Below are 102,622 nucleotides of genomic sequence, written 5' to 3' on the forward strand. Positions count from 1 at the left end.
CATTTCCCTAATGATCTTTTTCATTCCTCCATGTGCAACACTGATCTCATTTCCAGCTCTTTTCCAGCTCATTTCCCTACATTGTCCGTTACCTGCTGCCCAACATTTCTCGATAAAGTTCCTGACCTGCAGGAAACGCAGCCTGATCCGTGCTGTGCCATTCTATGTTTGACATGAACTACAGTGTCACTGACGCAGTGGAGGCAGGGGACTTCAAACTGAGGTCTCAGATGCTGAAATCCTCCAAACATGGACCACACGCAGCAGGCTGCCTTAACTTTGTCTGTAACGTATCTCTCCTTATTCTGCGATCTGATCTCTGAGGTGCTTCTGGTTGTTTGTTTGTTTATTAGGTGAATTGAAGAGATTCATTTTGAAGTAAGTTACCATGAAACTGAGGGAATGAACCTTCTCTTATCTGTAGTGCAGAGACTGAATGAATGTGCTCTTATGTATTTTATGTTCCAATTCATAACTGAACTACTACTGAACTATCAGGGAGCTAAACTACTAAGTAAAGTATTTTACATTTTTCTCCTTACCTTTAGTTTCTGTAGAGTTTCTATCTTTGTCTATAGTTTGTGTCAGTGTTGGTTAGCCAAGTTAAACTCGTAGTTCTATTTCCAAAAGCACTTTGACAATACAACAAAACTGAAGAGAAGTGTTTGTTTTGTCACAGGCAAGTCAACAAACAAAAAAAAGGAATGTGAAGCTGGTGATGGACGACGGCGGTGACCTCTGTCACTCGAGGCCAACGACCGAACAAATTGAGATTCCTTTGTTTTCTCTGTGTTTTTCGATGTTAAAGCCCAAATCTTGAGATTCTCCTGCTGGCCAGACAACACTTGAGCTGGTGTAGCGTGGCTGAGATGAGGACAGTGCTGCTGCTGACACCTCAGATGATCTTTCTCATGTCTGAGGTGCTGACAACTGGAGTCCAGGGCCATTCTTCAACATTATCTTAAACATTATCTCCATGAATTGGAATTTACATTATACTGATTTTCCTAATCTGAATCAAAGGTCTGAGAATAGTGATACAGACTGTCAACACATGAAACTGACTGTAAATCAATGATGCACACATTTTGTGAGATACAGTTACAATGCATGTAGGAGAGAACATTACTCTGATTTACATTATTACTGTCCAGTGCTGCCTGAGGCCTGCAGAGGCTTCAACACAGGATGCAGATGGTGTTCTTTTTGGCTCCTCTGATCACCAATACAACATCATCATCTATTTATAGGTCAGATGGCTTTTTTGGCACCTATAATTTATACCTCATGCAGAATTCATGTGGCTCGGGAAGTAGAGCGGCTCGTCCACTAACCAAAAGTTCAATGTTTCAATCTCAGCCATTCCACGTGGTCGAAGTTTCCCTGGGCAAGACACTGAACCCCACACTGCCCCTGTAGGAGTCATGTATGATAGAGAAAGTGTGTGAATGGATAAATGGCAAAACTGTACCATTAAGCCCTTTGAGTGGTCATCAAAACCATTATATATATATATTACAACCATTTAATATAGTTTGACATTGTGAGTGAATTAAATTGATAAATTAAAGTCTTATCATCTTAAATTTATCGTATTGTTTTCATGGGACCAGTGCATATCTTTGCATCTGCTGCAGCTACATTTGTAAACAGCAGGTTTATAATTAGACCTTTAACTTGTCCAGAAAACACAAATGCATGTTAATGTTAATTAATGTCGCATTAATTATGACCATATCATAAGAGGGCGTACATGCCTGCAGAACTGCATTGACAAACCATGCCACTCCCTGTTCAGTCAAATTCACCATCCTGTATGACACTACAGCTCTTGTTCCATTTTTGCCGTCAATGACGTTTTCTTCCTTTGGAAGAATGACTCATGCTCCCTGAGAGACACTTGGAGGCTGATAGATAGTGACCAAAATATGTTATTTATTTCTGCGTAAAACATCTGGCTGAGTCACAGGATGAAACGTCACAGGGCAGCAGGGGAATAATGGAGTAAATTGAAGATCATTTGAATGACACAGAGATTTCATAATACCATGTTTCAGTATAAAGTCACATCAAGTCAACGCAATACATTCAGGCAGCTATGCTTTTGTTGCAGATGCTTAAAGCAACCAAGAGACAAATAACATTAACATTAACATTAACATGTAATTTAATGGTGATACTGCACCATTTGCTAGTCTTTACCAAAGTAGAAATATTGCAGTTATTAAATGCATAACCTTAAATGACTATAATATTGACCAATCGTTTATGAAAAGTATTTTATAAAGAATTTCAGCCACGCATAGAGCTGATTTTATTCATGAATACTTTATCTTTATTAAGTTAATTATAGAAAAATATTTGAACATGATACACATAATAGAAATTAGTTTTTTGATATACAACCTTAATATATGTGAAAACATTGCATCAACATCTTATGCGCTTGTTTTATACAATCTGTTTTGGATATGTGGCCTTGAGAGGGTATGGATGCGTAATTTGTCGAGCAGATAGTGTTGTTTTGGCCCAGTCTGCACATCGAATTTGAACTGAAGAGCAACATAGGGAACACAAACAATGTCAATGGAAACAAACAAGACTGGAAGAACAGAAAGACATCTGCAGGTCAGGTTAGAGGGACATAAAGTATGCAACGTGCAGGGGGAACGTAAACTCAACTTACGCTGAACACCAGCTGCAATTCTACAACAAACACTTCCTCATCACAAACCTTTGGCATTGTCTACATTATATTCAATACAAAAAAGGTGACGGAGACAGGAACAGTAAAAAGATAGATTATTTTAAAATGCATTTTTGCAAACATCTGTCTTCTGCTGTTTGTTTCCTTTGCTTGCATTCACCATGTTGCTCTTCAGTTCAGCTTTGAGGTACATTGGGGCTAAAATCACGCCATCTGCTGGAGCTTTTCTGTGTCTGCACCCACTCCAGGCTGAAGTTTCCTATTTGTTTAAAACCATTATAAAAAGCCCTTTTCTTCCATTACATGTGTTTGACAAACACTTGATGAGCAAACATGTTTTTAAATGTTCAATATGAACAAACCATGATTAAAAAATGTGTTTGCTGAGAGCATCATGGAAGTTTCTTGGATTTTGATGTCTGCATGTATCCCATCCTCTAGATAAAACATTTGGTCTTGAAAAAAAAAAATATTAGGGTCTTTTATTGTGCATGGTAAAAAAAAAAGAGTCTTTATTTCACTTCTTGTATCCACCACACTCAGAGTAAAACTGTCCTGCTGTGTCTGGTATCAGTCACACTGATTGTGTGGCACCAGCAGTCCATTTACTCTGATGAAACCATTATTGGAGTGGGTGGAAATTAAGCAGTTTGAGCTCAAAAGGAATTAACAACTCCCTCGTATGCAAAAGAGGCTGATTGGAAATAAGTACATGAACACATCACCAAGTCCTTTATACCCACCTGTCCAAAGAAAATGTATATTTTGTTTGTGAAAGTATAAAGCGTGAGTTTGTGTTTAAGTTACAGGACACCCACGCTGCTGCTTTAACTTTATTTACTCGTTTAGATCTTCCTCCAGATTGTGTGGGCGAGTAAAGACTTTCGTTCTTTCTCACTTCACAGCATTTCAAGTTTAAAACTGCTCCAGACGTCTCGAAAGAGGAAGATTTGCAACTGAGACGACGGTGTTCTTTGCGAACATCACAAGCTTGTCAGTGTACTTTGTTTAAAAATCTGTTCATGGAGAGACATAAACTTTATCTGTATTTATGGTTCTTGTGAAATTCATGCTGGGATGCATGCCCAGTCAACTACCAAAGCATCCAGGATAAAAACATGAAGACCAAGAGCACTAGCTTTGTGCTCGGCCTGAACTCGGTTGAAGACTGTTGAGGTTTAACACAAACATGAACAGACACAGACACACAGATTAGAATTGTTATAGATGAAGACCTCACTCACTGCCCAAAGATTCCAGAGTCCTGATCTGATTCCCAGAAAACGCAAAATGAAACAGAATGAGTTCTTACAGCTGTTTAAAGTTTACAGCTTCCTGTTGTGGATGATCCAACTGGGAAAATAAATAACAGTTTTTATATTTGATGAGTTTTTGTTTTGCTGTTTGTCACATCTACTTGAGTTCCCTCTCTGCCTCCTCTGAGAGCTGTAATCCATGGCATCAGTTTAACCTAAACCAGGCGTATTTCAGTCTCAAGTAAATTAATATATTGTTAAATCCACCAATTTTTAATGATTTCTCATTTCTTGGTTTTGTTCCTATTGTTGTCGCATTTGTTTTATATATATATATACTATGTTTGACGGTGCACATTAATATTCTCTTTTTAGTGACATTTCCAATATCTTCCCAAACGATATAAAATGTAAACCCACAGTTTAACAGTTTTTAGTTCTCTTTGCACAAATGCACTCAGTGTATTTCACCAGTTATGATGTGTCAAAATGTCTGCTGTGGAAAAAGTCCAATGAAAATAAGTGTTTGGAACTGGTCTCGTCTTGAGCCTCTTACACAACAACGTTTACCAAATGCCAGATAAATAATGGCCTTCGATATTAAAGCTGATAAATTACATTGGTACTTCTTTGTAAAGAGCCAGTTTCCTGTAAAACAATCACCTCTTTGCTAGGGAATTACAAAGGGAGGATAAGGGCCATAAAAGAGAACAGGAAACCAAACATGGGAGTTACACGCACATAGGAAACTTTAAGTTGTGAGGTCAAATGCACGACTGCTATCAAAACCCTTGTTTATACAGCATTTATAAAACTGCCGTCTTCAGGACTTAACAAAGTCATTTGGACTTAATCAGAAATATCTTCATCATACCCAGAGAATACGTGGTATTCCATTACTATAGATGTATTGTGGTTCATTAATGATCATATCAAACTACTGTCTTTCATGTGAACTTGAAACTATAAGTTTTGCCAAAGTATCATCGTCTCGGATCCATTCAGTCCAGATGGTATTTTTCCAGTATTGATATAACATCCTGCAGTCGAGGCTCATTAGTTGAGTGGTTAAAATGTTTTGCTGATTCAGATGAGGGAGCTCTTTCTTCACCTCGTATCCCCCAGCTGCTTGGTTGTTAATTATTCAACCTGCTGATGAATCTTTCAGACGTACCAAACGATGCGGAGGAACAAGGTCAACAGGTAAACAAGATGAGATCAGGGATAAGAGTCAGGGATAGTTTAACATGTCACTGAGAGAAGCTCAGTACAAGTGTCAGCTTTTAACAACACATGATGTCTCATTCGTTGCCTCGACTAAGGAGCTGATGTTTTCATCTGTGTTTGTTTGTTTGCTGGATTACACAAAAATCAGGATCAGGGGGCGGATCCAGGTTTTAAATTGTATTTTTTTACTTTATTTAACATAGTTAATTTATTTCATCATTTTCATTGATTCTTCAGAGAAGTGATGGATTTTGATGAAAAAATGAGGCATGTTTAGAGGACCGATATTTAATTTGGTGACTTTAAATGTGGTTTCAGAAGGAGACTGTTGACACTCTACTGAGTACCATAGTTTTCAATATACTGTATACATCACAGAACATGTGAAGATCTTTGAATTGTTTTCAATGCTCCTTGTAATTACGTGACAATCTTTGAGCCCAGAAGAGGCCTCAGTCAGTCATTCCCAAAATTCATCTTCCTCTTCTGTCTTCATATTCAGTGTCAGGGGTTCCTCCCTCAGCTAATTTAAAAGACAACTAGATGTTCAATGACCTTAAGAATTAATTCTTAACCTGAATCGATCAAAGATCAAGCGCCACATGTGATACAGTGGAGAGCTGCAGAATAAATGCAATAATAGAAGTGATGTGGCCCCAAAAGGAGTAAACAACATGTATTTTTCAACATCATTCCTATAGTTTTTCCCCCTGATGTTATTCTGTTTGGATTTTTTTATGCATGAGTTTTTTTATTGCTGTACACCACATTCTACTGTTGTTTTTTCAACTCTTGTTATGTCTCTGTGGACATTAAATGGGCCATATTGCACCCTGAGGCTTGTGTATCCCCTGCTGCAGCCCAAATGTCTACAGAAGGGGAGAGCGAGAAACAGAGGGATGGGTAAATGAACAGAAACATAGGAAGAGAGTGACGTATGCATTTGTTTGGAATAAACAGGACTCACACCTCTTCCAAAAAGGTTCTGTGAAACCCATCAGAGTTCCTGCAGAGGTTGTTGTGATGCATGATGGAGCTGGTTGCGTAACTGCGGCTCAGCACATGCAGGTGACACTTGCTGTGGCACACAGAGGACACAAAAGTAGCAGAGGAGTTAAAGCAGGCTGATGTTGCAGAGAGGGGGGAGGGGAGCGATGGAGTGAAGATACTTTTCCTCTCTTTCCCTGGAGCAGAGGAGAAAGAGACCCAGATGTCAGAGAACAAAAAATCCCCGGAGAAACCAGAGCAAAAAATAAATAAATCTGCTAATTTCTCAGCTTTGTGCAACACAGTTCGTGAGAGTGTCTAATTGGCTTTTGTACATTAACATCACTGCATACTCTTGCCCTGCGTCCCTGGACATCTGCTGTGAGAGTCACGACTCTGGGTGTGCAGATGGGATGAGACTGAGGGGTTGACACGCTTCTATTTCCAGCGTTGTTCCTTTTGAACTTTGCTATTATTACTTTGACTACAGTCAAATACTCCATCATGCTCATGCTTCAGTCGTAGCTACACCCAAATGATGCAGCCATGTTGTTCAAACGACAAAAGTGGGAGAGCTTTAATCAAGTGTGCATTTTGTTTATATGCACAAGTTAAAATTAAATTAATGGTATGAAAATAATTTGAGAGGGAAATATTCATTATGTCTTAAAACTTCCATAAGTAGGGCGGTGTTTGGGAACATGAATATTAGATGAGTCTAATAATAATACATCTTATTTCAAGATGCCTCTCTAGACACCCGGGGACACAATGTTTCAGAAACACATGAATTATAAAGGATAATTGATATTTGGTGCAGTGAAGTGTCCACATCTTTCAAAATGTAATAGTTTCTTTAACATCATTTTCCATTCTCACATTCTTCTGTTTCCTGTGTCTCTTTCACTTGGTTGTTTGAGGAGACATGGAGCTGCATGTCCCTGAGAGAGACCACTGTCCACTGGTATTAAAATCACAGCAGCCACTTGTTGAGTTTTGAGTGAACATGCGAGAACACAGACACTCGAGCAACTGTTCATTCACATACAAATTGAATGATGCACCTCCAGCGGCTCACAATGCCAGAAATGATCTGTAGTGACGTGCGTCTTAATGAACTTGCTGCGCAATAACGCAGCGCTGTCATCCAAAGTTAGAGACGCGTGCGAGGCGTCGCACTGACCAGGATCACCAGGCTCCAGTCACGGCTCCTGCAGACGCACGATCAGGCTCCTGCAGCTGGACCGTGCAGCGGTGATGGAGTGTGTGGAGTAGAGAGGGAGGAACAGAGAGAGAGGGGTGGGTGGGGGGGATCCTCCACTGGCTGATGCTGATGCACCTGCCTTCTTCTCCTTTTACGCGACCCCCAGCCTCCAGCACACTCACTTCGCCTCTCGAGCGCGTAAAGTCGAACGATGAGCTCCTCTCTTCCAAAAAGCGAGTCCGCTACTTCTCTGCTCAGGTCGTCGGGGCTCAACCGCAGGTCCGCGCACTCGGATCACGGACCACACGGTCACCGGAGTCACCGCTCAAACCATCACCATCCCACCGGAGCTGGAGACGGACATGACGCAGGCTGGACGGAAGACTGCGAGCCGAGTGCGCGCAGACCCCTCTGCCGGCCAAGACACGCCGACTCCCGAGGAGGGGATCACCACCGGGCGCAGAAGAGCCACTCTCACAGACAAGCCAGCCTCCTGGAGGATGGTCACCCTCCAGAGGATGCGAGGCTCCGAACGAGCCGACATCAGAAGGAGCGCAGCAACTCCACCAGGTCCAAACACCCTCATCCTCAGCACGACTCCCCGAGAGGTGATCACCAGGGCAGGAGGACCTCTCCAACTCGGTCTTACCCAAAGCACACGGACGATGCAGATTTCTTTTTCGAGCCCAGGGAGAGAGTGATCACCGGCTCATCCTCCAGCCTCAACTCGGAAACACCTGCCTCCGGTGCACCTGTCCGGCCCGCGGCGCGCAGGACATCCAAGAGACTGAGCGGGACCCCGTCTGAATACGACTCCAGGCTCCATCCCATAGTGAAGTCAGTGTTTGGCCAGGTAAGGAAGGAAATGACACCCTGTGAAAAGGTGAAAGTAGAAGCACAACTCAAAACTGCAGAAATTTAAACAAGTATCAATTAAAACATTTGATAATTTGTAGAAATGCAAAATAAAATTCTTTCCAGTCGTCAAATCACTAAGAACTCACTGCAATGAGTGTGTGGGTGTATTATCTGTATCTTCAATCACGTTTCACACTCAGAGATTTTGCCTTCATAGGCTACAACTTCAGTCATCAATGTCTTTCACTCAGGTCAAATTGATCTAAATTACATAATCTCAATGGGCTTCACAGCCTCATCAACGGTAAGATACAGCTCCAATGGATGTGGTGCTCAAATAGAGGAGCCATCCTCATTTGCAGAAAGTGGAGCCATCGATGGGGAAATTGCAGCCAACAAAAGAGCTAATTTATAAAGTCCATGAAAGTATTTATTCAATATTAAAGTTAATATGATCGTCACTAATTCCAGTATTAGAGGGGCCAGGGTTACTCTCAGTCAACATTATCCACATATTATATTTGAAGGTAAAATGTTTTATATGGTCGATTATTAAAAGTGCATCACAAGTGCAGAAGCAGCTTCACAGGCGAGATGACACATTGTGACTGAACCTGCAGTCGCCTCAGTGCAGCTGATTAAAAATAGATGCATGCTTTCAATCCAAATCTGGATGGCGGGGTCGGATGGGGGTGGTTGGTTCGAAGGGTGGGTGCTCATGTATCCCAATGTGATCTTTCATTGTGTCTCTGGATCAACTTTCTTTGGAAAACTCTTTCAGTGATGAGACCTTGTCAACACACACACAGACACACACACACACACACACACACACACACACACACACACACACACACACACACACAGGTAAGTTAATCCTCACCCTGACACCACATTCAGTTCTGATAAAATAGAATTAGATGTAAAGGTTGTATCTCTTCTTCCCTGCATCACCTGTTCACCACTAACACATCACTTTTCCAAGAGGCGCCATACTTCCCCCTGTCCACACAGATCTCCCACAGCTGCAGAATATCCCATCTCTCATTTTCTCTTTCTTGTGTTGTTGAAATCCTTCTTTCTGCGTTGATGATAAAAAGCTCAAGAGGAGACAATTACCTCCCTGTGCGCTAATGTGTTCCAGAAATAACTCCTCTCAATCCAGGCCAGAGCTTCAATCAGTTTTAGGGGTTCCGGTGAGGGCAAAAATCTGTGCGCTGCTTGTGTCGTTGTGCATTTGAAGGGTTGGGATGGCTGCTGCAGTTCTGGATGAGTGTTGAATAAGATGAAACAGGAATAAAAAAACAATTATTCATGTCAGAAGTTTATAAGCAAAGTGACTGTGACTATATTCTGTAACTGGATCATCAAGTTATTGAAGCACAGGCTCGTTTGTGTGTTTTCTGTGATGTCGTCACTGTGAAGCTCAGTCATGTCTGACACAGCGGCCAGTGACTCTGTGAGTGGACAAAAGTTAGTTGTGCGCATCAGTGTTTGTGTGACAGGAAGACAGAGAGAGGGAGAGAGAGGAAGAGAGAGTGAGTGGGTGAATGTTTACTCAAGCCGTTTCATTGTAGTGACCACACACACACACACACACACACACACACACACACACGCCCTTAATGCTCTTTGAATACATGTGACAGTGCGCAGCAGAACGCAGGGTGAGATATGGCACACTCCTGGTAACTCTTTCCTATTTTTCTTATGTAACATCAAGATCTGCATAATATTCCAACTGAACTCCTTCAGTGCACCAAGCTAAAAATAGCACATCAGGACCTGATTATGAAAAACTGGAGGAGGGCTGGAATTATTTCTTCCTTTTTCTGCATTTGCCTCGGTGAAAACATTCACATCTTTTGGCAAATGTGTAACCTGACAGAGCCAATCTGAGAAATAAAGAGCAAGTCTGCAGCAGGAGGAGATGTGTCTCCGAGCTACCAGTTTATAATCCCAGTATTCATTAGATGAATCACGATTACCAAAAGGCTGGTGTGGGGGGTTAGGAATATGATCTGCAGCTCGGGGGTTATAGATAGGTTTTGCGATTCATTAAATTTGACTAAACTCGTTTGAGTCTTAAAGGTCACACCAGAAACCTTGATGAAGGACAGAACGCGAGCTGTTTTTTTTTTGTCCCTGCAGAAATGTAGTTTCTATTTTTAGAGATTCTCCATTCTCAGATTTGGCGACCTTCTCTGACCTTGTTGTACAAATCCTCGCAGGAAAGCTGTAGCATGCAGCAGAGACGGTTTTTAGAAGACGTCTGTTATCCACTGTTGAGAAATTACTATTTAAAGACTTGTTTTTTTTTTCAAATTAAATATAGATGAAAGGATATGTGTGTTAACCAGCAGAGGGAGCAAGTACTGTTTTGTACTAATAGGTTTGAACTCAGTGTGTGTTTGTGTGTGTGTGTGTGAAAGAGAGAGAGTCAGGGGGGATTAACAGCCCGCTGTGTGTCACATCAGGGAAAAGTGACAGAGCAGGAGAAGAAAGTGAAGAAGGCAAGGATGAAGGACAGAGCAGGAAAGAGAGGAGAGTTTCTTTGCTGGAAGACTTGATGGTCATTATATAATTCACTTATCAGCTCTCACTTGCCTGCTCCCACCTGACAGGTCCGAGGACAATGTGAGGAAAGGTCCTCACACACAGATTAGCTCCTCACTTCCTCCTGCAACTCATCCTTACTCTCGCAACTGCTGACGTTTCCTGTCTCTCTGTCCCTTTCCCCGTGTTTTACAACACCTCACTTCCTCTCATCCCTCGTTCTCCTGCCGGGGTCACGCTGACCTTGATGACATCTGAGAGGAAATAACAAGACAGAAGAGGTGTGAGGAAAAAAAAAGAGATTCTGAAAAGAAGCAGATATGAACGAGAGGAAAAGAGAGCGTAGCATCTTCGTATTCACCACAGGCATATGCTTCCAGTATGTGGAGGGAGGCTATTTTTAGACACACATGGGTATTTTTATATCTCTGCCGGCAAAGGAGGAGGTAGAAAAATCATTCTTTGGTTAAATCCCTTTTTTGAGATGAGGATTAGGCGGTGAGATGTAAGAGCAACGTTGAGTGTATATGCGTCTACTTGATAATGCTGAATATTTATGGCGGCTGGGAAGGAAAATCAGTGAGAGACACAGCGAGACAGAGGATAAGGGATAAATGAGTCAGAAGAGAAAAAAACAATAGAGGTTTAATTGACTGGAATGAGACTTTTCTCTATTTTTTTTTACCCCACTTCTGACGCACTAGACCTTTAATTAGACTAACAGCTGGAATAATGCTGCCACGCCAGAATAATCAGCATGAAAGTTACAGATTTGAGCTCCTCTGATTTGAATGAATTAATCGAACGAAGGATTAAACTGTGACGTCTCAGCTCGAGCACAAGATGGCACAGGATGACGCAAGTGTGCATTTTTGTGTTTTTTTTTTATGTCCTCCAATGACGACAAAAACATACGCACAAAAACTCTCATGGTCACTTTTTATCACAAATCTCTCTGTTGTCTCGTCATTCAGACACTCAGTGGCTTGAATTACTATTTTGACCACAAATGATTATATTTCTTCCCATTTTGCAAAAGAAAGGACTTGCAATGATTATTTTCTTATCTTAAAAAAGAACAGGAAGAAAAAGGTTGATGATAATGAACCCCTGAGAGAGTCCCCTTCATCTACATCTCGATGGCAGTAGATTAAACAATGATTTGAAAGCAAAAGGAATTATTGATATTCTCTCTTGGAATGAGCCTCTTGTCTAGTGCATGCATTTTGCTTCATTTGCATTGTTTGCACAGATAATATGTTGCAAGAATGTTAGAAATCATGAAAATGATTTAGTTTAATGGCTCTGTATTACATTGATAACCAGATAATGTTTTTCTCCTGAGATTTCAGCATGAAAGCAGTTATGTAAATGTTTTAAGTCTTTAAGTGGGAGAGATGGTGAGGAAGAAAGAGAAAAATATAGCCAGAGAAAGAGAGAGAGAGAGACAGAGAGGAGAGATGGATCTCATGCCCGTGCACTGTGGGCTGACATTATGTGAACTGACGGCTCCTGTGTCTGTCGTCTGATGTGTTCTGAAGTTCACAATGAGCCTCCGGTGAGAGGATGGATGAATCATCTGCAGAGGAGCACAGAGGAGCCGCGGAGATGCTGAATGGGAGCGAGATCTGAAACGGCTCCGGCGTTAATGTGTTCATTAAAAATAGCAGAGAATAGACAAGGTCGAACGTGGAGAGGGAAACACGGAAGTACACTTGTGCCACAGTCACCTCTGGAGTGAAGGCTTCCAGTTTTAAACCCCCCCAAAGCATGGGTAAAAGCTGGATGTTGTGCTTTGTCATTTTGGAAGCAGTGGTGGAAGAAGTGATTGAACCCATTAAAAGTTTGGTTATGCTCATTGTTATGACGTTTGAGCTTCACTGTGCACAATGATGCCCGTGCTTGAACCTTGTTTTCACAATGCAAAGATCTATGTAGATCTATGAGCAGTAGTTTTAACAGATTACATTTTTACATTTTTGTGTAAAAACCACATCAGACACAAATTATTATTCAAAGCAAAGAATCTTTATACGTCTTCAACTGGTGGCAGGACACTATAAAAATAATCCACTGTAAATTCTTTAAAGCTTTTTCTGGAGAATGGTTTATATTCTTTAATACGAGTGTATCTCACATCTCACATTTTATGTATAATACTTAAACATTTTCACTGTTTGCCACTGGTTTTTAGAGATCCTGACTTTTGACGGTTAAGTTGTGTGTGTGTGTGTGTGTGTGTGTGTGTGTGTGTGTGTGTGTGTGTGTGTGTGTGTGTGTGTGAAAGGCTGAAAGAGAGCATTTACTTGCCTCACTCTCTGTGTGTGTTTGCATTTGCACATCCTTGGTGGTTCAGCATCCTTTGTCATTTCTTGCACATTTTGGCTTTCATACGAATTCAAGCCCTTCAAGCTTAACATGACTTTGTGATGCTTTTACATCATTGTGTGCGTGTGTCTGTGTGTTTGTGTGGGAGAGAGAGAGATAGAGAAAGAGAGAGTGGGGATAGATGTTGAGGGTAGAGTGGGGAGAGAGGGGGGAAGAGAAAGCGTGTTATATTTTTAGCTTCACAGCCCCTCATCCATGTGTGTTTAATCGAGTGTGTGTGTGTATGTGTGTGTATGTGTGTGTGTGTGTTTGGATTAGTGTCTCCAGCATCTTGCTCAGGGGAAGGTAATGTTGTCCGAACGAGCCTCTTCTGTCACATTCGCATAGATGGTTTTAAAGCGTTGGGGAGAGGGTGAGGGAAAAAGAGCAAGGGACAGACGGACGGACAGAACGAGAGAGAGGAAGAGAGAGGGAGAGAGAGAGAGAGAGAGGGAGGGAGAGAGTAAGATAGGGTCGAGGGGAGGGAGGGAGGGAGGAAATACACTGTAGGAGAGAGGATGGAATGAATAAGCAATCTTGCTTTTTCTACTCCTGGCGCTTGCATCTCGCTCTGTCCACATGCATGCTCCCTCTCCCTCGCTTATCTTTTTGTTTTTCTGATCCGTCTTTGTTCTTGTTTACACGTTTCCTCCTTTGTCTCAGTGTCCCTCCCCTCATACCTCCCAGTGTCCTTGCCTGTGGGTCTTCCCTGCACACATCTCCGTCCTCTCCCTCCTTACCTCTCTCCACCTCTTATGATACCCCCGCTCCGCTCCCTGCATTTTCCCAAACGTCCTCTTGTATTAGTCAATGACCCACTGAACCCTCTCTCCCTCTCTAGTCACTCCTATTCCCATGCATGCCCGGACACATATGCAAACACACATGCATACACGTGCACTCGCATACAGGCACACCAACACAGACACAGTTAGAGAGAAAACATAGAACGAGAAGGATTTTTCTTTTTTTGCAATGGGCAACTCTGTAAAGTCGCTCAAAATTTTCACCAAGAAGGTAAGGTCGGCTCTGAGGTTTTTCATTTGGCTGTGGTCTCCTTGAATCCCCTGCATGTTGTCTCATGGTGTGGCCCCCAACCTGACTGAAGGCTTTTTGACCGGACTTGTACTGAGTGACTGCTTGTGTCTGACTGGACCGTTGCCCTGTGTCTTGTGTCGCTGGAGACCAAACACAAAGGAGGACAGATGAAGGATATTTTAGACAAATATTACGTCTCATGCTTTATTTTAGTCATTATTTGCAGTAGAGCATCTTAGTCTTGATTGTTGATGCAGGACCTTGTTGACTGCCTTTAAAACTCATTCCGCGTGGATCACACTGCTGTGTTAATCTGACATTTGCATCCTATTATGAGTCTTTTTGGATAAACGTCATCTCGGTACTAATCGCTGTGTCGTTTCGCTCCCTGGAAAACAAATCTCGGATAGATCAGAGAAGCTGCTGCTTGATCTTGACCTGTTGGCCGAGTTGAAAATATGTGAATTTAGATCCTGTTGATAAACTTTAGAGTTGTCCAGATCGAGTCAGTGATTCAGAATTAATTACTCAATGCCCGCTTCGCTTGTACAATACATGTCTTGCATTCACTGTCCTCATTGTATTCCTGCAAAGACACTCAGACAATCCCACAAATAAACTTTCTCTCTTCATATCAGCAGCTGCACATCCTTGAGGAAGCACAGCATGACGAGCAACTGTTGACGCCATCTGTGCATAATGGGATGGTTTGCTGGAGAAGTTCTTGCTTGACTACAGCCCTTTTTGGGGGGTGGGGGTGGGTTGTTATATAACTGCAAGCGCGTGGCTTCGTAGTACTTTTTCTGGCACGATATACCCGAAGACAGCCCTGCTCCATGCCTCACTTGGTCAGATTACCCGGTGGGCATCCGTTCCTGTGGTGGGGACTTGGAATGCATGAACTGGCATTAGAGGTTAGATGGCAACAGATGGAGAGTGAAGGTCATTTGCAGAGCATAATAATACCACGTGTGACTGCACGTATTACACAAATGCATATTCATTTTCTTTTATTCTGTATGCATGCAAATGTGTCATTCGCTTTGCTGCGCCATCCATCTGAAGATGGGCACTAGCTCACGTCTGAGAGATTTGAAGCAGCAGCAAAAATGGCCTCTGGGTAATTCGCTGTGACACGAGTAGACTTCTCGTGCTTGTCGCTGGATTTTTAGCCACTGAGTTAGATGTTGGTAATTGACGCCCTGACGAGCATTTTAGTGTTTCATTAGCGTGAAGAGATGCTAGTGTTTAAATGCCGTTTATATCTGCTTGGAAAAAATGGGTGGAATGGGCTTCTCTAATTCAGATATCAGTCAGGTTGGATATTCGGACTTTATTCTGCAGTGGGTTGATTTCTGTGAGAACAACCTTTGTCCTGTAGTTGACGGGCTAATTGGTGATTATAATCAAACAGCTGACTAAACCTCAACATAATCTTCTAGACAACATGATGATTTTGTGCATAAAGTCTCCTCCAAATGAACCTGTCTGACCACAGGGTTTCTGACAGTTTGTCACTGCAGTTACTGTGGTGAATGAATATTATTTTAGGAGTTAGAGCAGCAGATGGAAAAATACAAGAATTAGACCTTTGAATCCTTTACTAAAAAGTGTGCAGGCGACGATTGGAACAAACTGATTCAAGAGCAGTTGCATGAGGCCGAGAGACGTGTTTGGTGAAATGAAAACAGGCAGTGGACTGTTGCTATGGAGGCTTGGTGCTGTTCTGTTCTCAGAGTCCTGAGGTGCTTTCCTCCATCATGACAGACCTGACTACACCTCTGCATGACTGACAGACCTCCGATCCTGCTTTAGAACCCCCTCCATCCCACCTCCATGTTCGCTCCATGCTACCACAATCTGAGTCACGGTCTCTACCCCTGTCTTTGCCCCTGCTCCCATGTCTGGCCCCCCTTCCCCCGGATGCTGCTCCAGGACCAGAAGAAGAACTACAAAGCAGTGCAGTCCTGTGAGGAGGGGGGCTCTGGGGGGGCCTATCTTGAGCCGCTAGTGGCCCTGGCCCAGAACGGAGCCAACATGCACAACGTGCTGGGGCCCGCGTGCATCTTTCTACGCAAGGGCTTCGCTGAGAGCCGGCAGGCTGTACGTAAGTCCAGAAAATATCATGTGCATGCATGCCAGGAGAGATTAGCACACAATGCAGCACACACACAGTAACTGGAAGTCACCATGAATGTGTGTGGTAATCACCTCTCACTGTAATGTCAGCACTAAGAGCATGTAAGTCAGCGTGGTGCAACTGAGAAGATGGTATTGTGACAATGTGTCACTTAAAGTGTTTGTGTATGTGTGTGTACTTGCCTGAGGCTGCATTCCCCATAAACACTTGGACATTTGTCAGAGGATTATTAAATCATGATAACAGCGGTGGCACAGATGATTTTTACCTGGCGATTTTTTCTATGAGCCTGTTTCCAGCTGTGATGACACATGTCAAGGTCTTGCCATTATAGAAAACAGGGATGTTGAACTCTTCAGTGTAGACGACTGCGGGTTTTCTTCCAAAGACCAGTTCTCAGATGGTTGTTGGTGTTGAGATTGAGTCATTTTAGTTGAATGGAGCTGCAAATAAAAGAAGAAATAAAAGAACTACTGAATATGTTGGATTTTTCTGTCGTCCCTGGATATCCACGCAAGCAGCATTCATGAAAAAACCCATAGCTACACCACAGATACAGCAAACATGTCAGATTCCTGTATATTCTTAGACATCCTATATTATTAAATATCTAATCTTCTTTCAGCTACTTTACTTTTATCTCAAAACCTAACTATGTGTTATTATTTACCCAAGTATCTCAGAGTGCCAAGTCTCTACACGTTTTATTGCGTCCAAACACTTCAGCAGGAGGTCTCAAAGCTCTTCCTCTCTGGCTGGAGGGAAACCTGCAGACTCTTGGCACTGTGGCACATATTGTAGTTGCCTATGTATTTCATTTTCAGTGTTGTGTGAGGAATGATGCACATTGGCATGATTTTTTAAATTATCAGCAGATTTTGATTCCTGACTCTGCACTGTGTTCCTTCACAGGACCGAGAGTTGAGGCCAGAAGAAATGGATGGTACGTTACAATTCAGGACTGTTAAGAATGCAAAGTAAAAATCGTGAGATCATTTTAAGTTTGATCAAACATTCATGCCTGATTTCTCCACCTCTTAGAGTTGCGTGAGGCTTTCAAGGAGTTCGACAAAGACAAAGATGGCTTCATCGGCTGTAAAGACCTGGGGAACTGCATGAGGACTATGGGCTACATGCCAACAGAGATGGAGCTGATAGAGCTGAGTCAGCAGATCAACATGAACTGTGAGTGAAACTGTGGATTATTTCCACTTTTACAGCCGATTTAAACACAAGGTTTCAGCCGGAGCATGATTAAAAAAGGTGTTGTCGTTTTGTCTCTACTTCCTCCTCTCCCTCTTGTCTCACAGTGGGAGGACATGTCGACTTTGAGGACTTCGTTGAACTCATGGGGCCCAAACTTCTGGCTGAAACTGCAGATATGATTGGGGTGAAAGAGCTGAGAGATGCATTTAAGGAGGTGAGGAATGTGAAAAGGTCAAAAAATCTATATAATGGCTATAGAATAAAAAAAAAATTCAATGTCAGATTGCCATGACACTTATCTTGAGGATGTTCCCTCATATTTAAGAGTTATTGCAACTGCATGTCTTGATTCCATTTTGATGATTGCTTCTATTATTTGTCTTTTTTCTCTTCATTTCAGTTTGACACAAATGGCGATGGCCAGATCAGCACAGCAGAACTTAGAGAGGCAATGAAGAAACTTCTTGGACAACAGGTACAGAACTCCTGGGAGGATCACTGCGTCTGTCTCAGTCTTATTTTTCCACTCAATATTTGAATATGAGTTTACACCGTATAAACATCCTTAAACACGATCTGTGCTCTCCAGGTTGGACACAGAGATCTGGAGGACATCCTACGAGACATAGATCTCAACGGAGATGGACACGTAGACTTTGAAGGTGAAGAATAACATCCACCATCGTTTGCAGATTACACATATTTATCTTCCTTCCTGGTTGATCTAAACATGCATAAACGTTTCAAATCCCAGCATGTGTCGAGCTGGAATCCCAACACCACGCTGATGGTGAGGTGTGGGGATGAAGGCAGTAGGTCTGTCTGTCAGATTATCTCCATACCAAGGGATTATGCCACCTCATAGATTACACACAGAGAAACAAATGCATGCAGGCTGCCAGGGATAAAAATATCAGAAAATGCAAACTTAGAGGGTTAGATTTCAGAGGGGAGAAAAACATTAAACACTGTGACTTTTAGTTCCAAGTGCTGAATAATATTTTTAAGTAGTTAAAACTCACAGAGAGCTGAATTGTAACCAGTTGATGTACAAGTTCATTTTTGTTTAGATTGTGTGATTTTTTGTGATTGGATGTGCGAAACAAAAAAACAAAAGAAACCAAACAAACCTACAACCACTGAGGTTATATGGTTACTTTGCTTTCCCACATGCAGTTCATGTCTATTCTGCAACCTGTGTCACTGCATTATCCCTGTCAAACAAACTAATAAATAAATAAAAACATACACCAGTGCAGCTTCATATATTTTACTTTAGATTTCATTAACATAGGTGAATTTCTTTCTTCTTTTTCATTTACAGAGTTTGTGCGGATGATGTCTCGGTGAGTTTGCAGCCGAGGAGGAGCCGAGACGTTAAAAAACCAAACGTGGAGGAACAGGAGCGAGATCGGCACAGAGCACTGATGGAGCTTGAACTTCTGAAACTGTCGATGAACACAAAATCAAATACATATCAACCCCTGGCCTGAAACTGCCACGCTGAAGCACAGAGGCTGACCACTGTTGCCAGGAGCCACACTGCTGATGACGATATGCTGCTGCTGTTTCTTATTGAGCATTAAAACGATCAACAGCTGCATTTCTAACTTTTACAAAGTATATTTGAGAAAAAAAAAGAAGCCTATTTTCCTTTAGTGACGACATTTTTAATGACGATGTGGTTTCTGACCCAAGGGGCAACGTGATGTTTGTGTCATTTTGCTCAGACACTATTTATAACAGTAGCATTTAAGAGGAACGCATTTGCACCAACAGTATGCCAGCAAACACCACACACACAAATACAACACATTCCTTTATAATGCCGAGAAGCACAAATACAATTATAGCAATATGGAGAATATTTCATGTCATCCTGTCGAAACTGTGCGTTTGTGTTTTGTGCATAATGTATTTTTCTCTCTTCACTCTAAACTGTAGAATTATTATCTCCCGAATTAAATCTTAAAATCAATCAATAAATAATATATAATTTAATATATATAATATATAAGCTTATTTTCCTTTAGTAATGACATTTCTATAATGCCAATGTGGGTAATGTGATGTTTGAGACAGTTGTTGAACCCTGATTAAGGCGAGCCAATGTTTTGTAGTTATATGTAATGTAGCACTGGCGCAGTTTATTCTGCCTCTCTTACTGTGATATGTATCTGTAACTTTCAGTGTGCATAATGTGAACAGATTCTTTTCGACTGCAACGTTTCCTGACTACTGTGATGGGCCTTTTTAAATTCCAGTATATTTTACTGATTCTGAATATTACTTTGCATGAATACTAAATACTAAAAAACCCATCTCTACCTAACTCACAGTGGTAGATCATCAACAGAGACTATACAGCGGAAAGATGGACATTATTATGGACGTTATTATTATTATCAGAGAGCCCTGATACATGTGCTTGTTTTGAGGATATTATGAATCTACAGGTTCTGAAGTGATTTTCACTTTGGTGGATTTTCACTTTTAACTTTGGTACCTCAAAATCAATTGAAGGATCAACCTCAGCCATCAGCTGCCCCTATAGCACAATCTCTACTTCCAAGTTCTCTACGTTCATTATCAATATTCATATTCTAAAAAAGCCAAAGAAAGTTTCTAAAAATGTCATTTGAGTCTTATGCAGTGAATTAAGATTATGCAGTATGTTCTAGAAATATGATTCACTGGATCTTATTTTCAAAATTGCTGTTGAAATGCCCTTTGGTTGCTGGGGCAGTGAAATTATTACTGACTGTTCCTGACTGGGCATGGGTACATATGCATGCTCTAAAGCTAAGGTATTCTTCTAAAGGGAAATCTTACTTTGTGATTTTACTTGTCTTAACTGTCTGAAACTATGCATGCTAGAGAACAACGGCAATTTGTAGCATAAATAAATAGAATATAAATAAAGGTTTTTATTGGACAGACTAATGTGTTTCTTCTCTTGACTATTTTGCCCAATATTCATTTTAACATTCTTTCTAGAGCTACACAATGCTTTGCATATACATGGGAATAAAACAACACAGAACAACACTAAAATGTGAAATATAACATAAAGGAAAATCCAAAAACAAACAACATCCGTTAAATCTGTATCTGTTAACATAAACAGCTGGTGTCTTTAAAATATTGAGCACTTTTTGCATTTCAACAAACTGGTGAGGTCATGGTTATTTCCCAGTCTTTGGTTATCGGGGGTTGAGAGTGTGTTGGGTATGTGTCTGTTGTCAACATCTTGATCGTCCCCTGGTGGCCGACACACTCCGTCACACAAATCTCCATGGATGCTTGAAGGTTTGCTTCTCCTTCTGTTCCCTCTGTTCCTGATCCTGCAGCACCATCATTACAAGCTCATTGATCTTAATATGTCATATATATTCTATAGGGTATTGGCTAATGCATGGGTATTGGATAGTTTTTACTCATTAATATTAGTGTTTGAATGGGCCCCCCCCCAAAAAAAAATCCACGTTGGTCAGGTTGTAAGTAATAGCCTGCTGTTGGTTAGATCACAACACTTTTCATTATTTTAGTTTATTATTGTCTATTTTATTTTTTATACTCATATTATTGTTTCCAAGAACAATGTGCAATACCCTCACTGTTTTAAAGTGTAATGTCAGTATCGGCCCACAAATACCCACATCGGTCAGGCTCCAATTAATAGTCTGCAACAACATTTACTTAGAATATGTTTTGCTTTTTCATTATTATTATTATGATTTGAATAATCAAACCAATATCCTCATGTTATGAGGTGTAGTGTTTATATTTGTTGAAAAAATCCATATCATTCCAATAAATAGTCTGCTGCTGATTGGGTTATTATTATTTAATTATATTTATTATTTTAAAAAATATTATTATGATAATATAATCCATTATTATTATTATTATTTAACAAATATTCAAAACCCTCACTGTCATTTAGTGTAGTGTCACCAAAACATGTCGACTCATGATTGGTCTGCTGTTGTATGACTTGACTTGAGTCTGGTCCTGGTTGATCCTCGGTCTGTCTGGAGCTGCTGTGTCTGCAGCACCAACATGCGGTGTCTCCATGACTCTGACCCGGGGGGGAGTGATGGGATCGTGGGGCTCACTGCTGCAGACACTCGGGCTGTGGAGGAGTTGTGTTTGCTGTGGTTTCCTGCTGTTTAAAGCTGATAACAACCAAACAGAGCCTGAGAGGTTCCTGAGCTTCAGTCATGACAGAGACCAGATGGAGAAACGTCTGTGACCGTCTGTCGCTTCAATCCTCCTCCGATCAGCTCTGACGCTTAGTGCGTTAAATCCGGAGCACGGTCAGAGCTGCCTCATTTGGTGAAGTTGTGCTAATGTATAGCTAAAGTGCTGCGTCTAGATATCAGTGAACCTACATCCTGAACTCTTGCCATCACTCTGGAGTCTTTTCAGTGTTTGCCATCTTTATCGTTTTGTTTTATCCTTTGTTTAACCAGGAAGACAAGATTTCTCTTCTGTCAGGGAGAGCTGGCTCAAGGTGAGCAGCAATGAGGTAAGACATTTTCAAATATACATAAAACAGGGTTGAATAAGATAAAAGAAGATAATCCTTTATCAGTCTCACATTGGGGACATTTGCAATATTAAAGCAGCAAGAGATAAACACTGACTGATAATCCAGTGTTAGTTTACCTGCACAGCTCACAGTTGAACTCTAGCTGTGAGTCAGTAACTCACAATGGACTCCCTCATTATAATTGACTCTCTGCACTCAGCCACTTTGTGTCTGACAGTTTACATAAACCTCGCTCCACATCAGAAACACTGACACAATTGCTGTCGCTTTACAATTGTGATCAACAGTCATTGCCTCATTGTTGAAAAGCAAAAATAACTCTTACTCACGCTGTCAGGAGAAAAAAAAGCCAATGGATGCAAGGAGAAAGTCATTTCAGACAAGAAATAAAATGGGGAAGAGTTCCAGCATAACAGCCCCTCACTTTACTCAGTAGTACTAATCAGGGCAGAGACGCCCACAACGTACCAATATGTCAGTTATAAACCGTCGACCAAGATCATAAAATATATCAAAAATATATAACATAAAGTGTATATTGTTTAAAAACAGCTGTAGAACATTTGGGATTATTAAGATTTCACTTTTCTCTGACTTATGATAATATTTTGTTTCTTTGTCTCACACAGACGCTGATCTTCTCCTGATGTCACCGTCTGCTTCAGACACAGAGGCTTCCAGCAGACCAGACGACTCGACCTAGAGCCGATGCCTCCAGGGTTGTGCTGTGTGGTGTCGTTGTGTCGCCTCTTGTTGTTAGCATGACTCTGTTTCCTGCTGACAACCTGCTGTGTCTCGGTATCTACATTACTGTGTGGTTCAGTGTCCTCTTCGTCCTCATGATCGCACCAACTGTACTCGGAGTCTCCTTTGGTATGCGCAGACTCTACATAAGGACACTTCTCAAGATCTTTGAGGTGAGCCTGGTGACCTTTGACCTTTGCATTCATGTGTTATTAATCCAGGGTCTTTGGTGAAATGAAGAAGTTATTTATTGTGCAAAATTTCAGGACAAATACAGTATGTTACACTATCTCTAAACCACTATAACAATTATGGACCGTAGAGTTATTAGTACAGTTGACACACTAAAACAGTGATAATCCTATTTGATAAACAAAAGCATTCCTTGTTGGATGGGACCCCAGGGTCCCAGCTCAGACAGATTGTTAGACACATGGGGTATGTTGGTGCATCTTCTCCCTGAAGGGATGTAGGCTTGGGAACAGGCCTCTGGGACAAACAAGTGTTTAGCACTGGGACAACCAATTGAGGTGGTGTGAGTACAACAGGGAGCTTGGGCTCCTGCGACGAAGTTAGATTTGCTTTGGGGCATTTTGCAAAATGTTTTCCTTCTTCCCTGGAGGTTGCAGGACAGTTGAAGGCAGCTGTTGTAATCCAGTGGTCTCCACTTTAGAATTGGGCTCAGCATGAGTCGCTTTTTGATTCCCTGTAGCAGCTCAGTCTAAAGTGGCCATCAGTGGTGTCATTTTGTTGTTTTATTTAGCGTACCATCAAGCGATGGTTCTTTTCTCCAGGTCTAGGGGGCAAAGCAGTCTGATGCATCCACACTGTGACCTACTTACGCTTGAGTAAGTCATTCAAAGGGTAGAGGACTGAATTTGTTGAGTGTTGCTGTAATTTCTCAGCTGCTGCAAGCTTCTCAGAGCTGTAAACACCACCTTGATCTCATCGTAGATAATGTTAAACAATTGTGTGTCGGCTTTAGAGTGATCAATTGGCAGAAATCTAATAAACTATTCAGAAATATGTTTTATTGATTGTATTTAATCACCTGGAACAAAGAATCGTTGTGTTTTCTTGTTTATTACTTCTAATGCAACTATTAGTAGTATGTCTGTATGTAAGTCAGCCTCAGTCTTTACTTTTACATTGCTGGACATCAAACATCAGTGCAAACATAGAAAATACAACACTGAATTGATCTAATTTGCTAAGCTAGTTATCTTAATGTGTTTTCTCTTGGATTAGTGGGCAACGCTACGAATGGAGATTGAAGCGAAGAAAAAGAATCAGGAACTCTATAAACCGTATAGCAATGGTAAAGAAATGATATTTGAATATTTCTCAGTCAAGAATGCCTATTGTATGTGTATATTTTTTTAACCATTAACTCAAATATGTGTTTTTTTCTTCCCATTCTCATTGAAGATATCATAGCCAAAGAACCACTATCCTCTTTACAGCAGGAGATCCAGGAGCTTCGTGGTTGTCTGCGCTCAGAGGCGGAGTTTGAAATGGCGGACATCTTCTACTTCTGCCGGAGAGGTGTGGAGAGCATCGTGGACGATGAGGTGACCAAGCGCTTTTCAGCCCAGGAACTGGAAAGCTGGAACTTACTGACCCGAAGCAGCTACAACTTCCGTCACATAAGTATGAGACTCACAGTCCTGTGGGGCTTGGGGGTCCTCGTCCGCTATGGTCTCCTGCTGCCTCTCAGGTCAGAGCAACACACGGGCAGATTTGTCTCATGGTAAAATGACTAAACAACAACTGCTTCATAATTCTCTTTCCTGCAGGGTTACTCTGGCAGTCACTGGCATTAGTTTGCTCCTAGTCCTGACAACCTTGGTGGCCATTTTACCAAATACAGAGTAAGTTTTGTTCGGTTCCTAATTGTTCAAAATATAAGTGAGATGTCATGTTATCACAAAAGCTCAGGTTTAAAACATAGACTGTATGTTAAGATGGCTGACACAGCCACTAACATTAAGAAGGGGGTTAGTTATACTCCAACCAGCCACCAGGGGGCAATAAAGATAATTTGGTTTCACCTGCCATGTTGTCCAACTGTACAGTCGATGGTTTAAAATGACAACATTTTAAAGTTTGCATCAGTTCTACAGGAGCTGCAGTGATTGTTGCTGCAATGAGCTCTGTGTCTTCAGTTTAAGGTTTTACCTGAGTGAGAAGATTCATATGATGTGTTACCGCATCTGTGTCAGATCTCTCACAGCGATCATCACCTATCACCACAGGTACACACAGCCTTTAAAATGTCATCCATCATTTATATACATACTGTGATCTTTTGAATATCTGTGGTTTTGATCTGGGGTGTAAGTTGAATGTCTGTGTATTAAATAAACTTGTTTCATTGCAGCGAGAACAAACCTCAGAATGGTGGCATCTGTGTGGCTAATCATACAACCCCCATTGATGTCATCATCTTGGCCAATGATGGCTGCTACTCTCTGGTAGAAACGTTTGTGTATCCTGTGATTCTGTGATTGTACATGTTGACTGGATGATTAGGAAATGTTGCTGTTATGCTGTTCGAGATGAGCAGACATGTTGTTTTCGTGCTGACTTTAACTTGTCTCTCAGATTGGTCAGGCTCACAGAGGGTTGATGGGAATGATACAAAGAGCCATGGGCAGATCCTCCCATCACATCTGGTTTGACAGATCAGAAGTCAAAGACAGACACCTAGTGGCCAAAAGGTAACACTGCATCATCACTGCTCTTGGCCAATACAATATGAAGTCCCTCACTGTCTCTATGACTGCTGTGTTATTAATAAGGAGGGCTTTATCACCATGGAAACAAATTAAGATTTTAGGTTTTACACATTATAGCTGCCATCAGCAGTCATTATTTTACAGATTTGACTCTTGTAACATCTCCATTCATGGTAATGATTTGGTCTTGATCATTCTTATGACACCTAATCCATCAATCTTAATTTACAGTGTAGAAATGATTCAAATTGACAGATTTTTATTGAATATTTTGATGAAAATATCTTTTTTCATTTCAGGCTTGGGGATCACGTTGCTGATAAAACCAAACAGCCCATCCTCATGTTCCCTGAGGGTGTGTATCATAATGTTGTAGAGTTTCCAAGAACTGATGATGATACTTTTGAAGTTTGTTGTTTAGTGTACAAGCTCATGATGTCATCAGCAGGTACTTGCATCAATAACACATCAGTGATGATGTTCAAAAAGGGAAGCTTTGAAATTGACTGCACTGTTTATCCGGTTGCCATCAAGGTGGGAACTTTTGTCATTTTCCTATTTCTGCTTAAGTTGCTGGTACAACCGCTTGATCTGCCTGTATTTCTTTGTCCAAGTATGACCCTCGGTTTGGTGATGCTTTCTGGAACAGCAGTAAGTTTGGCCTGGTGACTTATCTGCTGAGGATGATGAGCAGCTGGGCCATCGTCTGCAGTGTTTGGTATCTACCTCCTATGAACAGAGAGGTGAAACTACGTCACAACAAAACAACTCATACAACTTTAGACAACCTTTTATTTCCTCTATCTACGGAACAACTTATTTTATTATTGTCCCTGTGTAGGAGGGAGAGGATGCAGTGCAGTTTGCAAACAGAGTTAAAGCCGCTATAGCTGCACAAGGAGGCTTAGTGGATCTAATTTGGTGAGTCATTGTAACACTAGATGTGTTAATGGTTGTATACAGACGGGGGGAGACAGTGGTATCATGCTCCTGAAGCTGAATTACAGTCTTGGTCAGACACTGTGTCTGAGTCTGTGTGTGTCTCCCTCTTCCTCTCTCTCTTCTCTGCTCTAAGGGACGGAGGCCTGAAACGAGCGAGAGTGAAAGACGCCTATAAAGAAGAGCAACAGAAGCTCTACAGTAAAGTTCTGGTTGGTGAGCAGGACCAGAAGGACCAGAGCGGTGACACACATTTAGAGGATGAAAAACCTGAAGAGGAAAGAAATGACCAAGATTTAAGAAAAGGACAATGAAGCCAAAGTAATTTTCTTGTACAAGACTTTTACTTTCAAATGGTACATTTGATTTACCAAAATAAAAATGTATTTTCTGTAATTTTTACCAGGCCAAAGAAAACCCTTTAATTGTATGTTTTGTGTTGACATTTATCTTCTTAACATGAAGGGGGCAGGGTTTAAGACCAGCACTGTGGCCAACCAGCAGGGGGCAATCAAGATGCTTTGGCTTCACCATTGGGGAGCTGTCCTTTCATCCATATTTGTTTACAGTCTGTGGTTGTGACATCAGGGGAATCATCACAGCCCTAATGTTTTGCCAAGTGAGCTTTTTGTAAATGATGAAAACCTAAATTATTGCAGATCACAGTCCAAGCAGGTGCACACACACACACACACACACACACACACACACACACACACACACACAGACTAAAGTACTACAGTCGTTACATCACAGTCAGACAGACACTTGCAGTGCCAAACGTGCGTCACATTTCTTATTGGCTCAAGGCTCTAAATGTGTCTGCAGCTCTAATCTTTGCTGGGCATTGTGAGAGAGATCACATACTTTCAGACCTTGTGCTTAATGTCAGACATGATCTCAGTTTGTTAGATTTGTCTTTGTTGAGACGATTTTGTGATTGATAGAAACCAACCCATCAGACTTTGTGTTACCTCTGTTCCCTTTTTAAACAGCAGGAGTCAGTGTTCAGACATGATCCGTCCTGATGAGAACATTTCTTCCAGATGGATGTACAAACTGATTCAGACAACCGAATAACTGTCTGAAATCCTCCAAACCCATTCTGACATGCTCAGGCTCGTGGAGATCATTTACTGTATGTGCATTGAGTAGGAAGGAAATCAACTATAGAGAGGTTGTCAGCCCATTAATGGACTGAAACAGACAAAATAAAGAAACATACTCAGAGTATTTAAGAGCTTTCAATCCATCTGATCTGCAGATGGAGGAGAATCTGTGCAGACACCGCAGCCGTATGAACCCTATCAGCTGTCACAGGCTTGTCAGGTATCCTGTCCTTTCTCAGGCTGGGAATTATTAGAGCGGAGAGTTCTGGTGGTTTTGGACAACATAAATGTTGAGGCAGGAGTAGATGTGACTACTGATTATTACAGAACAAGACAAGGAGTCTTGTCTAGAAATACAGTTCCTAACTAAATTCCTCACACAGCTCTCAAAATCGGAACCTGAGGACGCACCAAATCACAGAGGAAGCTATTATTTTCTTTATTAATTAATCTGCCAAATTTCTAATCTATAGATTGATCATTTTGCAGTTATCACTTGACTCAATATATGTATCTGCCCACTTCACTTTTTATATCACTCCTCTGCCACAATACACAGTCAGCCTGAATCTGTTCTCAGTGGATCAGTGCATATCTGCAAGCTCGGCACGTCATTGTGGAGCAAACATATCAACAGCTGCAGATGCTGCAACAACAGACAGACACTTATCCTCGAACACAGTCAGTCACAGGTCATTCGTGAACGGGTCGGGATTAGATTTGGAGATAATTGTTTAATTATCTCAGCCAGTAACAACACTCACTTGCAACAGCCAGGTTTTAAACAGTAGAGGGCAGTCACTAAGCAGACTTCCATATAAAGTGTAAAATTCAAACTCTTTGCACTATAAATGTCAAGATTTGGGCCTGACAACACTACTCGATACCCATGGAAAAAAAAAATGTGTGTAGGGATATGGTCTGATGCTGGTGCAGAGTGAAGGGTGCACAGGTGTGAACAGGCATCAGCTGTGTCCTGTTGGCTGCAGTGTGTGTTGTGATGTGAACGATCCACACACTCTCAGCATGAGGTCAACCTGTTAATCTGTGGGCGTGTCTTGTCTTATCCAAGGCGTCCTCTCTGTGTGACCACGCCCAATCAGCTGTTTCCTCAACTTCAGTCAAGTCAAAGGGGAACACTCTCCCTCTGCTCAGACCACTGTGTGTGTGCGTGTGTGTGTGTGTGACTCGGTGCCTGACACCGCTGCGATCTATCCTCGGAGTTCGATTCCTATTTGAAATCCAGCAACACGTGGCGTCATCATGTCCCTGGCGGATCTGCAGTGGTGTCCCACAAGCGTCCAGGTAACGGTGCTCCAAGCCCGAGGCCTCAGGGTGAAGGGGAAAGGCGGCACCAACGATGCGTACGCGGTCATGCAAGTGGGCAAGGAGAAGTACCAGACCTCGGTGGTGGAGAAGAGTGTAGCTCCGGTGTGGAGGGAGGAGGCCGCGTTCGACCTGCCGCCGCTGCTGCTGCTTCACCAGGGCGCAGGAGGAGCAGGTGGAGGAGGAGGAGAGCGCGGCACGTTGCGCGTCCACGTCCTGCACCGGGCCCTGGTGGGTCCAGACAAACTGCTGGGACAGGCTGTCATCAACCTGCTGCAGCTCAGTGAGGACAAAAGCCGCAGCAAGACCGAGTAAGTGCACACAGCAGGAAGTCAAGTGTGCAAGCAGCAATGTCTCACTGCTGATAAACTACATGCACAAGCACACGTTCAGAGTTTTATCAGGGCAAACGTTTTAGTGTCAAAAAAGTCTACAAAGTCTGCAAACCACTAAATTCAAAAAGATCAATTTCAGGATGATGCACATAAAGGAAGCTACTGGATTGTTATTGTTGGTGCATGTGTTGCAGCTCCTAAATGTGAGGCTAATTTTAAGTAGTCCACCTTACTGGTGAATTATAAAGCATAATAGTTAAAGGTTCAGTGTGTAGAATTTAGTGACATCTAGTGGTGAAGTTGGATGTTGCAGCTGAAAACCCCTCACGTCAACCTCCCCTTCCAAACATGATAGAGAACCTGTGGCTGTCTTCAGTTGCCGTAAAAACTCAAAAGGTGTTTAGTTTGTCCAGTTTGAGCTACTGTAAAAAACATGGTGGCCTCCGTAGAGAGGACCCGCTTGCAGTGTAAAAGTGCATCATCATAGAGGACTTTAGAAAACCAAATAAAATTCATATTTTTGAAGATGCTAACAGATTTAACAAATTGATTGTTTGTAGATAATGTTTTACCAAACAAGTAATATTACCAAGTGCAGATGTGTATTTTTGTATTTTGACGGAATCACAGCTTCTCCACATCATATGTTTTGACTGAATGTGTTTTAAAGCACAAGCAACAAGCAACACCAGTATCAGGCACATGTTTGCTTTTAGCACAGAGTAACTGATTTTCATGCACTGCAGGGGAACGACTCCTGTCAGTCATACTCGACTTTGGGACACTGCAGAACAAAACTATAATCCCTATTAAACCCTGAAAAAATATAATGCCAAGTTTTTTTCATTTTAATATGACTTATGCAGCACCTGATAACTGTGGATTTGGGTTTACATATGAAATGATTTTGCTTAATTCATGCTTTTGTAAAGACTCTGTATAGTTCCTCTCTGTGATTGCACTTTTGTTTTAACTGACGTGAGGTATTCACACGCACACGCACACACACAGAGCCATGCATCACTGTACAGAGCCGCCCCGGTGGGTTTGACTTATGAATGTTGCCCACTCGCTCCACTGCAGCTTAAGGGATTTGTTTCCTCGGCTGCAGCCTTGGAGGATGCCAATCAGCATTGCTTACTGAGGCGAGGGAAGTGAACCACAAGATTCACTCTTTCATTGACTAAACTTGACGACAACAACAGAGAGATTTCCTCAAAGAAGCCTTGAACGTCACCTCTCTCTGCCCAGTGGAGAACATTAAAGATTACACTACATCAAAGATTCAGATTACACCACATACACAAATGAGCAAAGGAGTTGAAGTAATTACATAAAGTGTTGAGTATATTCTGCAAAAACATTCACACCTATTTAATCCTGCACATATTTGAGTTAATAACAGCAGTGAACACGTTCCACAGGCCCTCCCTGGTGCTACTGGTCTCTTTGTAATGGTGATTATTTTTGTCTGTTCATGTTCAAAGAAAAAGTTTCTCATTCATCCTTTTTATTAAAGTTAAACATCCATCATTATGTCGCAGCGAGATACTTCAGTAAGAATGGGAAACTTTTGTTGCACTAATAAGCTGTTTCTGGGTATTTCAGTCCCCTGCCATGTGATTGGTATTATACAAAAGCAGAGTCAGAGTGCATACCAGCCTGTTTGTCCATTCACACACACACACACACACACATGCTTCCTTCTCCCACTCATTTACAGCTGTTTGTTGTGTTGCTGTGTCGGCTCTGTTTGAATTTTTATATCGTGGTTCATTTCTGCTCATGTTTTGTTCATCATTTTGTTCAGGTTATGTATTCACCCCTTTCCATCAGTTTGTTTGTGAGGCAAGATAAATTCAATTCAATTTTGATGCGAATCCAGGAAGATTAAATTACTTTCTTTTACATTGAGAGATGGCATTTTATGGCATTTTCAGTGATTCAGTGAAAAGTCAGGCATGTTTAGAGATATCTATCTATGAGTGTGTGAAATGTGATGCATCTTGATTGAATTTAAGGACTGTTTGTCCTTGGCAGAGGTATGTGCTTTACTGAATCTCACACTGTTGCTTTGACTACTGTCACATCTTCCTCTGATCTGAAACATGTTGGGCTGAACTTCACCTGGCTGTGTGCTGCATTATTAATCATGAATGGTTTTGGGTTTCGTGACATTTGCGTCTCTGATCACATTTGCCCTTTTTTGGTTGCTGTCTTTAAAAAAAAAAATCAGATACAGTTTCCCTTCATAACAGCTATTTGTTGATTCAGTACGTGTGTATGTTTTCTGTCCATGTTTTCCGACACTGAAAACCTATATTTTTCGGCAGCAAACATGCTGTAGCTGGTGTAGAGTAAATGCTCTGTTGATCTTTCTGTGAGCTTGGTGAAAGCACCTCCTGAGGGTCAAATCCAGCTTTAGCCTCAACATTCCAGACAGTTTTATCTACAAAAAACAAACAGTGCAGTGGCATCAGGGACAGTCCAGCAAGGTCATTTCTACTGGAGAAAAACCATTGTGCTTATACTGACTCCTGACACAAAAACAGGTCTTGACATGTTGGTGGCAGAATACAATTCACATTGTTTATAAATCCTGCAAAAGAGACTTATTCAAGCTATTTTATCCAAACTCATTGTGAACAAACACTGCAGGAAAAAGGAGGAGACACTAATATTATTATTACCTTCACCATGGAGGATATGTGTTGTGTTGTTGGTTGGTGTTTGGTAGCTTTGGTCAATAGATATATTTGAATGTCTAGTAGCTGCAGGGCATTGAAATTCAGGATCCAAAACCTTTGCACATTCTATATCCCCATTTCTCACTTGCACTTTTCAATCAATACAACGATGGTGAAATAGTGAACCAAAATTCCGGAACCCTGTAGTAAAGAGGGACTAAATTCCAGCTTCCATCCACTATAGTGTGTGCTCCAGCATGTGTTGTTATCTATTTTTGTTTAAACTGTAGCTGTGGTTTGCGACACCCTTGTCAAAAGAGAATATTTCTCCAGTTTCACTCTGGTTCCTTTGTACAGGCGTTTGTTTTGGCTTCTATGTCTCGTGGATGTGGACCGATACGATAAGCTTTGGACATTTTTAGGTTCTTGGACGTTATCACTGTTGAGTTGCTTTTACTCACTCAGCCCTTCTCCCACTCGTGCAGCTGTGTGTTGTGATAAGGACTCGGGAAACTGGGGGCATTGTCTTATCAGCAGTTCAGGCTCCACACGGAAGGATGCGTTTTGTGCAGAAGGTAGAATAAATGTATAAAATGTTGAGTCATGCATTATCTTCCTTTTGGTTTTATCTGTGCTGTAGAGCAACACCCTTCATTCTCTTCATGTGGGTGTGAGGTTAATGAGTTTCATCATCATCCAGGCATTGATGAGAAAAGGCCTCTTTTAATTCCTCCTCCTACACACAGCTCACTCACCCAACCAGCTAACGCCTCAACACTTTTGCAACTTCCCTCCTTATTTAACTGATGCATGCTTTAGGGAAGTACAAAGGTTAAAGGTTTACAATATACTTCTGTGTCTTACCATTATGCCATTTCTACACAACACAATATATACTAAAACTAGGCTGCATCATTATCCAAATATATATTAATGCTATTACCATATATAGTAACACTATGCTGCTGTTTATAAAATACTATACCATTGGTTCTTTTCTGATATTTTCTGTCATCGATATGTATTTCACACGTTTACAAAAATCACAGAAAAACTGATGATACCAGGGATCGAATGAGCATAAGTCTAAACCTGTGATTCCAAACAATGCACTTTACAATAAGATTTCCTTTACTGGAATACAGGATGTAGGATTATGGGAAATTTTAATTCATAAAATGTTCCCCTTTGATAGGGAAACCATTTAAATTGATATAAGTTATAATATCACAGAAAGATTGAATCGAATATTGTTTTTCAAAGCTTTTTGCTGCACATAACTAAAATGTATGTGGATTGGAATATGAATATGCTGAACTGCTGCAGAATACAAATATCATGAATTTAACAGTGTTCTGCTAATGGACGATCATCAGACAAATAATGTAGACGCCTCCCAGTGAAATATTTAAGGCCTGAAATGTGCAAATTACATCCCATTGCTCGTCAGCAATAGAGCAGAGGAGCTGTGACAGCAGTCTCACCCGTTTCACAAATTCCAGCTTGCTTTGTGGCACACATCTGAAGCATTCCTGAGAGACGAGGAGGAGGAAAGAGACACTCAACTTATCTGATTCAGGGGCACTGAGAGGACATTGCGTATTCCGCTGGGTGAGGTGTTAACTACAGGGAATGAAGTTACACACGTAACTTATATTTAACAATGTTCATACGTGCACGTTTCTGTAAAACCACGTGTGAGCTGACTTTTTTTTTCTAATGTGTTTCGCTGTTTAAGAAAGATGAGCCAAAGCCACGAGACGGAAATATGTTCTCCCAAACACACACACACACACACACACACACACACAAAACCCCTTCCTCATTTCCTCAGGAATTCAGATTTCAGTTGGAGTTGTTTGTTCAGTGGCGAGCTGACCTCAGATTTCTGCCTGATAGGCAATTTTTATGCTGACTCTTCCTTTTCGTTGTTCTGTTAAAATGTTCTGCTCGTTCTGAGACTCATCTCTCAGGACCAGACCACGACACCGGTGCAGCGGCACAAAGTCAACACGGTCTCGTCTCAGTGGACTTCTCAGTCTCTTTTTTGCATTTTGTCACAACAAATTCAAAGTTGGAGACACGAGGGGGAAATGTTGTTAAAGGCTAATGATGTAGAAATGATGTTTCACACAGAGTAAGCATTCATAAATTCTCCACGTTGGACGCCGCTACAGACAGGATTTTTATTTAAAGGAAAACTTTCCCCCTGTGGTCACTTTGCTGGTTTTGCTTAGATCATCACAGACTTTCCAAAAATATTCAAGCTGCTGCTGAGTCACTTTCCATTCTCCTCAGGATTGATCATAGTTTCCACAAGAAAATTATGAAAACTAAACATTAACTTTAGTTTGAGTTTTGATGATTGCTTTCACCAGTAGGTTACAAATATAGTGAGTAATATACACTATATAATGTATAGTTATGGTTATATCTCTTGTTATTGCAGTTTGTGTATGATCTTTAAAGTACTGGAGGAGTGTGAGCACTCAGCAGACAGTGTTTTAATGTCCATGCATTCACACTAAAGCCTGTAGGGACAGATGATTATTCATTTGATAATCTTGTTTCTTGGCTTTGAATTGAATCATATAGTTGTGATATAATAATGCTGTTTTCCACACAAAGAATAACTTAAAAACTAAAACAAATTTGATGCTGAAAGTTTTAAATACGTTTCATGTGAAATAATGCATGTGTAAGTGAGCCGCAGTTCATATCACTGAACATTTCAAATGTTCTCATTTTCATATACATGTGCCTTACACTGTGATCTATATTGTATATGAATAAAGATGAAATATTCTTTTTGAAACTGTGCAGATGATAAGTTATACTGTATTCTGTTCTATACGGTGCACTTGTGGTGCAGTGGAGCTACAATTAAAAAGCCTCAGGAGGCGTTTAGAATCTTACTTCCAAGATGGGCCAGTGCAAGTCACATGTTTGTGGCCTGTAATGTTCCTACTTTCCATGAGGTCTTGAGGAATTTTATGTGCAAATGTATGTGTCAATTAACTAATTCAACAAATGTTGTCATGATGTCCTAAACTGAGCCTCGACAGAGTGACAAGTTATTTCTCTTGTTTCTGGAAACACTGGAACAAATGTATGTGTTTTAATAATAATCTGATAATCTTGGACTTTTGAGGATATATATTTATATTTTATAATTAAATGGATATGCACCTTTTGTTTTTTGCAATAAAATTGAATTGATATTTTAACCATGTAGCTCACCCCCATGATGAAGATAATGAGTAAATCTGCAGATTCTGGCTCCAGCTGTTTTCAGTAAAACCCCCCGGTGGTGAGAAAAATGAATGATAATGCTGCTTCATAATGTCTGAGCATGTAAATAATATGTCAACTTAAAGGGGGTGATATCAATGTTGTTTTCACATCTGGTTGCCTCTGCCCCCAAGTGGTCAAAATATCAGTTCTTTGTCTAAGAATAGACAAGATATTTTCCAAACATCTGAAGTCATGAATCAGACTGGGATTACATGATGTTTAACGTGTGTTAGAATCAAATCTAATAACATTTCTTTCTTGAACAGATGGTTTAAGTTGCTGGACAAGACAGGCAAGGCAGACAAAGACAGAGGAGAGGTTTTTCTGGACATCCAGTTCATGAGGAACAACATGACCGCCAGCATGTTCGACCTCTCTGCTGCAGGAAAATCCCGCTCCCGCCTGGGCAAGTTCAAGGACAAGGTTCGCGGCAAGAAGAAGGAATCCGATGCTGCGTCTGGCGTGCTGCGATCCTTCAGCCCGGTTCTGACGGACAGTGAGGGGGAGGCAAACGGAGATGAGGAGGTGGCTGCGGGGAAGGATGACAAAAAGAAGAAACATAAAATGAAATCTTTGTTTTCTTCCAAGTCCAACCTGCAGAGGAACATGTCTCAGTCCATGTCTATTCTACCCGCGAAGAACTCATCGCTTAGTGGCAGCCAATCGTCTGGTCTGAATATGGATTCCTCTGAAGGTCAGGAGAAACAACTTTTATTTGACCAAAATATTGTTACTCTTTTATTGTGGTATTTTTAATCAAATGCATGTGAATATTTTTTCTCATGTCTTTCCAGGTAAAAAGAAGTTCAAGTTCAAGATTCACAAACGCTCGGGTAGCTCAGACGGCAAAGATTCCTCCTCTAGTCACCAGAAAAATGCTACTACAGAGCAGAGCAACTTGTGCATCAATGGCAGCCATGTTTACTGTGAAGAGCCACAGAACCGCATTTCTCGCATCGGGTCAAACTTCAGTCTGGCCAGTTCAGGCCATGGATCCATGGAAGACGTCCCTGAAAGCTCTCCTCCGTCAGTGGAGTCACTTCAGGCAGTGAGGCAATATTCTGCCTGGAGAGAAGAGGAGGAAGAGGAGGAAGAGGAGACGGCTGAAGTAGAAAATTTAACAGAGGAACATAGAAAGGATGAAGAGGAAATGACAAGGATGGAGGAGGAGAGGAGGAGAAAAGAAGATGTAGATGAGAGGTTGAGGAAACAAGAAGAAGCTCTTAAGAGGTTGGCTGAGCAGAAGAGGAGACAGGAGGAGGAAGAAAGAAAAAGGATTGCAGAAGAGAAGGTTAGACGAGAGGAAAATGAGAGTTTGAGGAGGCAAGAAGAAGCTCTTGAGAGGTTGGCTGAGCAGAAGAGGAGACAAGAGGAGGAAGAAAGAAAAAAGATTGAAGAAGAGAGGGTTAGAAAAGAGGAAGAGGAGAGGTTGAGGAGGCAAGAAGAAGCTCTTGAGAGGTTGGCTGAGCAGAAGAGGAGACAAGAGGAGGAAGAAAGAAAAAGGATTGAAGAAGAGAGGGTTAGAAGAGAGGAAGAGGAGAGGTTGAGGAGGCAAGAAGAGGAGGAACAGGTTAGGAGAGAAGAAGAACAAAAGCGTGAGAGACTAGCAGAGGAAAAGAGGAGACAAGAGGAAGAAGAAAGAAAGAGAGTTGAGGAGGAAGAAAAATGGCAAAGAGAGGAAGAGGAAAGGATTAGGATGGAGAAAGAGAGGGTCCAGGAAAAGAGGATGAGACAAGAGGAAGAAGAGAGGATCAGGAGACAAGAGGAAGAGCATAGGTTAGCTGAGGAACAGAGGAGAATGGAAGAAGAAAGAATGATTGAGGAAGAGAGGAGAAAAGAGGAAGAACAAATGAGAAGACGGGAGGAAGAAGAGTGTGAGGCAAAGAGGAGACTAGAGGAAAAAGAACAGAAGCAAAGGGAGGAAGAGGAAAGGATTAGGAAAGAGGAGGAGAGGAGACAGGAGGAAGAGGAAAGGATTAGGAAAGAGGAGGAGAGGAGACAGGAGGAAGAGGATAGGGCCATAAAAGAAAAGGAAGAATATGAGAGATTGGCAGAGGAAAGAGGGAAACTAGAGCAGAAAGAAAGGGAAAGGGTGGAGGCTGAAGAGAGAATTATAAGGGAGCAAGAAGAAAGTATGAGGATGGAGGAAGAGAGGAAGAGGGAAGAAGAGGAAGCAGAGAGGGTTAGGAGAGAAGACGAGAAGAGGAGACTGGAAGAACAGGAAAAGACGATAATTGAGGAAGAAGAAAAAAGGCAAAGGGAGGAAGAAGAGAGAATTAGGAAAGAGGAAGCGCATAGGGCTAGGAAGGAAAAGGAAAAATATGAGAAAATGGTAGAAGAGAAGAGGAAACTGGAGGAACAAGAGAGAAGACAAAAAGAGGAAGAGGAGAGAATTAAACACGAAGATGAAGAAAAAATTAGGATTGAGGAGGAGAGGAGGAGAAGAGAAGAGGATGAAGAGCGGGCAAAAAAGGAAGAAATGGAAAGATTGGAAGAGGAAAAGAGGAGACTAGAGGAACAAGAGAAGAGGAGGATTGAAGAAGAAGGAAAAAGACGAAGGGAGGAAGAGGAGAGGAAGAGGAGGGTGGAGGAAGCTGGGAGGGAGAAAAGAGAGGAAGAGGCCAGAAAGCTTGAGATGGAAAAGTTAACAGACGCAGAAGAACAGAAGAAAAAAGACAATAAAACAAAGGATGGACACAAAGCTCCTGGCAAGAAATCCAAAGTGGCTGAGGAGAGTCCTGCAGGAGACACGTCCACTAACCCGTTTGATGAGACCTGCTCAAATAACGAGGACGTCCCAGACTCACCTGCTGCACCCGACAGCAGCCCCTCCAAAGTGTCAAAGGTCAAACAAGGGTTAGTACAAGTTGTCTTACACTACATGGATCCAAACTATTATATAAGTATTATAATCACAAGACAGTTTTAGTTCATGAGGTTTCACCTCTGTTTTAGAGCAATAAATAAATAATTAAAATCAAATTTACCAAAACAAGCTGCCTAAAATTACAGTAGCCATCTTTAAGAAGAATGTATTTGACGCCTCCTTCGACTTTAATTCGGTCCGCGTCCCCTCTGCTAACATGGAGGTGAAATTCACAACCACTGCCACCAGGGGGCGATCAATATGATTTAGCTTCACTTTCAGGAAGCTGTCATGTCGTCCATCTTTGTGTACGGTCTATGTGCTGAAGAGCAGCAGGTAAAATGTTGACCGTCGCAAATCAAATTAGCATGTTAAAGTTTACACTCTTGAGACAAAGCAATAGAGGGCCATTGATTTAAGTCTTTGAAATTTTGACCTGATGATGGCGCTAGAGGAAAAGTAAAGGATCGGGAAAGTTACGACGTCGTCCAGCAGAATTAAACTCAATGTTATCAGCATCGTTATTGTCACTAACACAACAGCACAAGGCAGTGTACCGTCTAACTTATTATATTAAGTACAACAGGTACTTTACAGAACCTGTGATCGAATGTTCAGTTGTTACTCTCTCGCCTGTTTTACAGACACTGAAGTTCTCATTTCATTTAAAACTGACACCATCATGAAACTTGCATCAGTCCGTGCTTGTTCACTTGTGTTAGAGTTGTTGTGAGCGTGCAGACACACAAACATTCCACAGTGTGTGATGGTGAGGATACATTTCATTTGTTAACTGAGACTCCGCAGCTCAGTCTTACCTCATTATATTGAGTGTCGATTGAAGAGGGAGAGAAAATGACTCAAGGCTTGGAGTAATTTATTCTGAGTTTGACAGTGTTGGAGGTTGTTTCACAGAAATGTCTGGATGAGTTTCGCTCGGCATATTAATCTTTTTTCCTCCATTAACGAGGTAATGTTTTCACTCCCTGTCAAAAACAATAGAATACATGTTTTTCTTCACTCTATTGAACAATGTGAGGGCGTTTTTCAACATTTTCGTTGATTTCTCAGAGAATAATTTATGAATCTTGATGAAAAACCTTCATCTGGATCGAGTTTAAATGAGGGAACTTGAACAACTTTCTAGTTACGTCAGTATATTTTGTCATATTACACTGCTTCTATGCTGCTTTTAAAATGAGGACACTCTTGCTTGGTTATTAATTATTATCCAAGGACAGTAAATTATCTTATACTGTATCAGGTTTCCCTGTGAGATATTAGGTAACAGTAAGTCAGCTGTATCATTGTGTAGTATGTGTCTTTTTTCCAGATATACAGCTGCTGTGTCATCAGTGGGAAGCGAGACTCGTTCCGCTGATCAAAAGGACCTGATTGGTGCTCAGCGGGACAAGCGACTGGCTCCTCAGCCTCCAAGGGGGAATGTATCTGAGAGTCAGAGGGAGCAAGATGTTTCTAAACCACATCAGACACAAATTAACAAGCAGAGTAATGACAAAGACGTCAAAACCGCAAGTGTTCTCCCTCAGCGTTCGGTGCAAGTAATCACTCCCCTGAGTCAATCCCACAAAGATACGAAGAACTTCCAGAGCTCGATGCAAACTAGTACCGCCAAAGGAACAGGAGGTGTGGCCAAACACAGTAAACGCCCTGCACCATCTAGACCTTCAGTGAAAGAGGAGCTGTCGTCTAAACCGAAAAGCCTTTCCTCTTCCCTGGGAGGTGGCTCAGAGACAAAACAAGCCTCTGTCATTTATGGCTCAAATCCATTTGAAGACGACGAAGATGAGCCCACAGCACAAGATGATACACAACCACCCCCCGATTCAGTACACTGGCCTCCATCTGTGTCCCAGGATGCCGCCTCTCAAGCTAAATTCAAATCCTCCAAAATGGCCCGTGCTCCTCCACCTCCTGCACAGACGGTTCCAACATCAAGCACTTTAGCGCAAGAAAACACAGACAGAGGTCACGCTACACACCCTGCAGGTGTCGCTGCACCGGATAAAGGTGCAAAGCAAACGCGTGCCCCGCAGCCAGAGGTCATGACCCCTGCTTCTATCAAGGACACTTCACTAAAAGAGCCGCAGCCTGCGAGAGCTCAAAACACTGCAGAGGTGACGGGTGTGAAAAAGGAAGGGCCTCCTATGACGTCACGTAGGTGAGGCAGATCAGTTCCTCCACAGAGTGTTATGCAACTCATGCCTCTCCATTTTAAATTATACATCACACGCGGATAGCTGCAGATCTCATACACTGCCTTATAAAAGAAAACCATCACGCTTTGTATTCCTGTTAGTCGTCTATGATTCATCCTTATCTTTCATCCTTTTCATCCATCATTCATTTTTTGCTTGAAATATTAACTGACTCGTATCCGATGAGGTTGGTGTTTATGAATCAGCTCGCAGCATTAACTCTGATCATATTCTGTTTGACAATTTGATCACTAAATACTGATGTTGATGATATGGAAGGTGGTACGTGTCATGAAATTCTTAACTTGCTCATCAATGCTCCATTTTTTTCCCTGTCTTCCAGCCAGTGTTTTCATCTTCCTCTGCTCTTCATTGTCTCTGCAGGCTTCAGCCGGTAAAACCTCTTAATCCTCCGGAACAGGAATCTGCCCCCGTTGTTCATTTGGAGAAAAATAACTCCACAGAAATTCTGAGTGAAGTTCAGGATAAAACAAAGGTAGTTGGTTTTAAACATTCATCACACTTACCTAAAGGAAATGGGGAATATTTGATACACTCAATGAAAGATTCCAATGTTAAAAACAAACACAAATGTAACACAGAACTTGCACTTTCTCAGATTCTCTCGCAGGTAAATGACAGTGGGACCAAAGGTCCGTACTCCCAGCTCACTCAGGAGGAACTCATCTCTCTGGTGCTGAAACAGGAGAAGCAGCTTTCTGAAAGAGACAAAACGATATCAGAGCTGGAGCTGTACATCGACAACTTACTCGTGCGCGTCATAGAAGAGAACCCCAGCATCCTGATGTCCTTGAGCTCTTTGAAGAGAACAGTGTAGGCGGATTCAGACGTGACGCTTTCTTTTCCATCTGTATAGTTAATGTAGACCTGATCGACAACGGCTCCACAACAGTAAACTTCACCTAGAAATAGTTGTGGATTCTTTTCTGAAAGGTAGCAGGAGTAGAAGTTGAGGTTCAAGCCTTTTGTCATAGTTCCATAGAAGTAATAAGTCCTTTTTCTAAATATGTCTTAAAATTTGTTGACCCTTTTCTACATTATGTACATGTCCAACTTTGTAACTTGTGTATTTGTAATAATTATTTTCATGTTGAGCACAAATTCTGACTGGTAATAAAACTTGATAGAAGTCTATTGTTGATTACGAGACTTGAACAAATTGCATTCTGTCTGTTTTCTCTCGTCTGTTAGCTTGACGTTCGCTGGTGATATATGTCCAGTGCACACAAGCCTTATTTTGCTGTTAATATGAGCTTTTTATGTAGATAAAGTTTCTTGCTCTTGTACTGAATGTCAAACGTGTATGTGATTCTGGTAACCTTAAAAGCACTTTAATGAAGCTTATATTCTGTGATGCTCTACTGTACTGAGGCTTCATGCTATTAAAATATGCAAAATCAATAAACCCATGATTAAACAACCGTTTTGATTTTCTGAGACAATACTGATTCTGATGTCTGAGTCAATTTTTAAATTTTAACATTGTCCTCAACAAAACCCACAATTTGTATTGTTTCAAATGTTAACAGTTCCTAACATCTTGTATCTTCTATCTAAATTCATTATGTAAGGAGATTATAATGATCTATATAATGATATAATGGTTAAATGATCTTACTATGTTTGAATTATTATATGACTATTAGTAGTAGTATTAGTATAATTACTATCATTGTTAGTAGTAGTAGTAGTGCTAGTATCATTTAATATTGTTATTAGTAGTAGTAGAACTTGTAGCATTATTATTATTATTACTGATAGTAGTATCATTACTATTATTATTATATTAATAGTAGTAGCAGCATTGTTATTATTAAAAGTACTAGTAGTATTATTAGTACTAGTAGTAGTATTAGTATCATTTGATATTATTATTTGTAGTAGTATTAGTATCATCATCATTATTATTAGTTGTAGAAGTAGAAGTAACATTATTATTATTAGTAGTAGTAGTAGTAGTAGTCGTAGTAGTATTTTTCTCCTACGTCACGTCAAAGAGCAGGCGGAACGTATGAGTCACGGAACGTTGTATCTCGTCGGACACATTTGGCTCTCCCCCTCCAGACCTGCAGCAGAGTTGACTTGTTGTTCAGTGAGTTCAGACTCTGCGTGTTTCTCTGGAGACTCCTGAGACTCAGTGAACACCAGTCACGTGTCGTCATGTCTTCTTTAAACTGAGAGTTCTTTATAAAGCGTTGATTGATCCTGACGATGCCTCCGCCGGGTCTGCGCTGCCCGGGCTGCGGCTCCTCCAGCATCATCGACGATGACCTGCACTGTCAGGCCCAGCTGGTGTGTGTGGACTGCGGGGCTGTGGTGGCCGAGGGGGCGCTGGTCAATGATGCGGTCGGAGGTGCAGGTACGAACACTGATCACACAGACCTTTTCTGTTGAATCTGCCACCTCTGTTATAACTATCCAACTATGTTCATAACTATAAACAAGATTCACAAGACAAACACGTGTTCATCATCCTGCAGCTTCTCTTCTTACTCTGGTGTTAAAACACATGTCCCTTCCTGGTGCTTCACCTGACATCACCTGCTACCTTCATTCTGAATCCTACCTGGTCTGTTATTTGGATTGTGGTGCTCGCAATACGGAAAAGCAAATGTATTTTTACATGTAATTCAAGAACACACAGTATGTTAAACATGAGTGAAATACAATCTGAAGACAGTTAAAGTAGATCTAATCAGATTGCAGTTTAATAGGAACAGCTAGGTAAAATGAAGACAGTCTGCTATAGCAAGAATATAATTATTGTCCTTTGAGAAGGTTATAATTAGAGCTGGGTGATGTGGTCAGAAATGATATCAAAATACATTTTATGTTAGAACACTTTTGTTCCCTGAGTGAAGCTTTTGGTTTGAAACTCTTCTTTATAGACAAAGAAACTCTTGATAAACAGCAAAACATTTGACAAATCTGAGGTAGATCATTTGTATTATACTTCCTCACTTCCTCATTGTTTTTGTCTGGCACCCATTTTAAATGGGTTTCGCTGTGATTTAAAAACCCATGTAAACAAGCTAATTTTGGTATAAAGCGTATATTTGATTACATTGCCTTTGACTCTTTGTTCTTTTCACAGATGTCAACTACAGCCAAACCACAGCTGTGGCCAGAAAACCATGTCCAAACCTTGTATACGGTGAGACCTTCTCCCTGAGAGGACTTTGTTTATTATGACCCAGCAACTTCCTCTGTATAGCTGAGCTCTCACGTGCTCATTCTCATACATCTTTACAGGTTTACAGCGTGTGAGAGCCATATGCCGGACTCTCAGGGTCAACCATGAAATCGAGAATCTCTCACAGACAAACTACACGCAGGCTTATCAGCATGAACACTTCATTCATGTGAGCCTCCAGAAGAAGGAAGTTCTCGCTGGGTGCTGTGTGCTTGTAAGCTGCAGACTGCTTAACTGGCCCATCGCCATGGGAACCATCAGCTGCCTGCTGGATGCCGACCCAATGGTAGTGGGAGCAATTTATAAAGAAATGGTCCAGGCTCTCAACATTACGGCTCCGATAATTAACATCACGGATGTAATGGAAGCCCACAGTCAGGAGTAAGTGACTGTTTTCTGTTTTCTTACTTTGAAGCTACAGATAAATATCCATTAATTCCAAGCACAGACTGTATTTAAAGATGGACGACATGACAGCCCCTTTAAAAGTGAAGCCAAATCATCTTGATCACCCCCTGGTGGCTTGCTACAGTATAGCTCATGTTCTCTGTTACACAGATGAATGGCAGTTTAAATAGAAAACAAACTGGTAGTTGAACTAACAATGTGAATGTTGTACATTTTTTATGAGTCAGACCTAAGTGGTCTTAGGGAGTAGGCAGAATGAACAAGCATCTGTGCTCTGAATAATACTACACAAGTGCTTTAATCTTACATGTACATCTAACACGCACTGGGAATGTTTTTCTTTCTCTAAGGTATAAAATTAGTTCTCTTCACGCTCCTGAAGAATTGGCCGCAGACCCTAAGCAGTTGAACAAGCGAGCAGTGGCTCTGGTGGAGCTGGCAGCCGATACCTGGATTGTCACTGGCCGTCAGCCCATCCCCATCATGATGTCGGCAATCTATTTGTCTTGGCAGTCACTGAAACCCACCAAACTGCGGCTGAAACTCCCTCTGGAAAAATTCTGTAAGATTGCAAAAGTCAATAAGCACAAAGTTGCTTTGAAGAGAGTTGATGAGATGAAGGAGGTGCTGTGTAAGCTGGGCAAGGAACTCCCCTGGATCAAGGAAGACGTGACTCCAGAGAATGTGGTCAAACACGTGGAGGATATTCTGCAGTACAGGTACGCCCTGCTAAGGAGGGCTCTGAGAACCCATGAGGAGTGTCAGACCAGCTGTGAGGACTCTCTAAATGAGAAGAGCGCTCCATCCAAAATCCCAGAAATTAAAAATTCATCCTCTGTGGAACGATGCGAAGTAAAGACTGATAGGTCCGAGCAACCAGGATATGGAGATGATGATCCATGCTCGGTGCCTGAGCCGCACAGCAGTGCTCAGGGGAACCAAGAACCAAACTGGGGGAAGAGAATGCTGTTTGCTCCCCCATGTGTTGTTCACCCCAAGAAGAGGAGAGTGGAGCAGCCACAGCCCACAGATGTAACTGGTGATGAAGAAATCTCAGACAGTGAAATTAACTCATACATTCGCACGCCTCAAGAAGTGAGAGACTTCGCTCGAATGCAGATGTTGTCTGAAAAGAAGTAATCGACCGTGTATGGAGAGCAACGTTTTACTCAATGGTTATTTGTTATACAAGTTATGATGCAGATTTTAATTCAGAAAATGGAAGCAAATGTTTCTCATTTGGATTTTGACAATAAAATGCTGCCGCAATGTTTTTTTATGTAGTTTTATTCATTATTACCTCTGCCAAAGAGGTTATGTTTCCCTTAGTGTTTCGTTTGTTGTTAGTCTGTTTGTATGATGTACACATGTAGACATAATGTATATGACTTTATTCAGGTTAAGGAAATCAGAAAATTCAGAATTTGTGTTAATAAGTTTGATATCAGAATATTGGTGTGAATGTAAATATTTCTACTGATGCAGGATAGTGTCCATGAATACATCAAATACGCTGAATGTCTGAATCAGGCCTGTAGTCGATATGTAGAAACCACCTCTGTTCTCCCTGTTATTTAATAAGTAAATATAATCTATGAACATGTTGGTCATAATTCCCTTCTGTCTTCTGTCATCATGCAGTTCCATTGATCTCAAACACAGAGGTCGTCTGGTTTTGTCTTTTTATTCACAGTGTGTGTTGGCACAGACCACTTCAAATAACTTTGTAGCATGTAACATCACAAATAATATATACTAATATTGAAAGCACTGTATACTGTATGTATCCAAAGCCATTTTGTTGGAGAGTCGATGATGATGGGAAAGAGCAACTATAACAGCAGTGGTTAATCACTTCAGTGACACTTTAGTCCACCTCCACTCCTACCTTGAGTCAGAGGACATGTATGCATGTACAGAATACAGACCAGCACAGAGAACACATAACCAACCACCACACTTCAATACATCCAATTTTACAACCATTGTTTAAAGCCAATTTACAAGGCTATTAGAAATTGTTTAATAAATTATACAGCAAGGTGCATATTCAACCTTGGGCTATAAGAAAATTAAAGCCCAGGGGCACAAGTTCATGATAATAATTTATTCCATCAGGCTCTAGAGGAGGAGCACTAGATTATTAGATCTGACACCAATGCCCCAGTGTAAAACAAACTCATCTGTGGTGACCACTCCAAACGCGACCTGAACGGAGGGTCTCATTTGCTTTTCATATATTCAGCTTCACTTTGTTCATCAACCTTTATCTGGCCTTTCTAGTTCATTATAGTTTTTTATCCTCATTCGTTTGTTAACAGACATTTATGACACCCATAAGATTTCATCTCTTCCATCACAGGGACAGTATCTCATTCTTACAGATATACATCTTTCCATATACAGTAGGTTAGAACAGTAGCCTACATATACATTGCAGTGTGTTACATCAAATATTGAAAAGCATTCTTAGATATTTTAAGCCTTTACCTCACAAAGATAAAATCTGTTATGAACAAGTCCATGAATGGATGGATGAATCAAAGGGTCAGCCCACGTTTGGCCCAGTGTCGGTCGGTCTGTTCATGTATTACTCCAGAGAAAGAGATCTGGACAGCCGCTGGCCTGGGTGCCTTGAAGTTTGGTGTGGAGAGTCCTGGTTTCAAGAGGGGGATCCCAAACCCATAATGTACCTTTGTAGAGCTTTTCCATGATATCAGTGACCTCTGGCCTTTTATTCAACACCCCCATCATAACCCAACACCATAGTCCAGGACAAGGTATCTTCATAATGAATGATCTGATTTCTATTGAATCTGCTGCTGTGATTCATGCCTCCCAGAGAATAGGTTTTAATGGTACTAGCCACCCATTTAAATTTAATATACAGTAGTGACCCTTTGTCTATTCATTTTTGTAGAAGAAATCTCAAAGTCCAAGTGGCAGATTGTCATGAAATCTACTGGGCACACTCGTGATTCCCAGAGGATGAACCCTCAGCAGGTTGTACTCTGTGGGATTTCTCCTGTAGCAGCAACCTTGTGGCAAATAATCAACTTTTTGTGGTGTTTAATTTGGAGATATGCGTGACCCATAGAGAATAAAGAATCTTTTGTTTGCTCCTGTTGGTGGGGGGAAATTTCTTCTTCCCTTTAACGAAATTGACTTTTACAAACCCCAGAAAAATGGCCTCTGTTCAAGAGCTACCTCGGGCTAATATTTTGCCTTTGTACACAACATAATAGTCAATGCACTGCCAGGAAAACATGTCTTGTGGATATTATCAGTGGCCACAGGATGAACTCCATTCATTCTGCACCACGCTGAAGATTTTCAGCAATCGATTACAAGACCACACTGGCGGCACAGTGATTGGCAGGCACTCCAATTCGATGGCGGCACTTGAACATCTTGCGCAGCTCAGTGCGGAAGCGGTCGTGTAGCCATGCGTAGAGGAAAGGGTTGCAGCAAGAGGAGCTCATGGCGCACAGGTGGCACAGCAGTTGTATAAGCAAGAAGTAGCGCTTGTTAATAAGGTGGATGTCAACGTCTCGCAGCACGTTGAACACATGAATCGGGAGCCAGCACACCGCAAAGGCAGACACCAGGAGTGCGACCAAGCGAAAGATCTTCCTCTTACGAGCCTGCTGAGCACCGGTCTGGTCTTGTGTCCTGTGGCCTGGTGCAACACAGTTCCTCAGTTTGACAGTGATGCACAGATAAGAGATGAAGACGGCTGACAGTGGCAGGACATATGTGACCAGCAGGGTGCTGTATGCATAAGCACGTCTTTCTTTCTCTTGTCCCAACCAGAACTCCTCACAAATGGTGAAGCCCTCCTCTTTGAATTCGACGTGGTAGGTGTGGGTCACTGCCGGAGCCACCAGCCCGCAGGACAGCAGCCAGATGCCTGTGAGGACAGAGGCACAGGTGGCCACTGAGGTGCGCTTCTTTAGGGGATGAACAGTTGCGTAATATCTGCAATAGAAATGAACAAGAAACAGCAGTAGATGATAATAATTTCACAAACGAATGCATAGTTAACACTTGAATGTGAATGAGTTGAGTGCAAACCTCAAGGCCCTCAAATAAAACCACATTTTAATTCACTAGATCTGGATTTGGTTTTGGGTTAGCCTCAAACTGCACACACTTATAATATTCGTCCCATAAACATATGATTTCTTTTTCAAGATCCATGAATTATTCTCATGTTCTGTGCTTTAAATAACAGACAGAGCAGACCAAGAAGAAACAGAGGAAAATAACTTGTGATAAAATGATAGTAATAACACGCAGATTCTCTTTGAAAGCAAAACCAAGGTCAGATAACTCTCACATCCGAAGCTCCAGAGGGACAGAAACCAACAGGAAGCTTTATGCTGCAGGATCTTTAATTTCTATTTCTCTTTCTTTTGCACAGTGAGCAGCAGATCTATGGGGGTCTGTGAGAGGGACGTGTCAGTTGAGCCCACACCTGATTCTTCCTTTATGTGCACAAAGCACAAAGCAAGATAATCTGATTTGTGATTTTGTTCCCATCTGCCGCAGCTGTTTTACATTTCGTCTTAGTTTAGATTTAGAAGCTAGAAGCCAAACCATGAAACTCACTTGAAAGTTTCAGTCGTGCAGCAACGTAGGGTTAAATTCAATTAAGACTCAATAATTAAACATGAGCGATGAATCTGTACTGTGAAAAATAAGTACATTATAATCAGCCTCCCTAATTTCTAGATATAAATGATGACTGACTATGATCATGTTTAATTTCTGCCTTGGCACTCCACTCATACTTAGAATGGTGTGTAAATTGATTATATATAGAAGAAAGTAATCTTATCTAATTAGGCCTATTCAATCAGGATGGTCTCTTGAGATATAAATAGTTTCATCAATAATTTCTTGGACTGACACAAACCAGCACAAGCTGTGAAGAGAGCTTAAAGGTTCAGTGGGTAGAATTTATCGATGACGTAGCACGTTGCAGCTGAATACCCCCCACCTCACCCTCCTCTTCCAAACCTGAAAGAGAACCTGTGGCAGCCTTCAGTTGTCATAAAAACTCAAAAGGTTTAGTTTGTACAGTTTGTGCTACTGTGAAAAACATGGCAGCCTCAATAGAGAGGAGATGTAAATATAAAGTATTTAACTATAAAGAGCTCATTCACGGGTAAAGAAAACAACAATCCGTTCAATTTAGATGAAACACACTTGTAAACACATCACTGGGATTATTATTATTATATAATAATATTATTATACCAATTCTTGCACATTGAACCTTTAGGGAAAATAAAAAGAAAGACTTCAAAATCTGACTGAAGTTTTGAGTGGCATTCCAAATCCTCATCCACCCACCTGTCCACCGCAATAGCTGTGAGTGTGAAGACTGAAACGTAGACTGTGACCGGTTGGACGAGGAACACCACATAACACATTGAGCGGCCAAATACCCAACCGTGTGGATTGAAGGCGTAGGCGAGAGTGAAAGGGACACAAGTCACACACATGAGCATGTCGGAGAAGGCCAGGTTGCCGATGAAGAAATTGGTGACACTGTGCATCTTTCGGGTTCGGCAGATGACGTAGAGGAGCAGGTAGTTCCCGAAGACGCCCACCACCACCACCAGCACATAGCAGGGGATAATGAGGGACTTGAACTTCTGCAGCAGAGCCACGTCTGCAAACTGGGAGGTGTGATTAGTGGAGTTGCTCTGCACCGCGACCTCGTAAATGCGCCCGTCCATCTGCTCTCCTGACACAGATGGTTGTGTGACTCCGACCGAGCCACTGTGGTGCTCCCCCATGGTCTGTCTGTTCCCACACTGTTCAAAACAAAAGCTGTTATGGCAGAACATTAATAACATCTGTAATGAGGACAGGTCACAACATAGATATAAGTGGAAGGCCATTACTCAGTGTGCATGCTTTTACCAACTCAGTGAGAGGCAAAGAGCATATTATTAAAATGTTTATGATTATGAGGGTTTTTGATGTTGAGAACATCGATGACCCTGAGGTCTCTGTGTAAATCTTGGATTTTCTCTCAGACGCATCTAAATGGACCAAGGGATGTCATCAACACAACATTTTTTTGAGCCACATTTGATCCTATATAGCACTCACTTTACACACTCCAGCTGCCACACTTTGTCTGATTGAACAGATTCAGTAGCTAATGCTCACTTCAAGGTGAAGCTTTAGTGATGTGCCTCGGCTGCGAGGTTTCTTTGGATAAAAGTGTCTGCCACATGTATAAATGGGATGGAATGAAATGAATGTGAAGAGCCAAGATGAGCCAGCTGGTGTCACGCCTCCTCTGCTGAAATGTGCATCTGGGAAATGTCAAATCACAAGGTTGTACTGTTGTGTTTCAGTGTGATTAACTGAGGTGCCGACTGTATTCAGCATAGTTCAGCAAGTGTGATGCTTTATTTTAACGCACCTTATTAAACAGTGGAAATATTTGTTACTTGAGGGTCATCGTCACTTGGATGAGAATGATTAACAGGCAAAATTAAAGGAAGGATAATTGCAACATAATATTCCCTTTGGAGTGAGATTTCCAAATATCTCCTCTCTCCTCTGAGCATTAAACTGGTTTTCAGTCTTCATGTTAATAATTGTCTAATTAAGAGTCACTCAGTGATCGTCTACATATGATCACTGTTGCTCTGCGCTTATTTACAATGTTTTGTGCATAATTTCCGACTGTGGAACTTTGTGAGCTTCTCACTGTGATATACGCAGCAGATGAAAAGACTGATCATGGACAGATTATCAGAATATTCATGGACAGTGTGGAAGAGAGATTTTAGGTAGTCACAGGTTTTTTTTTCCTCCCACTGTAACTGAAAAATTTAATGATCACAGTTGAGTGAGAGTCTAAGTGCTTTGGGCTAATTGCCGAATTAACATGTACAGTGCATTAAGCACCGGTCCTGTCAGTAAACTTGGATGATTTCCTTGAATATGACTATAAACAGAAAAGGAAATGGATTATGAAGGACCTGCCTTGTGTGAAAGGGCTTTCACTTACATGTAGAGAATATGATCTGTGTCTAAACGTTCACATTTTCTTTCTCATGAGCAACATATCTGCTTTCATTTTAAAGTACATTTCAATGTATTTGTTGTTTCTTCCCTGTGTTATTCCTGTGGGGATTTGTTCCTGCACCATACTCAATCATTTGTGGACCAGATTTCAATTTTTTTCCCAAATTTATCTCCCACATTATTATCTGCATAGTCTGAATTTATTATAGGAAGCGAGATAATATCTTCTAGATTGGATTAATGTCAATAAGACAAGGCACATACCATATCCTCCATCAGACCATACCTCATAACACATTTACATAAATATGCATATCCTGGGTGTGAGCTAAAGACCTCACCTAATGAGCCCCAACAATGTTGCCTGCATCACATGCATTTGGGAATTCATAAATATTCTGACCTTTATGACAAGTGAATATTTTGCTCATTAGCACCGAATGATGTAAATGTGTAAAACTTGTGTTTCATTTTATTTCCACTACTTTTAATAGAAGAGTTGCAGTCAAATAATCATATCTGAGAAAATATGCTCCCTCGCCCTGTGATAACATGCAAACAATACATTAATAAACAGATAAGCAGACAAAAGTCACTTACCTTTGCTTGTGTTTGTGTGTAAAGATGAGAGTATGAGGAGCCGACCGTCCTTCAGCACCTCTCCTCGGTGAATGAGCTGGAGCTGCTGCTGAGTTAGAACGAGAGACAAACAGAGCGAGGGAGGGAGAAATGACTGTAAGCCAATAACACGGCAGAGACCCAAAAAAGATCGATGCACAGGTCTGACTTGTCAGTTCACAGATTGATCCTGGGGTGAAGACGATAAAGGAGATTATTGATTACTTGTTTGCTGTTGTATTCCCAGGTAGGCTCCCCAGATGACTGGTGAATTAAAACCACATTGAAGTGTTTTCAGATAGTGTGCAGTGTGCATTGATCATTGATCATTGTAATTCAGATCAGTAGACAAATGGTAAGTTTTAGTGGAACTAAAAATTCTTACCCCTTATGATAACTTATGTTAGGGCTTCTGTTTAAAAACCTTGTTCTCAATAAAATATTTTTAGACTGCATGTGATGGGGACAGCATGTAAAGCTTCTTGCTTAAGAAAAGCTTTTTAAAAATGTCTCATTTTTTACAGCATAATGCTCCAAACTCCCACATTGACAAATGAGTGCTCGCATTAATTCCACGGTCCACAAGCCCTCTCTGCGTAAAAGGTTTTAAAGTCTACAGTAATTCACAATATGTTCCTCAGAGTACAGGATACAAGTAATAACATAATTACCTTTTCATTGTAGATGCAGGATGAGTGATGGAAGTCAGGCCTGTTAAGTGGCATGAGCTATAAATAAACTTCACACACACTCAAGTCATCTGAGTTTTGCACAATGTGAACAAAATAGCCGGGTTTATTGTAGGCATACTTTTTCCATTTGGCCAATTTATGTGACACAAACAAAGCTTTCTTGAAGCAGCAAACTGCTTCAACTGCAAATGGTGAATGGACTGCTCTTACATGGTACCTTTTATAAAATCCTCCTTCACCCATTCACACACTCACACACCAGCAGCGGCTGAGCTGTCAAGGTGCTGGCCTCTCCATCGGAAGCAACGGAGGGATTCTTGCTGCAAAGCGTCGTGGAGTGATCAGGGGAGATGGCTGTGGGGCCAATTCATTTTCCAAGTTGACTTTTAAAAAACTGCACACAAATTTCATAGACTTCATTGTTTGCGCGTGATAATTTTCAATTTGACTTGAATCAAGAATAATGCGGGCATTCATTAAAATGACAAGAGGCGAGTTATTACATGTCTTTGGAGTAAAAATGCTAAAACCTGTTATTGTAGTTTAACTGGAAGAAACTGTGTGGGTGGTGGAGATGTGGCAGATTTAGATAAATAGGTTGATCAATTCTATCCAGGGGTTTTATTGTTAGGTTAACTCCCTCTATTGATTCATTATAGATGAATAATAAGTCATTTAAAGACATTTATTGTTGTTGAATATGGGTGGATAGGACATACAGCTGTTTCACACAGTCAAAATTTCAGAGGAAAAGTACGAGAGAGCTCAACACCCCCTCATAGAGATGGTGTGAGGTGACTCCCTTATGAGTCATGCGGTTATTTCAGAGAAAAGGTGATATGCATTCAACATGTTTTGTTGACTGACTCACGTCCTGATCTTTCTCATGCATTTAGAATGAAGGTCAAGGAATGTACAGAATTCAAGTCAGTACGTTATTGTGTGTGTGTGTGTGTGTGTGTGTGTGTGTGTGTGTGTGTGTGTGTGTGTGTGTGTGTGTGTGATTTTGACACAAATCTTTCTCTCTGCATTCTATGTGTATTTCCCAAAACCACATCCTTATGTTCAAGTAGTTACAGCTGAACTTTGGATTTCATTATGTCATAACAACAATGACTCTTTTTCCCAGAGCCTGCTCCATTATAATGTGAGTGTTATCAGCACTTAGCATTCTGTTAGTGAAGGACTGAATGTCTCCCTGTAGCTTGTCCTTCACTCTAATCTTTGAATACCTCACACACACTCTCTTTCTTTCTCCCCTCCTCTTTAATCCCCTGTGAAAAAACTATTTTCTTTCTATCTATTATGATTATTATCCATCTCACTCTGAGGATCAGACATTTTTAGCAGAACAAAATGCTGCTTTGTCTCTCTGCTGAACACTCTCAGAGAAACACACTGCAGATGTTTCTAGTGTAATTAAAAATAACCCTGAATAGGACAAAGAAATTCTGAGTGAGTTTAGCTGCGCTAATGAAGCTACATTTATCAAACAGATCACCCACCTGTTACCAAAAAAATAGATTTTTAAATTTTAATTTTTATTAGCACTTTCATTGAAGTGAAGCTGAAACTAGGTTGAAATATTCCTCTGAAGAACTTGCACCAATTGTAAGATTTCGTTTAAATGACAAGTCAGAGTCGCGATATCATTTGCACATTTCCTTCAGCTTCACCTGCAGTCTGACATGTACCCTGAACACAACACGACAGGAACACTGAGGCTGACGATTGACTGAGGAAACAGAAAACTTGTCTTGTTCGATGTTGCTTATGATCCCCTGTACCTTTTTCATAATCACTCTCTGTGATTTATTTCCCTCTGACTCTCACCACCTTCCCTTACTCTCTGCTGTCCGCTGTGATCAGAACAAAGGGCCGGTCCTCTGTCTGACACAATTGTTTGTTTGCCCTCCCCCGTGCACAAGGCCTATTTTACTACCTGAGTTTTCTCTTTGTGATCATGTTTCTGGCAGAGTCACTAGACTGTCCTCAGATGTCAGCAGTTAAATGAGAAGTAAAAAACAGTGAGTAATTAGAATGAGACAATCTAATCCTATTTTACTTGATGAAAATGTTTTATTTTTTCAGCAGGAAAGACAATCTTTTTCTTTTTTCTTAAATAAAAATGGCTGCAAAGTAGAGCTCATTCCTCCGCCAAGGCCCAACAGTCCCCTTGATTTCAATCTAGCTGCATCAGATTTCACACATTCAGAGATAACAGTTCTCTAAATGTGTTTCTTGATAAATTGTTACCTGGGAAAACAGTGCACATGTTGGAAAGAGCACTTGATGAAAATATAACCTATTTGGCGAAATCAGGCAAAATGAAATAAGTCGCACTGACAACAAAACTCCAGGAAGTCGGTACTCCTAAAAAACAGTCCCAGTAAACATTGTAAAGAAGAGAACGTTAGAACAACTCTTAAATCAAAGGAAACATATTTTACCATATTTTCATGATGATAAAACTTAAAATTGAGTTAGACTCAGAATGAAAAGCTATACTAACTTGGATTAGATTGTACACAATTCACATTCACCTATCCACAACAGTGCATGCAGACTGGAGGAGCCAGGAATCAAATCACTGACCTTCTGTTTAATGGACGACCCGCTCTACCTCCCGAGCCACAGTCTCCCACAATACATTTATAACGGAAATAATTGATTATATACAAATGTTCAGATAAGGTCAATATACCAAAACACTCAATCCTCACATGAGGAAAACAGGAAAGAGAACAGGCATAATATCAATAATATAGATGTCGATGCTTCTATCCTACAGGGAGCAACCATTTTAGACAGCTTCTTTGTTAATGCTGCATCATTATAACTTCACCGGGTTTGAGCTGAAGGTTTCATTTCCCTTGACTTGATGTTTTGATGTTTTAATGATGTTCTGTTCTCAGCTTGTGTCAAAAAACGTCACATATGTCATTCTGTTGAGTGTAAAGACTGGATCAGGACATGTGTGCCACTTCTGTTGCCATGGTAATATTGAAAGCGTTATTATGTTTATTCATGCATTTGGGGTTATTTATAAAACCGTGAAAAATGTATGTGAACAAACTGTCCCCCAGTTTTGTTCAGTATGCTCCTTGAGTTATAAACTGTGGCTGTCTTTATCTTTCACTGCCTTGTTTGTTATCTCCGCTCAGGCTTTTTTTTTTTTTTTTATGTCTACCAGTTATTTCATGCATGTCTTAAACCTCCGAACAATATAATATTTCCATTAAACATTGTATGAAACACTGAACAACTAAAGTATCATTATCACCTTATTTGGTCAACTGTGTGTGCACCTACAGGGAATTTTGGTCCTCAAGCTTGAATAGAAAAAGCAAAAAAAAAAAAAACTCAAACTAAAATTATAATTCAAATCATTCTAATGCAGGAAAGAAAAAATAATGGCGTCCTCTGTCTCTCTTGCCCATATATATAAAATCAACTGCTCATATATGTAAAATCAGCTGGTGCCCAGTACCTTCAAAACAAAAGCATACAAACTAACTCAAAATAACTAAAATAATAATTCCAAAGGTATAATTTTCAAACAAAACGGAAAGCTAAATTCAGAGACGTTTAATTATTTTAACAAAGTGCTCCAACAACCCATGTCAGAAAATGTGTACACTTGTAACTACATCTGTGCAATTAAGAAAAAAGATAAAACCCTCACACAAAACAAAAGATTGGGACAATGTCTCACCCTTTTCTGGTGTTTTTAGCAACTTCCCAAATAAATGAGACTCTCATTTATTCTCCCCAGAGGACGTAAACGGCTGCAGTGGTCTGATTCTCTAATATGTTGAACCATCAGTTTCATGAGGGAGCAGTGATGCTGTGTGAAGAGCCTGCGGGGCGTGCACTGCTGCAAAGCCTGAATCGGTTTTATATTAAAGTCAGTGTCGAACACAGGCACCGTTGATTAAAGGAGTCAGACTCACGGTGTCCAAGGACGGAAGATGAACTTGCTTAATGAAGTGAAACAAAATTACAGATGAGTCATGTTTTGGAGATGAATGAAAAACATGACATTGAGCTCTGAGCCATTCATCGACTCATCTGTCTCCTGCAGTGCTGAGCTCGCTGCTGCTGCAAACAAAACTTTCTGAGGAGCTATTTGGGTTCCACCAAGTGGTCACCTTGAGTAGCAGCTGCTGCACGTTATTTCCTGCTCTTTGATGGAGCTACGAGTTTGCATGAGCTATGGGACATCCTCCTTAACTTGATTACGTCCCACTTTACTGCCTCCCCCAAAATAATGCTCGCGTCCCGTTAATGTAATTGAGTCAAATGATGCAGGCCTGACTCAACAAATGAGGAATTGCAACCAATTAAGCAAATGGACTCGACAGAGCGGACACTGATTAAAATGTTGTTGTGTAACAAGAGAGGGAGCCAATAACATTCATCTTTTATGTTTTTAAAGATGTCAAACGTGTTTCTCTCTCTCTCTCACTCTAACTCAAACCATAAATTAACACACGATCAATTAGAAAAACACAGACGAGTGTAAAAGGTTACAAAACTTTGGTTTAATTGGTATTGCAATCAGCAAAGCAAGGCATTGTGGTCTATAGGTGAAATGTGAAGGCAGCTCAAGAAGAAAATATAGAGAAGTCATCAAGCAAAAAAAACTCATGAAGTCATCTGCAGAGTGAAGACGGAGCTTGATGATGCTGTGATGTTTCTGCTACTCGCCTCCGCACAGCTCCAGCAGGATTTTGCGGTAGTCGCCAGATGTGTCTCCCTGTACACGGTGAGAAAAGAGCTGTGAGACTTCAGAGGACTGGTGGTGGGAATAACAGCAACCATAGCCTGAAGCCAAAATTATGATGATCTCTGGGAGTCCGAACAATCTGGTCTTGACAGTATCCGGATCTTGTCTTTCTCGTATGAAGAGCGCAGCAGTGAGCGGTGGCAGCTGGCTAGAGCCTTCCAGAGCCAGGACATACATCACGTGCTTTTGTTTACAGCACAGCGACACCAGCCTCCATCTTCGTTGGAGCCTGCCATGTGTAAAGCATCCTGAGATATTTGTAATTCTATTTTGTGTCTGTCATGTGTTATAAATGTCAACGTGCCCCCTCGCTTGCTGTGATTTCTCTGCACAGTATCCCTCTGTGTTCTCACATGGGCCCACTCAGAGATTCTCCTGAGTTTTAGCCGGGAAACTCCGGAGAATATCTGCAGCAACTGACTCGGACATGTGCGTTTCACATACAGCCCCTCTCAGCTTTAGTCTCATCACGATAAAGCATCAAATAAACTTTGAGAGAATTGTATGTATCATTAAAACACAGCTGATGTATTGCAAACCCGTTTGCTGACTACCATACTTCCCCGCCCCTCGTATCCGGCGCTCACCTTGATGAAGGAGTGCAGAGTCTTGCCGTACATCTTCAGGAACTGAGCCTTAATGTCCAACATGTCAATCTCAGCCCTGGCGACCATAATTCTGATGAGGACACTGTCTGTGGTGCCCAGCCCCTGACAAGACAGAGAAACTATCTTTATACTGTGATAACATCAGTCTTTTATTATCTGCAGTGCACAGTAATTCTGTTTATTCATAACTCTGATTCCCTGTATATTCAATGATGCTGATAGAAGGAAGAATCACATTAATTAAATCATGTTGCATAATCTCAGGAAAAAAAGGATATACTATAATTTATCCTGATAGGTCTATTGTATTTTCTTATACATACATTAATTTATTGTATATTAATGGCTTCTAATTGCAGTATAGTCGCTTTATTACAAGCATGAAATATTTACCTTCATTGATTTGTATAATCGCTCTGCAAAGAACGCTGGTTTGTTCCTCATGCATTTCACTGCAAGGAAATAACAAACAAATCCCAGAACATTAGATGTAATAACTTCTAACAACAGTAACTTCAGGTGTGCTGTGTGAACTGAAATGTCTGTATCTTTAATTAATATGAAGGTTTATCAATTCCTTTTAGTTCCTCTTTCTCATCAAGAAATTACACTTCCTCTGTTGTGACATATTAGTTCTGGAATGTTCTCTCATTCCACATTAAGTCGCACTGCATTTTTTTAGTTAAGCTTTTAATTCAGCCTCACATTTCTCACATTTCTGTTCATTTGTTTTTATCTTGTGAATCTTTTGCTGCAGCATTTTTTCTCCATACTTTTGTCATTTCTCCTTGACCTGCACTTTGGCTCAACTTCTGTTGTTTTCATTGTGCTATTTAAATTAACCTGACTTGATTCTTTGTAGGGGGAAGGAGAAGCAGACCTATGGCCAGGAAGACGTCCTCCAGACAGCCAGACATCTCCCTCTTGATGCTGTCCTCAATGTCTCTTCCAGAAATCTTCTGATACTCCTCGAACACTGAGGGAGGAAGAACAGAGTTGAATTATTTAATGTCACTAAATTAAAGATTTAATCCATACGAGTCTCACTCTGATGGTTTTATTTTTTAACATAAAGGTTGTTTTGATAAAAAGTGTGTTCGCTCCAAAAACTCCCACAAGGGGTCAGTAAAATCCCCATGCTGTCCTGCATGATTTCAGTTGCCTCTTGAAGATAAGGAAGTATAATCACATGCATGCATTTGTCAATATGCAGTAAGAATACCTCGCATCAGATGGTTTCGGTTCCTCACACAAAGCACTGTGAGAAATTTCACCTCGTCTGTGCCCCATCGAGCCTCACCGGCCTCATAGATTTCCTGCAATCACAATCATTTAAAAATGAAAATCATACAGGATCATAAATTAAAGACACACTCTCATCTACAGCACTGATGCTTTACCTTGGCGTCTAGAACAGCCTGGGCCTCGTCCACTTTATCACCCTCATCCCGTCCTGCCTGCAACATAGAAAACACTGCAGCAATAAATAAGCAATAAAGTTTAATGATGCAGAACAGGCTGTTCTTCCCTCTTCCTTAAACAAACAGAGATTGAGACACGTTATCACCCCAAAAGTTCCTGTTGACACTTCACAATTCATCTTATGTGTTCAAATGAATTTTTAGAATCTTTTGAAAAGGTAATTTATATAATGTTGCTTGAGAAGAGGGAAAAATCTCTGTGTTCAATTCAAAATCAAATCAAATTTAATAAAATTTAAAATGTTCTGTGATGACGTGGCATTAAAACATCGGCCCAAACTGAGAGGGGTTGTATCCTGATGTTTGCTTACTGTGAGTAAAGAGACCAAGACTCTCTGGAACATTCCAGATGTGTCTCCACACACAACATCTTCCAGGTCTTTCCCATGTTCTGTCACAAACACACAGCACAATTAGAATCAAAAGCATGTAAAGCAATACCTGTTGAGTTTTGAGCAATGTGAGGCACCTGAACAGTTCTCTTAAACTTTGGCTCCATTAAAATGAATTAAAGGAGACATATTATGCACAAATTCAGGTTCACAGTTTTAGTGTTGGGTTATTACGTGGAAATGTTTTGCAAATCTGACGCATTGTGACGTCACGTATCAGAGGGGCGACTGACAGAGCGTTTCAGGAGTTTCAGAGTTTCTGTAGTGGAGAGGAGCTCCCTTTACTGCAGACTTTTTAAATCTGCATAACTTTACCATACATTAAAAAACTATAGCACACTAGAGGCAAAAAAGCCTCATATGTCTCCTTTAAAATCAAAACAATGAGCTGAAGGGAGATTAAAAAAAAACTTGATGCATATTAAAATAAAAATTATTACAGTTTGACTTTCTATATGATTAGTTAAAAGGATGAGGTTCCAATAATATTCATATATTGCCCGCTAACATTGTTATTATCAGTGAAAACATGTGCATGCAAAAACACTTTGAACATAATATGCCAACCATTGTCAGTGGAACAACACAAGAACAAATGAGAAAACAATAACCTGGAGCGTAGAGCACAGCAGTGGCACTAATGAATAATTTATCCCATCAACTGTTTTCTAATAATGCTTCATCACTGGTTCACAATATCAGATGTCATACTCAGCCTATAGGCTTCAGCCGACTCTGAGCTATATATATATAACGTGATCTGATGTCAGAGTTTCTATTTGCAGACATGACACTGTTACCTTTCTTGAAGAAGGCATTGATGGTTTTTATTTCAGAATTTGTCCTTGAAGCGAGAATATCGATGAGACAGGCCTCCTCTGTCCCAGCCCCCTGTGATGAAGTAATATGAACTCTGGTTAAAACACGATACAGTGGCGTGTTGCTTTTCACTGAATATACACAGCAGGTAATCTGTGTAATCAATAAACAGAGATATTTGCTGGGAGGATAAGGCTGGGAATATTCTATATTCGATATTATCCCCTCAGATGTGTTTTAGTAGACAATGGAGCGGCACAAAATAAAAAGAAGCTTAAGCTAGACAGACAATTCTTGATCATGGCCTTGAGAAAAATATTACCAGACTTCTCTTAAAGCAAGTACAAGTGGACAAGAAACCCTGACCTTCATCGCAGTTCTCAGCTCGTAGGCGTCGTACACAGGGCCCAGCATTAGCAGACCTAGGACCACAGTCCGGAAGTTCCCACTGAGCTCGGAGGACAGTTCCTCAGCCAGGTCCTGCAGGGTGGAGCAGGAACACATGGGTTAACACTCATTCTGAGGGCCTCAATGAAATCATCCAGAATGAAATGTGATTATCTTTGACAGTAAGAATCTTCATGAGCAGAATTTGTGGACATATCATATAGAATAGAGAGCTACGTCTTGTATGGGTTTAGTTGGGTTTAGTTTCAGTCTTTTTGAATAGAGAAGCTGTTCCACAAGAGCGGCCTATGTGACCACATGTGGGCGTCAGCTCGTGCAACATGACTCACTCTTTCTGACTGCGAGGTATTCCACTCGCTGTCCGTGCCTTTTCTCTGCTGTTCCCTGTGTGGAACTTTCAGATAACTTTAACAATCACTTAGCGGACACTGCCTCTCGAGCTGGTCATTAACTCTGTATTACATCAATACAATAAACATGCCATCCATCCTCCTCAGTTAACGTATTGATCCATAAAATAACGAAACAAAGAAACAGTAAATGGATGCATTGCCTCTGTGGGTTCCAGGTCCAGTTAGCCATTATTTCCCCTTCCCACAGATTACAAGGCTATCTCTGTCCTGCTCTTTTAGAACAGGTGATACTCATTTCTGCTTTAGGGTTAATGTTTACCTAACACATTATCAGTGCCGTGTTAGCGCAGTACAGCCCCACCTAAAGTGATGAGAGAGTGCATAATGGAATAAGAAGCTATGGGATAATAAATGCACTGCTGCTGCCAGGAGTCTGCTTCTCAGATTCTTCTTGTGTTCGGTCATTTCTTTTTCTTTCTCTGCTTCATGTACAGTAATTTATGACTTTTAAGAACTGTTTCATTCACAATTAGAAATAAGTCAGTCCCTCTGAGTACAACATTCAAAACTCTCACCTTCCCGACTGCTTGTTTGAAGGCCTCTTTGATGCGCTGCCGCTGGGCAATAGTACGGTGTGAGAGGACGTCGATGACTGCCATCTCATCAGTGCCTGCGAGAAATATCACAAAAGTCAAAACTTTGTTTGCTATCTATCTTTCTATTTAACATTTCTTAAAATTGTAAGCTTCACATATCCATTTATTTGCAGCATTGCAACCCCGGGGATGATCCTGACACACTGTTTGTTGGCATCGATGTAGAAACCATCTGTTTGCAATAGAGCTCAAACTAGAGTCAGGGGGAGAATATTATGCTTGTAAACCTAAACAGGATTAGAGTCCACACCACATAATGTGCTGCTAGAGAGAAAATGTGACTGAGACACGGAATGTTTGCTAGGATGTACCCAGAGTTGGGACTGATGTGATCCAATATCGTTATTGGGTGCTGATTCTGAGGTGATTCACTTGTCAGATCTTGATTCCATAGTCTGACATTTTTATGAATGTTAAATATATAATAATGCTTTTTTTTCCCATTGGAAAATGCTTCAGCAAAATGATTTCATTAGCAATTAGACAATTCTATAACGATTTCATTTAATTTCATTATATTTAATTTTTTCTGTATAGTTCAACAGTCGGAGGTAGGAAGGAGCTGAGGAGTCAGGAGCAAGATTCAATGTGTTGACATTGCACTGAACAGTATTTCTATATATGTGAACACATTAGTTTAAAAGCATGAAACATACAGTTTGTTTTATAGTTACACATAATATAGAATTTTATTTTCATGCCGAAATAATAATAAAAAAAACACATTAAAAAATCCTGCCTGAGTTGTCATGATTCATGAGTGAAAGGGTGAAAGCAGTTGCTACAGCATGTAACCTGCTTAAACTAGAGCTCAAATAAAATGCTTGAGAATACATTTAAATCAAATATGGTGTGGTTTACTGCAGCCTCACAAAAGAACAATGTGAATAATGATGGAGAAGTGCATATTCTGGTTTCCATATCAGATACAGGGGATGTCCAAGTTCAGGCATCTTAAGCGGATCAGAACTTAAAGTCTCACGATCTCATGTCTGGATTAATGTAACCTCCATTTAAGAGGTTAAAAGGAATCCTTACAGCACGATGTAGTGAGGAAAAAGTGAGAGGACACACTCGCTCACACAAAAATATGAACTCCAGAACAATTAAAGTTGCCATGACAACACTGAGCAACTCTGCATTTAGTCTCAACTTTCCTGGAAAGGAGAAGAGAAACTGAAAAAATCAGAGAATGATTATATTTTCCTCCTCTGGGGCTGAGGGCAGAGTAAGACATGTGTTTATGCATGATGGTTTCTTTCTGTGTGACGGGCCGGGTCACTCACCAGCTCCCTTCATGGCTCCTCTGAGCCTCTGGGCATCTGCTTCTGGGTCGAAACCAGATGCCTCAGTCACTGTTCCTCGGTTTCCAATCTGGTTGTAAATCATTTAAAATAGCATTGTTACAACCACGACAAATATAAACACACAAAGTCGCACTGAGAACTTCACACAGCGTCACTGTGGTGAATGAATGAAGCACAGTATGAGCAGAGTTTGACACTCAAAGGCTATTTTCACAACCATCTGTTAATGTTAGACACTTGCTTATATATGAGGCTTCCTGTTCTGAAAATTGTCTGATATGTAATTTTGAACTTTTCATTGAAGGAGAAAAATTGAATACAGATATATTTTTTGATGGCAAATAGATTTTTCTTTCTTCAGTTAGACAGAAGTGTTTTTAAGAATTTTAAATTGTTTATTTAATCAAAACAACTATTTTAGAAAAAATATGACTGAATGATTTCACCATTTTAAGAAGCATGTTTTGGTTTCATTCATACACATATTAGGAAAACAATCTCCACAACTACAGTTTGGTCATTTTAGTTAAAGTTTTAATGATCAAAAAGATCTCTAGCTTTAAGACCTTTGCATCAATAAATAGGTCAAACCCATTCATACCATGAGTAACATTTAGATGAAATGCAAACTTAAACATAACATTGATTTGAATTTTAGAGCATAATTTGAGTCTGTTTAAAGTCAAATAAACTAATATTTACAAGATATTATAATACTCAATAGCAAAGCAAGGCAACATAAAAGAGTCCATTGTCCAGTGCTGGATCTTTACTTATGCAACTAGTAAATGCAAATGCAGTTGGATACTGCGGAGCAGGTGGGAAAACAGTCCTGGGAACAGACTTACCGCAGCCATCGTAGAAAAAGGAGAGTGGGTTTCCAAAGTGGATGTGCAGAAAGCTAAAAACAAAACAAATAAAGAATGTCAGAGTATGTCCGCTGCTCAAGAGCATGTTAGAATAACACAGAGGGAACTGCCACATCGGGTTTAAGGGTAGTAAAGAGTCTCTGTTGTGAGATCGACCCTCATTAACCCCTGATCAATATTGCATGCACACATCTCAGTAGAGGGGGTTCCGTCGCACGTCTTCGGTCACAGGCTCCTTTGTGTTGAACCACGTCAGGAACTAATCTCATTAAGCTTGTGTTTGTGTGGACACACCTGTGATTACTCGGCAGGAGAGACAGTGGGTTTCCCTGCTGCTCACAGGGATCATATGTCGAAAGCCATTTAGTTAAAAACATATTGAGAAGACCTGGTTAGTTTAGTGGGTTAAAGGAAACGACTTCCTTTATTTTACACTTAAGATCAACTGAAAAATGATTTTTAATTAGACGAAAATAAGACTCCAATTCAGGAATTTGACAGTAGAGAGAAATATTTAAAAACAGCCACACGGCTGAGCAGTAACATATTGTCAATAATTATTGCAACACAATTTTCATCAATAACAAAATAATGACCAATATAATACTTGTGCTGAGTGCAGACTTATACATATACACATACACTTATAAAGTATACACTTGTCACTATGTATATAGAATTGTATTTGATTTTCTGATTCTTTTTAAAACTATTTTCATTTGAATTTTTTTTTATTTAAACGTTTTACTTTCTCCTTTTATTATTTGATATTTATTTTATTTTATTTTTTATAACAACTGAATCTATAAACCTGAAACGTTGCTCTTATTCCTCGGCTGACCTGTCCTCTTGTCCAGCACTGTTCATTGCACCTTTGACCTTGTGTTGACTTGCACATGACAAATAAAACTTGAACGAGCACAGTGAGGAGGTGCAACACATAATGGATCAACCTAAGATTTAGATATCTTTGTTATTGTCTTTTCACAAGTTTACAACCACAAACGTCAGTCTTTAAACTTATAAAACAAATAAAGATGTGACATTTATCTTGGTAATCATAAGTTGAACTGTTTCTTTGGGTCCACAGCTACACCTAGATGATCTATTGTGTAAATAGAGGGTGGATGATTTCACACACACACACAAACAGGCTGAATGGAGTGTGAAAACAAAGTGGATCCTGTAACTGAATCTTTTCAAATAAAGTGACAGCCTGTTGTAACTGAATGTGTACATTTCATATCCATTGCTCAGAGCTGTAAACTAGTTACACTCCACTCTACAGGTTTAATTCTCCGACTCCAAATGCTGCGATCATTCACCACATCCTACAATTTCGCAACAGTAGAGAAGTATGACTCTATATGTTACTAATGTGTCTGAAACAACTCGTATTGATCCAGAGATCATTTGAGATTATATAAAACACAAAGAAAACCGTGAATCAGGAAGCAGACAGCGTCTCCAGAGGGGTTAAACGAACTTGGCATAAAGTTAGAGGTGGGGGGGGGGCACACCCTATCGACACAGAGCAGCCGCCTCGCCCTCACCTCTGCTCCGCTGACGACGAACACGAACATGGAAACAACACGAGTGACCGAGGAGTGAGCAGGAGATCTTACCTGCCCTGAGGAGAGAGTGGTCAGGAGACGAGGAGGGAGACAGGGGCGCAGTTTATGAACAGGCGAGGCATGCAACCGGGGGGGGGGGGGGGGGCAGACCATGAAGGGGGCCCCCGAGGGCTGACAAACTTTATATTCCACAGCAGTGTCTCATGATGCGTTCAATGACTCCACCCCCCCTCTTCTCTTCGCAGTGACATGTCAGTAGGAAGCCTCCTTGTAGGGGCCCCATGTCATTCCTGCAGGAGCCACAGTTGTGTATGATCGCTGTTTGTGATGTCAACACTGATCAACACCTGATGGTCGATGCTTTAATTAAATATTTATTCACAGCAGCACGAGAATCACACACACATACACACACACACACACACACGCACACACTCATTTTTAAAAAACAGTTTAACTGAATGCTGTCATTAGCATTAACTAGTGGGAAGGACACTTGAATTTGAGTTATTAAGTTATTTATAATGTTTTATATATTTATATTATGCAAACTTAGGTCTGCAAATGTGAACACTGGCTCTTTTTCGGGTTTTATTGTGCTTTATATTTCTATTTTGTGAAGGTTTTAATGTTTAATTTGACCTTAATTTTATTTTGTCAATTAATTAATTAATTAATATGAATTAACTTTCCGTGTGCAGAAAGGTATAAAATAAGACTGGAAGCAAAGACACACACACAGTAATGAACAAATTTAATTCCACAATGGTGAAGATAACAGTATGATATCATAGAATAAAACATTTAAATAAGGTACCAACTAAGAAAACTTGACAACAAGGGATTTAAACAAAAAAGGGGTGTTAGGAAATTATAATAATATTTGTTATAGCTATTTATTATGTCAATGTTAACATATTTATTTATGTATTTGTATACAAACACTTTCTTATAAAAAAAATACAAAACAAGACCAATAGCAAATAAAAGGTAATCAAAATAAACTAATAAACTAAATCTAATCTAATGGTGGAGATAATATTATGATATATCATAGACTATACTAATGAGGTACCATTGAAGAAAACTGGTCAGAAAGGGAGCTAAACAAAAAGAAATGGGAGAGGGCCATGGGAAGTTATAATTATATTTGATCATATGAATGATTTCATATTTATTTTGGTATTTTCTTATTAGTTTAAAGGTCCAGTGTGTAGGATTTAGTGAAGAGAAGTTGCATTTCCATTCTGAGCTACTGTAAAAAACATGGCGGCCTCCGTAGAGAGGACCTGCTCCTGATGTAAATAAAAGTAGTTTAAATATAAAGGCCCCATTCTCCGGTGAAGAAAAACAACAATTCCTACAATGTAGATGAAACACATCAGTGAAAACATCACTAGGATTATTTTATATAATGAATTACTGCCAATGGATCCCCTTTCACCTAAATCTTACACACTGGACCTTTAACACATCATTAATCCAACCTCAGATTTGAGGCTGCAGTTGCGCTGTGGAACTACATTACCCACACTCCCGTGCGCGCGTCAACAGCAACAGCTAGGATGCTGCGATCTCTCCGGCAGCCAAAGGAGGCTGCAGAGATTCTGCTGCTGGGCTGAAAACCTCGCTCTCGTGTTTTGGTACATGTCAAATCCGTCGCACGGACACACGGAGGCTTCGGGTTCCTGTCGAAACTGCGGCCCCGGGTTCGAGGAGAGACGCTGCACCGCGCTAATGCGTTAGCTAGCTGGGGAAAGGGGGGGGGATGAATAAAAAAATCAGAGTTTAATCGCTAATGGAGGGAATTAAATAGCCACACGGGCAGATGTGTGGCAACTAGCGGCGGCTCCAGTTGAATGAGGATGGAAAGATTTTTTCCGGGCGACGCTATCGTTGAAGTTACACGTCGGACACATCGCACCCGGAGCCGCTATCTTCAGAGGGTAACCTGGATAACCTTACACGCGAAATGTCATAGCGCGTAAGTAGCTAGCACGTAGCTAGCTCGGTTTGGACGGGGATGGAGACGGACCCAATGTTCCCATCGGTATCCTCCGACCACGGGCGGCTGCTGCTGCATGGATAGCTAAGGAACAGGACTTTTCTCCCGGAGATGCTTTAGCCTCCCCCGGGTGGTGTAATTCACTCCTTACATAACGGCTCCAGCCGCTCCAGCTACATCACCGACTGGCTCGTGTTGGCGAGCGAATGGGAAATTCGCCACCAAAAAACCTCCACATCAGCATAAGAGGAGAAAGAAAAGAGGGGGTGGGGGGGCAGTGCGTGTTTTCAGGCTGCAAATAGACTCGTTATAGGTTCACAGTGTGCGTGAGTGCAATCATTCTGTGCACGGAGAAACTAGCAGCTCGCCATCTGCTGTGTGTGTGTGTGTGTGAGTGAGTGTGTGTGTCGTTTTGGACACCATGAGGAAGTTCTTCGATTCCCGTCGGGAGTTGGTCAGCTCCGGGCCTGGTTCCGGTGGAGGAGGCGGCGGCGGCTCCGGGTCCAGTCACGCAGGCGGAAATTTCATTGGACGAGCCTTCACTGTGGGAAGACACCAAGTCACTGTTGAGGAGATTGTTGCTGAAGGTGAGAGAGAGGTTTGCACAGAGCAGATGATGCCCGTTGTTTTCATGCATGTTGCAGGAGGAGGGTGATGATGATGATGATGATGATGTGTGCTTCATGCTCGAGGTAAATACACACAAGAGTCACATGACAGCGCAGGGATGTAACCTTATACCATCCCCACAGGAAGGATGCAGCTTTGCATCTGCCCCCTGTGTATCCTAGATGCAGAACAGGGGCCTGCTGCTGTCTGCTAGCTTTCCCTCTGAGTAACACAGCAGTTTCTCTCTCCTCCTTCTCCCCCTCTCCTTCCCCTCTCTGTCTCTCTCTTCTCCTACCTCTTTTCTACCCATCTCTTCTCTCCTTCCCATTATTCTCCGCTCACCCCAACCGGTCGAGGCTGATGGCTGCCCACACTGAGTCTGGTTCAGCTTGAGGTTTTTTTTTTCTCTCCTCAGTCTCCAAAGTGCTTCTCATTGTGGGAACTGATGGGTTTCTCTATAATTGTTGAAGATCTGGACCTTCTATGTGCCTTGAGATGGTGTATGTTATGATTTGGCACTATACAAATTGAATTGAACTTCATCTGAGCTGATTTTATGATGCAGAAGTATGTTTCATGAAGATGAAGACCGACCTCATTCCTTAACACTATTGACTATTGATTTTACATGAGCCACCCCATCCGCTCATATTTTTCCCAACCACATACTGTGGTAATTATGTCTGCCCCACAGTATTAATCAGTGTGTCATGCTGCCAGCTAGTGAAGACTTTCAAAGCCAGCGCCCACATTTAAAATGATGCAGGAAGACAGTATTGTACAGTTGATCAGATTGTCTACACTTACTGAAATGACCTGAGACATTCTCGTCAGAAGTTGGAGCAAACCCTCAACTTGCACGAGGTATTTTTATAGAGCGATCACGATGCCACAGTGCTGTACAATATGTATCTCACGTGCAGCATAAGCAGCATTGTCCGGCCCGAAACTGAAGTCACTCGGTCACAGCTAAAGTGAATTTGAGTGTAGTCTGAGCTATACCAGATGGTTAGGCCTCAATGTAGGCCTCTTCATAAACCCTGCAGCAATGACATGACTAATACATGACACTATAAGGCTGCAACATTTGGTCCTGCTCGTCCATATTGATGCAAAAGCACAGATACAAATTGCAACAGTTCCATAAATTTATATCGTGAGAGAAAAAAAAGAATATGTCTGCTTTATGTCCAAAATCATAATTCCTTAACAAAGCTTGTGAGAGTGATTATAGTTATAGATTATAGTTTGTCTACTCTCTCTTTGAAGACTGACACTGTAATTTGGTCTCTTTCCTCAATCCTGCAGGTGGTTTTGCCATTGTGTTCCTAGTGCGAACAAATCAAGGGGTGCGTTGTGCGCTGAAGAGGATGTATGTCAACAATGAGCATGATCTGCAGGTGTGCAAACTCGAGATTCAAATAATGGTGAGTTGCCGTGACTAAACATTTATCAGCTTGTTCTCACTTTGAGCTTGTGGAGTTTTGAATGCTGGGTAAAAAACACACATGAAGGCAACAACATAACTTGCTGCTTTTTAAAAATTGTACCTGCAAATGTCCCAAAAAATCCACAAAGGGAAGCTATCTTACTCCGTCCTGAATAACTGGATTCAGTACACAGTCAGCCTGCAGCCGTGTTGTTGGGATGGTTCTGTATTTATTCATCTGGTTCTTGGTGAACTTTGCTTTTGTTTACACAGAATTGTTTTGCATGTTCTGCTCTCCCCTCCTGAGATGGGTTTCAGAGTTTGGAGTTGGACGCGAATTCTTATACAGACTACATAGTACTTTATTTTTCAGCATTCATTGTTCTGTTCTCAAAGTTGAAGTCTTCCCCCTTTGAGAAATGTATAATAAATGATGCCTGTTGGCTAACATAACATAAAACTGAACTGAGCAAATCCCAGGTATACATTCACTGTCATATGCTGGTAGAAGGAGACTGTTCTGACTCCATCAGACTGCTTGACCAAGAGCAGAATTGGGATTTATTTAGTCTATAAATAGACAGGTTTGTCATGGTAGCCTAAAACAAAATGTCATTTTTCTATCAGGAGGCTTTATAAATCGTTCACTGAATTCAGGGTCTGTACACACAATTCAATCTTTACTATCTCAAGCAATCCTCAGGAAGGAAGGAAGTGATTTATGGTCAGATTATTTAAAGTGGCTTGTATAAACTTTGAACAAAATGACAAACAGCACTTCATAACAACTTGTTCTTTTTGGAAACCAACACTGACATTTCGTTGGAAGATGATGTCACTTGTTATTCACTTACTTCAGTCTCTCTCTCTCTCACTTTCACACACACTTACATACACACACACTTACATACACACACACACACACACACACACACACACACACACACACACACACACACACACACACACACACACACACACACACACACACACACACACACACACACACTAAGGCAGGTATAGATTGACAGACCTTGACCTCAGAGGTTTTTCATTACCTAATCCATTCCTGTTTTGAATTACCTTAAACTGCATCATTCTATTACACTGAACACACTGAATTACTGTCTAACAACATTAAAATTAAATATTTTGCAACAAGACATGGAAATATTTCTTCCCTACCCCACCTTGTGTCAAAAATCTTTGTATCACACTATTATGCCTGATTTATTCAGAGTACAAAATTGTGTCAGTTAGACTTCTATACCCAAAGCATCCACTTCACCAGTCATATAGTACAAGCACACAATTCAGCCACTTACAGCAGTTGCCAGTTTTGTTGCTTACTTTAGGCACAGTTTTGTGTTAACGCTCTTGAACTTGTGTTCTTGCAGAAAGACCTTGTTGGTAACAAGAATATTGTTGGTTATCTGGACTCCAATATCACAGCTATGGGATCAAGGGATGTATGGGAGGTCCTCATACTAATGGACTATTGCAAAGGTGATGAAGCTGCAGCCACATACTTTTATTTTTGTAATATGAATTGAATTTGTGTTACAGAAGTTTAAAATCAATCGTATACCTGTCAGCTTAATCATCCATGTTGTTTGTGCTGCTGTATAATTGGATTTTATTTTGCAGGAGGGCAGGTGGTCAATTTGATGAATCAGAGGCTGCAGACTGGCTTCACCGAGGCTGAAGTGCTGCAGATCTTCTGTGACACATGCGATGCCGTTTCTCGTCTGCACCAGCGCAAGACGCCAATCATCCACAGAGACCTTAAGGTGACACATTTTGCCACCTTAGTACCGTGTAGAGCTCCGATCTGCAGACAGGTTGTCCAATCCCTGGTAACAAGGGGGGAAAACCACCACCTGCAGATTACCCTGCTGTGAGGTCTTTTGAAGAATCAGGGTTGATTTGTTTGTGTTAAATTATGGATCTTCTGCAACAGAAGAGAGGGGCAGTTGTCAAAATGCTGAAGAGCTCAGTCAACTGCAGTGTGGCTGTCGCATTCATTTGAAGTTACTGTCACTCAGTAGTTATAATCCAGATGGAAACATTTGGATTTCTTCTTTACATTTAAAAAGTCTTAAAGTTGATAGTGTAGAGCATGACCAAGCCAGCTTTGACTAAATCTGCATTTCATTATATGAAGGTGGCTGCACTTCAATATTTATATTCAAGGTGCGTTTGTTGCAGAGGTATTTGACTTTGCAGAGCAGGTCAGTTATTGCAACACCCTCTGACATTTAAAAGTCCAAACCAGTTATATTACCTGTATATCTGCTGAGTTAACTGAAAGCAGCTACACTTGGCTGTGAGAGTCTCATCTCTTGTATATCTACAGGTGGAGAACATCCTCCTGCATGACAAGGGTCATTATGTGCTGTGTGACTTCGGCAGTGCCACTAACAAGTTCCAGAGTCCGCAGACCGAAGGAGTTGCTGTGGTGGAGGAAGAGATCAAAAAGTTTGTGCATCTTTTCACCTGTTTTGTCTACATCTGCAGCTTTCATTCATTAGCACTCGTTTTATTTATTGAACATATGTAGGCTGATTTCAAAACCAGACAGGTTTCTTACTAATTTCTTGTTGTCCTCTTTCAGATACACCACTTTATCATATCGTGCCCCTGAAATGGTTAACCTGTACAACAACAAGATTATCACCACAAAAGCAGATATCTGGGTGAGTGAAGAGGACAGTAATCCTGATAGAAGTGCATAAATATATTTATATATATAAAGAGAGAGAAAATACAGCACTGCAGTAACTCGTACAGTATGTATTAAGTAAAACAAAGCCTCAATTTGAGTTAAAGATAATAATACAATTTGTTGATTATAGTCTATGTTTTTTTAACTTATACCTTATTTGCATGGGTACTGGATGTTTTACAGTAGAAAGCATTGACATCTTGTTCTATGACATCTAGCTTGTTATTAATATATTAAAGTTACAGGCTTGTTAGGTAGCAGTTGTATGAGATTTAGGGATTGGTCTTACTTAAAGAATGAAAATATTTGTTGTTGCATTTCTGAATAGTTGTATAACATTCTGCCTGCTGGTGTGGTTTCGAGGGGAAAAATATTTTTTGTGTGACTTGATTGATATTCTTGTTTAAACTCCTCTCCTCTCTGTTTGTGTTTTTGGTGTGGTGGGGCATGCTTGTGATTGTCTTCTCCAGGCACTGGGTTGTTTGCTGTACAAGCTGTGCTTCTTCACTCTGCCCTTTGGTGAAAGCCAGGTGGCCATCTGCGATGGCAGCTTCACCATTCCAGATAACTCTCGCTACTCTTACGATCTTCACTGCCTCATTAGTCAGTGTCTCTTTAACGTCACTTCACGTTATAAATATCAATTTTCACAAAAGCATGCACTTGTGTAAATGTCTTTGTCTGACCCATCTTTCTTTGTGGTGCTTTTTTAGGATACACGCTGGAGCCAGACCCAGACAAAAGACCAGATATCTACCAGGTGTCCCACTTTGCTTTTAAACTAGCTCAGCGGACCTGCCCTGTTCAGAATGTGAAGGTCAGTTTCCGTCAGTACTGGGGTCAGCTGAAATATTTGGCTTTCTGGCTTTCTCTCATGAGGAATTGATTTTCAGTGGAATCTGCGATGGGTTTCTTTGCCTGACCTACATTAACAAACATGTTTGTTGTCACGCTGTGGGAGGAAAATCTGCATTAAATCATCAGTTGCATACACAATATCTGCCAACTTAAAGTTTTATTGTAAAATCCTGCATTTATTGTCATTTTCTTCACCATATTCCAGAATTCTCAAATTCCCTCTAAACTTCCTGAGCCAATCAAAGCGAGTGAGGCTGCGGCAGCAAAGAAGAGCCAGACTAAGCCCAGGCAAGCATGAGCTGCTTACATTGTATTCCTATCAAAGCTGTAGTAACTCTACATTTGTGGAAGTAATTAGGTGCAACCAGTATTCTGATACTCATTAAACAATTATGTTCACACTGTTTGCCATCATTAACACGAAAGCCAATATCCTCCTTTGTTACCAGACTGACAGATCCTATTCCCACCACTGAAACCTCCATCACCCCTCGCCAGAGGCCCAAAGCAGCCCACACCCAGCCCGCTGCAGGCATTCTACCCATCCAGCCTGCTGCTCTCACCCCGCGCAAACGGGCTAATATCCCCGGTGGTGCAGCTCAGCCCGTCGGTACGTGTATAAGAGAAACGAAGATTTTGACAAAAGACAAGAATCCCTCTAATCCTCTGTCCACACACTCAATCCTACAAGTCTCAACAGTAAGAGATTAAGCACGCAGGTTAAGACTTGTGTAAATTAATGCAATCTAACCACAGGCCTCAAGTGATCATGAAATTTCTCCACTCTGTCACTTCAGATACTGTTTCACTTCAGCTTTGTATCTGTTCCAAATAACTTGGATTCTCAGTGTTTATCAGATTCTCTGATCCTCTTTAATACATTTAGTTTGAAATGAACATTGTTCTGCGTATGTAGTATTAAGATAGAACATATTAATGAGCTCTTTTCAACATCCCACAGGAGTTAGCTTAAACCTCTCTCAGCCTGCTGCAGCTCTGCAGTCACAGAAGGCGCAGACTTCAGCTCTGCCTCTCATCCAGTCGCAAAACAACTCCGGTCAGGCTGTGGCTCCGCAGAAACAGGTACATACTCTCTAAATACACGGAGGAGCTTCCTAAAGATACTAAATTATACAAAACCTTATTTTTCTACAGTTTTCCTCAGTTTTGTTTTTTGGGAAATTGCCTCTATTTTCTGATGTCTTGATTGATTGACGATGATTATTAATCAATTTATTGTTACAACAAATTACAAGTTAATCAGTACTTAAATAAATATTAGAATCAGCCTGATACATATAAGTTCACGGCTGCTTTTTTGAGCAGTAGCACAAAGTTCTTCCTCTCGGGCCAATGCTTTGCAGATGTGATGTTTAACGTGATGACGGATTACATTGTCTGTGACAGGCCGTGCAGCCAGCCGCAGCTACAGCAGCAGAGACCCCCCCAGTAGCAGTAGTATCACCAGTGACCAAGAGTGACGTCCAATCTCAAGCTCAGCCAACAGTCCAGCAGCAGACCACACCTCCCTCTGTGGTGAGCTCCTCCTCCCAGCAGGCAGCAGTGACTCCATCCAGCCCGGCCCCGCCTCAGCGTCCAGCTCGACGCAAGCAGGGTAGCCAGCCTCAGCAGCCGGCGGCTCAGCCATCGCCCAGCAAACCGGCCTCTGCTCAGCCACCTGTATCTCAGCCATCAGCTGCCTCCACTGAGATCAGCCAAAAATCAGCCGAGACGGTGAGTGGGCTGCTGTTCACCATCACCAGCTTTAATATCATCATTACAGCGTTAACACACTGTAGGTTTTATTTCAGTTGTTTTTTATTCTAATCTCATGTGTTTTGCCTTCACTGCACACTCCTTTTGATCAGACTCCACCTGCTTCTCCAAAGACAACTGAAGAGCGAGGGCACCAACGCGTCCCGAGTGACGCCACAGCAAGTAGCATCGCTGCAGCTCCAGTTAGTGACTCTCAGCAGCTGCAGGGAGCTAATGGAGATGCTGCTCTCAACCAGTAAGTGACAAATTTTCTGGAAAATGAGTTCAAATTGTGGTTTTCTCTCGTGTGTTTTATCTTTATGCATTTGTCTCTTCAGATCACTCATATCTCAACCAAGCACCACCCAGCATGTTCACCCCGGTGCTGGAGACGGAGTCCAGGACCAAAGCAAAGCTGGACCCACTGCTCCTGCCACCGGTGCTGCAACCATCACTCCGACACAGGCGGCGTGGAATCCCTTCGATGATGACAACTTCTCCAACAACTTCTCCAACCTTGCTGCTGAGGAATTAAAATCGGAAGACAAAAAGCCCAATGGTAAAGTTTGTGTTGATAGATTAGTATTATTTTCAATAGCTAACAAAGATGATATGTTATAACTTCTTTATGTTTTTACTAGACCTACCTTCAGAAACTGAGGCATCATCTTCTGAAGAGTTGATACCAGGCCTGCAGGCCTCAACTGTGGAAAACGAATCCCAAGAAACAAGTATGTTACAGTTTTCCCTTTAGAGTCTGTGTTTTTGTTCTTTTCTTTATTTTTACACGGACCAGGACCCACAAAGCTCCGAGGGCCCTTCACTTTCATCATAACAAAGTTACATCTTCAAATCATTTAACACTTTCATTCCAAACTTTGAAGAAAAACACATTCAAAACAGACACATAAACGTTGTCTATCCAGTCTAGTTCTAACATTAAACATAAAATATGTGTTAAACTAAACAAAGTGTTTTGTTCCAACCTTTTTTGAAATTGAAAACAACTTCAACAGGCAGCTGTTAGCTTGAGGAAGCATGCTAGTTTGTGGACATCAAATGAAGCGAACATAAAGACTGATTCATTTATAGATTAATGGTAATATGTCTTCATAACTGCTGTTATGATGCTGGGTAATGTATTTTAATGTATACGTCTGAAGGAATGTAATCTTATGTCAAACCAAGAAGTATACCTGCACCCGATCCATGAATCTGCTTTTACGGACCTTTCAAAAGTGATAGCTTCCTATGATGATCCACAGTGTGCATCATATAAATAAAAGGAGGGGTTTGGTCTGAGTGAAACAAACTCCATATTAAAATGACTCTTAATGTTTTGAGAGTTGTTGCCCAGGAAATGTCTCCACTCATGGTTTAAGAGCTGCTTTTAACAAGACAGACAAATGCAGGAATTGATTTGCTCATATACAGAACTAGGTAATACTGTCGCTTTGAGTCTCAAGCTGTTGAAATAAATGTGGGAGAGTTTTGAGTTTGCCTCAGTCGGTCTGTCTGATTCATTTAAAGAAGAGTTTCACATTTCCTGAAACACACTTCATTCACTTTCTACCCAAGAGTTGCATGAATCCTCTGTCGTACATTATATATGATGCTATTGCCAGCAACTTATAAGCTCACACTTTTAAACCATTTGTATTGAAATCAACCAATGAAACGACAAGCTCCCTCCTTTAATGTATTTATATTAGGTTCATTATTTTGATTTCAAATCTTTGTTGTATAACGTTGTTTTGTTTAACAGTTGAAAGACCGTCAGCCATCGTAGATTCAGGAGCTTCACTCTTGGCTGCACCAGATCCTTTCTGTACCCTCGAGCTGTTAGATGCACCAGGTAAACATTCTCTCTGCTGGTGGATGCATGCTGTATTTTAGTTGTTACTGTCTCATTCATGAAAAGCTCTCGTCTTCTAGAAAGAAATCCAGACACACTATTTAAGAAATCTTTATGTCTTGAACATCTGAAAAAATAATGTGCTGGTTGTGCTAAAATATTCTTAGTGAAATGAATAACAATAAAATATGGATGATGACATGAATAAATGATGATTGCTGAAGTACTTGATCTAAACATTATATAGATGAGCACCCTGTCTGGCGCCAAACCAAACGTCACACAAAGTTTTTTCAACGTCTTTCTTTCTCGTCTGCTGCTCTGGGAATTTCTTGAATCAGTAAATTCTTACTTGACCTCGACTACACAAAGAACACAGTCTTTTACCCTGTACTCTGCTGTCTGTTATCCAGACTGACTGTGTTTTTTATAGTCTCACCATGTTTTATTAAGCTGATTGGGTCAAGTATACATTCTAACCATTTCTCTCTTTAATCACCGGCCTTTAGAGAAGCTGATTGAAGGACTCAAATCTCCCGACACATCTTCACTCATGCTGCCTGACCTCTTGTCGTTGTCTGATCCCTTCGGTGGGTCAGTTGAAGAGTCTGCGAAAGGTTTGTGCTCTTAAATGTTCTATGGGCATTTATCTTGTTACTACAGAGCACTTGGCTGAGTGAATCTAAAAATATTATCATTTGCAAGTAGTTGAAGGAACATAAGAGTATATGTATCAGTGTCCTAATCCATAATTAAACTTTAATCTCTCCTCTTTTTACTTTTACCCTCTCCTGACCCAGACTCCCTCACTGCAGACGATTCTCTCCTGGGCTGCTCCCTGATCTCTGCTCCGTCCGCCCCCCCAGCAGCGAGCAGCGCCACCTCCTCCGTATCCTCAGCCCCCACCTCCGCTGCCTCTGTTCTGGATGATTTCAGTCTGTTGTCTGGAGACTCCACACAGCCAAAAGCAGGTAAGGTGGAAGAATGTGGCAGAAGTAGGCGGTGAGCTCCCTGAACACGGAGAGTGTGAAATTTACAGCAACATCATGAACAACTAAGATCCAATGTAGCCTGATAAATGTTTGTGGTGGCAATTTTTGTTAAATAAAGAGCAAAGTCATGTCAGGGTCTCTGTATGTTTTATTCAACATCAGCAGATAGACTCAGAAAAGCATTAAAATTCATAAGATTTTCATCTTTTACAAGCTAATGCTGAGTTACCTTGAGACGCATCTTGACGTCTTTCAGGTCTTCTCTTCATGACATGTCCTTGGACATTGAATGAGTTGCTGGGGACTTGATGTCTGCATATTTATTTTTCTTACACAAAGAAGTGTTGGTCACAGCAATTCAGCAGTTGGTCAATTTCAGTCAGAGGGTAATAGAAGAAAACAGGAAGAATACAAATGATTAAGAAATGTGCATTAGAATGACATGTTTCTATGACAACAGAAACATTGTGGTTCACCATAAAGAATCTTACATACTCGTGGGAGAATAAGTTCTCTATCTGTGATCCAGTGAATTAATCCTAAACTAGGAGGTGCCACATCAAACTAATTATAGATTTCTGGTTTTTGACTGTAGCTGGAATTATTCAATGTAATATTAGTTGGAGGGCAGCATGGTGGTTCAGTGGTGAGCACTTTGAGATCACGGCAAGAGGGATCTCTCTTCTTTCTGGGGTGTTTCTGTTTAGAGTTTGCATGTCCCCTTCATGTCTGCGTAGGTTTTCTCCAGGTGGTCCGGCTTCCTCCCACTGACTCTAAATTGTCTCTAAGTGTGAATGTGAGCATGAAATGTCTGCCTCTGTATGGTCTAGGTCTCCCAGCCACCCTGTAAAGGATAAGCGATAGGGATAATGGTTGGATGGCATTTTGGACTTAAAGCTTTTTTCAACACTAGAGAGAAGGAAGACCTCAACTTCCAAAACCATCTACTGTTGCTGGAGATCTTAACATTGTCACTGTCTGTAAATTTCTACCACTGGGTGGCAGCAGACGCATTTCCACCTCATCTTAACAAATTCATCTTCACACTCTGAGTTATCTTTCCCTTCATAACGTCGTAATCATTTGACATTAGATGAAAATTCTTCTTTTGAAGGGAATCGTCTGTGAAACCATATTGTGTGTCCCAAACCAAGAGCTGCGCAGCTGCTGCTGACTTATTTGTTCTGTGTGTGGTGAATGAAGGCATTTAACTGTGGTTGACAGGGCCAACTCCTAATCACAGCCTGAATGTGTGCAGCAGCTGCATGATCCTAATTACGACTAATCTCTGCTCATAAAATCTTACCAAACAGCTCTTTTACTGCGGGAGAGCAGTGGGCTGATTTATCACATTTTGATCAAGGTAGTTAAATAATTTTAGCCCAAATTATATATGTGCTTCTTTTTGTTATCGTTATAAGTAAAGTTTGGCTTTCATTCTATTTCATCCAACACCTACTTTTCTTCTCATCTCTGCAGACTCGTCTCTCCTGATCTCGGACTTTGAGCCCCAACAAGTCAGTGGAGATGTCGGCACAGAGGATGAGTTTGATCCTATTCCCGTCACAGGGCGAAAGAACTCCCAAGGTAAGTCTTTACAGTCTCTGCAAGGAGGCACAGGCGGGTTCAAGATGGTTTTTAGGATTAAAGATGCACCCGGGGGTGTTTTTAGGGTTCAGTGGCATGCTAATTTGCTTAATAATTACTGACCTACTGACCAACTGATCAGGTGCCTGCACTATTTCTACATCCTCACTTGAGAATGTTTGAAAACCAGTAGAGTTACATGGGTAAATTCTGCCCTCTTTTTTCTCTCCTCTCTCTTTCTAAACCTCTTCGCCCTCTCTTCTCTGACTGCTGTGTTTGCTTGTTGTGAATCCCACTCCTCTGCTTCTCCTCCCCTCTTGTTTGCCCGTACTCCCCCCCCCTTGTCTGTCCGGCCAGTTTCAGGAGGCCACTCGCGCAGTAACAGTGGCGGCTCTGAATCCAGCCTGCCCAGCCTGGCCCGCTCCCTGCTGCTGGTGGACCAGCTCATCGACTTGTAGGCGGCCCCTCCCCCCTCCAAGTAGAAGCTGTAACACTGGATTATAGACTGGAATAGCATAACTGCAATCAACACTGTTGTCATAGATAGCTTCCTGCACCCCTGGCTGCCATCATCATTGTAGCTCCTACAGTAGAAGCCTCCTCCGCCTTTAAATGCTTCTTCATTCCCGCCCTCTCTGCCGTATCGACTTCATTATCTGGCTTCTCCTCACCTCTTATCTCTCACCCTCTCACTCACATTTTCTCTTTGTTGTAGTCTCCGTGCATCGTGTATTGTCCGTTGGCTCAATACACTAACATCATCCTTTCTAACGATTAACCACTGCATCTTTCTGTCGATCAGGATATGATATGCTATCCAGTTTGTTTGAACAATATTGCATTGTGTCTAATAGCAAACAATAGAAGATCATTGTTGTAATGTACAATAGGCCTAGTTCTAAGTGGTTGTAGTTATTATCGTGCACAAGTGAATTTGTCGTTGTTCGGCTTCTTAAGTTCCTCCTCCCCAGATTTATTTGCACATTTAAAAATAAAACCCTGGAAAAGTTAAATGATAGTTAGTTCAAATAAGGTCCGGTTATTTCTTCTCCAAAGGGAAGCCTGTTTGAAACGTGTCATGTAGCCTGATTTGCACAGTAGCATGAGTGTTGCCTCCCTCAGCCTCGGCTGCTGGAGGGAATATCTTCTAACATTTTAAAGCTGCTATAGATTAGACTTAAGCGTTCAATGATATTTTGTCACAATCTGGAAACAAACAGCCATAACCACTCATTCTGCCTCTCCTTCAGCTTCTGCATAACAAGCACCGTACAACGTTATTGTGATGTAGAGAAAAGCAGGACACAAAAACAGTGAAGTGCCATAAAATAATCTGTGAAGTAAACGGACTAGGCTGAATGGATGAGTCCTTGAAGTGTACAATATCTGCTTAACTCGAACTATACCTACAGTAAAAACAAATATCTTGCACATTATGTTATCAATTCAAGGTGAACTTGTTTTCAAGTGCTTCACCTTAATTTTATCCTTGGGGCAAGCAATAGGTTGCTTTGGAACTAAATGACAAATCATTGGTCATTTAACAGTGTTTATAGCAGTGTGCCATACCAACACAAAATGCATGAAATCATGAAAAATAACTTGAATTATCAACAATAATAGGGTTAGGGAAGTAGAAACAACTATTCAGGTAATTTTTGGCACTGACAGAAACGACACAATGTGGCATTTTCACTCATTCACATTTGTTAAATATCAGCTCAAATATGAATTCCGCATCATGCAATCCTTCCTACATTCCTGCCGTTTGTTCACTCATAACTTGTGTAAATAGAAATCTGGACCCCTGCAGGCTCTTATCCAGACCATAGAGTTGGTTCTTCTTCCCATGTATATATGAAGTCATTGTCATAAAGCTTTACTTGTGGAAAACATATTGCTTTACATGTGAAATCTGTCATCCATATATATATATATGGTGATTGATTGAAATTTGATTGATTGATTGATTTACATTGTTTTCCTGTTAATAAATGTTAATATGACTAGAGTGTTAGAGAATGAATGTAAGAAATAAATATTAGTCTATAATGAAAAAATATATATAATTCTTAACACCATAATCACTGAATAATATTGAAGAATACTCATTCCTCTTTGTGGGATTGTTTTTCTTGGTTCTATCTACTCAATAACTGTCGGTACATTGAACTGTATAGATGATAATCCTAGTCTTTGTTAGACTTGACAGATTAGGCTGAATCCCATGTCTTATTCCACCTTTGTGAAACGAAAGTGAGCCTGTGTTCCGTTTGTTTACATGGACTGATGAAGGATTATATTTTTATTGAACGCGGTCGACAGTTTTTCTGACGAGCGGGAGCTTAAACTCTTGAATCTTAGTCCTGTTTCATGTCTTCGCTAAACTAGAACTTTCTTTTTTTCTGAAATTGTGCTTTGTAAAGCTTTGTTTTCGCTTTACCAGGTTTTAGTGATCACAGACGTCATATCGAAACGCATGGCAGTGTTGTTGAATGTTATGTTCACGTGTGTTGGTGGTTATACAGTGTTATGATAAGTATGTATGTGTGTATGTGTGCGTGGAGTCGGACTTGTTGGATGTGTTTTCCAGTAGCCTACTTGTGTTGTTGTTTGCTGCGAACATGGCGACAGTCACGTTGTCATTAAAGTCTCTTCTGAAAGCACAGCCCCCTCCTCCTAAATTCTCTCAGGTCGTCAGAGCTCCATGACTCTCTCTGAGGGTTGGACACGTATTGGCTTACTGCTCCCCCAGTCTCTCTGTCCTCTGGACGTCCGTGCTCCGTATTACAGCTTAAAGAATCTGTCCGATTTGTAACGTGTGAGGGGCTCTGAAGGTGAAATGTGCCAGTTTCACAGTGACAAAACGACACTGTTGCTGCAGCGGTGGTTTGATTATCTGACGGCATCAAATCAGCTGTCCAGGGTTTGAAAATCAGCTCCAGTCAGCAATATAAATGTTTCTGTAGGATCAAACATAGTCATTTTACTTCCTGTGCATGAACGCAATGCACGAAGACCACCTCAATGTCAATACTAGAAAATTATATGGAGTAGAATATATATTCTACATTACACATAGTGAGTAAGAAATCATACATTTAAATAATCCGTATTCATTATTGTATCATTAGTTATAGGGTTTTAAGATAAACAAATCATATTGTGTTAAAATGCTGAAAGAAGTCCACTGATGCTGGTTTGATATATTCCACATAAAAACATATAAAGTGGAATTAAATCCAAATAAATTGAATTTAAAAAAATCACCTTAAAACTTAAATATTAAACCAACTAAAAAAACATTAACTAAATATTAAAATACAGAATCTGAGGAAAGAGCTCAAGTTATCGGGGGCATTTACACGTTGTTTGATAATAAAAGGTAAAGAAGTTTCATGATAATGACTTTATGTATATATCAATGTCATACACTAGGCCCCAAAACTTAAAAGATCTTTAAAGTAGAACTGACTTTGTTCAAGTCCATAAACGTCAAAGATCGACCGCCTCCTCTGGGCGTATTTACTGTTGGTTCTGCATGTGCAACTCACGGTTCATGTTTTTACTTTTAATCGTCATCCTCTCTATGGTCCCTCCACTGAACAGCTCAGTCATTCGCAGTTACTGTTTGAACCTATGCAACTCCCGAGCTTTCTCCCTGTCGCTGCCTGTGTGCTGTTGTAATCGGTGAAGACGAACAGGTAGTGAGATTAGTCCTTGGTGTGAAACAGGAGCCCCTCGTCCTCTGTTGTTTTTTTGGTTTTTTTTTGTTGTGTTTTTGCCAAAATTGAAATTGGATACTCCCGAGTGTTTTTGAAACGCCTCTTGTCCGTTTGGCCCAAACCTGCGTCAGAGCTGTGGTATCGTGTGCTCCTTCTATTTTTGTGAGATAATTAAAGAATTATAAAGGAATAGCAAATAAAATACAAATGTGAATGTCAATGTGTGGAGTTTTGATTGTAAGACTTTATGTCTTATTGGTAAAAATAAGAGAATGTCATCATATTCACTCAATATTATGGGTTTATCTTATTCTGTCAGTAAAAGAAAAAATCTGCATATTCCACATTTGAAACAATTTATATCAAATTATACATTTTTATAATATTACATTATATTAACATGTTTTTTTAGTTTAAGTGCCATAATAACAATAATTGATGGTATTTGATTAGTTTCTCATCAGACTTGCATTGAAAGACGTGCATGAAAGCTTGTGGGAGACTTAAGGTTGAAAAGTAAATAATCTGTTGAATTGTGATATAATATATTAGAGTTTGGTTTATTTGTGTAATTTACTAATCAACGTCTCATTCTACTTGGATATCAGGGTAAGTCCACTCAGGTAAGATCAAACATCAGCTTCATGCCCCATTCAAACTATCCATTTCTATCTATTACTGCATTGTGTTGATGCCTTTGCTTTTATTATTTCAACTACACACAATAATGTTAATATTATAATGTCATACTAGAGTCTATTATTCTATTTTAGTATCCACTTATTTATTGATCCATATATAACACTAATAGAGCAGAACAGCATTGAGGGACATGTGTTTGAGTTGTATTACAGTAAATAATGGGAAAATAAATATAATAAATAATAATAAATTATTTTTCACATATTTAACCGACCACTTAGTACATACCCTGATGACAGTTTTTGGACAACAAAATGTAATAGTTCTTTCTTTGTTCATGTTACGTGATAATGTAAAAAAAAAATTCAACCCACAAATACAACTATGAATCTCGGCCTCTACACTGAAGAAAGTGTGACATATAAAACTAATAACGATGATAACAATAATCATAATAACTTATTAGTATCGTTCCTTTCAAAACCATTGTGAAGTAAATAAATCAAGATACATCATTTAAAAGCAATGACTGAAAACAATGAAGTAAAACTTTGTAAAATGTTATTTTGAGGGATGAATTAAATTCAGACGGTGATGTTTCAAGTTCCTCTTTCAAATGTGTCACAGTATTAATTATTATTTCAGGGCTCAATGAGACACTTGGTTAGAAAAGAGACCTTGTTAATGTGTTTTTCTCTTTACTGTCCTCAAACTGAATGTATTTCACAGCCACTGTCTGATGTCACATAAACATTCTATCCTGAATGAAGGATTTTCACAAACTAAATGTTTTGCTCTTTTCCACTTGATCACCTTCTGTCACTGGGTTTGATCAATATGAGGCAGATTTGGTTCATCATTCACTTCTGTTGTGTTTAATATCACTGAAAGGAAAAAGAAGCATTTGTTATTTAATGTGGAAGTTCAGAATATAAAGTTCATGTAGTCGTTAAGCTCTGAAGCATGTATCCTGATGTTTTTCTGATTTCCTCCACGCACAGACCTGCAGAGGGAGCTCAACAGTAATGCACAGAAAGGCTCTGGAGCTTCTGTTCTGCTCCAGTTCTCTGAGGAGCAGCAGACACTGTGGATCCAGCAGGCGACTGCTGCGTGCGTCTATAACAAACACATAGCGCAATCCGATGAGAGGAGCACTCACCACCATGTGATACCAACTCCTTCCACCAGTTTCCACCTCAAACCCATCAACCAAGTTTCCCAGGTGCAGCCTTCGAGCAGCCAGGTCACCTCTGATGTCTTCCAGCTGGCTCCTTTCAAAACACCTGGAAAAGAAAGCGGTGCGGCGTTCAGCGGCTCCTCCTCGTCTGCGTCCCATAAACCCACGGAGGCATCTGATGTTTTCCTCCAGGCACCGTTTGGAAAGAGGCAGGAAACCACAACAGCTAATGCTCAATTATTTAAGTCTGTTACGCATCACATTCAAAGTCACCTGGTCCCAGTAGCATCTGTCCCCGCTCCCCAGCCTCTCGGCCTCCGGGCCCCTCCTCAGGCTGTGCTCCAGCAGCCGGTGGCGGTGCACCGGGTCGTGTCCAGGATCGGTCAGCAGGCCGCCGTGGGCTCTGTGGCCGTGGGGCCTCTGCACTCCTGGACCATCGGGGGCAGAGCTCTGGACGACCCGTTTATTTCTGCACCTTTTCAGCCGAAATGCTCTCAAGGGAAACCTTGAGGATTTATAATCGTCTCTTAAAAATGCCAAGTCAGCTTTTTCTGCAATTAATGAAGGAACCAAAGTATAAGTCCGTCGCAGTGTTACACTTTGTCTAATGTAGTTTTATGATTATTGCTGCAGTATCAAACAGACTAAATGATCCCTTTAACAACCAAGTACTTAAAAGTTAATGCTCTACCTCAGTCACGTGCATCATTTCAGCACTTTACTAACAGTCGGAACTTAGACTGAGAAGTTAAACGACCTCCAGTGTATTGATCTCGTTCTAAATGTACTTACGCTGAAAACGCTTTAGGGAACCAAAAACGTTTTTGTAATTTTTTTTTCACTTATATTCCATTTTTTTATATTTAGTGTTTCTCAAGTGGTCCTACTTTATTTAAATCTTAAAAACGTATATTGAGGAAAAATATTCCCAGCATCAGAAAACATTGAAACCGAAGATATAAAGTTACTACTTTTAATTTTAGTTTTTCAGTTTTACAACTTTTATTTCTAATTTACATTTAGACCTTTACATTATCTATCTATCTGTTTCATAGCAGTGCTGGAATATGGTCCCACGCTTTACATTCAGCCTTTGCTGTTGTAACTTTCATGTAAGGGAATTCCAAATGTCTGGTCAGTTACCTAAATTACTTCAAACATAGTTGACCTGCTTTCAGAGGTTGTTGCTGCCGTTTCCCCACAAACTGTTTTAAGACTTTTGTGGTTGTTTTGAAATGAGTTTGTTCATTTTGTTTGTCTTTGGTTTTAATATTTTGAAGGAAACATATCATGTATGTGATAAAGTCAATCAGACAGCACAGTGTGTAAGAAGTCATCATCTCTACCGAGCCAGGTTTTTATCAAGTTTACTCTTAAAGCGATTATATTTTACATTTTTCTTTATTATGCTTCATACAATGTGGCAGAGACTCCTGTAAAATACCTTACTGCCTTTATTAACAGCATTTTGTGCATGCATAGTATTTTTCATTTGTATTTTTTGACTTTTGAAACTTGACATTTAGAAAATATCAGTGAAAATTAATCTTTATTAAAGTTTTATAAATTTAATTGCAGTCATTTGGTTGTAGTGTGTTTAAGGTAAATACTAGTTTCTTGTATTAATATCTGCTTCATTACCAACTTGTTTCACAGCAGGTGATCCAGACCTTTGTGGTTCTACCTAAGATGAGATATAATAATATTTAGCACAACAATAAGAGAACTGCAGGTTAAGATGGGTCCAAAATGACGCTAGTGGTTTGTTGGAGGACTTTATATTCTGAATCTGTGCAGTATGATGGCTGATGCATCACACTTTTGTATTTCTGTCTTTATAAAACAAGAGAAGAGAGGTTAAATGTATCGTCTTTCCATGGAAACTTTTGGTTTGCTTGTTTTTATTGAGACCAGATTGTTTTGGATTAAACCCCACGCAGAGGTAAAATGGAAAAACTGGATGATCCAAAAACACTAGACACGATAAACTTTGTCTGACTTGGTCGCTAATAAGCCAACATTAAAACTCTCCTGTTACCGGTCCAACCTCTTCTTCAGGAGGAAAAGTAAATTAAATTTGTGTTAAAGATGAGGGGAAAGTTACCGCCCCCAAGGAGGTTATGTTTTCACCCCTGTGCTTTTTGTTTGTAGGCTGGTTTGTTTGTAACAACAGAGCCGATTCCCATGATATGTCATATCACATGACCAAAGGAAGAAGCCAGTCACTTTTCATAGAGATGCAGGGATTCTTTATGGCTTTCTTTAACATTGTGTGATAGGAAGTTTTTTCATTTTCTCAGAGAATAATTCATGGAGCTGGATGTTCAGGAGACTGAGTTTTCTGTGTGTGCAAAGTTTTACCCTTTTATGTGGTGCAGGGTTATTTTTCCAATGTTACCCTGAACTGCATGGATTTTCCAGATGTTATGTAATGAAACACAGAGAAGCTGATGGATCTGATCAGGGAACATCAGGAAGCAGAGTTTATTTGATTCATATATCACTGATTAACACTATTACATACATTTATACATTATAATTTATTTAGAAAATAAGAAAAGACCTGTGCACACTGGTAGATGGACAGATGTAATAATCTATATGTTCATTATGCCACATGGTCTTCTGCAGTGTTGGTCTCTGTAAAAGTGTTAAACAGTGTAAATTCCTCTTCCAGATCTCCATGGCGTCACAGTTGGATTTTGATTTTATTGTCTGCCTATAACTCGACTGCCTGCCTCTGCTTCTGGCGCTTTTCTCAGACACGCCTTCATGAGCTCACTGGCCACAGGGCTGCAAGTCCAACTGTGTGCGTCTGCAAAAGCATTCTCTATCGGAGAAAGAAATGAGACTAAGTACAGCACATGGAAAAGATATATTTGGGTTTATTTTAGTAGATCCGAGTGGAATACAGCTCAGCTGACTTGATATTCCATGTTGCATAATCCGAAACTCTGAAAAAATTGTTTTTTATACAGAGAAGCTCTGTAGAGATCCCTCCCAAAATGGAAACCACAAAAGAACAAGTATTTTTGTAGAAAAGATAAATAAAAGTAAACAAACTCAATTTCTCCATCGTGCTAATGATTCATCTCTTTTCCGGCTGCTTGCATGTGCAGTATGAAGCTTTCCTGCAGTGCCAGCCAGGAAAACAGAGAAAACCATCCAAGATTTATTTTCTTCAAGAACAATTCTCCAGTTCTCTCACATCGGACGATTCCCAGAGCATCTTCCTGTGCCCAGTCATCTCCTAGAGACACTTGGGGCATCAACTGCAACTCACCTCCTCTTCTCCCAATGACAAAGAGGTAGAATCAGATACTCGGCAAAGAGACATCCTTTATCCACGTCCTCACTCATGTTGATAGATGAATGACAGAGAATTCGCCCATTTCTACCTTGAAGTGACTATAAGTCCACAAACGTTTCACTTCATACTGATAAACTTTATCATGTCTTTCCATAACCAGAGGCCGGATTTACGACAGGGTCTTCACATGCTGTGTCATCTTTGTTTGACATATGGTATAAGTTGTTTTTAGAGTTCAATGTCCTACACAAACACACACCCACAGATGTTCAGATGTTTTTCTGTCTGTCTTGCTGAGTAGTCTGAGGACGGGTGGAGCTATGCTGAGGATTACATGATGTCTCCAAACATTATGTCGTAGTAAAAGTCCCTCCCTCGTTACAGTTTGGTCACCTGGAATTATTCACCATATAGACCCTCCATATATTTCACAGAGGGACAGAGTGGGAGATGGTTTGACACACCCACAGAACATTGGAAAATGGCTATTATCAAACTAACGCTCAAGGAAGTGAAAAACTAAATGTAGATCTTCACAGTTAAGTTAAAGTTTCAAACTTTCCAGTCAGTGCTTTTATCGAATATCTGAATTCAGGCATTGCACTCCATGTTGATGTGAACAAATCTCAACGCAGACTCACAGGATTGTTGAACATTTTATTTCATTCTTATAAATCAATCAATAAAAATGACTAGTTAATAATGATAATTGTGTTTAGAGTGAAAGGTCTCTGTAGAAAGCTCTTCTGAGTTGTGCACTAAATCTTAATTATTTTAGTAAATATTTGTATTTACTTTCGTTATAGAAAATGCCAGCATCCATGAGCATCAGACATCAAATCTATATATATATATATAAACATAAAGTATTCATACATATATGGTCAATTTCGTGATTTAATTTACAAGATTTACAGTTTTTAAGACAGCACGTATCAGACAGCCTTGTCTGGAAATACACGGAGCAGTTGCTGTGTCACTGCGATTCTCCAATCCACATTTTTCAAGATGCAAAACGGTGAAACATCATTTTCGATAAATAAATCAAATTCATATCAGATAAAGGCTCGAATGCAAGTTTACACATCTTCGTAGCAAATTGTAATTCTGGACCAATTCAGCATCATTTGATTTGAGGAAGTTTTCTCAATCACTGGTTGCTTAGCGACAATAGCGTTTAATAGCCGAAGCTGTGCTTACCACATTAAATCTCCACTTTCTAGACTTAAAGAAAAGTCGTAGTTCATAGCACATAATGTGTGAGACACGTGCTGAGGAAAACAGATTGTTCACTGTACAGCTGAATCAACATTAGAAACTGTCACTTCAATTCTTCCTCTGTCTGGACGTGTTAAAGCAGAGACACAGTGAAAAGGTCTGTTCAGTTTTCCATCCTGAGCTCGCATCCTGCTCCTCTTCTCTTTCTCCATCATCAGTGGTTCTCCTGGTTGGGGCGTGGAGGAGGTCGTGATGGAGGAGGCGCTCTGCAAGGAGGAGGCCCTTGAGGTGGAGGTGGCAGGGAGCCAGTAGGGGACGGAGGTGCAGAGTCAGGGCCTGTGTTGCCAGGGGGAAGGGCTCTGTTCGGGGGCGGCGTGTACATGGGAGGGCTGGAGGAGGACGGGGGAGGAGTGGACGGCAGAGGCGGGAGTGTTGAAGTTGGCGAGGGGGGCAAATCGAAGAAGTGGCTGCCATCTGATGGACGACGCTGGTACGTGTGGGGCAAAGTGTAGACGGGCGTGGATGGATGGTTGTAGATGGGGTAGCGAGGAGCTGGGTAGGACTTGGTGCGGGTGAAGTTTATGCATTTGCCCTGTAATGAAGAAAAAGTGCTGATTGTTGAGGCTGGTTGTGTTTGTGGAGTTAGGCCTTCAGTGTGTATTCAATCAAAATGGCTTCAATCTACATCTCCTGGTAAAGGGACCGGCAGCGTCAGAGGAGCAAATCTTTTCAGCAGAAATTCCTCCGTTAGTTAAAGTGACCTGGAAGAAAAAGACATTCCTGCCAGCCGAGCCGAGCCGACGCTGAGACCTGCATCTACTCTTAATGACAAGAGCATTCTTCCCTACACTACCGCGGTTGTTTTCACCTTTGTCTACTCACTACGCCACTTGACAGTTTCCATGAAGTCACTGTGTTTATGATACGAAGAAGATTTGAGTTTTTACGTGTTTACTCCGAGGAGTAACTGTCGTCAATGTCACACAGTTAAGATTTCTACTGCGTTCTTTGAAGCTCCTCACAAACTCCTCTCGTCCCTCATCGCTCATCGCTTCCAGAGGTCACAAATATAAACCTCTGGAAAATTCTTCAACATGTCTGCCAAAAGTTGACACAGTTGATCTTATTAATTGTTTTGTTTTGCATGAAACTTTCGTCATACTGCAAAAGGAATCTAAATTTCGTAATCTCTGGTTTTGTTGACGTGTCTCACCTTGTCTCCTGGATGAGGACGCATCACAGACACTCTGTCGTAGCCTCGTCTCAGGAATACACACAGAGCGTCCAGTTTGCCCTGAAAGACAAGCGTAGATTAAAAATAACATATAATACAAGTGATTTGAATTGACCTGCTGCTTGGACGGTCATATTAGACAAGCCGAACAATGAGGTATGAGTTAATCTGTTTATTTGTGTATCTGCTCCTGTTTTTCTGCTCCCGTTGTGTCACTTTGATTCTTGCATAAAGGAGACTTTTGTATTTTCTTAGGAATAACACCCAGTCAACAGATTCCATGATCAGAGGTTAGCTCAGTTCATGTCTGGTTCTTATTACGCTCCGTTCAGCTGACTAGTGTTTGAGGAAATGGATTTATTAACTGTTTCCTGGTAGCACATCACAGAAACACTTAGAAAGCAACATTTGTAAGTTACGGTGGACAGACGCCATCGCAAAGGAAAAGGTCCCGATGTCAGAACCAGTTTTATAACATGTGACCTCGTGCTGTAACTCAAATATGTTATGTGATCCATGTGTTCAAATCCATTCAATGGACTCAGACAACTAATAGGTCTTGTACATATATTGTACATAGTATTTATACCTTTATTTTCATCATTCTTGCTACGTTGTCCCCCTGTGCTGCTTTACTTCCTTTTGATGCTATGTTGTTTTGTGAATTTCCTCTATGTCGGATACATTTATTGATTATTTATATATAAGTCAGCAGTATGGTTGAAAAGGCCTGTAACTGGATATTGACATTTGTTTTTAAAATACTACAGTTCATAAAAGTTGATTTAAATCTGAAGCTAAATCAATGTCCCGTGTTTGAAAAATAATGTTTAAAATCGAAAATATGAACAAAGAACTGGAATTAAACATGAGTGACAGGTCAAGATCTCAGTATTTCATCTGCGTGAGTCACTTTGAGCACCTTGATGGGAGAATACCACTTCTGGGACCGGACAGATTTGTGCGCGTGGTAGTACGACCTCTGTGGCTCAGAATCAAACTCCTCCTCAGGCATCACAACTCGAGCATTTTTAGCCTTTTCCAGTTTGGCTCCTTCCTCGGTGGAGCCTTTATCTCCCCAGCGGACCTGAACAAAGACAGAAGCTTGGAGTGAATTGTGTTTATAAGAGGTTAATGGCCCATTAATCCAACATCACATTTGGTCGTATCTGTGTTTGCCAGCAGTTCCATCCACACTTGCATTAATGGTGATGTTGATTTTTATAATGGTTCAAAACTTTGACGTTCTCAACATCTGCTGGAGGATAATCATGAAAGTTTGTATTAACATAGGTTGTTCCCAGAAATGTACACAACTGACTGTGTGCTCCATTGATTTTTACACTCATGCTATAGCTTGATATTTTTGTTTCTAGCAAAATGTCTCAACAAATTGATATCGATCATTAATGGATTAGAATTTATTACAATGGAATAAATTAAAATAAAGTAGACTTGAATAGAAAAAATTAATTGCAATAGAATAGAATAATTCTGCTGTACCCTTGAATGGAAATTTATTTTTATGGAAATGTTGGTTACAAAGCAGAGCGCATGGTGAATTCCTCTTGTGCCGAAAAACAGGTCAAATTTGTATTTTACCACGGCCCCCTTCCTTACATTAATTTTAACAAGCAACTGAAATGCACAAAAACAGATGTTGCCCCCACCTTTTAAGACTTGTGTCATTAAATGCAAAGTAAATGCATGAGCTTTCAGACGTTGGGGGAAAAACTCCCAACGTCTGAAAGCTCATGCATTTACTTTTGAAGCCAGTTTATAGCACGAAACCTCAAATTCAACAAGAGCCCCTCTGCCATCGGCAATCTATATTCCCATGGTTAAAGAACGTCACTAAAATCACTGAAAGCCTCCCCCTCCCAAACTAAACGTCCTGAGTGATCTGACACGATCGAGAATGAAACCCAAACTGTTGAAACGACCTCAGAAGTTCATTACTCAAATTTACTCCCTTGCAGCTGCTACAGACAAACCGTGACAGCTTGAACTTGGCAGTGAAAGCACTTAAATGAGGCCGTGCATACTTTCCACAGCTCTGTTTGAAAGCGTCACCACTTCAAGGCGAATTCGCAGCACGCGCTCAGACTGCACCACCAGTCAGTGAAACACTTTACACCGACAGGGCGAGTCCTCTGTCCTTGACCTTCATTCACTTAGACAACAAGCACATCTGGTCCCTCTTGACCTGAGGACGTGTCAGTCTCCTTTCTGTTGTCCACCTCGCTCAGCTCTCCGGTAACACGCAGGCCAGATGTCATTCTGTCTCTTCCTATTGAGAAAATAAACCTCTCAAATCACGACTCTGAACTTATGTTACCTTTTTTCTGACATTGAGATGATTCTTTCCTTTTTTTTGCTCAAGTTGCTTAATCTAAACCTTCACACAAGTGGAACGGCACTCTGTGGAGAACACACCTCCGCCAAGACCAAACAAACTTTCTATAAAGCCAGATTGAAATCCCCTAGATCCAGATTTTTATTCAGATCTGCACTAAAAACTTCATCTTCAGCTCGCGTGATTCGACCACTAACTGAATGCACATTGTGTCTTCTGGGCCTGAAGTCCTCACAGTCACTGGCTTCATCTCAACTCACTGGCTCTAGGAACGAGTCATGACACCAGAGTGACTCAGTCTCTTCCATATAGACTTTCATACTCTTCTCTTTTAAGGTATGAGTCGCTTCCTGCTTCTCTCTGCTGCATGCACACATTTCATCAGCTCTGAATAAGCTGAGTCATGGATTTAAGCTTAACACGTTAATCGCCTGTTAATGTGAAACCGGCTGATCGATGATTTTAAAACATATTGAACATACTTGAATATTTATTTTATCATATATAAATAGATGATATTAAACATTATACTGTATATTGTTTCAGTTACCTCCATTCTCTTGATGCCTCCAACTCCACGTCCTCCGTAGTATGAAGCGTCCACAGTGGGCCACCTCTTTTTGGGAAACCCATCCTCATCATCCTGAAGAAGAGAGAAAACTGTCATCAGGAGTAAACTCATTGTTGGAAATCTCATCTCTGCACAGTTAATATTCAAACACTGAAAAAAAGGCTGAGTGTCTGTCACATAAATGTATACTGTATAATATACTTGTTTTGTTTGTGCATGTTTATTTGTTGCTGTAAAAATTAAAAAATAGAAGCATTTACAGAGATGTCCTCAATCTCTGGAGGAGGTGGCTCGTGAATGACCTGCAAACAAGAAAAAGAAAGATACAGTGTGATAGAGCTCTACTGCATCATAACAAACATATTTGCCGTTGTAGGTTAGCTCTTCACTCAGAGAGGATCCAAAGTGGCTGACGTACCACGGTGCAGCAGAGAGGCCAGAACCACCAGAGCAGGAGGACGGTGAGCAGCAGCAGCAGGATGAGAAGAGCGATGGCCACAAACTTCCCGTCAGACTAGAAGGAGAAGAAGAACACAGACGTAACAGTGTGGGTGGGATTTACTCTTTTACTGTGTTTATAGTCAAATGTGCACCAAAGACAAAACACCAGATGAAACCATCGACCTGGTACAAACTACAGCAAATACACACGTGTGCAAATGTCTCTTGAAATCCATAACTGCACCAGCCCTGCGCAAAACCTTACTAAACCTCATTCTTTATTTTTCAAGAGTAATTTGTGCTTAAGACGACTAGGTTTATTTTCAAAGTTTGCTCTTCCACAGCTCAGGAGATGAAGGTTCCATTCTTACTTCAGCCTCATTTTAGTTTCTATTTTGTCTGATATGCAGACGTTAACTAAGTCAATGAGACTAAGGGAAGATACTTTGCCAAACGTATTAATGGCTCCTTTTTTTAATTTGCTTCTTCTTTCTGATAATCACATATTTGTCTTCTGAGTTGTGGAGGAACAAACTTTGAGTCGTAAACTGCGCCTCCATGATGCTATGATTCTATGTCTGACCTACATCACAAAATGTCAAGTTCAAATCCATTGTTTGACTCCATTGTTTTTATTCTTCTCGTGTTACGTCGTACTTACACACGTGACTGCAGTGATTGTGACGGAGCTGGATATGAAGCTCAGGCCATTATTCATGCTGACGTGGAGAGTGGCAGACCTGCAGAAATGACACGAGGGTAAAGATGTTGAGCGTCTCATCACCTTCAGCTCGCCTTTAAATCTGACTTTGATTGTGTTGTTGTTATAAATGAAAAAGCAGAACACAGCACTCAGAGCATTCCTGCTCCAAGGCCAAACATTTTTTTTTTATTTTCCACCAGAGCTGGATATGTGGATCTGTACCCAATTACATAAACTCACAGACTGCAACATCATGAATATGACTTTTTACATCCAGATGAATAGAGTCTCATTTTAATCACTCGTCTATATGTCACATAAGAAAGCTATTAAATCAATTGTACTGCTGACAATCAAACATTCTCTAGTATCTTATATGCAAGTTATGAACAAACCCTGCAATGCAAAATAGAGCTGTACACATCAGTCACCTTGTCTGTTTTAACATATAGACTTTATATAAAGATGGACAACATGGCAAGAAATAAAGCCAAATTGCCTCAATCGCCACCTGGTGGCTGGATGCAGTATACGTTGTTAACCCTGCCTCCTCCATGTTGTGGACCAAACTAAAAAAAGGTCAAAATACACGTCAAGTAAATGTTTTTCAAAGTCAGTCTGTCATTTGATAAACTTCTTATCACACCTTTCCAGTGAGTGATTTAAACTTGATGCAGTGGGAATGGAGTGATCCAGGATATTTTGGCTTCATTTCTGGAGGGTGGGAGGAAGGGGAGATGCATCGTCCATCTTTATTTACAGTCTTTAGTTCAACAGTAGCAGTAACTTACGTTCCCTCTTTTTCCAGAACAGGAGCTGGGCACAAAAGATAGGTATCCCTCACCACCAGAGGTCTTTTCACTGCGGAAACAATTTGTATTTAACACAATAAATATGAAGATAAATCACAAGTCAAGTCATCATCGTTGAAAGATGAAGCAAAGTGATGCAAAGTTTATTCGTTTCTACTCTGCCCTAAAAACTTCAAGCCTCGAAATATGATTTTCTTATTAAATTCCTGGACTTCCTCTCCTTGTGGAAAATGAGGCAAATGAGGGAGTGTTGTGGTTTGTTTAGCCTGGCGGAGTGAGCGCCTGATGTGTGCACAGAAAGCGCTCGTCCATGATGAGCTCCACATTCCTCTGCAGACATTTGAGAAGCGCTGAGCTGTATACCAGCTGATCCAGAGCAGAGGAGGAGGCTGCTGATGGTTTTCAGGGAGGACGGGGATTTAAATCATCATGAGCTACAATGAGCTGCTCTAACCCCCCAACCCCCACCCCGTCCCCATCTGTACGGCCAAAATAAACCTGGAATAATGGTGTAAATGACTGCTGCTGAGAGGAATCTCAAAAAACTCCTGGTTTTCTATTCTACTCTCAAGTCTATTAATATGGTCGGGGGCAGTTTATGCAACTTTTGGATTCTCACACCCACAGAGTTGTCTTTCATCAGTGATAACGTTTTTTCTCCTTGGTCCATCGACTGTACAACTCTGAATCTAAAAGTTTCTATACCTTAAGATTTGCATTATATATTTTATTAGATGATATAAACAGGCTCCTCCTCCCTCTCATGTCTTTTATTCTTAATCAAAACAGCACACATACATGTAGGTGCTGGTTTGTCAACCTTTTGACATTACACAACATTATGTGACCGATTGTTATATTGAATATAAATATTCCCTTAAAATAAGAAGAATATTTTAGAAGATGTAAGAATATTTTGTGAATGAAAACCTCTCACTTACTCATAGTAACAGTGTCATTGATGCGGAAGCTGCAGAGAACCCTCTGTACATCTCGAGCGTGAAGGAAACCGTTTCCTTTCACTACAACCTGAAAGGATTCTGAGATGAAGTAGACTAGATTATTTTCCTGGAGCAGATTATGTTTTTATATTTTTTAAGTAGAGTTACCAATATAATGTGAATACAAATCATGGTTATATTTATTTTGTGGCAATATTATGTGTAACCTAACATAAGTGTGGTTTGTTCTTTACCTCCCTCACAGATGCTGGACGGTTCTACAGCCAGGATCTCAATGCAGGATCTCTTCAGGATCTGAAAGGGAAAACAATCATTTAAATCATCGCTGAAATGAAATTTGATAAATTGCATCGTAACTAAGGATTTGCATATTTCCATGATATTAAAGTGTTTTACCGAGTCAATGACCCCTTGTAGAGCCTGAAACCCGTCATTCACAGGGAAGACATGGTCCTGACTGTCTGCTATTGTTGAAAGCTGTCAAGAAACATGGCAGAGGGATTACTTATGTTTCACTTCATTATTGAATTACTAGTTTATTGCCCTATTGGCTAAACTAAGTAGTTAACCTGAGTTTCATTGAAGTCTTTTACTCCCACACAGTAAACAGTGGCACCCAGCTGACGTGCTCTTCCAGCCTGAAGTAAAATGAGACAAAAAAAAACAAACAAGTTAAATTAAAGTCATTAATGCTCAGTTCATGTTTTCAATTAAAACGATGAGGGAAGAATATGCAGTATGATGTGACATGTTGATAATGAATATTATGTGTTGTTACTGGCTTTCAGTTAGAGAAGATATTAACGTCTACCTTGAACTCGACTCAATTTTAGCACTGTTCATTTATGTGCAGAACCCTGTGGGGTTTTCACGTCACCTCTCTTTGTGCAAAGTCAAACTGGTTTTCTCTCAGTTCACCATCTGTCAGGGCGATGATGACACTCGCTGTCCGGTAACCTGCAAGTCAGAGCCAGATTAGACGCAGAAAAAAACCAAAGTCGGATCATTTGTCATTGTTTTTTGTCAAAGTAAGAATTTAAGTGAAACTAGCGCTCAAAATATTTTGCACATAATTGCTGTGATTGAAAGAGCAGCTGTGTTTTCGTTCTTTATTTGATGATACTAACATGTGCTCGAATGTGAGTCTGATGAATGGATAAAAAGATTTCACTTAAGTGCTGAAAAGGAAAACGTTTTACTCACCATCTCCAGTTCCGTAGTAGATTTGCTCACTGGCCTGAGAGACACATTTTAAAGCGTCAGTGGCTATACATTTAAATAGGTCTCATTCAAATTATTAGATGTCCCACTGATTTAACAGATGCCTTACTCTTTGAAAACCTCTGTCCATGTAGGTGTCTCCACCCGGCTGCACCATACGGAGCTGCTCCAGTCCAGTTCGAATCTGCTCTCTGATGATGATAACGTTTCCCAGAGAATAAAAAACGTAATATTACAGAAATGTAATGCACAGGACAGGAAATGTAAAGACGTGTGAGTGAGGCTGTGCATGTGCCACCTGTCTTCTGTTAGTGGCATGAGAGTATTTCCTTCCGTTGAAAACACAATAAAAGACATCCGCAGCTGAGGACTGGAAAAAAACAAGGGATGACTCTTGTGTTTTACTTTCTATTATTTTCTCATGCAGTCTTTAAATCTGTCTGTGTGGACCCACCTGATGAACTTGTGTGCCAAGTGGTCAACAAAGTAATAGATCTCATTCCAGTAATGCTGGACGCTGCCAGACCTGAGAAGAACATTCAAGGGAATAAAAATTAGTGATGTTGATGTTTGATGAAAAGATTGTGAATTAAACTCAGTCCGGTATGTCCTCCAGTGTCTAGGTTGTTTGAAGTAATTTGTTTTTCATGACCACATCAACATGTGTTTTGGTTTGTGTTTGTTCAATACTTTATTTCAGTTTCTTTACGTTCTTCGAGATAAGTCCTTTGTACATTAACAGTTTTCTTACAAATATCATCAGGGAGCGTACTTTAGGTCATTGGGTGTTTTGGATCTTTAGGCTTCAGACATCCAAACCCAGGTGACCCATCCAAGAGACATTAGCCCACAGTTTGAATCTCCTAATTTGCTTTCTTCACCCTCGTGCTGGTCAAGTTGTCCTGCTTGGGTTTAGTTGTGGATTTAGATCTCTAACAAATGTGATTCTGTTGGTCTGAGATGTTTGATTTGGTCAATGGTGCTTCTTCTTTTGGCTCAAGGGACAGGTTGGTGCTTCGATCTTACCCCAACAGAAGAGGGGAGGAGCTGAGCCGAGCAAACACCGCAGAGAAACTGAACCAGAAGTGTCATGTGAAAGGTTCACTCTTCCAAAACCTGGACCAATTCATCAATGAGATCCATCAACTGTTACTATCTTTTTCCATGCACCATGTTGCCAAATCCCAGCTGTCTGGCTTGCATTAAGCTCCTCAACATCAGCTCTCACTTCGTTCTGGACCCGTTCCTCCTCTCTTGTATCTTTGTTGCAGTGAGTTGTCGGAAGGCTTCTTGAACCTTTGCAGCCAAATGCTGAAGATCCACCTGGTCCACTGCAGCCTGTTCTCTCCTCCTCCTTTGGTTGTTCACTTGTTTGCCTCTTCAGCCTCACTTACACCTGGACTCTGTTCGTCTCTAGACTCAGGACTGAGTTTTGTTTGGACGTGGACTCTTTGGATTTCCTCCTCAGCAGGAAACTTTGTCAGAGTTACCATAGTCAGCACATTTTTTGTGCTGTAGTCCTTGTTGTAATAAATCTGCCTGTAATTTGTGTCTGTTCTCTGTTCTGCCACTCGAAAGCCGTTCTTAACATCCAAGTCCTCGAGGATCCATCTGCTTGAACTGATGTTGTTGTCAGGTCGTCTATAATGATGGAGGACAGCCAGAGCCCAGACATTGATTATCGGGCCTCTAAACTCCACCTCGGCTGATGTTCATGGCCGGGGTCAGAAGGTGAGATGGTGATTCCAGTGATGATCCTTTACCCCAGTCGGTGCCAGTCAGATGTGCCTGAGCCAGAAGTGAACCTCAGATTAAAGTGATCATAGTAATCCATGATGAGCTCCGTGTTGTTACTTGGGACACGTCCTCGCTCCAGGGACATGGAGTCATATTGATGAGGTCAGGCCACGGTCCCGCCAGCTCCCATTTATCTTCTCATGTCTCTCTGATCAGCTGAGTTACCACTGCACTGTGTTCTCCACATCTGGAATTAATCTCATCTGTTGAAATCCTGTCTGACTTTCCAAAACACAGTTATTATTCTCATACACTTCATTTACATTCTTACTGATATCGATAACCAAGTTTGTTTGTTTTTACTAAACTTTGGCTGACTTGATTGTCTCCTCACATTTGTTCTCATTTAGTTTATATCCTGAGACTTTGCAATATTCTTCAAGTGTTTTTATTCATTCCTGCAGCAATTCCTCTGCTGAAAGATAAACAGTTGCATGTATCTGTGTAAAGTTATAATTTATCAATCAATTTCAACATGATACAACACAAACCAAGATATTGAAGTCTAACTAAAGTTCTGCACATTTAGCCTGCTGACCTAAAGTTGTTGGTAAAGACACCAGGAGTTCATGGTTTAACATTTTTGTATGAGCTCATCTGTGTTTTCATCACAGTGCAACATCACATAAAACATCAGTGATTATTTCTTTTGAATGCTGATGCTTAATATTTCCAACATTTAACATTTGTCTTTTAACAGAAAACAGTGACTGCAGTGCCACATCACTCTGTCGTCTGAGCTTAGCATCGTATCGGGTCCTGGTTTTGCAACAGGTGCAGACTCAGCAAAACAGATCACCAGAAGAAAGAGTTTAAAAGTAGGTCTGTGATTGGACACATAAACTCCACGGCCTCCCTCGTGCTACACTCTGCTTCTCTTCTCCTCCCTCGCTTCTGTTCTCATTTATCCTGAGACATGAGTGCCAGTGCAGAGACAGACAGAAAACTTGGGATCTCTGGAACATCTGGCTCTGATGGAGAAAGGGTTCTGCAGACTGAGGCGCAGGGAGCTGAAGCTGCAGCGACTAGATGTGGGCTGCTCCACTCTGCGAAGCGTGGCCACAGTTTGACAACAGCAATCCCATGCAGTGCATTGATTTATTTGATTTATCATCAGAGCGACTGCACACACTCCATTTTCATTATGGCAACATATTCTGTCAAATCTTGATTGAAAAAATGAACTATCACGGCTGCAGTGTACATTTCAGAAATGCATGAATGGATCTAGTGTGAGGAGTTTACAAATCTCCATATTTTCATCCAGGAAAATGTGACTGTATGATGGCATCAACAAAACAACACCTCACACATGCGTTGATCTGAACCGTTCAGGAGTTTCACATTAGCTTCAAGACAGATGTGTAGAAGATGTAATCTAACCCTCATGTCAACGCATTCAAGTCTCTAAAAATAACAGAATGTGCTTCTGTGTTTATTAAATAAAACGACACAGTTCTGCAAACAGTAAAAACTAATTGGCAACTTTTGTGATGATCAATCATTTGTTTCAGGGCTTTTAAAGGGGAAAGTAAAACCATTCTCTGATTCCAGCTTCTCTACAGCTGCTGCGTTCCTGTTTTATATCATTGGAAACTAAATGTCTTCTGGGTTTGAAACTGTTGATCAGACGAAACAATGCACAGTAAGAATCTGGGAAACTCTAGCTGACATTTTTTTCTGTTTTCTGACATTTTACACAGTAGCTCCAAAACACTGATCAATCAACCTAGAAAAACATCAGCAACAGTAGTTTGTTGCAGAATATTTCTTCCTGACAATTGCAACGCTATTTAATTCTTTGCACACACATTGAAAAAATGATGGGGCTTTGAAATATTGTGGAAGAAATGCATGGCTTACTCAAACACAAAGAATCTAAAGATATTTCTGAAGTTAAACTTTAGCAAAACCTCTTCAAGACCCTTTACACAGAAACTACACTGCAAAATAAATACATTCAACTCCCATCTGTGACAGCTGGACGAGCTGGACCTGAGCTTTGTTTGAAACAGTTATGACACTCACATATGATTCTGTCTACAGAGACGACAAACCTGCCCTATTTTCCATTTGCACCACATTATTAACATCAGAGAGAGAAATACTTGTTAACAATGAGTAATAATATCTGCTTTTACAGTGTAGTGGCACAGTCGTGTGTGGTTTCCCATTATTGCCTCTGGAGAATATAAATGATGTTTGCACCTGTGTCTTTGTTTAGAAAAGTAATCTCAGTCTCTCAGATGAGTCATGCATCAAGCATTGTAAACGTTCCCCTGTGATGGAGAAGAAAACGGAATCACTCACTTGTCCAAAACAAAGTAGAGGTCAAACCCTCCATAGCAGGATGACCCTGCCTCCCTCCTGTCTTGGGTCTGTCCTGCAGTGCCGACCACCAAGACCGCCATCAGCAGGCCCAGCTCCAGCCCGAGCAGGACCTGCCTGCACCGGCACTGGGTCATCAGTCCAAACTTCAGAGACAGCATCAGCTCAAAGACAGAGCAGGCAAACCATCAATAGTCTCCAGATGGAGTTTTCCTTTCAACTTGTCCCTCAGCACACTGTGACGCAGCGAGCCATTCTGTGAGGACTGATCTCCGAGGCATGAAGTGTTCCTCTGTGGATCAGCGTCCCATCTCCTGGGCTGCAGATGTGTGCGGGCAGAGAAGGAGGGAAGTCCTCTGCTCCCTCTCTCTCACACTCAATCATTCCAGCAAACTGAGCCATAGAGTTCACACAACCACACACAACTCAGTATGTGATTTACTGTTTCCTTCATGTGTAGGTATGAAGGAACCTGGACTTTCCTTCATGCCTTTGTTCTTGTTCAACTTTCTGAATGATTTATTCTTTGACTTTCCCTGCAGGTTTGCTCGGTTCTCCACCTTATCCTTCAGTGCCACTTAGTGGTAAACAAATGCATCTGAAGTCCCTGCAACATTTAACTCTTCAGTTTGTCTTCACTCAAATATGGAAATGCTCTGTGTTTATTTAGTTTTTTTTTAATCTTCACAGAAAAGTTTTCACCCATTC

General features: G+C 40.8%; 8 protein-coding genes across 16 annotated transcripts; 5 read left to right on the forward strand and 3 right to left on the reverse strand.

The window, feature by feature from the left end:
- Positions 1 to 7,480: 7,480 nt before the first annotated feature.
- cabp1b (calcium binding protein 1b) lies at positions 7,481 to 19,578 on the forward strand. 3 transcript variants are annotated; one of them, XM_020081678.2, is made up of 8 exons: positions 7,481 to 8,234; positions 16,136 to 16,303; positions 17,253 to 17,283; positions 17,382 to 17,525; positions 17,651 to 17,760; positions 17,947 to 18,021; positions 18,136 to 18,208; positions 18,871 to 19,578. In XM_020081678.2, the coding sequence occupies exons 1-8, from the start codon at positions 7,593 to 7,595 to the stop codon at positions 18,894 to 18,896; spliced, it is 1,269 nt and encodes a 422-aa protein (XP_019937237.2). In that variant the 5' UTR covers positions 7,481 to 7,592; the 3' UTR covers positions 18,897 to 19,578. The 3 variants fall into 3 exon arrangements, with proteins under 3 accessions (XP_019937237.2, XP_019937238.2, XP_019937239.1); XM_020081680.2 differs by lacking the exon at positions 7,481 to 8,234 and adding an exon at positions 13,332 to 14,179; XM_020081679.2 differs by lacking the exon at positions 16,136 to 16,303.
- Positions 19,579 to 21,567: 1,989 nt separating this feature from the next.
- Positions 21,568 to 26,924, forward strand: LOC109626160 (glycerol-3-phosphate acyltransferase 4-like). Of its 4 annotated transcripts, none has more exons than XM_069513572.1 (14): positions 21,568 to 21,884; positions 22,022 to 22,077; positions 22,731 to 23,018; positions 24,094 to 24,163; positions 24,274 to 24,562; positions 24,642 to 24,716; positions 25,011 to 25,100; positions 25,226 to 25,319; positions 25,450 to 25,565; positions 25,883 to 25,938; positions 26,029 to 26,117; positions 26,198 to 26,326; positions 26,425 to 26,504; positions 26,659 to 26,924. In XM_069513572.1, the coding sequence occupies exons 3-14, from the start codon at positions 22,863 to 22,865 to the stop codon at positions 26,834 to 26,836; spliced, it is 1,422 nt and encodes a 473-aa protein (XP_069369673.1). In that variant the 5' UTR covers positions 21,568 to 21,884; positions 22,022 to 22,077; positions 22,731 to 22,862; the 3' UTR covers positions 26,837 to 26,924. The 4 variants fall into 4 exon arrangements, with proteins under 4 accessions (XP_069369673.1, XP_069369672.1, XP_019937424.1 ...); XM_069513571.1 differs by having other exon boundaries at positions 21,568 to 21,865; XM_020081865.2 differs by having other exon boundaries at positions 21,872 to 22,077; positions 26,032 to 26,117.
- Positions 26,925 to 28,731: 1,807 nt separating this feature from the next.
- LOC109626303 (rab11 family-interacting protein 1-like) lies at positions 28,732 to 41,801 on the forward strand. The gene is made up of 6 exons (XM_069513570.1): positions 28,732 to 29,268; positions 35,540 to 35,967; positions 36,068 to 38,129; positions 39,473 to 40,321; positions 40,743 to 40,854; positions 40,978 to 41,801. Exons 1-6 carry the CDS (start codon positions 28,895 to 28,897, stop codon positions 41,194 to 41,196), a joined length of 4,044 nt encoding a protein of 1,347 aa, XP_069369671.1. The 5' UTR covers positions 28,732 to 28,894; the 3' UTR covers positions 41,197 to 41,801.
- A 609-nt stretch (positions 41,802 to 42,410) lies between these two features.
- Positions 42,411 to 45,253, forward strand: brf2 (BRF2 general transcription factor IIIB subunit). Its single transcript, XM_020082100.2, has 4 exons — positions 42,411 to 42,738; positions 43,474 to 43,533; positions 43,632 to 43,953; positions 44,331 to 45,253. Exons 1-4 carry the CDS (start codon positions 42,591 to 42,593, stop codon positions 45,118 to 45,120), a joined length of 1,320 nt encoding a protein of 439 aa, XP_019937659.2. The 5' UTR covers positions 42,411 to 42,590; the 3' UTR covers positions 45,121 to 45,253.
- Positions 45,254 to 45,391: 138 nt separating this feature from the next.
- LOC109626301 (prolactin-releasing peptide receptor-like) lies at positions 45,392 to 51,755 on the reverse strand. 2 transcript variants are annotated; one of them, XM_020082101.2, is made up of 3 exons: positions 51,637 to 51,755; positions 49,339 to 49,805; positions 45,392 to 47,958 (listed from the first exon to the last, which is right to left on the reverse strand). In XM_020082101.2, exons 2-3 carry the CDS (start codon positions 49,785 to 49,787, stop codon positions 47,325 to 47,327), a joined length of 1,083 nt encoding a protein of 360 aa, XP_019937660.1. In that variant the 5' UTR covers positions 49,788 to 49,805; positions 51,637 to 51,755; the 3' UTR covers positions 45,392 to 47,324. The 2 variants fall into 2 exon arrangements, with proteins under 2 accessions (XP_019937660.1, XP_019937661.1); XM_020082102.2 differs by having other exon boundaries at positions 49,339 to 49,821; positions 51,637 to 51,696.
- Positions 51,756 to 56,870: 5,115 nt separating this feature from the next.
- anxa4 (annexin A4) lies at positions 56,871 to 65,799 on the reverse strand. Of its 2 annotated transcripts, none has more exons than XM_069513895.1 (13): positions 65,654 to 65,799; positions 64,008 to 64,060; positions 63,139 to 63,226; positions 61,772 to 61,866; positions 60,802 to 60,915; positions 60,417 to 60,507; positions 59,536 to 59,615; positions 59,144 to 59,200; positions 58,966 to 59,059; positions 58,624 to 58,719; positions 58,137 to 58,195; positions 57,723 to 57,845; positions 56,871 to 57,105 (listed from the first exon to the last, which is right to left on the reverse strand). In XM_069513895.1, exons 2-13 carry the CDS (start codon positions 64,014 to 64,016, stop codon positions 57,049 to 57,051), a joined length of 963 nt encoding a protein of 320 aa, XP_069369996.1. In that variant the 5' UTR covers positions 64,017 to 64,060; positions 65,654 to 65,799; the 3' UTR covers positions 56,871 to 57,048. The 2 variants fall into 2 exon arrangements, with proteins under 2 accessions (XP_069369996.1, XP_069369997.1); XM_069513896.1 differs by having other exon boundaries at positions 65,582 to 65,674.
- Positions 65,800 to 67,134: 1,335 nt separating this feature from the next.
- Positions 67,135 to 86,844, forward strand: LOC109626494 (AP2-associated protein kinase 1). 2 transcript variants are annotated; one of them, XM_020082505.2, is made up of 20 exons: positions 67,135 to 68,194; positions 69,525 to 69,643; positions 71,043 to 71,151; positions 71,293 to 71,435; positions 72,002 to 72,123; positions 72,260 to 72,341; positions 72,841 to 72,973; positions 73,084 to 73,187; positions 73,434 to 73,516; positions 73,678 to 73,838; positions 74,190 to 74,311; positions 74,636 to 74,962; positions 75,097 to 75,239; positions 75,322 to 75,542; positions 75,625 to 75,714; positions 76,749 to 76,838; positions 77,348 to 77,455; positions 77,639 to 77,809; positions 79,310 to 79,417; positions 84,786 to 86,844. In XM_020082505.2, the coding sequence occupies exons 1-20, from the start codon at positions 68,029 to 68,031 to the stop codon at positions 85,469 to 85,471; spliced, it is 3,288 nt and encodes a 1,095-aa protein (XP_019938064.2). In that variant the 5' UTR covers positions 67,135 to 68,028; the 3' UTR covers positions 85,472 to 86,844. The 2 variants fall into 2 exon arrangements, with proteins under 2 accessions (XP_019938064.2, XP_019938065.2); XM_020082506.2 differs by lacking the exon at positions 84,786 to 86,844 and adding an exon at positions 79,775 to 81,040.
- Positions 86,845 to 89,564: 2,720 nt separating this feature from the next.
- On the reverse strand, positions 89,565 to 102,212 carry antxr1b (ANTXR cell adhesion molecule 1b). The gene is made up of 18 exons (XM_020081786.2): positions 101,897 to 102,212; positions 98,244 to 98,315; positions 98,088 to 98,159; positions 97,899 to 97,980; positions 97,772 to 97,805; positions 97,446 to 97,525; positions 97,138 to 97,206; positions 96,965 to 97,045; positions 96,802 to 96,862; positions 96,548 to 96,646; positions 95,586 to 95,655; positions 94,753 to 94,831; positions 94,069 to 94,164; positions 93,911 to 93,952; positions 93,630 to 93,722; positions 91,646 to 91,810; positions 90,703 to 90,783; positions 89,565 to 90,081 (listed from the first exon to the last, which is right to left on the reverse strand). The coding sequence occupies exons 1-18, from the start codon at positions 102,073 to 102,075 to the stop codon at positions 89,704 to 89,706; spliced, it is 1,833 nt and encodes a 610-aa protein (XP_019937345.2). The 5' UTR covers positions 102,076 to 102,212; the 3' UTR covers positions 89,565 to 89,703.
- Positions 102,213 to 102,622: the final 410 nt, after the last annotated feature.

Source organism: Paralichthys olivaceus, chromosome 18 (assembly GCF_024713975.1).
Source record: "Paralichthys olivaceus isolate ysfri-2021 chromosome 18, ASM2471397v2, whole genome shotgun sequence".
NCBI classification, from domain to species: domain Eukaryota; kingdom Metazoa; phylum Chordata; class Actinopteri; order Pleuronectiformes; family Paralichthyidae; genus Paralichthys; species Paralichthys olivaceus.

Excerpts from the sequence above, each read along its gene's own strand:
- LOC109626301 (XM_020082101.2), bottom strand. The coding sequence starts at position 49,787 with ATGGGGGAGCACCACAGTGGCTCGGTCGGAGTCACACAACCATCTGTG. Across the intron at positions 47,959-49,338 it reads ACAGCTATTGCGGTGGACAG|ATATTACGCAACTGTTCATC; the intron begins GTGGGTGGATGA and ends TTTCTATTGCAG.
- LOC109626160 (XM_069513572.1), top strand. The coding sequence starts at position 22,863 with ATGACTCTGTTTCCTGCTGACAACCTGCTGTGTCTCGGTATCTACATT. Across the intron at positions 25,939-26,028 it reads CATCCTCATGTTCCCTGAGG|CAGGTACTTGCATCAATAAC; the intron begins GTGTGTATCATA and ends TGATGTCATCAG. Across the intron at positions 26,327-26,424 it reads TACCTCCTATGAACAGAGAG|GAGGGAGAGGATGCAGTGCA; the intron begins GTGAAACTACGT and ends GTCCCTGTGTAG.
- antxr1b (XM_020081786.2), bottom strand. The coding sequence starts at position 102,075 with ATGCTGTCTCTGAAGTTTGGACTGATGACCCAGTGCCGGTGCAGGCAG. Across the intron at positions 98,160-98,243 it reads TTGGCACACAAGTTCATCAG|TCCTCAGCTGCGGATGTCTT; the intron begins GTGGGTCCACAC and ends GTTTTTTTCCAG. Across the intron at positions 97,526-97,771 it reads CTACTACGGAACTGGAGATG|GTTACCGGACAGCGAGTGTC; the intron begins GTGAGTAAAACG and ends TCTGACTTGCAG.
- anxa4 (XM_069513895.1), bottom strand. Across the intron at positions 61,867-63,138 it reads AGGAGCCATGAAGGGAGCTG|GCACTGATGAGATGGCAGTC; the intron begins GTGAGTGACCCG and ends TATTTCTCGCAG. Across the intron at positions 59,060-59,143 it reads AGGCTGTTCTAGACGCCAAG|GAAATCTATGAGGCCGGTGA; the intron begins GTAAAGCATCAG and ends TTGTGATTGCAG.
- LOC109626303 (XM_069513570.1), top strand. The coding sequence starts at position 28,895 with ATGTCCCTGGCGGATCTGCAGTGGTGTCCCACAAGCGTCCAGGTAACG. Across the intron at positions 35,968-36,067 it reads GAATATGGATTCCTCTGAAG|GTAAAAAGAAGTTCAAGTTC; the intron begins GTCAGGAGAAAC and ends ATGTCTTTCCAG. Across the intron at positions 40,322-40,742 it reads CCTCCTATGACGTCACGTAG|GCTTCAGCCGGTAAAACCTC; the intron begins GTGAGGCAGATC and ends TTGTCTCTGCAG.
- LOC109626494 (XM_020082505.2), top strand. The coding sequence starts at position 68,029 with ATGAGGAAGTTCTTCGATTCCCGTCGGGAGTTGGTCAGCTCCGGGCCT. Across the intron at positions 71,436-72,001 it reads TCATCCACAGAGACCTTAAG|GTGGAGAACATCCTCCTGCA; the intron begins GTGACACATTTT and ends GTATATCTACAG. Across the intron at positions 72,974-73,083 it reads CGATCTTCACTGCCTCATTA|GATACACGCTGGAGCCAGAC; the intron begins GTCAGTGTCTCT and ends GTGCTTTTTTAG.
- cabp1b (XM_020081678.2), top strand. The coding sequence starts at position 7,593 with ATGAGCTCCTCTCTTCCAAAAAGCGAGTCCGCTACTTCTCTGCTCAGG. Across the intron at positions 17,526-17,650 it reads TCAGCAGATCAACATGAACT|TGGGAGGACATGTCGACTTT; the intron begins GTGAGTGAAACT and ends CTTGTCTCACAG. Across the intron at positions 18,022-18,135 it reads AGAAACTTCTTGGACAACAG|GTTGGACACAGAGATCTGGA; the intron begins GTACAGAACTCC and ends TGTGCTCTCCAG.
- brf2 (XM_020082100.2), top strand. The coding sequence starts at position 42,591 with ATGCCTCCGCCGGGTCTGCGCTGCCCGGGCTGCGGCTCCTCCAGCATC. Across the intron at positions 43,534-43,631 it reads ATGTCCAAACCTTGTATACG|GTTTACAGCGTGTGAGAGCC; the intron begins GTGAGACCTTCT and ends ACATCTTTACAG. Across the intron at positions 43,954-44,330 it reads ATGGAAGCCCACAGTCAGGA|GTATAAAATTAGTTCTCTTC; the intron begins GTAAGTGACTGT and ends TCTTTCTCTAAG.